Here is a 144,179-nt window from a genome sequence, read left to right as displayed (position 1 = left end):
ACATGGCACAATTTCTGGTAAGCTTAGCTAACATTACGCTTTTTTATTATTTCAATTAAATTATTGGGATTTGATTTAATATTGACTCATTTGGATAAATATTAGGTAGGCTACGCAAGATAGGCATTAATTTTTCTCAAAAAAAAAAAAAACTCGCCTAATGCTGAAAACATGATACAGAGAGCCCCATCAGCTGGCAGTATTATTCATATTTAGCAAAATACTCCCTATAGCTCTTTTTTCTAGCCAACTACTCAGTCATATTATGGTCATCAAATGGATTTCCTGAGGTAAATGCAAAGTGACATTCTCCAGCTGTTTGATTGACCCCTTTGTTTGATTGATTGGTCGATATGATGAAATATACATTTCGGTAAGTTGTACGGTATCTTTCAACATTGTTCATTCGTGTTTATTTACTGTCAGCTAGTAGAGAAGATCGGTTGGTTCACGTGCCGCTAGGGATCTGTCGCGTCCTTATCTACTGTCTATGGTCGCGTCACATTTACAAGCGCCAAAACGCTATTTGTTGTCTGAATTTCGTAATAAAAGTGACAGATCTGATAGTTGAGATTGTTGTTGTTGCAACCAACAACACAACAGTTTTTCGGCATGATTTGCAACCAAAGGAAAAGAGTTAGGTGCTCGTTTGTATTCCGCTTCGTGTGTTGCTTAATGGCGGGCGCTTGTTTGTTTTACCCTTCGCCGTGGTTGCTATGCGTGCGCAGTGCATTATGGGAGCACAAGTCCCGGATGTCCAACCTCGAGAATGAGTGGAATACCTACAATTAATTGAAACAACCCTGCAAACGCATCCTATCGATTGACAGCGATGATGAGGAAAGTCTTCAGCAAGTTCAACTCTGGCACGCAGGCAGGTAAACAAAAGCGTACAAACACTAAAACAATTTATTACCAAGTTTTTTGTACATTTAGTATGGTGATAGGCCAACCCATGGCATTCTTGTAAGTACGTTGGAGTAAATACTAGCTACATTAATATGTTAATGTTTCATGCTGATTTTATATATTTATTTATTTGTTTTTTAGTATTTAGTCTAGTATACTCTGTGGAATGAAGGTGTACAAGGCTCCCCAAGATAATACTTTCCTTGGAAATCAGACTTGGGCATTGCTACTGCTGCTGTTTAAGCTTTTTTACGGTAGTTTGTTGATTTGTGGCAGAAGTTGGTTAGTTTCATGCCCTCTTAAATTCTGGTTAGTGCACAGCCAAGCATGCTAAAGGGATGTCCACTACGTTTATCTTTACTCTGTTACAGTTTCCTCTCATCTCTTTTGACACAGACATCAGTACTTGCATCTCCAGACTTTTAGCCCTGATTAATAAGCCATTATGCTTTTTACTACTGTGAGTAGTAAATAAAGGAGCAGAGAATTGTATCATGCTTAATCAAATGAGATGCTTTAAGTGCTGCTTTTCCAACTATAGCAAGAAGATAATAAACAATTCAACACCATCGAGTAAGTCATGGGACCAAACACTCAAATTCATCTGAGCTGCAGTGATGGTTATGTTTTGTGAATGGTAGTACATTGTGTACAGCCTTGCTGTGTCTGTGAAAGCTTTTAGAGAGAATTAGACTATTACCATCAGTGTGTGAGTAACACCCCATGACGAAATAAGCTACAGTATTGATGCTGGCATCAAATTATTTTCAGGTTTTAACTTGGAACAACAGAGGAACAAGAGAGGTGTAATATTCTCCATGCCTGACCCAAAATAATTGATTTTCCCCTTTTTGTTTTATTCCAGTGTCTTGCCCTTGGCATTGCTTGCTTTTAAGAAAGCTCTGAGTATTTTTATTATTGACCATTATGTTGTGCATTAATTTCCTTCATGTACACATTCTGGGAGAAAGGAAAGTCTGAAGGAATGGAATTGCTCTGTTTGGCAGAGGAAAGCTTTTTTGTTCTCTGCGCTTTTTGCAACTTCAACTAGGGAATTGGCAACACTGCCAAGATTAAAAAAATGTCCAGAACCATTTTGAGCCAGTTTGTAATCTTCTCAAGCGAAGGCCTGACACACATTTTTTAATGCCACCTAGTGAAGTATGATGACAACTATGAGCCACTATAGGATCAGGTCTGTTGGGTGAAGGTCAGGAGAATTGCTGATGGGCTGTTCAGGGTCAGTACTCTTAGCCCTGCAGCCCAACAGCCTTCTGGAGATGTGATGACGGGAGGAGACAAGAAAAATAAACTTTGCTTCTCACTGACAGTTCAATTAACATAACTGTTTACTATTCTAGCCGTGGTTTGCTTTTGAACAAGTTAATATATAATATATTGAGGGTTGAACAAGACTAATATTGTCTTTTAAATGGAACAGCCATTTTACCCCCATGCAAATCAAAGTTTTATGTTAAGTTTTGTAATCTAAAATGTCAATTGACAATTAGCATTTAGCATGTATATGCGTTCATTTATTTTTTTCTTCCGGGAAAATGGACCAAATTTTTGAGATTACACATTACATATACCTAAACCTACCTATCTCCACCTCCTGATCCCTAAACCCACCCCTAAACCTACCCATCTCCACCCCCTGATCACTAAACCCACCCCTAAACCTACCAATCTCCACCCCTTAGATCTGGATCCAACTCTGCCCCCTGGATCTCGTGTACTGCAGTGAGGTGCTACTGAAATTTATTGAGGATCTATTTTGCACTATACAGCTTTTTTCATCTAGAAAAATTGGATCTGCTCCTTAGTTTTATGGTCTGAGCAAAAAAGTAAAGTCTCTGCTTTCTAATTAGAGAATTATGTATTTATACCCTCTGATATTCATTGATGTTTTTTTTTGTATGCTATAACAAGTAGTGAACACATTTAAAAACCATTTTAGTATTCAGATTTTAGATGTTACTAAGATCATTCTATTATCTATTGAAACCCACAATAATATTTAAAATATCAGTAAGCTTAATATATATAAAGTCATAATTTATTGGGTACTTTCAATTGGGAGGTGGCTGTCCCGTACCCTAATCCCTAAATTTCAATTTATGAAAATTATATTGAAATAATTTTTGCATTTTATTCCATTGTTATCTTTTTTTTTAAAGTGAAGTAAAAAAAAAAAAAAATATTTTATATTTTCTTTGTAAATCATGAATCTTTATGTAAAAAAAAAATTGTCCCAGATTTTCATGTCACTACCAAAGCAGTGTATGTTTTAGTCCATTGGCTGAGACTGATTTTAACCATACCGCTACACTTTTGATCAGGAAATATTCCTGCGTTCCTCTCTCTCATAGCTACATGGTGAGTCCCATCATTTTGAGGTAAATGTTCAAAAGTCTGTAAATCTGTGTGTAACTTCAAGGAACGTCGCTACCAAAACCCTTTTTCTACAAAAAAGCATCTGATTAGCATCTTTGAGCTAGGCTCAAAAGTATCTAAAATTGTCTCTACTGAAACAGTCGCAACCAAAACGTGGTGGTTTCGGTTGTGACATCATTGTTTTTTGGGTGTTATTCCATAGAAATGTGTTTTTATGTGATATATTATTTTTTATTAGTTTGAAGGTTTTTAATTGTAAAGTTTTAGTTTAGTAAGATAGATAGATAGATAGATAGATAGATAGATAGATAGATAGATAGATAGATAGATAGATAGATAGATAGATAGATAGATAGATATCAATAATAAATAGGGAATCACAGATAATGCAAGGATGATTCTGATTTAATTTCATTTAATGTTAAGTGGCGATTGATTGCCTATAGTTGATAATACACTGACGGTAACAAAGTTTCACTGTTTCAATTTGAAATGAAAGATGGAGCATAGGCTACATTTAATAAAATTAAAGAAAAAATGCCCTTTATAAAGGTAAAAAAAACGTATTCTGATAAGAGTGTTTTCCAACAGTGATGTAATGAAACATTGACAATTTAAGTTTGAAGGGAGCCTCTGTTTAGTCTATAGGAAATGTAATTTTGCCAAAAGAAGAACTTTTATTTTAAATAAATGTTATTTTTAAAGCAGCCTACTTCAGTGTGACATTTTACCATATTATCATGCTTAACACTGAGAATTTGAATAATTGTAATTGTGATGATAAATATCATAGGTTTGGGCGGATGGCGGGTGGATTTTTTATTTTTAACAGCAGATCCGGGTGACTCAAAGTGCACCAGATTAATGAATTTATCTTTAAAATGTAAACATTTTCTTCCGGGGGGGGCATGCCCCCGGACCCCCCTAGAGGTACCGAGCTCCACCCACAAAGACAGTAGGCTATATAATGGTCTATGAAAAATACAAATTTTATTATCTTTTTATTAAAATACATGATCAGGATTTTACCACCTCCGCCCAGTTTGGAGCCAGGAAAAACCCTGCATGTGCGATATAAAGTACTGAACATCTTTCTTTCTTTCGTTCTTTCTGTTTTATTGCTTTAAAAATAAATAGCATATTAAGCCAATTAAGCCAAAACCGGTCAACAAAAGTCTGAAAAAAAAAACTGGTATTACACTTGTCATTCTGTCCCCCTCACTTTTGAAATGATGGCTACGCCCCTGAGCATGTATATGCGTTCATTTATTTTTTTCTTCCGGGAAAATGGACCAAATTTTTGAGATTACACATTACATATACCTAAACCTACCCATCTCCACCTCCTGATCCCTAAACCCACCCCTAAACCTACCCATCTCCACCCCCTGATCACTAAACCCACCCCTAAACCTACCAATCTCCACCCCTTAGATCTGGATCCAACTCTGCCCCCTGGATCTCGTGTACTGCAGTGAGGTGCTACTGAAATTTATTGAGGATCTATTTTGCACTATACAGCTTTTTTAATCTAGAAAAATTGGATCTGCTCCTTAGTTTTATGGTCTGAGCGAAAAAGTAAAGTCTCTGCTTTCTAATTAGAGAATTATGTATTTATACCCTCTGATATTCATTGATGTTTTTTTTTGTATGCTATAAGTAGTGAACACATTTACAAACCATTTTAGTATTCAGATTTTAGATGTTACTAAGATCATTCTATTATCTATTGAAACCCACAATAATATTTAAAATATCAGTAAGCTTAATATATATCAAGTCATAATTTATTGGTTACTTTCAATTGGGAGGTGGCTGTCCCGTACCCTAATCCCTAAATTTCAATTTATGAAAATTATATTGAAATCATTTTTGCATTTTATTCCATTGTTATCTTTTTTAAAAGTGAAGTTAAAAATATTTATTTTATATTTTCTTTGTAAATCATGAATCTTTATGTAAAAAAAAATTGTCCCAGATTTTCATGTCACTACCAAAACAGTGTATGTTTTAGTCCATTGGCTGAGACTGATTTTAACCATACCGCTTTGATCAGGAAATATTCCTGCGTTCCTCTCTCTCATAGCTACATACATGGTGAGTCACATCATTTTGAGGTAAATGTTCAAAAGTCTGTAAATCTGTGTGTAACTTCAAGGAACGTCGCTACCAAAACCCTTTTTCTACAATTAAGCACACTTTTTTTGTGTTATTCCATAAAATTTAGTTATACGTGTACAACTGTTCAGAACTGTGGTAGATAACCATGTGCTGATTAGCATCTTTGAGCTAGGCTCAAAATTATCTAAAATTGTCTCTACTGAAACAGTCGCAACCAAAACGTGGTGAAGTTTCAGTTGTGACATCATTGTTTTTTGGGTGTTATTCCATAGAAATGTGTTTTTATGTGTGTACAACTGTTCAGAACTGTGCTAGCTAACTATGTGCTGATTAGCATCTTTTAGCTAGGCTAAAAAGTATCTAGTATCTAAAGTTTCGGTTGTGACATCATTGTTTTGGTAGTGACAAAAGAGAACACACAATCCTTTATTTGGGGGAAATAAACACAATGTTTTAGTACAGTTATGCAAATCATCAGTATTTTAGTATGATTTAGTAGTGTTTTAGTATGCGAGTTAAAATTCTGTAATGATGTGGTCTCTACCAAAATATTACTGTCACTGCCAAAAATGTGCAGTCATGACCGAAACATGGGATGTTTTGTCAAAAATGAAGTATATTGAATTATTAACTAAGATGTTATGATAGTGTTATATTCAATATTCAATATTACATTCAAACTAATGAATCCTTAACTTTGAAATCAGTATGATTGACTTTATGCCTTTTACAAAGAAAGATTGGATTAAAAATATAAAAAAAATCTTTAAATATTTTTTAAATTGTAATTGTTATTGATTTACTTTTTAATAAAATAGCAAAACATATATTTACAAGGTAGATGTAAACAAAATCTTAATAGATCAATATCTAACCCTTATCAAATTATATATTATTGTGTTTCGGTTGTGACAAATTTGGGGAGAGCAAAAATATTCCCAAACTTTCGGAAAATACAATATGAGAATTAACTGCACAATTACAAAAAATGTGTACATTGGATATTATACAATTTGCATACATACAAAATTTGTGGAAAAGGACACAAAAGAAACAAAAGAATTGTTTCCAATTCTGACTTTGAACCAATTCTGTAGAATGGCCCATATATGCATTTGCTTTCTCCCACATATTGCTTATTGCAGCTTTTGACTCAAAATGATAGAGTGTCACAAATATTCTCTAGAATCAGAAAATCTCATTTAATATCACCTATCCCTCCAGCATGTAGGTTTTTATATGGCGTTCTCAATCCTCCTATTTGTATTTATGAGTTGAGAATTCATAATTAGATGGCAATGTACCTTTTCTACAAAAAACTACAAAAATTCTACCACATGATGACTAAAGACAGGTGTGTTTTTGCTCTTGTATGGTTTTATTCAATTTATAAAGGTACTGAAACGGAATTGTTATACATGATTCTACCATTATTGTGCAATACTATCATATTTTGTACATGCAACTCATGAAAAGCATAGTAATTTCATGCATTTTAACAAATTGACTACCAATTACAGATGCTGAATCCATTGTGTTTGCCATGTTGAACGCACCAGTCTCATTCATTCTTCCAGTTTCCAAAGTTTATCCACCTTATTTTCTATCCAAACTATTTTCTTTGAATATGTGAGAGTTCCGATTCATTAGCTGATAGGTAAAGAACTAGAAGAATTTAAAAAACAAAACACTGCTGTAAATGGTAAAACTCCAAACCAGTGTGTTTATGATTATGATAATAATTTAAAATAATATGATAACAAATACCTTTATATGTTGCAATATAAAGCGACATCACTGACAGTTTTTGTTCAGGTAAAGTAACTGGAAGTGAATGACACCAAAAACCTTGTACATTCAAGTTACAAATGGTTGCGCCTGCTCTTGTGTTAAAAATAGCTTGGATACAGAACATAAAACTGCACTCTAGTGATGTTGGGTCTTTAACATGTTTCTTTGACATCCCATCACATCTCAATCCCACGTTTAGTTTGCCGTTTGTACTGATTCAGTCCTGAATGTAAGCACAATACCAGTCCCTGTGACCCCATCAGTGTTCACAGTTGCTGCATTCATCCTATAATTTCTCATTATACCAAATCAAGCTAGTAGGTGTGCTCAATTTACAATGGGATTGTAGACAGATCTTTCCATAGGGACAATTTTGCAATTTTTTTTTTAATTATAGCTTAAAAATTTAATGCTGAGTGTTCACTGAATTTGGAGCCATGGCAAGGATTATCATAACTAATGTATTTTAATAATGAGCAGGTTTAAGAGTCAGCCGAGGTTGATTGTGGTGGCTGCAAAAGCATGATGGTCAGCCTTAGGGCGAGGGGTCCTAATGGGGATATATTACATGCCAAAGAGAGTTCACATGCCTTCATTAAAATATCTCCTTCACTGTCCAAATGCCCTGTTTTAATTAAAGGAAATAAACACAGAGCTACTATTACGTTTACTGTTCCACTGGCCATTGAACGGTCGACATTTGTTCTAGTAGATAATAGGCGTAATTAAAGTCTGGTGATTTGCCGTATGAAACTTTATCCTTTAAGCTTATGCATGTTTGTATTCATAGGGCACATCTGTTTTGATGGATTTCCTTTACCACATTTATTAGCCTAATTAAGCAAATCTTCTAAAACCAGTGTAGTCTTGCAAAACTTTTGTTTAGCACTAGCTCAAACTCAAATTATAGTCTTTCAGATACAAAGTTACTGTGCTCCGCTGTCATTTATTGACACCTTTCAGTCACGTCCCTAGTGACTTTTATAAAGTCATACCCAAACCACAAAAAGATACCAGTAAAATCGTCTTTGACCCTCCCAGAGGCAGCAATGACCCATATTCTGTCATCCGATGACAGCTTTCTGAGGTTACATAGGGGACTCCATTCTAGTAACCATTTTGCAGGTATGAAACCAAACACCTTCCCTAATTTCAATGAACCATTGAATCCATCTAATGGGCTCTCTGAAGGGTTAAACATTCCCTGTGGGATTACTGTGGTAGTAAGGGGTGATGTGAGGTGGGTTAGACACAGTAAAACCTTCATACAGAGTCAAAAAAGAAACATTAGTCTCTCGCTTGTACAGCTGTGGGTCCAACAGTGACTATGTGATGTGGTTCACAATGAATCTAAATGATGGGTTAACACATTGAATATTTTAGCCACCAGACACAGCAAGAACATCCAGGAATTTGTCTTCACAGGGGAAATAGTGTTGTCGAGGAGAGCCCACTGTAGGGGGGAACTCATTAATCATTTCAAGCCACTGAACCGTGCAGTTCTTCTACCCCTCTCAAGCATCTCTGCTATAGAGAGGCACTCTCCTCGGCAAACGTTATTCCAATGCCCTTTCATTTATCACCCCAAATCAAATTGCATGTTTCTGCTTAATAATAGAAGCCTCCCAAAAAGCTCTCCTGATGTGTCTTGCAGGGTTCAGTGTGCATTGAGAAATGACTCGGTGTAAGTACAACCTCTATATTTAAGGCGATACTCAAAGCTAGAACTGCTGAGTGTCAGTTGTGCTGATATGCTTGAGCATGGGGCGATTTGTTTTGACCTTGGAAATGCCTATGGTTGACAGGGCTCGTCTAGGTAGTGGTTCTCAACTGGTTTGGCCATGGGACCCACATTTTCCCATGGTCATTAATGTGTGTATATATATATATATATATATATATATATATATATATATATATATATATATATATATATATATATATATATATTAGGGGTGTAACCGTACACAAACATGACGGTTCGGTAGGTACCTCGGTTTTGAAGTCACGGTTCGGTACGGGTTCGGTACAGCAGGGGGGAGAAAACTAAACACAAAATTGCTTCTTCTTTTTTCTTTTTTAAACAAATGTGTATGTGTTTAAATCAATTCTATTATAATTAATTTTCTTAAGGATAAAAAAAAATCTGTCTTAGCTAATGATGTAAACTATATGGAGCCCTTTATTACTATAACATTAATTCATCATCATCATCATCATCATCGGTCGGGTCCCCTGGTATGGAGCTCGACAATACGTTTCCACAATTCTTTATTCTTGGCGATGCTGATGATCACTTTTGTTTCCTCTTCCCTTTCGATATGGGTGAGTGACTGACTGCTCTTCGCTGCGGGGAGAGCTATTTGATTTCGGACTTTTTGGCTTTTGTTGTACTCGTCGATGTAGCTTCGGATTTTGTGTCTGAAGGTTAGGCGAGGTGCTCCTCGCTTGTTCTTATCACTGACTTCTGAGTGATAGATGGCGTAGATGTGAGCTGGTTCATTTTCTTCCATGCGAAGACAGTGGCCTACGAACTCTAGCTGTCGTTTGCGGATGGTCGCGCTGACTGGATGTTGTTTAGTCAGTCTGTAGAGTTCCTCGTTTGTCATATGGGCGTCTGCTTGACTAATTCCCAGCATGGTTCGGTAGCACTTTCTCGCAAACACATCCAGTTCTTCCTCTAGAGCCTTTGTTAGAACCCATGTCTCGCAGCCATAAAGCAACACAGATAGACAAGTTACATTAAAGAGTCGAATCCTGAATTCTATATTTGGCTTGGGTGGTGGAGCGGTGAGCAGCTTCTTTAACTTAGTAAAGACAACCCATGCAAGAGAGATACGATTTTTAACATCTTTCTCCGTCGATATGATGTAGGATCCAAGATACTTGAATTCGTCTACGATTTCAATGTCCTTTCCGTTAATTAGTAGATGTTGTTCATTGTCGCTGGAAGCATTCATTTGGACTTGGACCGTCTTCTCCTCGTTTAATTCTAGTCCGACTGCACCAGCTTTTTGTTGTAGCTGGGTGAGCTGTTGTTGTGCCCTGCTGAGATCATTTTCCAGGAGTGAAATATCGTCGGCAAATGCTAAATCGTTAAGCTTGCGTTCGGTTCTAGATTCTTTGGCTATTACTGTACCACGTTGCGGTCTCGTATTACTCCTGGGCGGAGGACCTTTATGTGTAAGGTATCCAAAGCTTCCAGCAGATTGCCTGGAGACGTGGTCTATTACTATGATGAATAGTAACGGAGCTAGAACATCGCCTTGTAATACTCCAGTTGTGACAGCGAAAGGCTCTGAGAGCTGGCCCTCCAAATACACCTGGCTCGTCGATTCGTCGTACAAGACTCGGATAGCATCAACGATCTTTTGTGGGATGCCGTAGTGTCGCAGGATTGCGAACATCATAGGCCTATCTATCGAGTCAAATGCCTTCTTGAAATCGATGAAAGTGATGTATAAGGGTAGTAATTGTGCTCTTGCTCCTTCGATGACTCTTCGCAGGATGTGGATCTGCTGTGTGCAGCTGCGCCCGCTCCTGAAGCCTGCCTGATTGTTTCTAAGCAGCTTGTCGATGGGATTCTGGATGCGGTTGAGGAGAATGCGATTATACGTTGTTGCTGCGATGGATGTCAAGCTGATTCCTCTGAAGTTTTTCATCAGCTGCAGGTTGCCCTTCTTTGGCAGTGGGATGATCAGGCTCGACGTCCATTGTTTTGGTGCATAGCAATGCTTAAAAACAAGCTTGCAGAGTTTGTGCAATTCATTTACTATGAATTTGCCGCCGTCTTTCAGGACTTCTGCCGTCATTGCATAATCGGGTCCTGGTGACTTGTTCCGCTTAAGCTGTTTGATCACTTTCACCACTTCTCGCGTTGGAATCGTTATTGAAATAGAGATGTCTGGGCTTGGTTCTGGAAAGTTGACTGTTTCCACCTTCGCACTCTTGTTGTTGAAGAGTTTGCAGAAGTACTTGCCCCAATCGCTGATGAGCTCGGTCTTCGAGTTTGGTTGAGAGCCATCGAGCATTTGGACTTTGCTTGCAGCAGCATTTTGCGGCTTATCTGAGATTTTATCGATTAGAGTCCACATTTTGCGATGCTCGTGTTTTTGGTTGGCCAGTTCGAGAGCTTCAAGTTGAGTGTTAAAATATGCCTCTTTGTCAGTTTCGAAAGCTGTCTTGACACTCGACTGCTTGTTTCTCCACTGATCTCTCTTTTCTCTCGTTTGATTTCGCTTGAAATCGTCCTTCGCCACTTCTTCTTCTGCGATGAGCTGCAACGTTGAACTGCTGACCCAGCTCGGCTGTTTTGACTTTGGTCTTTTGCCCAGGACCTTTTCACTCGTTTCTACCAGCGCAGTGTTGAGTGCGTCTGCTCTTTGCTGTATTAGGCACTGGGCGTTTTCGGTTTGACTCGACTCGTCAAAAAGAGCGGCGAATTGATTGCTGAGTTCCAGGTCAAAGTTTGCTTGGATATTCACATCTTTCAGCTTATCGTTCTGAAAGGTGCACCTGGCGATGGATGGGCTTCTTGTGGTTCTCAGCGCCAGTTTGAATTTGGCGCTCACCATCTTGTGGTCTGATCCAATGGCGCAGGTGTTGTAAGCGCGACAGTTTTTGACTGATTTCCACCACTTGGTATTGAAGACAATGTGGTCTAATTGAGCAAAGTCTCCTTTTGGGCTCTTATATGTGCGCAGTCTCGTCAGTCGATTTCGGAACCAAGAGTTCGCTGGGCGCAGGCTTAAAAACTCGCACATGCTGATTAGCCTTCGACCATTGTTGTTCGAGATTGCATGGTAGCTGAAGTTTCCTACCACTCTAGGATTGGTGTCGTGACTGTCCTTACCAATTCTTGCGTTCAAGTCACCGGCAAGAATGGTAACCGTGTGTGGCGGGATTGACTTTATCAGCTCATTGAGATCGTCGTAGAACGTGTCTTTTGCTGAAGAATCTGATGTCTCTGTCGGGGCGTATGCAGACACAAAGCATATTTTAGGATTGCCTTCTAAATGCATGGCAATTATACGCTCTGATTTAGTGATGACGGAGATGATAGACTGAGTGATTCTAGTGTTGTATAGCAGGGCTGATCCGTGGCTTTCCGATGAATCTGTATGTGCCATCGTCCAGCTGCTGTATTTCTTGTAGCCCACCGAGTCGGGTGTTCGGATTCGGTGCTCTTGAAGTGCTACAAGGTCAATGTGATGTTTCTCGCAGCCGGTTATGATTCGCTCAACTTTGTGCGTGATGAGCTCACCTGTTTCGCTGCAGATGGTGTCATTTAGGGTTCTAACGTTGTAAGTAGCAACGTTGAGCTGCTTGATGTTGCCACTCTTTGCTGATTTGATGTAACCAGTGGCGGGCAAAGTGGCCGACCTACCACCGCGGTCCTTTTTCAACTGGGCGACGACCGTGCCAGCATCTTTTGAATTGTGTTGTGGTTCCATATTGTATTCTTTGTTACTACACGAAGGGTCGCAGGTTCTCAAGCGTGGGGCACAGTAGATTTCGCCTTTCAAGGGTCTCCCTTTACACGCCTACGTCTCCTCCCCACCAGCCTTTCCAGAGCTGAACTCTGTACTTGCCACAGTGGAGTTAAAGTAGCACTGCTGCTGCCCAGGTATTTCAATAGTTACACTAGGTCGGTCCCCATAACCATATTGATCTATGATCTTCTATGATCTTCTGGTAGGTTACCCGAGCTAGACCCTATTGGATCAGTTTAACGTCATGACCAGGACAATGCCATAACATTAATTATGTGATATTAATATTAAAAAGCCCAAATTATTAAAGTCAGTTGCGATTTATTTGTAGATATAATAGTCAACACTCAACCCCCCCCCCCCCCTACAAAACATGTAGGCCAACTGTAAATTGCAAATAAGGTAGGATTTGGATTGACTTCTAAATCTAATTATAAAGTTAATTTTCTACTCGAAATTCATTTTTGAAATATAATCATTTACACAGTGGTTGCCATAACTTGTTTTCATGACAAATTTATTTGAACATATTAAATGTTTACGACATTACTAACAGGCTAAGTAAATATAATGAATAGGCTAATATGTAATACATAAACAATAATTGCCTGAGGTAAATGTAATGCTAGGTGAGATATTAATCTCAAGCTGTTTTATTGATATCTTTCCGAGATACTGATCATTGTTTCTTTTTTTGAGTTATTGAAATTTGTTGTTTTTTTGTTAGAAATAAATTATTGCTTTTGATTGCTCTCTCTCCTATTTAGTCTTTTCCTTATAGCATGGTCAGATTTGTCTGTAAGCATATTTTGACATCTTTGTATAGCCTCACCCAACACAAATGTTTTTATTTTTTATTTTTATTTATTCTACAATTTTAACTTGATGAAATCTAAAACTTAAGAGGTTAAGTTTGTTACAACATTGGTTTATAGATTTCAACCAATGCTACAGTACTACAGTAATACAGCCATATAGTGGCCAATGATATTTCATGTAATTGCTATTTCATGTAAATACTGATTTGACAAATATTTAAAAAAAATAAATCAAATAATTAGGGGCTGCTCTATAAAGGCAGGACAGGACAGGACAGGAAAGGACAGGAAAGTTTGTTTTTCTGAGGTGAGAGACTTTTATATTTCATAACAAGTTATGAAAATTATGACAATAATGACACTGACATATAGCCTATCAACATCTCATCTGACAGAGCAGATACTGAATCAGGACAATGCGTTTTTTTTCAGGCACTCTTTACTTAAGGTAAACTGAGTCTGACAAATTAATCAACAGCTTTTGCGCACATCTTTCAAAATAAAAGTCTCACATCAGAAAAAAACATTTAGAATTGTTGTTGTTGATGTTGTTTCTTTGACTGCACACTCAGCGACCCACCAGTGGAAAAACACTGGTCTAGGAAATATTTTGCTGTAGGGAGCACATGTATGGATAAGTTAGCCTACTTAACAATTCAGTGTGTATTCTTGTTGTCAGTTAGACCAGTGTTCTTCAACCCTGCTCCTGAAGGACCCCCAACACTGCACGTTTTCTTTGTCTCCCTAATCAAACACACCTGATTCAACTCATCAGCTCATTAACCCATGTGATAATGAGCTGATGAATTGAATCAGGTGTGTTTGATTAGGGAGACAAAGAAAACGTGCAGTGTTGGGGGTCCTTCAGGAGCAGGGTTGAAGAACACTGAGTTAGACGCACGGTCATACTGTGAGATGTTGTGGTGAGGTGTGTTTGCTGAAGATGTTACAGGTTCTACACATACTGATATGAACACCCTCTAAGTGGTTGAATAAATTGAGAGTTTAAATGACTTTGAAGGTATATATGATATCTGCCATCTCATGAAATATAATCACTACATATGCTTTTCTGGAAACCCCTTTACCTTTTTTTTTTTTTACTTATTTATTTATTATACCTTTTTATTTAGTTGTTTATAATGTATTTTTTTCATTTATGTATTTATCTATATTTCCACTGAGATGCATTTATGGTAAAACAGTGATAAATTAATTGTAATTTTAAAAATAAAGTCCATGTAAATGCCCTCTATGAGCATGACATGTATGAACAATGCTTAGACTTGTCAGTTTGCTGGTATCCAGTTAGTTGGCCCTTCAACAATCTGTGCTGAAATGTCCAGCACAAACTGTTAAGGTCAGGTTGTCGTGATGAAGGACCTTGTTAAAAAGAAACATCAGCCACTCGTTTCAATGTGAGCAAGAAACAACACAATGTTTGGCAGACTTTCACTGTATCTTATTGTCATTGGTTAAATAGAGACTGGACTAATTGCATCTTATTTTATTGTTTAAGAATAATGGCATCTATCCTACATCCTCCTCCTTTTTTTTTGCTTTAGTTTGACTATGGAAGTTAAGTTGCTAGACAGCAAATCATTGATATTGAAATATGGGTGGTCATATACATTTTTAAGATGTTACAAAGTCACGTAGAACAATCAGCTTAGTTTAAAAAATATATATTTTTGACTTGGACTTCTGAAAGTCAGAGTTTACACAGTACATTAAACTGTTTATTTTTTTTTTCAAAAGATCAAAGAAAATTCGATTTTTCAAGATATGACCCCTTTAATAAAGGGAGACTTCTGCTTTCCTCCAATAAATGATGGACTGCTTGAAAAATTACTTTGTTTTTATGAGTGGCATTTCGTTTTAATTGGTTCATTATTTCCAGCAATTGCATCTTCAAATTCCCTTGATTGCTGCAGCTGTGGTTCATGCTGTGTCAGGATAGTTGAGGTTGTGAACACACACACACACACACACACACACACACACACACACACACACGCACACGCACACGCACATACTTCTATTTGCCAGATGGACACATTAAATCAGTGCTTGCTGGACCTGGCAGGATGTTATCAGAAGCCATCGACAGCTTCCACTGTGGGTGGATATTGCTATAAAATCAGAAAAAAGTGCTGATGTTATCGAATGATTGATTTTGGTCATAAGGATGTGACGGTTTTCATTTCTTAATTGAGCATCCCTCGAATAGTGCTTTCCGACATGTGTTCTATATTTGCAGTCATAGATTATGCCACTTCTTTGCCAACAGTGTGCTGTTTCCATTGTATGGATGTAATGAATGTGTTATGCACTCATGATGCACATCCATCTTTTTAAAGATTTTAAAAACTATATTTGGATTTTTGGGACTTCACACTATAGCCATTCAGGTGACACAGAAAACAAACAAACTGAGGACTGGAACAGAAGAGTTTCATATCTTAAAATGTGTCTTTTATTGAGGGGCGGGCGGGAGTCATGGTTATTGTCACATTCTCAGCAGCAATATGGTGGTCGATTCAATGGAATGATAAATGGGTCCAAATATTTTCAGGATAAAAGTGTTTATATTTTTTTCTCTTATACCACAGCCTTGACACTGGAAATGTTGCCACCGCTGCCTCAGATATATTCTATCTAGGAAATTGAGGTTTGGAGAGGAGATAATCCCTCTTTATCCAGCATGGCTGGCCTTGTTTCACAGAAATCTTTCTGCTGTTGATACCTGTAAATTTTTCTTTCTGTAAGGATTTGTCTGTTCTCAATTTTGTGAACTTTTAACCTGACGAGTGCTGCTCTTATCTGACAAGCTGATCTGGAGATCACCAGACTCAAAGGACTGGTTAGTCTAATCTTTGAGCATTTAGTTGCTCTCTCAGCCCTCTAGGATATTAAAATGCTCCATCTGTTTATTGAAACTTGCTCAGCATGGTTTACATGCAAGACCTTGTCAGTCACATTTATGCTTGAGTGAATGGGCATGGCAGCATATGCTTGGCAGGAGAAAATATATTAAATTAATTTTCACATATCAAACCGAACATATTTACAGAAATATGGCAGTACTTTTTTTTTACTGTACCAGAATTGGCACAGATAAACAGAAATTATCAAAGCCAGAAATAATACATGGAATACGGTGAGTTAGTTTAATTTAACTTTATATATATATATATATATATATATATATATATATATATATATATATATATATATATATATATATATATATATATATATATATACTTTTTTTTTTTTTTAATTAACGAATGTAAGCTGCTAATGGAGGTTACAGTAGATGAAAAGTAGTTATTTTTATTAATTCTGGCATATTTACATGGTGTATTTTTATACATGAATATGCATGGTCCCTATCAAACAAACAAATAAATAAATAAAAGTTCTGAGCAGTCTGTGATCACTTTTTTCTTCACTTTTTTCTTTACTTGTTTAGCTCGTCCTTGATTAAACTCTGCTTATTTGTTTAATTTTTTTTTTTAGATGTGATGCCAACAGTACTTGAGCCACCAACTGTTATTTTACCCAGAAATTTGGCAAAAAGGTCTAAATCCATAATCAAGGTACACTAGACAGCGCAACGAGAAAATTAGCTCAATTTACGGTTTTCGATGAAGGTCAAAATAGAGAAGTGTTGTGAAAATATTATATACTGCAAACACATACATTCCCATCCAGGTGGGATTAGATTTCTCTGGGGACCCATGAGTTAGCGGAAAAACAAAATTGCTCTGTAATTTTTACTGAGGTAGTGTGAGGAAAAACAAATTTACCTAACCTCCTCAGGGAAAACTAGCTGCACCCAGATCAGGCTTTAGGCAATCACCCATTGACATCGTCACTATCCACGACAACTAAATGAACTTAAGGGCTGGAAAACTCTCACAGTAACCTAAAGAAAGCACTTTAAAAATAAAACTGTTGTGATGTTAAACTTTGATCTTAAGTCATTTCATTGTGTATTTTTATGTTATATAACACCCACAGAAAATGGATTATAGCTTTCACGTTACACATCAAAACAATATCAGGAAGCGTGCGGCACCTGCCCTCAAAAACTGGGAGATAGACAAAAGGAGCATACTTGGAAAGATCGAGGGTTTAACCCTTCTTTGAAATGCTCTCCTGCATATAAATAAATCTGAATCCACATTCTCCGCTTGCCAAGTTTATGTCACATTGCCCGATTCTTGGCACTCAGTTTAGCAGTCATCAATTTTCCTCAATAGCAAAGGTGACTTGACCGATATTTTATGATTTATTGTCTCTTTATAATGCAAAAATTATTCAATTCAATTCACCTTTATTTGTATAACACTTAAAAAAATAATAATTATTGCATTTTTCAAATGGAATTTTCCAAAACACCTTGACAATAAACTACATATGTTTTGTTGAATAATGAAAGTAAAGTAAAAGTGACTTGTAATTTTTTTTTTTTCGACAACTATTTAATTTTATGTAAGAAATTGGTCGTTATTCACCAAAACTCTGTGTTTTGCAGTTCAGATCTGATACATATGATCTGCTCAAGAACATGTGGCACACTCAGTAAGAAACTGCTGAGAAACTTCATCAGATCTAGCATGTATTGTCAACACATCTGGATTGAATATGTGAAAATGAGCAAGATTTCAGAGTTCTAGGACAGTCTCCCCTTTTTGCTGAAAAATATTGTGTCGTGTACATTCCCTAAAGAAAACTTGTCTTTTATTCTTTAAATCATTTCAGGGATTTCAGAAACAGTGCTTACTGATATAGAGAATAATTCCCTTTGGAGTAGATTTGTTTTGTTCTGTCATTCTTTGTAAATATTGCCGTAGCAATTAATATATAAATAATTTTGGTCCATATGTTTCATTTGAAGGATTTTTCTCAGAATTCAGGGATTTATTCTTCTCATTTCATGTTCTTCAAATAACTGTCTCTTCCGTTCTCTGTACGATTCCTCTCTCTCTGTAACCGCATGTTTGTCTGCCTCATTTCCTTCAGGCCAACGACCAAATATGTGACCATATCTAGACAATGTATGTTTACAGCAATAAACGAATTAAACATAACAGAGCTGCAAAAACAACAGGAGCATGAGTGAAATAAGCCTACTGGCATGAATGGAAATGGCAGATGGAAGTAAGGAGTGCCACCCAGGAGACACATATCACATAGATAACTGATGCCAGCCCAACTGCGTCTGACAGGAGGCTGCGATATTTAATCAGACCTAGCACTGAATCAACACCACCGCCAGCTGCAATTCAAATCCCTTTATATAACCCAAATGCCAATTAGCTGGAAATAGCACAGCACCACACCCTGTTGTCAAACTATTACATTATGATGTGTTGGCAGAGTCTTGACAGTGACTGTTGGCAGAGACTTGACAGTGACTGGGTAGGTATGTAACAGCGCAGTTCATAATCCATTGTGGAAATTTGCTTGTGATGTAACTTCTATATTCAGAGACACGAAGAACAGTTCACGGACATCTTTCTGCCATTGATAGCTGTACATTGTCTTTATATATGCGTTTGTCTGTTCTCTGTATTCAAATGGATTATTAATCTAAAATTCAGCCATTACTAAGAATTCATACTGAGTTTAATTAATTTAGAGTCAAATTTAGAACCAAATCAAACTACTGTTAGCTGGTGTGTGGTGGGCGTTCTGGCGCAATATGGCTGCCGTCGCATCATCCAGGTGGATGCTGCACATTGGTGGTGGTTGAGGAGATTCCCCCTTCCATGTAAAGCGCTTTGAGTACCCAGAAAAGCGCTATATAAATGTAACAAATTATTAATTATTATAAACTTGAGTGCATCTTTAGAGAGTAAAGATATATGTTGGCAGATGGTGATGAATGGCTGTATAGGAGTGATTGAGCAAGTTTGGACATATATTAAGTCAAGTCAAGTCAAGTTTATTTATATAGCGCTTTTCACAATACAGATTGTATCAAAGCAGCTTCACAGTATTAAATTAAAATAATACATCAATGTTTGTTTCTAGTGGAAAACGTCCACGTTTGGTAATGCTGATCAATAGTATTGTTGATTGATTAATTAAATTAAATATCCCCAAATATTATGCACTCCATTTAGTAAAAATACTTGGGCATGCACAATATAGGTTATTGGCCAGTATTTTATTTTTTATTTTTTTATTTTATTTTTCTATTATTTATCAGTATCTCTGAGTTGTTTTCTCATTTCCAAAATGTTTATATTTGATACCTTTGCTGTCATCTTCTAATGTTTAATCTTTTTTTAAAAACAAGTCATTTCATAACGCAAAATATATATTTTTTCATACTGTACATTCTAATGTTAGTCCACTTATCTATAGCATTTAAAATGGTTTAGACAAAATAGTGCATAATTTCAATATTGGTCATTTATCAGTTATCTTCCGTATTATGAAAATAGCTATTGGTTCTCTTACGAGAGGTCTCTCGTATTGCGTAAGGTTAGCTTACGCATCGGGAAAGTCTTCTTTCTTCGAGATCTGAAGCCAAAAAATTATCCTTAATTTTGTATACATTGTCAACGCAATACATCAATGTTTGTTTCTAGTGGAAAACGCCCACGTTTGGTAATGCTGATCAATAGTATTGTTGATTGATTAATTAAATTAAATATCCCCAAATATTATGCACTCCATTTAGTAAAAATACTTGGGCATGCACAATATAGGTTATTGGCCAGTATTTTATTTTTTATTTTTTTATTTTATTTTTCTCTTATTTATCAGTATCTCTGAGTTGTTTTCTCATTTCCAAAATGTTTATATTTGATACCTTTGCTGTCATCTTCTAATGTTTAATCTTTTTTTAAAAACAAGTCATTTCATAACGCAAAATATATATTTTTTCAAACTGTACATTCTAATGTTAGTCCACTTATCTATAGCATTTAAAATGGTTTAGACAAAATAGTGCATAATTTCAATATTGGTCATTTATCAGTTATCTTCCGTATTATGAAAATAGCTATTGGTTCTCTTACGAGAGGTCTCTCGTATTGCGTAAGGTTAGCTTACGCATCGGGAAAGTCTTCTTTCTTCGAGATCTGAAGCCAAAAAATTATCCTTAATTTTGTATACATTGTCAACGCAGTGCAGCAGCCGACAGACCTAGGCAGGCTGTATAAGCGTGCTCATTGGCTGCTCGGTGGCAACTGCTTAAGCCTATCGGTGAGCGCTCTGAACGCGGCAACCAATGAGGGCGCTTCGCGCCCTCCACACCCTTCTAACCGTCAGAATGGGTGTGGCCAGCGTGTATATATTCAGCGCTCATAGGCTAAAATTCTGATTTTTCTTGTCTTCAGCGATGCTCTTCGCATCGCTGGATCTTGAGAGCCGCCGCCGTTGAAACCAGCGACCAGCAAGCTTAGGACAGCGCCTGAGGAAGCCGGCCGTCTTCGCCGCCTTCAGCCATCCGTGCCTGCTACGCTATCCGGCGACATATCCTTTACATTATTACTGTTTCTGTGTGTACTCTAAAAGAGCACTCTTTTTGCGGCTCGTGCCGCTCCCCGCTCAGCAACGGAGACCGCCACCTCTCTGCGCTCTCCGCCTGGGCCGCGGGCACGCCGCCACCGCACTCTCCGAGTGCGAAGAGCTTTCAATGTCGACCCTGCAGGCTCGACTTGAAGCTTTCGACCAAGCTGTCGCTCCGCCTGTCCCTGCCGGGCCGCGCAATAAGAAGCGCCGCTCGCAGCGACCACCGGAGACTGTTGTGACTGAGGAGCTCGCCGGAACCTCTCCCTCGAGCTCTCTCTCGCCCTTTCCCTCCCGGCCGCTCAACCGCCGGCTCTGCCCGCGCCGCCGCCGCGTCAGGAGATGAGGCGAATGTGATAGATACCCGTACTCTCCCTCTTTTCGAGCCGTGCAATACGCCGCTCACAAGGGATGGCAGAAGCGGACGGTCTTGGAGCGAGTTTCCTCTCCCTCTGTTCGAGCCGCGCAAACTGAGCCACTCACGAGGGATGGCAGAAGCGGACGGTCTCGGAGCGAGTTTCCTCTCCCTCTGTTCGAGCCGTGCAATACGCCGCTCACGAGGGATGGCAGGAGCGGACGGTCACGGAGCGAGTTTCCTCTCCCTCTGTTCGAGCCGCGCAAACTGCACCGCTCACAAGGGATGGCAGGAGCGGACGGTCTGAGCTCTCTTTACGTTACAAGAAAGCTACTCCGTCCTCGCGCGTCACCGGTGAAAGGGGAACAGAGTGTTTTCGTCCCGCCGTGGCCTGGACTATAACCTCCATTCTCACACATTTCTCAGTCCCCTCTTAAGTTCAGGCGACTGGAATTGTTACTATTGCAGTATACGAGCCTGTTATAAATACACGCTCGCCTGCAAGCAAACGCTGTCACAAGACATGATACTAATGTATTCTCCCCTGTGGCTCAGTGGCGGAATCCTAGACTGTCAAGCTAGAGACCGGGGTTCGGTCCCCGCTCTCGCGGCAGTTAAAGTTTATGCTGTTCGCTTCTCCGAGCTCGCGGCCAGTTTTTCTTACATACAGAAAACAAGCCCGCTCTGTCCACTCACCAAGAGTGCGCGCCGCGCTCGCCCCTGAATGTAACTCCTGTGCCCGCCCTCGAGCGCTCACACATACTAACGAACATTTTCGCCCCGACGCCGCCATCGCGCGTCGCGCCTCACACTTTATGTTCCCCGTCTAAAGCCACCGAGACACTGTTTATAAAACGGCCAGCTATCGCTGCGTGCGATCCGCCGTATCTAAGCACCAAGAGCGTGCGCGCCCGCCCCTCCGTTTCGAGCTCTCGAGCCCGCGATGCGCGGCGATCGGAGCCCGGAGGCCATTCTGCCGTGGGCAAAAGCGTGGGAAACTATTCCAGGCGCATCAGAACGGGTGCTAAGCACAGTAAAACAGGGCTATACTCTGCTGTTCGCTCGCCGCCCTCCGCGCTTTCAAGCGTGTATCGAGACCAGAGTGAATGGGGAAGTAGCACATCTACTTCGAGCAGAAATAGCTACACTTCTGTGCAAAAGGGCTATAGAACCGGTTTCCCCTTCCATGAGCGAGTCGGGCTTTTACAGCCGTTATTTCCTCGTTCCCAAGAAGGACGGAGCTCTCAGACCAATTTTGGATCTGAGACGTTTGAATGAGGCTCTTATGAGAAGACCGTTCAAAATGCTCACAACCAGACAAATTCTCGCGCAAATTCGCCCGAGGGACTGGTTTATATCTCTCGATCTAAAAGACGCGTGCTTTTCAGATCCTGATAATACCCCGTCACAGGCCATTTTTGAGATTCGCCTTCGACGGTCCGGTATATCAGTACACGGCCCGCCTGTCGACACAGCGCGCGCGCTGCATTCGACGCCTGGCCGCGTCCCTTCGGCCGGGCAGCACCGTACCTCTCAAAACATTTCAGAGGTTACTAGGTTGTATGGCCTCAGCCGCAGCAGTGCTTTCAGCTCTGAAGCCCTGGTTAGCGGCCGACTGGTACCAGCGGGGAGTGACAATGGGAGCTATCTCACACCGCAAAGTTATCTCGACGGACGCTTCCCCCTCAGGCTGGGGCGTTCTGTTCGAGGGCAAACCGGCTTTTGGCCTGTGGTCAGACCGGGAAAAATGCCTCCACATAAACTGTTTGGAGATGATAGCGGTCGAGAACGCGCTCAGGCGCTTCCTCCCATTCATACGGGATCACCATGTGCTAGTCCGCTCGGACAACACGTCCGTGGTATCCTATGTGAACCGACAGGGTGGTGTCAGATCCAGGAATCTGTGCAGGCTGACAGAACGCCTTCTCGTGTGGGCTTACCGCTCGCTGCGCTCGCTGAGAGCCGCGCACGTGCCGGGCCACCTGAATGTCGGTCCAGACAGACTGTCCAGGGACAACATTCCCCCGGGAGAATGGTCTCTGCACCCCCAGACAGTCCAGTTTCTCTGGCGCCTATTCGGCAGAGCGGAAATCGACCTCTTTGCGTCGAAAGACAATGCTCAATGCCCGAAGTTTTATTCGAAGAGCGAGGACGCGCTGTCCCAGACATGGCCCAGCCTCCCGCTGTATGCTTTTACTCCGATCTCCCTGTTGCCACAGGTCATTTCGAGGATCAGAGAAACGCACCACTCAGTGCTGCTTATAGCCCTGCGATGGGAAAACCAAACTTGGTACCCAGAGCTAGTGAGGCTGTCGCACTCACCCCCATGGCCGATCCCGGTGAGAAAGGATCTCCTCTCCCAAGCCGGTGGATCGATCTGGCATCCCCATCCAGAGCGCTGGTCGCTGCATGCATGGGTGATCAACGGATACCCTTTGACCTGTCAGAAGGGGTCGTGAACACGATCACACAGTCGAGAGCCCCCTCCACGAGACGGCTCTACGCGTCTAAATGGTCGGTGTTTTCTAAATGGTGCGCTACTAAAAACTTGGATCCGCGCGCATGCGGGGTCCCGCGGGTGCTCTCCTTCTTACAAGAGCTGTTGGAAAAGGGCAGATCCCCTTCCACGCTCTAAGTATATGTGGCCGCTATTGCAGCGTTCGCTGAGACGACGCGCGGCCGGGCAATGGGAAGGAATGAGCTCATTATCCGCTTCCTCAGAGGAGCTAGACGGATGAATCCCCCGCGGCCCCCCTCGGTTCCCTCGTGGGATCTGTCCTTGGTCCTAGCGGCCCTAGAGGCTTTTCCCTTTGAACCGCTTGAATCCGCGGATCTAAAGTATCTGTCGCTTAAAACCGTTTTTCTGATAGCTCTGTCTTCAGTCAAACGAGTGGGTGATTTGCACGCGCTATCTGTTAGCCCTGCATGTCTTGAGTTCGGGCCGAATGACTCGAAAGTCATTCTCAGACCGAGACACGGTTACATCCCCAAAGCGATTGGAACCCCGTTTAGGGCACAAGTTATGTCCCTCTCGGCTCTGCCAGCATCCGACAGTGGGGACAGTGATAACCTCCTATGCCCTGTCCGGGCGCTGAGAGTTTACATCACGCGCTCCGCCGCTTTCAGGCGTTCAGAGCAGCTCTTGTTTCCTTCGGCGGACGCACCAAGGGTCTTGCCGCCTCGAAACAGAGCTTGTCCAGGTGGATAGTGGACGCGATAGCAGCAGCTTATGCCTCCAGACACCTGCAGTGCCCTCTGGGCTTCAGAGCCCACTCCACTAGAGGCATGGCCTCGTCGTGGGCCTGGTCCAGCGGAATTTCTAATCACGGTATTTGTATGGCGGCGGGCTGGGCCTCCCCATCAACATTCGTGAGGTTTTATAACCTGGAAGTTCCTGCCCTACAGGCAAAAATACTGTCAGCATAAGTGACATGTATGCTCTGCCCATTTCTCGTGTGCAGACTACGTTCATATGCTGGCGCTATTCTGATACTATACTCAGGGTGAAGTGTTTGACTTAGACCGGCTGATCCGCTCTGTTTCCTATTTCCCGTTACGCGCTGTTGTCGGTGCTGGCCCGCGCTGCTGGCCGCCCGTATTATTCTCTGTCGCGCGGGAATTTTTCCCTTCATGTGAGACCGACTATGTCGTTTTTCTCCTACCCTTATGAGTGCTTATGTACTGTATGGGCTCGCTCTGCCGGCCCTACTATTTGTACTGTTATATGTTTATAGACCGGCCGTGCCGCTCTATTTCATATGCTGCATGAAGTGCCTGTACTGCGCTGGCCCGTCTCTCCGACCGGCCACATTTCCCAGCAGAGTGTTTTCCACGGTTTCCCTGGGATTCATGGGCTGGATGCTCGGCGCACACGGCGTTGACAAAGGGTTCCCGATGCGTAAGCTAACCTTACGCAATACGAGAGACCTCTCGTAAGAGAACGTACTCGGTTACTAATGTAACCTCGGTTCTCTCTAGAAGAGGGAACGAGTATTGCGTAACCTGCCGTGTCGCGCCACGAGCTTTTGCGCTTCAGACTGCGAAAACCAGAATTTTAGCCTATGAGCGCTGAATATATACACGCTGGCCACACCCATTCTGACGGTTAGAAGGGTGTGGAGGGCGCGAAGCGCCCTCATTGGTTGCCGCATTCAGAGCGCTCACCGATAGGCTTAAGCAGTTGCCGCCGAGCAGCCAATGAGCACGCTTATACAGCCTGCCTAGGTCTGTCGGCTGCTGCACTGCGTTGACAATGTATACAAAATTAAGGATAATTTTTTGGCTTCAGATCTCGAAGAAAGAAGACTTTCCCGATGCGTAAGCTAACCTTACGCAATACTCGTTCCCTCTTCTAGAGAGAACCGAGGTTACATTAGTAACCGAGTACATTTACCGGTACAGATACTGTAGTACAACACTGTCACTTATACCTGTGCTATTAAAGTACCCGTGAACCGGAAGTTGCAAACGACTTTTCTCTAGTGTTGTGACGTATTTCCAAGTGAAACGGAATATTGAACAGAGGGCTGGGTTTTATATGAAATACGTCACCGGTTCAGTGCGGGTGTCAACGGTGCCCCATCCCTGAGAAGTCTCAGAGGAATGAGTCAGGAAGGCTGTCTGGGGAACGAGGTCCTAGTTGGGCCATTACGGGGCAAGTAAAAGAACCTGCTCCTTCTTACCTGACTGAACACAGTGATGTGCAAGAGGGCTCACTGGGGAATTAACGCGTTCTGCATAGGCCCCGGCATCAGCTGTAGGCCGGTGTCTCCGTGTTTAAGGGAGTAAACAACTGGCAAGGGGACAAGATCAGAGCGGCAACATATGTAACTGTGTGGCCCCGAAGATATCCTAGACAGCTGGAGCACCTGGGGATGGAGTCTCCACTCTCTTCGGCAACAGGCTGTCATGAGGCCACTTGGGTGGCACGATTGAGCAGGCTGGAATTTAAAGTGGAAGAAGCGACCTCAGAAGCTTCTGACTCCATAGGAGGATGAGGCGGGCGAGTTGTGACATGCGAGGGAAGCGTATGAGCAACAGTTGCTGTACTGGGCAGTGCATCTTGCTGAGCAGCGGCATTAAGCAAGGAAACTGCTAACAACTCGAGGCAATTGAATGCCAAAACAGTGTGAGGTATGCCCAAGCCCTCCTTACTGCATGCCCGTTATACGTGGCCCCTGAGCTAGTGTTTAGTAGACACTTGTTCTAGGAATGATTAGCCCGGAGAAACAAAAGGTCTGAACACTGCTGAGAGTTTGGCAGCATACCAGGTATTGTTAACACACGGAGCATGCTGCTCTGCCACAGCCACCTAGGGACTTGGTCATGAAGTCAGTGCTGAAGCGGTCATCATATGGAGGAAATCGGTTATATGCGTCTGCGTCTACCATATGCCCCAGGAGCCTCTGAAGGTTATTCAGTGGGACCCTTTCTCACTTTTAAGCACCAACCGGACATGTTCCAGTTGAGAAACGTGTAAACCAAGTCCACCTCCGAACTGGAAAAAAGTTCCTTAGTCCGTGGACGAGTTACTCTTCTCCAGTTGACCTGAAGACCCAACTGGCTTTGTAGCACTCGAAGGGAGGGACTTGTACTGAGACTTCGACCCCTCAATGCAAGACACGTGTTTGCGGAGGAGTGGATATCTGAAGTACGCGTCCTTCAGGTCCCACGGTGCAGACCATTCACGGGGATGAGCATTAGTAATGCGTATTGTGTTGTAACTTGAATGGAGGCTTGAAAAAGAGCACGAATCATGCACACATATCCCTGATGGTCTAACTCACTATAGTTTGAGTACAATGAAGAACAGGCCTCACAAGCCTATCTTTATATCGGCTGGAAGAACGACTCGATCACAAAGCGATGACGGCACACACGACAGACACAATTCAGAACACAGATGTGTAGCAAATAGTGCTGCACATGGGCGGGTGCCGGATGAACTGAATCATCTTAGCCGAGTATAATGATACAAGAACCGGCTGAGTCAGTCGGGAGCAACTTTCAGTGCTACAACGAACCAACACAGGGGCCCCAAAGTATCAGAGGCATACTCAGAGTGAGGCAGCAGGTTAGAGAACAGGGACCCAGCTCAGGCGGCCCGAAGCAGGGTCTGAGTGATTAACACCTGTCTCTAGTTTTTGTAGTGGCAGAGAGTGCATGAGAAGACGTGACCGGGTCCTCAAACACACTCAATGCCAGCTAATGAAGTCGAGTCTGTTGGTACAGAGGAACCGCTGGATCAGCCAGGAGCACCGTGTAGTGCTACAACTGAGCGATGCAGGGAAACCACGGATACCACAGACTTCTAGGCAAAAGTTCTAGGCAGACTTCTAGGGACCCAGCTCGGAAGGCCCTAAGGCGGCCCGAAGCAGGGTCTGAGTGTGTAGTGTGACTCTTACCTGTCTGTTCACAGTGGCAGATAGTGCGTGAGAAGGTGAGACCGGGTCCTCAAACCGCACCCAACTGCTGGCTGGCAATACAAGAGGTAGCTGAGGGGTGCAAGGCTTTACAGGGCCGCACACCGCCAGTCTGGCCCTCTTTGAACCCAGGAACAGAGGAAACTGCTCTTTTTTTTAAGTGTGGGAACTGCCGGCTCCGCTGTTTTTGGGCGTCAGCGATGGAACAGTCACACACATACAACAAAGCCTCCACCCAGCCCAGCTCGGATGAATCACCAGCTCGGAGCTCACCTATGAATCCGACGGCAAACAAACCAGCTGTCGGAATTCGTTCCCCCACTCCCATTATAAAGAGGTGTTGATGTAGTGGCTTAAAAAAAGGCTGATTCAATTTTTGTGTGGATGAAGCTTAACTGCCATCAGTTTAAAGAATACTTTTGGGAGTTTTTGCCTTTTATTATGATAGGACAGTATGTGATCAAGAAAAATCCACGAATCGGGACTTGAACTCGGGTCGGCCAAAGACCAAAAGTGCTAAATGTCAGTGCACTGATCACTTGGCTATCTGGGACAATTAAACAACAGCAGTTTGATGGATATTTGAACCTCACTGCTAAGAAAAATAGGGGGAACAGAATCCGACGGCAACCTAACCAGCTGTCGGAATCCATTCCCCCACTCCCATTATGAGAGGTGTTGATGTAGTGGCTTAAAAAAAGGCTGATTCAATTTTTTTGTGTGGATGGAGCTTAACTGCCATCAGTTTAAAGAATAATTTGGGGAGTTTTTGCCTTTAATTATGATAGGACAGTATGGGATCAAGAAAAATCCACGAGTTGGACTTGAACTCGGGTCGCCCAAAGCCAAAAAGTGCCAAATGTCAGTGGCACAGACCGCTTGGCTATCTGGGACCATCATTCAACAGCAGTTTGATGAATATTTGAACCTCACTGCTAAGAAAAATGGGGGAAACAGAATCCGACGGCAACCAAACCAGCTGTCGGAATCCGTTCCCCCACTGCTATTATGAGAAGTGTTGATGTAGTGGCTTAAAAAAAGGCTGATTAAATTTTTTGTGTGAATGGAGCTTAACTGCCATCAGTTTAAAGAATAATTTTGGGAGTTTTTGCCTTTTATTATGATAGGACAGTATGGGATCAAGAAAAATCCACGAATCGGGACTTGAACTCTGGTCGGCCAAAGCACAAAAGTGCTAAATGTCGGTGCACTGACCAATTGGGCTATCTGTCCCAGGGCTATCTGGGACAATTAATCAGCAGCAGTTTGATGAATATTTGAACCTCACTGCAAAGAAACATGGGGGAACAGAATCCGACGGCAAACAAACCAGCTGTCGGAATCCGTTCCCCCACTCCAATTATTAGGTGTTGATGTAGTGGCTTAAAAAAAGGCTTAACTGCCATCAGTTTAAAGAATAATTTTGGGAGTTTTTGCATTTTATTATGATAGGACAGTATGGGATCAAGAAAAATCCACGAGTTGGACTTGAACTTGGGTCGCCCAAAGTCCAAAAGAGGTGTTGATGTAGTGGCTTAAAAAAAGGCTGATTACATTTTTTGTATGGATGGAGCATAACTGGCATCAGTTTAAAGAATAATTTTTGAATTTTTTTGGCTTTTATTATGATAGGACAGTATGGGATCAAGAAAAATTCACGATTCAGGACTTTAAGTGCTCATGGAAGAGATGAGTTTTCAGTTGTCTTTTGAATGTTGTCAGGGCTTCTGCATTCTGGATGAGGGTGGGGCATTCCACCAGCATGGAACCGTGAATGAGAATGTTCTGGAAAGTGATTTTGTGGCTCTCTGTGATGGAACCACGAGGTGTCGCTCATTGACCGATTGTAGGCTTCTGGTAGGGATGTAGACTCATAGGAGTGAGTGAAAGTAGGAGGGAGCTGACACTGTGATAGATCTGTAAGGAAGCATCAATGTCTTGAACTTGATACGAGTAGCGAGTGGTAGACAGTGCAGAGAGATGAACAGAGGAGTGATGTGGGCCCTTTTTGGCTCGTTGAAGACAAGATGAGCTGCAGCATTCTGAATCATTTGTAGAGGTTTAGTTGCACATGATGGAAGTCCAGCCAGAAGAGCATTGCAGTAATCAAGCCTAGATATGACCAGGGCCTGGATGATAAGTTGTGTTGCATGCTCAGTTAGGAAAGGCCTGATATTCCTGATGTTGTGCAGTGCAAACCTGCATGATCGAGCTGTCTTAGAAATGTGGTCTGTGAAGGTCAGCTGGTCATCAAATATTACTCCAAGATTTCTGACCAACCTTGATGGGGTGATTGATGCTGAATCTAGCTGGATAGTGAAGTCGTGATGTAGATGGATTGGCAGGGAGGCAGAGAAGCTCAGTCTTTGCCAGGTTGAGCTGCAGGTGATGTTCCTTCATCCATGCCGAGATGTCCGCCAGACAGCTTGAAATCCGTGGAGCTTTGTTGGATCATGGTTGAAATGAGAGGAAGAGCTGTGTGTCATCAGCATAGCAATGGTAAGAGAAACCATGTGCCTGTATGATGTGTCCCAGTGATGTGGTGTAGATGGAGAAGAGGAGGGGTCCAAGAACTGAACCCTGAGGAGCCCCTGTGGTCAGTTGATGTGCTCTGGATACAGTACCAGTCAAAAGTTTGGAAACATTACTATTTTTAATGTTTTCTAAAGAAGTATCTTATGCTCATCAAGCCTGCAGTTAAAAAAAAAACAGTAATATTATGAAATATTATTACAATTTAAAATAATGGTTCTCTTTTTTAATATATTTTAAAATTTAATTTATTTTTGTGATGCAAAGCTGAATTTTCATCAGCAAGTACTCCAGTCTTTGGTGTCTTATGATCCTTCAGAAATCATTCTAATATGATGATTTGATACTCAGTTATTATCAATGATGGAAACAGTTGTGCTGTTTAATATATTTTTTTGGAATACTTTTTTCAGGATTCATTGATGAGTAAAACGTTAACAGCATTTATTCATAAAAACAGCATTTATTCAAAATAAAAAAAATTCTAACAATATAAATCGTTACCATCACCTTTTATCAATTTAACGCATCCTCGTTGAATTAAAGTACTATTTTCTTAAAAAAAAATAGTTATTGTTCCCAAACTTTTGAACGGTAGTGTATATTGTTACAAAAGATTTCTATTCTAAATAAATACAGTTCTTTTTAACTTTTTATTCATCAAATAATCCTGAAAAAAGTATCTCCGGTTATAAAAAAAATATTAAGCAGCACAACTGTTTCCAACATTGATCATAAATCAGCATATTAGAATGATTTCCGAAGGATCATAAGACACCAAAGACTGGAGTACTTGCTGATGAAAATTCAGCTTTGCATCACAAAAATAAATTACATTTTAAAATATATTAAAAAAGAGAACCATTATTTTAAATTGTAATAATATTTCATAATATTACTGTTTTTTTTTTTTTTTTTACTGCAGGCTTGATGAGCATAAGAGACTTCTTTCAAAAACATTAAAAATAGTAATGTTTCCAAACTTTTGACTAGTACTGTACCTTGCCTCTCCATGCGACCCTGAAGGACCTACCTGTGAGATATGATTCAAACCAGTGGAGGGAAGTCCCTGTGATGCCCAGTGATGAGAGGGAGGGTGGACATAAGGATCTGATGATTCACAGTGTCGAAGGCAGCAGACAAATCCAGGAGAATGAGAACTGAAGATTTGAAAGCAGCTTTTGCGATCCATAGGGCTTCTGTGACCGACAATGCAGTCTCAGTTGAATGCCCTTTCTTGAAGCCGGATTGGTTGACATCCAGCTGGTTGTTCAGAGACAAGAAGGATGTTACTTGGTTGAAAGCAACTCGTTCAGGTGTTTTCGCAATGAATGGTAGGGGAGAGACAGGTTAGTAATTCTCTACAAGTGATGTGTTTAATGTTTTTTTTTTTAAGAAGTGGAGTTACCCGAGCCTGCTTGAATGCAGTAGGTAAAATGCCAGTATGGATGGATGAGTTAATGATGTGTGTGAGTGCTGGAAGAAGTGAGGGAGAGATGGCTTGTAGAAGGTGTGAGGGGATGGGGTCTAGAGGGCAGGTGGTAGGATGACTGGAGAGGATAAGTTTAGATTCCTCGGTTAGTGGAGAGAAGGAGGAGAGAAGGTTATTGGCTGTGGGAGAGGTTGGTCTGGGTTCTTGTGTTTGTGGAGCTTAGAACTGATTGCTGATAGTTGTTGTTTTGTTGGTGAAGAAGTAAAGAGGAGGTGGGTGGTGGTGGAGGTGGACAGAGGAGAGAGTTGAATGTCTTGAAGAGTGATCGTGTGTTGGAGGAGCTGTAGATCTTGTTGTGTAAATATTAAGTTTTTGATTTATGAACATCAACAGAAAAGGAAGAGAGGAGAGATTGATAAATACTCAAGTCAGATGTGTCTTTTGATTTGCGCCATTTCCTCTCCGCTGCCCTGAGTTCGGTCCAGTGTTCACGAAGAACCTCAGATAACCAGGGGTTAGATGGAGTAGCGTGTGCAGGCCTGGATGAGAGAGGGCAGATATTGTTTAGAGAAGAAGTTGAAATGGAGCATAAGGTATCCGTTGCGGTATTCACATCCAGAGATGAGAATTGTGAGGGTGAGGGAAGAGAAGATGACACAGCAGAGGAAAGATGGGAGGGAGAAAGCGAGCTCAGGTAGTTGTATAGCTGAGCTCCAGAAAATCAATAATGAGGAGGATGTGACAGTTACATATTTGAAAAACAAAAAAGCAGGAATAAAGAACCCAAAACTCAAACGCAAAGAACCATTTCAGCATATAAAGGGTTCTTCATGATGATACGGTACTAAATAGAATTATTGTTATGTGTAAAGGACCTTTAAAGAACCATCTTTACTTTATTAATCCATCTTTTGTCTTACTTGTTTCCTTAATTAGGTTGAGATAACACTGTGTTGATTATACATTTGGACTGCTAGATTAGATGTTTCTCACTTCATTAGAAACTGTGAACATTGATTGAATGGTGCAACATCATAAAAAATATGTGCAACATCATTAAAAAAAAAGCCAGAGTATAGTTATACAGTTGCCTTTGTAATTCAAAAATAATAGTGAATATAATGGATGCTGTGGTGTCAAGAGTGAAAAGTAGAAAGTGTGGTGATGTTTTGTATTCTCCAAAGACCTTATGTTGTCCCTCAGCATGGAGTTTACATTTTCATTTTACATTTCAGCTTGTTTTATGTTGCCCAAGTTCTATTATCCTAGGGAATTATAACAAAGTAACTACACCTGTAAAGTAATCTCTCCTCAAACTACTGCAACATTTTGACCACTCTGATGGTGTTAACGGGATTATGTTTGAGAGGCTTCTGTAGAAAGCAAAAGGAGTTTAAAATGCAAATGAAAAGGAGAGAGAGAGAGGTGCAGCATTCATCTCACATCACTTGCCTCACTTTCTGCAAACCGTCTTCCAACACCTGCTACTAGCTGTAGATGACACATAAACTGTTCCATTTCATTGCACAACTGGAGTTCTGAAAGCCAAAGCAGCCTAAGTAATGACATCTCTTGCAAAGCCTCTGTACACATTATCCCAGTGGAAATTAGCTGATTTTATAAATGACTTGAATTCTATCAGGTTGAAGGAAACGCATGGCCCGTTAGGAAAACTGCATATCTGAAGAGATACTCTGTGAGTGCTTGTGATAGACTTTTAGAAGCGGTTTAGAGGCACCATATGCTGAGCAAGCCAGTTTCAAAGTTATTCAATCAGAGATTATTACAAATTTAGCGCACCATATTGAATCCTGGCCAGGTCGTGTAAGCCTTAGTAAATATTTCAGCTAGAAAAATTACTGCAAAATACTCATATGCCAGAGTGACCTATTGCTAATCATTTAAATGGCTGTTGCTGCTCGTTGAACTTTTTTTTTTCTTCTTTTTTTCTTTTTTTGCATTAAACATCAGAAAAACTGATAATGAGAAATGCACACTGTACCTTCAGGAATTAAATTCAGATTCAGAAGATCAAGCAAGCATAAGAAAGCATACAACAAATTTCAAATGTGTTTTTAAGTGCACAAAATAAAATGTATAAAATACTATTCTTAAAGAGTTTAAGACTATTTTACTATTATCACTATTTTACTGAATTCCTCTGAGAATTTATGGACTAAGATTTAATTGGACACTTTAATTTAATTGCTTAAATCCTCTAGATCTTAATGACAATTTAATCTATTTGCCAGCTCTTTTCTAGGTTAAATAAAGCTTGAGCTCACAAATTCCATATAAACTATATTGATTTTTTTTTTTTTTTTTTTTTTTTTTTTTTATTGATTAATGCACATTCAATGGATCTAAAATTGTTTGGAAAGTTTGCCCATGTTATCAGAAAACTGGTGTGGTAGAATTGCCAGCCTTGCCTGTGGAAATTAAAACCATTGTAACTCTGTCATGACCCGGTTTTCCTTGTAACTTGCATTAAGGAGAGATGTGATGCAATTACTCGAGAGAGAGAAACTTTTAAATGGAGCAAACTCTACACACAGGAATAATGTCTGAAACACATAATAAACTAGAAGTTCATCAACCAATAAAAAGTACACCTCAAATATTAAACATTGTTTGCTGAAGAAATCATATGCAACAACAAAATTATGAAATACTTATTACTGCTTTTAAACTCTCTGATCAGCTTGACCCGTAGACTTGCAATGTAAGAAGTATACTATAGCTGAAAAGTTTGGGGGTCTGTAAGATTCTTTAATGTTTTTGGAAGAAGTCTGTTATGCTCACCAAAGCTAATATTTTACTAAAAATATATGGAAAATGATTAATATTGTGTGAGATTATTACGAATGAAAATATCTATTTTCTTTAAAAAAAAATAATGTAATTTATTCCTGTGATGGCAAAGCAGATATGTCAACAGCCTTTACTGCAGACTTAAACGTCACATGGTCCTTCAGAAATCATTATTATTTGCTGATATGCCGATTTTTTTCTTATTATTATTGTAGTGAGTTTTTCTTTTCTTTTTGTGGAAACCATGATACTTTTGGGATATTCTTTTGGAATAACTCTCTGTAATTACATTCTTAAAGTTCTTTGCCTTTCATGCACCATGGATTCAAGTTGAATAAGAGGGAGCAAATGTACTGCATGTTTCATCTGGAAATCTGGGTGGCCATTAATTTGCTTTGGAGATTTTTGTATGAAAGATCAAATACAAACAAACTCACGCAAAAAAAGCTTTTAAGCTTTGGTTGAAGATAAAACATGATTCACAATGTGATGCGTGCTATTAGTCACAGTATGCTGTGAAACGCAGTTTCATAATAAGTGATAGCGTCTTCCATATTTCAGCACCAGCATGTTTGTTAGCGCCTGTTGAATGTATTAATTGAAATGGCTGATGATGATGAGATCTCTACACCTTGTAATAAATGGAACACACAATACTGACATGGAGGTGGCATTTAATAGCCAAATGGAAAGTCTAACCGAACCAAATGTATTTGGCCAACAGCAGTCCTATGGTCAGAAACATCTCAATGACAGATACAGTAGGCTACATGTAATTATACAGCTGCAAGGTAGACTAGAGCTACCTTGTGGCCCTTGTAGACTTGGGCTCTGCTTAAATATACACAGGTGTTTTGGAATGCTTTCACTGCTTAAAGTTTTCCAATATAATTTACTAATTATTTGTGCCCTGTATAGGTTCGAAATTGGTATGTTTAAATATGTTTAACGAGTTTGTTTGCCCATAAAATCTTTGAGATATTAGGTTTACCTTATTTGGCTTGCTGTCCACTGATGAGGGGCTCGATGAAGCAGCTTCAACTCAGGCTCTGATATCCCCCCCACAGTGGCTAAATGTAGGATATGATTACGAAGGGCAAGGTACCTAGATGAAGGTGGAGCTTGGGGAGGTGGAGGGATGCTGGAATAGCTGATGCTAGAGAGAGGTAAGCGACTGCTTATACTCTGGCTGTTGATTGAAAGATTAGATGGGCTCGCTCCTCCCTATCTTACGTTTAGGAACTTCATTTATATTTATGGGTGCAAAGATACATTTTACAATGTTACAAAAAGTTACATTTCAAATAAATGCTTTTAAACTTTTTTCCAGGATTCTTTTATGAATAGAAAATGTATTAAGGTTCCCACAAAAATAATAAGCAGCACAACTGTTTTCAAAATTAATAATAAGAAGAAACATTTCTTGAGTACCAAATCAGCATATTAGAATGATTTTTGAAAGATGATGTGACACTGAAGACTGGAGAAATGGCTGCTGAAAATTCACAGGAATAAATGTAATTGTAAAATATATTGAACTACAAATTTTTTTTTTAATCGTCAGATTTCACAGTATTACTGTTTTCACAATATTTTTGTTAAAATAAATGTAGCTATACTGCTGAACATAAGAGACTTTCAAAAACATTTAATTTGCTGCCAATCACCATTTTAGCAATTTGATAATGCTTTGCACCCCCCCCCCAAAAAAAGTTTAATATAATAGAAGACTCAGCATTGCATTGTAAGCTTAGCAACACATTAACATTATAGAAATTTAAGTCAGTCTTGTGTGTTTGCCGCCTATGCACAAGAGAGACAGCTGTATGTAGGCAGTAGCCAGCTCACTAGGTTTTGGAACATAGCCATTGTGTTTCAAACTCTGTGCAGACTCTGCACACTCCAAGAATGACAGCAGAAAAGCCTTGCATGCTGTTTGATGCATGGTGAGTTTGTCATTGAAATTCTACATCACATGTTCATGGTCTCAAAACAGGAAGACTCTCAACAAAAAAAGTTGGGGATCGTTGGGTGCTTCTACATCACTTCTTACTAGTACTTCTAACAGAAGGCCGGAGGGCACTCAACTCCACACTCTCTCTGCCCAGCTGTGGGAATGAGACTCCCCTCCCTTAAAAGCTCAGGTGGTTTGGCTACTTTATAATTCAGTTGTAGTGGGTTACCTTACTTTAAGACATCAATATTAACCAACTTGGCATAAACAATCCAGAGAGTAACATTTCCATAGGGCCTACCTATCATGTGGTTTATCTCACTGACTCTCACATAACTGACTCAATGGACTCTTTTCACCAGACTGTTTCATAGCTATTAACATCGTAAATCTAAAATTTAAAACAGAATATATTATATATATATTTCCCTCTTCTGATCAATGTGATCAATCATTGATTAATCAATTATTTTGTTACTGGGGCAAATGTGAAGACAAAAACTGTATTTGTTGTAGTTTCCATTCACCAATATAGAAGTTTTCCCAATAACCTCCGCTTCTAAGTACTCAAGAAATGCAAAAAGGTTCCATACAATATCCAAAGCACTGATCTTTTAGATGTTATGGTGACTAACTTGGGAATGCCTGCCTAAACCTTTCTACTTTAGTTGCTGTAAAGCTTTACATTGATGGCCCAAAGTGACAGATCCTATGGGGCCTTTTTATATTACTTTATTTATTAATTTGTCTTTGATGATACTATAAAAGCATATAAAGATCAGTTAAAGTCAAACTTGAATTGACTTATGGTCATAAACTTACATATGTTTTGAAGTGCTACTTATATAACAATGTTTTCGGGAAAATGGCTGAAGAGATTAAGTACTACTTAAATGAGACTTACTTTCTTCTTAATGCTTTGAAAAACCCGGCCAAGGTCAGGCTGAAGCAGTTATGCATTAATGGATTTATCTGTCTGATGTCAGAAAGATGTAGAAATACAAGCCATATTTTCAGCTAGGTTTCCTTTTTTTATTTTTAGATAACATCTAAAATAGCATCTGCTCTCTATAGTATAAGGTTACATAGTAGGCATTGTGCAACTGAAACCAATCTGTGTGGTATTTACTGGTTATATTGAAAATTCTATTCATGAAGAAGCACCTCAGCTGCTTTTTGTTGTTGTTCTTGAACAAAGTGAGGTTTGTGAAAAATGCAAAGTCTGAGAAAATTGTTTTTACTTGGAGTTCTATAGGTGGTTTGTTTCCCATTAGCCTCTAGCTTTTTATTTTTAAGAGGGGGAGTGTTATTGTAGGTGACACACAAGCTTGACGTCACATAATACTAGCAGGTGCTACAGGCAACCTGCCCATTCCGTGACTGGCCACAGAGGAGTTCCTGTCAGCCCTGCTTACCAGTCTTTGCCCTGCTTTTGGTTATTTGCAAGGCAGATGAAAGGTCTGTTGCAAAACACTGGCAGAGTACTACGGCTGGAAATTGTTCATTTGCCAGGACAACCATGAGCTGGTTACATCGTAGCTATATTGCAGATGTTTAAAGGAGTTGTTTAAAACTTGTGGCTTAAGTCCCTGGAGCTGCAGTTGATGGAGATTCAGCACTGACATGTATTTCTTTAATCACATCTCATTCAATACTGCAGCAACATTAAAACTGAGTAACTATTTTCCAATGTTATATTAAGAGCCATGAGTTTAATCATAGAAGCAGTCCGTATTGATATAAATGTTCTTTCATATTAGTAACGGCATGAATAATCTATAGGAGTGTAGCTAATGTAGCATTCTTTTCCTGCTTCAAGACAGTTTGTAAATGGAAATTCCTGGCTATGGGGGAGCTTAAATGAAGCTTTACAGTGACTTCTGAAATTGCCTCTTTTGTCTTCTTATTTTTTTCAGTTGTCACTCTTGTCACAGCTTTCAAAAAAAGAAAAGAAGAAAAAGGCCATGGGGCATACTGATACTGCAGACCATAATACTGGAGAATTATATCTGTTAGCATTTCCTTTCACAGTCTCACTAGCAGTTGGTGCAGGACCACCGGAAAGTACAGTACATACCGTATATGGCTAAAAGTGATGTCCAGCCTAGGAAAAATTTAATCTTCACCCTTTATTCAAATATAATTAAAAAATTGTTTAAGATTTTGTAAGCGGAGTTGTGATTTGAGTATTTTTTTTATTATTATTATTTGTAAATGAAACGGAAATGCAATGAAACATGCTAAACTGTGAGGACATATTTTTGGCCAGGCTGTCATACAAGGAGTTATGAACCCATGCAAAAATAAGAGAAAAAAAACAAAACAAAATATTAACAACTGCAGTTTTTCCTGTGAGCTGTAGTTTTCTCATATTTAATACTGTAAAAATATCCACTTGCAAAGGCTGTGATTTTATCAAATAAACATATGCACATAACGTGTTTCATAGTGAATAGCGTCACTGTGCTGTGTAAGTGAGCAGCTCATTATCTGCTGGTATTTGCAGCATATTAGAGCGGCTCGATTCACAATAAATGCTGCTTCACGATAGTAATATTTCTTATTTTGCATTTTTTATTCTGTCCGAATTTTGGCACCCCTAAAAACAAGTATTTATTTTAAATCACATTTTAAATAAAACATGTTCATTTTTATAGATTAGGTTTTTTTTCCCCAAAATATGTGCGGTCCTAATTACAATGGAACTGGTTCAGCTTCAGTTGAAATATAGCTGAAAAAGTGTGGACATTCTGCTACATTTCTTGTTCTGAGAAATGTAACTTTTGTGTTCCATTTGAAAGAAAAAGTTGTAAAGGTTTGAAACAACAACATTAACAACAGCTTACAACATATTTCTCACTTTTGGATGAACTACAACTTTTCTTGATGTTGAGTGTAAAATATTGCATGGCATTGTCTCTGTGCAAAACAGAGCTTTCTTTTTGTTCAGTCGTTAATCTAGTGTATGTACATTTCTGTCAGAGTTTAATTTTGTGATGGACCAGTGAGAGCTTTGAAGGATACAATATGAGGTGAACTGAAGGGAGACAAAAAATAAAAATGTGCCTTCAAAACTGGTACGTGTACGTTGCGTTCATTTGTTTTTTTATTTAATATTGAAAGTAGAAAAACGAGAAAACAGTTTCAAATGATGAAATGTAGTAGTTGCAATAAACGCGTTAAGAATCGGAGGACTTTTATTCTGCTGTGCGGAACTGAGGAAGAACTGGGCTGCGTTCAGCCCCGACAAAACGTTGCACAACAATTTTTAAACAGAAACGGTGATGCGTTGAACACACTGGCCCTGTCCCAAATGGCGCACTTCATGCGGACTTTCGGACTCGTGGACTTGAATTGCGCGTGCTCGCTGAGTCTACGAGTCTGTAGGCCGTCCCATTCAGTATTTTACCGCTCTGAAGTGTGCTCAGCATCGCCCCCTTTGTACCCTTGAAGCGGTCTTCCGCGAAGCCCGCATAGAAGCAGGCTCCACGCACTTTAACTACCCAGGAATCCTTGCGTAAGGCCAATCAGACAACGGATGGGAGGAGATTTCACTCACGGATAATTGTTGACATGGCTGAGAAGAAAATATTACGGTTTTTATGACCTAAATGTACATTTTACCAGTTGCTACAGTTTATACAAACATTATGGTCATCGACCAGTGGTTGATGTCTCAAACATAATAATAGCGCGTTTAATAATACGATCGCATTATGATTCATTAAATAAATAGAACCGAATGGCAGGGCTTTACTGAGTCATATGTAAACATAGTATGAATATTGAAAAAAATATGTTTAAATTATGTTTTAAAATTGTAATCTTAGTTCAAATGGAACATTATGTATTATTATGTACAACTGTATACATCATTTAAATAAGCATGATATATCTATTGTCTAATGCCCAGGTGATATGCACAATATCAAAATATAGAACTGTAAAATTAGGCTGTGTAGTTGACATGCAGATAAGACGTCGGAGCGCAAAAATGTGATTTCTCCTGTCCAACAACAACCAGACCGTTATTTCCGGCGTGCCGATCAAGTCTAATCGATCAAGCCAAAAATACCTCTCAATGCGCCCTCGTGGACTCGCGCCAAGGGCCCTATAGGTCTGCACTACATGACGTCACCAAAGTGTGGACTCTGAGGAAGTCCACAAGTCCGGAGTGTGCCATTTGGGACAGGGCCATTGTTCTGATGACGCAAGAGTTGCAACTATGGCAGCTGAGAAGGCCATTCTTTGTGTTCTTTGTGAAGAATTTTCAGAGCCTGATGAAGTCGGTATAAATATGTGTTTAATACTACAAAATATGCCCAATGTTATAGTTACTGCACTTGCCGCCCAGAACAAAAGAGAACATCCCAATCGAGTGAAGGGATTGCTGAAACTGAAATGGAAGCACACATCTTACCTAATTCAGACTAAAACACATCTATTTAGCCTCACATACTGACTTTATTTGTAGTTCATACTGTTTTAATACCCTGTATTTTCTTTCTCATTTTTTGGAAAAGCACTTAATTACCATTGTTTATTTCTATACCAAATGTCATACACTTGCAATGAAACTAAAAATATAAACAACTACATCATTATGTTGATATCCTATATTTTTACAATAAAACTTACACAAACATGTCTTCTAATATCCTCAGTTGTTGCATATACCGAGCTGCATCGAACACATTGTGCGAGTTCACTTTAATACCGCGTGCTTTATATACATGTTGCTGTTGATTGGACTGCAGTTCTGACACACCCACCAAACAAGAGAAAACGTATCTCAAACCCCGTTGCACACCGGTGCACGCCATTTCCAGGAAACATGACGTTCAACCCGGATACCGTAGCAAAACGTTGCGCACCGTTTTGAACTTGAACGTGCCCCTGATGACCATAGACAGTATAAGAAGTGGACAGAGCCATCTCATTGGATCTCAATTGAGACAAGTGAAGCCCATTTTTAGCGATTTAGCACTTCCTTTCCTGACGCGCAGACTCAAACCGAGCTTGACGACGTAGATGTGACGTGAGCAACCCGTCTGTCTTCTAGTAGCTGTGCCAAGAGAAATCTGAATCATTCCATTCCGAATCTTGCAGAGACGGAGAGTGTGAGTAGGAGGTGTCCATGAGCTAGGAGCAGGAGCAACTTTTGCTAGGTATTCTGATTAATTATTTTGTCATTTTGCCTCCACGTCCCCCCAATTGCCCGCGAGCTTCTCCTCCCGTCCATACGGTAATCTCTCTACTGTGCGACAGAGAGTCGCGTGGTTATGACGCAATCGTTAGCCTACTTTTACAAAAACTGCTTCTACGGGGCCATAACATAAGCTACAAAGTAATGGAGCATTTTATACATTGTGTTGTTTCTTTAGAAATAAATAATGGACAAATGGAGTCTTTAAACGCCTCAGATGTAAAGTTATTCGCTGTCAAAGTGACGCCAAAATGAATGGGAGTCAATGGGATGCTAACAGCAGGTGAAGTTCTGCTACAAGATGGTGGCACGCGGCCGGCTTCAACTTCCGGTCGACTTCCTTCCCGCTTGCTGATGACAGAACAGTTTGATCTTCAGCTGACAAATCAGAGGAAAGGGGTGTTTCATTCCCGCCTACGTGTAGAAATCGAATATTCAAGCTGTTTATGATTTTTTTTTCTACCTGAGAACGAAAAACGAAAAATCAAGCATAATTATTTGTTTTTCATAATATATATATATATATATATATATATATATATATATATATTTTTTTTTTTTTTACAAAAAAAACAAAAAAGGAACTGTTTTCTCATTTTTCTACTTTCAATATTAAATCAAAAAATGACTGAACAATCATGGAATGATCAATGAAGGTACATGGACCTAAAGCATTTTTCACACTCCAATCACATGGAAGCTTTGTTCACAGACAACAGCACAGCCAAAAGAACCATTTAACAAATGCGTTTCCCATTTAAAACCTTGTAAAATGAGTTTCCTTTTTAGTTTTAATTTGACCTTTCAGGTTGTCTCAGAATGAAAGATGAAATTTTTAGAGGATCCCATATTAAATAAACACATATCAAATGCAGGGGCCCACATTTAATGGAATGAGAGAATGTGCTGGATGAAAGAAAATGACAAATCATTACCAACAATGTTTGAGGAAATAAAGGTGTTTTTACCATCCCTTTTGAAAAAGATTTAATGCGGCTTACATTAAAAGCTGGCTATTGATGTGCCCTGATTACACCTCAAAGTTTAGGCCCACCGTTCAATCCATAAAACGTTAATTTACATTACTCTTCTCAGAGGAGCAGGCCTCCACACAGAGGGGGAACTTACAATATGTTTTCCAATATGGTGTGATGAGTGAAGTGTCATCTGTAAATTGTTCTACATCAAATCTGCCTTATTGATTTCTGTCTGTTGGTCTGAAAATCTTGTACTGTTTGGCTGCTCGTGCTCTGGAGGAGAATTATTACTTTTTCATCAGCTCATGGATATTTCATCTTTATTCCTCCTCCAAATGCATTGCCAGCTGCTCAGTGAGATGGGTAATATGCCCTGGTCACGTCGATCATACGAGGCAAATAAAGTCTTGGTGCCAGTGTTAGACATTGAACAGACAAGCTGTGCATGTTGCAGCCTTCCTTGGAGCAAGCCGCTCTTTGCAACTTGACACCTGTCAAAGAAGTGCTTACATCTGTTTCGCTTCTGAGCACGGAAAATAATTAACACTGTTTCCAAAGTTGTTAATAATGAAAAATGATCACTGTAATTAATGATATCTGCCACTCTTTATCCTCTCTCTCCTTCCTTTTTTTTCCTCTGGCACACTGACAGAACATTAACCGGAAATTATCTGCGCTGTTCATACTGTATGTTATTGTTGGACAACTATTTCAATTTCTTACCTTTTTTTAAATTAATTAGGCTTTAGTAGAGGCATATAGGACATAAATTGTGATGTTTTAGTGCAGGAAAAGGCTTTTCAATACTGTTTATCATATGCATCGCCTGGGGAGTGAGAGAACCACCTGGTGTGCCAGCAGCTTGACTGAAAAATGTTTCTCAGAGAGGAAACTTCTCTCAAGGAAGGACCAGATGAGCACCAGATTTTCTGCGCACACAAAGAAATTAGGCATTACATCTAGAAACATCCTCTTGCCGTTCACAGTTACTGTCTGACTATTTTTTTCTAATGGAAGAATGGGATTTAATGATTTACTTCAAAAAAGTAACTTATTAATACACATAATGCCCTTCAGCCATGACTGTATTCACAATTGTTTAATGCTTATATAGGCCTGGTTTCACAGACAGGGCTTAGATTAAATCAGGAATAGTTCAATTAGCACATTTACAGTAAGTAGCTTTTGAATGTGTCCTAGAAAAAAGTTGCTTTCAGTTAAAACAGATCAAACATGCATTTTAGTCTGGGACTAGGCTGAAAAGCCTTGTCTGTGAAACCAGGGGATAAAACAGTTTGGTGGGTGAAAACTTGCCCCACAGTACTTGAATGAACAACCATGTCATGTTATGTTATGTTATGGATACGATGCAGATTGTAAATCTAAATCTTAAAAATTAAATTAAAATATCTAAATCACATGTCAGTAAATTCAGCAGGAACAAGGATGGAAGTCAGCAATGACAACTGGTTAATGTCTCATGCCTCAGCTTCCAAATTTAGTGAATAGAACAGTGAGACTCACCATCTAACTATAGCAAGTGTGTGGATTGTGGGCATCTAAAGTACACTTAATATAGAGTACTGGAAGAAAATATGATTGAATCACATTACATTTTATTCAGCTTTTTTTCTGAATTATTTGCATGGATGACTTGATCTTAAGTAAGTTTAAATACTTAAGATCATAGAGAATAATTGTTTATAAAATGGTCCATGTTTTAGTAAAATTTGACTTGTACCCACTGCCCACATAACTCAAATTCTCAAATATAGTGAGTATTATTTGCCATTTAACAGACGCTTTAAATTCAGGCACTTTAAATTCAAGAATTTTTGCTTCATTGCAGGAATCCCCTCTAGCCATTTGGGGTTGGATGCCTTGATCAAGGGAACAGTAAAAAAAAAAAAAAAAAAAAAAAAAAAAAAAAAACACATCATAACAGTCTCATTACCTTTTTAGTCCCTGGGTCACCCCTACTCTGTTTTGAACTTGTAGCCTTTGCATTAAGCCAGATCTTTAACTACTGGAGTACCACTGCCATAAAACATTGTCCAAAACATTGTCTGTTATCATCTCTTATTATCACATACAGTAACTGTCACTGACTGCTGTTTCATTTTATGGGACATATACAATCCATCTGTCATCTCTAATAGAAAAAAAATGAAAGAAAAAACAAAAACAAAAAACAAGTGAAATGAGTGATGATGAGGAGGAGAGAATCAGCTACCCTGAACATGTTCCAAAATAGTTATATGGGGGAGAAAAAAGAAAATGATGCATCTCCTGGCTGAGCCAGAACCACAGATGGAGATGCTGACAAGTATGAAATAAAGTTTAGTGTGAAAATAAATCATTACAAGAAGCACTGGCAAAAAAACTAAATTAAAATGCTATTGAAAATGTCAAGCTTTTCTAATGTGTAATATACCATTCAAAAGTTTGGACACACCCGTGTCAGTGGTTTTTCTTTATTTTTATTTTTATTTGGAACATTGTACATAAAAACTGAAGATAACACAAAAGTGTTAAACAACCCAGAATATGTTTTATATTTCAGGGGCTGTTTACGCAACACCGTTTTCAACTAAAACCGTAAAACTTTTTATGCATTTTTGTCACAGTTCTGCAAGAGACAGGACCTAGATGCAAATGAGCAGACAATGGGTTTTTATTTACAATACAGAAGACTTGAGACAGCAGGGAGAGTGAAGTGTGAACCACATTTCAAACAGTATGGCAGGGCAGACGACACGACAACAGGCAGGATGCGTGGCCACTGAGACCGTCAGTAAGATGGCGATGACGTGAGTGCAATAGAGGCAGCTCCGAAGGAAAAACCAGGCAGGAACACAAGAAACTCGTAGCTTGATGTAGTTCTCAGATGTAGCACCAGTCTTGCCACCAGGTAGAGGCTCACAGAACCAGAGGCTTGACACAGGGGTTAGATAGCTACACCAGTCAGGCAGTTAAGAGTCAGTGGCCAGGAACCTCGGGATACAGGGCAGGAACACACAGAAGAACATACTGTACAAGACGAGACTCAAACAAGACAGACAAGATATAGCAACAATGTCAAGAGAACGTCTCGGTTACGTATGTAACCCTCGTTCCCTAAAGGAGAGAAAGGAGACGTAGTCGGACGTACCGTACTGATTGGAATCGCTTTGAGAGACCAATCTACTTCGAGTGTAATAAAACAAGCCACAGCACTTTGGCATGCGATAATTGCATAATGAGCAGCAGGTGCGTCGCATCTTTTTTTTTCCGCTGAGGAGCCGAGCGGAGCCCAGAGTCAGCGGTGGTTGAGCAATAGTGGCGACGGGACTACATAACCGAGACGTTCCCCTTCAGTTCGGTCACGTTCAACGTAGTCGGACGTACCGTACTGATTGGGATCCCAATTAACACGCCACCTAGTGCTGCCACCTTCCAGTGCCTAGCGAAAGCCTCCAGATCCCCCCGCATTTATTGAGGCGGAGATGGGACAGGGCTTAGGCCAGGGAAGTCCACTGCTGTTCCGCATGACCCACTCAGACAGACTTGGATAACACTGGGATAGCGTGCCCTTTAGTGTAAAGGGAGACGCTGCGAAAGCCACATCCTGCCCGTAGGGAGGTATCATGTGGAGGTTACACATATGGACTGGGCTTTTCCGGGCAGTACAACATATGGAATGTCACTGAGTTGGCTCTGGCCTATAGCTGGGGGGAGACAACACCGGTCAGAGACGGCAGAGTGGGCACTGCCAAGGGAAAGACATGGGCTCGCCGCAGGGAGCCGTACCGTGGAAGAATACACATATGGGATCGCCGTAGGGATCACAACAGATGGGACCCAGCCTAGCACAGGTTCCACCAATGCATACAAGTGTTAGGCCTGGCATAAGATACTCCGGCATGTCCGTTGCCGAGGGGGTGAACTCAACAGGGTTAGGCTAATGAGGAACTCTACTGGAGCAAGAATGACGCATGTATCCAGTCCATAGGAGGGGAATGGTGCAGCAAGCCGACACTTCGAGCGGGGCTTACGGTGTTGACTGGCTTCGGTGTGAAGAGAGCACCCGGGAAGCTACCGGCTCGACACGTAGGCTTATTGAATCTAGCGAACATATTGGTGTCACCCAGCACGCAGCTTTACAAAGACGAAGAGCTGGTCTGAGGTCCTGAGGCTTTGCGTTCTATCCATGTACAGGCGCAGAGCGCGGACGGGACAGAGAAAAGCCAGGGCTGGGTCTGCCTCCTCCAGGGGCAGCGCTTGCAGGTTCACCACCTGGTCCCGAAAGCGAGTGATAGGAACCTTGGGCACATATCCAGGCCGGGGTCTCAGGATGACGTGAGAGTTGGCCGGCCCAAATTCCAGGCATGATTCGTCGACCGAAAATGCGTGCAGGTCCCCAACCCTCTTGATAGAGGCCAAAGCAAGTAGGGAAACTGTTTTTATAGACAGGACTTTTAACTCTGCTGCCTGCAATGGCTCAAAGGGAAGTCTCTGCAGTGCTGTCAGCACGAGAGATAAGTCCCAAGAGAGTATAGGGGGGCGAGGCGGATTCAGTCTCCTCGCGCCCCTCAGGAACCTGACGATCAGGTTGTGCTTCCTCATGGATCTCCAGTCAACTGCATCGTGATGTGCAGCAATAGAGGCAACATACACTTTGAGGGTGGAGGGAGAAAGCCCTTGCAGGAAAGAAAGCACAGTGCCGATCACACATTTTTGGGGTTCTTCTCGGTGAGAAGCATACCACTCAACGAACAGGTTCCACTTCAGGGCATAAGCATGCCTCGTAGAGGGTGCTCTCGCAGAAGTAATGGTGTCTACGACAGCTTCTGGTAGATCACCCGGGTGCCCTACAGTGCTCCTTCTCTGAGAGAGGAGGTCCCCCCTGAGAGGAATGGGCCAGGGAGGGGCTGTCGAGAGGAGCATCAGTTTGGGGAACCAGGTCCGGTTGGGCCAATAAGGGACAACTAGCAAGACCTGCTCCTCTTCCTCCCTGACTTTGCACAGTGTCTGTGCGAGAAGGCTCACTGGGGGAAATGCATACTTGCGGTGGCCCGGGGCCAGATGTATGCCAGTGTATCCATGCCGAGGGTCCCCTCGGTCAGGGAGTAAAGCAACTGGAAATGGGACGAATCCGGAGAGGTAAACAGATCTATCTGTGCGGCCCCAAAGTGGTCCCAAATCAGCTGGACCACTCTCCCTGGGACACAAGCTGTCGTGAGAGCTCGGCGGCGGCACGATTGAGCAGGCCGGGGATATAAGTGGCACGAAGCAACCTCAGATGCTTCTGACTCCATAGAGGAGATGGCGGGCGAGCTGCGACATGCGAGGGGAGCGTAGACCACCTTGATTGTTGATGTACGCAAAGGTCGCAGTGTTGTCCGTATGGAGGCATTTTGAGGCATCTTAGAGCAAGGTGTACTGCTAGCAACTTGAGGCAGTTGATGTGCCAATGCAGTTGGGGGCCCGTCCAGATCCCCGCTACTGCATGCCCATTGTACGTGGCCTCCCAGCCGGTGTTGGAGGCATCTGTGGAGACCACAGCATACCTGGACACTTGTTCTAGGGGCACTCCGGCCCGGAGAAACAAAGGGTCTGACCACGGGCTGAGGGTTTGGCGGCAGGACGGGGTGATTGTCACACAGAGCGTGCCGCAAACCCAGCGGCGTTACTGCGGCTATGGATGCCATATGCCCCGGGAGCCTCTGAAAAAGTTTCAGTGGGACCACTGTTCTGCTCTTGACGGTATTGCCGTCTGGTGAACCGAGTCCAGATAGACGAGATAGTTGAGGACACGATCACCACGCTCTCTCATGGGAGCAATGGCCGCCTCCGCGACCTTCGTAAAGACGCGGTGATGAGGTGGATGACAGGGACCCGACTCGGAAGGCCTGGCGGCGGCCTGAAGAGGGCTCTAAGTGTGCGGTGTAACACTTACTGGTCTCCACAGGTCGGCAGGGGGTGCATGAGAAGGCGTAATCGGGTCCTTGAAGCGCACCTGGCTGCCGGCTGGCGATACAAGAGGGGGCTGAGGGTGGCAAGGCTTTGCAGCTTCGCACACTGCCAGTCAGGCCCTCTTGGGACCCAGAGATAGAGAAGCTGCTCTTACTGAAAATTTGGGTACCACTGGTTGAGACGCCAGTGATGGAACAGACAACAACAGATTCTGGCTCTGGGTTGCCCGTGGCGCCGTCTTCCTGCGAAGGCTCAACGTCACAGTAGAGCTGGCTGGGGCAGAGTTTTTTTTCTTTTTTTTTTTTCACAGGGGACTGACACCCTTGGCGACAAACAGACCAAGGGTCAGCCCCTGAGTGACTCAGGTAATACATCGGGGAAAGCGCTTGGTTAACTCAGCCTGCTTCTGAACTGTGGCACGGCAGTGTTAATTTTGACAGCAAATTTTGATTTAGTTTTAGTCATAGTCTTTTGACTAAAATGCCATTTAGTTTTAGTCATATTTTAGTCATCTGAATTGTTTTAGTTTTAGTCTAGTTTTAGTCGACGAAATACAATAAGATTTTAGTCGACTAAATCTACAGTAGATTTAGTCGACTAAAATATAATGGGTTTAAATTGAAATGCATTAATTTAGAATTTCTCTAAAATTCCCATACCCATATACTCCCGGAGAAAACATATAAAGTGAGGAAAATAAGTATTTGAACACCCTGCTATTCTCCCACTTGGAAATCATGGAGGGGTCTGAAATTGTCATCGTAGGTGCATGTCCACTGTGAGAGACATAATCTAAAAAAAAAAAATCCAGAAATCACAATATATGATTTTTTAACTATTTATTTGTATGATACAGCTGCAAATACGTATTTGAACACCTGTCTATCAGCTAGAATTCTGACCCTCAAAGACCTGTTAGTCTGCCTTTAAAATGTCCACCTCCACTCCATTTATTATCCTAAATTAGATGCACCTATTTGAGGTCGTTAGCTGCATAAAGACACCTGTCCACCCCATACAATCATTAAGAATCCAACTACTAACATGGCCAAGACCAAAGAGCTGTCCAAAGACACTAGAGACAAAATTGTACACCTCCACAAGGCTGGAAAGGGCTACGGGGAAATTGCCAAGCAGCTTGGTGAAAAAAGGTCCACTGTTGGAGCAATCATTAGAAAATGGAAGAAGCTAAACATGACTGTCAATCTCCCTCGGACTGGGGCTCCATGCAAGATCTCACCTCGTGGGGTCTCAATGATCCTAAGAAAGGTGTGAAATCAGCCCAGAACTACACGGGAGGAGCTGGTCAATGACCTGAAAAGAGCTGGGACCACCGTTTCCAAGGTTACTGTTGGTAATACACTAAGACGTCATGGTTTAAAATCATGCATGGCACGGAAGGTTCCCCTACTTAAACCAGCACATGTCAAGGCCCATCTTAAGTTTGCCAATGACCATTTGGATGATCCAGAGGAGTCATGGAAGAAAGTCATGTGGTCAGATGAGACCAAAATAGAACTTTTTGGTCATAATTCCACTAAACGTGTTTGGAGGAAGAAGAATGATGAGTACCATCCCAAGAACACCATCCCTACTGTGAAGCATGGGGGTGGTAGCATCATGCTTTGGGGGTGTTTTTCAGCACATGGGACAGGGCGACTGCACTGTATTAAGGAGAGGATGACCGGGGCCATGTATTGCGAGATTTTGGGGAACAACCTCCTTCCCTCAGTTAGAGCATTGAAGATGGGTCGAGGCTGGGTCTTCCAACATGACAATGACCCGAAGCACACAGCCAGGATAACCAAGGAGTGGCTCTGTAAGAAGCATATCAAGGTTCTGGCGTGGCCTAGCCAGTCTCCAGACTTAAACCCAATAGAGAATCTTTGGAGGGAGCTCAAACTCCGTGTTTCTCAGCGACAGCCCAGAAACCTGACTGATCTAGAGAAGATCTGTGTGGAGGAGTGGGCCAAAATCCCTCCTGCAGTGTGTGCAAACCTGGTGAAAAACTACAGGAAACGTTTGACCTCTGTAATTGCAAACAAAGGCTACTGTACCAAATATTAACATTGATTTTCTCAGGTGTTCAAATACTTATTTGCAGCTGTATCATACAAATAAATAGTTACAAAATCATACATTGTGATTTCTGGATTTTTTTTTTTTTAGATTATGTCTCTCACAGTGGACATGCACCTACGATGACAATTTCAGACCCCTCCATGATTTCTAAGTGGGAGAACTTGCAAAATAGCAGGGTGTTCAAATACTTATTTTCCTCACTGTATTAACCTGCTAATATGAATGATTTTAAAGTTTGAACATGCAATACAGATACAGATTTAACTACTGTAACTTCTTAAAATTAAATAAAACCACTTTTCCTAAAGTAGAACACAGTCTTCTTTTCAATGAATGATATATGCATTCTTTATAACTACTTGCATACATCATTCTCTATTTTTTCAAGCAGACATATTTATTTGTATGAATTAAATATAATTAATCCTTATTAAAGCTATTAATGAGCAATGAATGCTTTTCTCTTTTTCTTTTGTTGCTTGATCAATATTAAGGACACAGGACACATTAGGTTTATTAACTACTCACTGTCACTTTAAAGGGATAGTTCACCCAAAAATGAAAATTCTGTCAGTAATTACTCACCCTCATGTTGTCCCAACCCCATAAGACCTTCGTTCATCTTCGGAAAACAAATTAAGATATTTTTGATTAAATCTGAGAGCTGGATCACTCCTCCATAGGCTTCTAAGGGACTGAAACTTGCTGGCCCAGAAAAGTTATTAAAGAGATCGTTAATATAGTCCAAGTGACTACAGTGGCTTAATCTTAAGTTTATCAAGCGACGAGAATACTTTTTGCGCGTTAAAACCCCCCAAAATAACGACTTTATTCCACTATTCATTTCCTTCTCTCTGGGCCTCGAGTGAGTTAACGTAGTGTTTTTTTTGCGCAGCGCGTCACACACATGATCGGCATCGGCCAATAGTGAGCCTACATGGTGACCTGCAACACTGACGCGCTGTGCAAAAACACTACATTAACTCACTTGAGGCCCAGAGAGAAGGAAATGAATAGTGGAATAAAGTCGTTATTATTTTTTTTTTTTAGCGCACAAAAAGTATTCTCGTCGCTTGATAAACTTAAGATTAAGCCACTGTGGTCACTTGGACTATATTAACGATCTCTTTAATCACTTTTCTGGGCCAGCAAGTTTCAGTCCCTTAGAAGTCTATGGAGGAGTGAGACAGCTCTCAGATTTAATAAAAAAATCTATGTGAATGGCTGCACGCTTCGGGTCGGGTGTGTGCGCACAGAAACCCGTACCGAATAGCGCTCTTTTTTTTGCGTCGTAACACTTATTCAGATCTACATGTCTGCTCTACTCATTCTCCCAGACGTTTACATGTTTTAACGTTTTATGAGACATGCAGCGCATGCCAACTTGTGCGCAGCTGGGTAGATCAGCACGTCACAGTACAAATGTGCGCATCTACCACAAATGCTGGACATCAGACTGGATCGCTTTCCAAATCGTCACTATCTAACATTTTCGTCTAGTTTTTATTCGTTGACGAAAATGTCAATAGATTTTCGTCATAGTTTTTGTCATTCAAAACTAGTTTTTATTTAGTTATTGTCTCGTTTTCATCTGTGAAAAAATGTCGTTGACGAAAATAATGACGAAAATTATTCGTCAACAAAATTAACACTGTGGCACGGTCTCCAACAGTGTCGCCGAAAAAGGCCACCTTGTGAGATGGGAGCATTGAGAAAGCGAACTTTGGCGATGTCTCGCACCTCTGCAAGGTTTAGCCAGGGGGCGCTCCTGGACCACCAGGGTGGACATCGTCTGGATGAAGGCCAGCACTGTGACTTTAATCATGGTTAGTCACCATGCGCACCTCAACCCCGACTCAGAACTACCCTTGTGCATTATGAGTGTTTTGGCCTTCCACTGTACTTGCAGGGTGGGCCGTCACATGTAGGGAAGAATAGCAGTAGCACAGCCGCCCCATCCTAGAGGGTAGTGAGAGAGGAAAAACCTTTTCTGCAGATTTAGGCATGTTTGTCTTGCCATAGTGGAGCCAATATGCTTCCAAACTGCCAAAGTTTTTCACACACATCCGGGCAGGCACGGGGGCAGGGAAAGACGATTACGCACTGCACCCCTAGAGTAGCACGGGAAAGCATGTCTAGGCAACGTTTTTTCAATCTTTTATTGTCCAATTTTGGTGCTCGTGCGAATTGTAGCATCAGTTTCCTGTTCTTAAATGACAGGAGTGGCACCGGCTGTGGTCTTCTGCTGCTGTAGCCCATCTGTTTCAAGGTTTTGAGGTGATGTGTGTTCAGAGATGCTCTTCTGCGAACCTTGGTTGTAATAAGTGGTTATTTGAGTTACTGTTGCCTTTCTATTAGCTCAAACTTGTCTGGCCATTTTCTCTGAACTCTGGCATCAGCAAGGCATTTCCACTCTGAACTGCCGCTCATTGTATATTTTAGATCAGCAGGTTATGAAATACTCAGACCAGCCATCTGGCACCAAGAACCATAACATGCTTTTCTTCCCCAATCTGATGCTCAGTTTTAACTTCAGCTGATCGTATTGGCCATGTTTACATGCCTAAATGCAATGAGTTGGAGTCATGTTATTGCCTGATTAGATACTGTATTTGTGTTAACGAGCAGTTCAACAGGTGTACCTAATAAAATGGCCAGTGATTTATAAAAACATGGTTTGAAAAAAAATGGTTTGCTCATTTTAGGTTGTCATGGACAGGTACAGTGTAGCTCACAGTAATTTCTATATGTTTTGGAAGTCCGTTTGGATTTTATTGACCCTCTATGAAATGGTTATTTAATTGGAGTCAAAATGATCAGTGTCTCAGTCGTATAAAAGCACTGTTCATCTTTCTCTCCTCTTTGTTACATTTGTTACATACAACTGTTACATTGAAAACTGTTAGCCTGATGTGTTGTGACCCCAAGATTGTAACTGGGGATTGTTATTACCTCTGTTTGTTTAATCCATTTGTGTTGAGGGTCTTTCTGTATTATTGTCCTTTGATCAGATCACTTTTCAATTGTTAGATGGCAACATAGACCTCTAAAGCATTTAATACATATATACAGATAAATGACTGTTCTAGTCTCTTGAAAGACCTTAATCCTCTAAAACAATTATAAAGACAAAGACTGTTTGTGCACTGGGAAAAGGTAGCATTGAACAAGCGAGTAAACGTAAAAAAACAGAAACAGCAAAAAAAAAAAAAAAAAAAAAAAACAGCTAGGGAAAAGTGGTTTAATTGTTTGTTCCTCTAATTCTGTTCATATGGTTATTGGAAAAGAAAAGCCCAGGGAGTCTTATCTAACCAAAGGTGATGCGTGCTGTTTTATCTTTGTTTGTTTTTTTCCCTTGCAAATGTTGGCAAAATGCAGTACTACTGTTGTACATCCTGACACAGGACTCTGCTTGGGGCAACCTTCACATATATAAATGTTTGCAAGCATATGAGTCTTGGCAGGGAGTTACTATAGCAACCCTCTGGCCAGATGTTCCAAAGATAACTGTAAAAGCACCTGGCTGTGTGGACGTATAAGACCACTAATTTCAGACAAGCAAGTGTGTGAAGGCATAGGCAGACATTTAATTGCAACTGATGATTTTTATAGGTAAGAATGTGTTTTTTTTTTTTTACGACTAATTTCTATGAATCTATAGTTAGAGTCAGGCATAGATTTAGTATTGTTTCCCTTTTATTGATCAGTTTATTTGTATATATATATATATATATATATATATATATATATATATATATATATATATATATATATATATACATACATACATACATACATACATACATACATACATACATTTTAAAAGAACTGTTTTCTAAGTTTGTATTTTAGAATATATTACTATACGTACAGTACATACCATAAAATTGTATCCTTCTTTTTGCTGAATAATTGTTTATAAAATCCTTCAGAAATCCTAATATGGTTCTCAAGTAGTATTTAAAAACATGCTGACTATATTTTTGCAGAAACTGTGATGCAGTCTTTTGATGAATAGAAATGTTGCTGTATTATATCGTAGAAATGAACATTGTTATATGTTAGATGTGTTTTTATATTACTTGCACTTTGCTGTTGTTGTTTTTAAGTATCATATAATTTATATTAGAAAATATATTTAATTAATTGTTTTATTATCTTATGTTGTATCTGGTTATTTTGTACTACTTGGCCAATAGCATCATGCAATATGAGCATATTATTATTATTATTATTATTATTATTATTATTATTAGTAGTAGTAGTATTTTTTTTACTTTATTTTACTGTATTTATTAATTTTACTTATCTCTAGACATATTTTAATGCATCATATTTGACATTATGTAAATAAAGTAATTAAATTATTAGGTTAAGATTTTTATTTCTGTTTCTTATTTTCTTTTCTTTTAGGCATATATTCATATTGGAGATTAAAAAGTTTGGGATTCATTACACAAGTTACGCTATTTAAGTGTCCATCAACTTGCTTTAAACAACGACCACAGATGGCTCTAAATTATGAGCTGAAATTGGCAATAACATAAAAGCATTCCTCTTCGCTGTTGCCAAAATAATGAATAGAACGTCCTTTTTTACTACTTTCAAAGATGCCCATATCTGTGAACTCATGGATTTATATGCCAAACTAAGCAGATCTAAACTCATCCACCACTAAGGCTACTAAGCTGATCCACTAGGCAGATCTGAAATAAAGATACACAAAGGGCCGAAGGCTTTATCGTCCTGTACAACACCTTAATTCCGGCCGACTCCATGTCGTCTATTCAGCTTCTAAGCAAGGTGTACCTGCTCTATTGCATCAAATAACTTTTTTGAGGCTGACCTTTTTACAATACAGTTCACCTACCTCTAATACCACAAGAAGATTTCTTAAAATGCTTTAAAGAAGACACTTTTGCAGCATCAGAGGTACAGAGTTGGCCCAGGACAGCATGTGATCTAGACTCAGTGTTCTGAACGAGAAAAGAAATATCAAGGGATAGTTTCTCTGCTGTCTGAGTGCAGTAGCATTTCTGAGTGCCTATCAGAATGACCTCAAAGAAAATAAATAAATTAAACCGCTCCTAGTGGAGCATTTTACTTTTCACAGCAGAGGCTTGAGCTCAAACTATTGATTGTGCTGCAGTTAGTGCCTGTTAATGTCATTCTGACAACAATATTAGGTGGTTGTATGAGCCAGTGTGAGGTCTGTTTTATTTTCTTCAAATGTATATCTACCCATTTGCCAAGATTTCATTCATGTAGTATATATTGGTTTAAATGTATGATTACACTGTCATCACGAATAACCATAAAGTGTATTTCTCAATGCTCTCAGTATATGAAATAAGAGAGATATTGTATTTTTTTTTTTACATTTCCCAACAAAAACCCATTTGAAAACATATATTTTACATATTATCAAAACAATACATTTATCATAATTAGATTCTAATACCTAATTGCCATGAACCAACAGCTGTTTATCAACAGTCTATGGATATCAAAAACTTGACAGGGCTTGAAAGAGCACCTGTTTTGTTGCAGTGTTTTGTTGCAGCGTCTGCTATAAAAAAAAAAAAAAAAAAAACCCCAATAAGAACAAGCAATGAATCTATTACTTATGAGCAGTTATACATTATATATATATATATATATATATATATATATATATATATATATATATATATATATATATATATATATATATATATATATATATATATTTATTTCTCTTTTTTTCTTTCTTTTTTTAATTTTATTTAACTTAATTATAAAACATCTCAAAGCAGAACATCTGGCTAACAATTAAGCCATGCATCTTGCTGTTCATTAGTCTATGATATAAAGGTTCGTTACATGACCTGGCATGCTGTAGTGGTTTTCCATGTCAGATTTGTGCTTGTAATGAAAGTATAAATTATTGTTGTTACGATTATTTAATTATAATGAAATTAAATGAAAACTTCTTGTTTCTGATTAATTGCAATATGTCAAGTCATCTTTATATATATAGCTTTTTTTTTAATTAGTAGATTGTTTTAAAGCAGCTTTATACAGGAAAATAACAGAATCAATTATGCAAATTTCATCAAATATGAGACTCATTCAAATTATGCTGTAAAGCAATAGTGTAATTACAATAGTTTCATTATTCAGCTGAAATCAGTTCACTGTTGGTTCGGTTCATTTCAATAAAAAGTTCATAAATCATAACACGAGATCAGTTCAATTCAGCTAAATGTCTCATCTGTTTGATATTTGAGGAGAAATAAAAATAGTTGTTTTGGGTTCTGGTCAGTCGGTTTGCGTCACAGGATCTCGTTTTATTCTCCACATTTGGTCTGTATTCCCATATAGACCTCTATTATAACATGGCTATCATGAAAATGGAATCACAGGAACACTGCAAAAAATGTCTAACCTCCCCAACTCAAAATTTTGTAGTAACTGGTCACATCAAAATTTTTCAGTTGGCCCAATTGAAATTCTGTAAATTATGAAATTAAATTTACAGAATTTCACTTGGGCCAGTTGAAATATTTAGATGTGACCAGTCACTAGAAACTTTTGAGTTGGGGAGGTTAGACATTTTTTACAGTGAACAAACTTTACAGTTTTAAAATTTACAGGAATAAAAATAATCACTGTGATGGCCAGCCATCAGCACTCCCTTGGCTTTTCATGGATAATCCCATGAAGGAGTAAAGGCCATTGCACACTGAGTCCGAAATTCGCATCCGAAATTTTCGCACGTTAAAAAAAAAAATTCGACCTCACGTTATGTCAATCACGCTTGCACACTGTCTACGAAACTTTCGTCCGTAATAAAAAAATTAGGATCGGGTTCGATTTTTTGCGTTTTTCGCATCTACAGCCAGTATTTTGAGAGTTTTTTTTGACAATTCAGAGCCACCGTACAAGCGAACGACAAAATCCAGCTGTTCGGTTCTGTCTGCCCAGCGCTTCCGCGGGCCGCGTGTGTGTGTGTGTGTGTGTCCATACCATTTTTTACAGTCTATACAGTCTATACCTTGGCTTAGACATACTGCCAGTCTCTGTTCAGGATGGATTGGTTCACGGAAATTGGTGGTCTTCTTTTTAATATGTGGCTCCAGTATCACTAGCAAAGTATCAAACTGTTCCACTGACATTCTGAGGTAAATTTTGAATCGCTCGGGATAATTTCGTAACTCCTTGATAAGGAGGTGAAACTCTCCTTCCTCTCGGCGCAATCTCAGGTTTGGATGGACCCAATATTCCCTCTTTCTTTTTTCTCTTTTTAAGAAGAAAGAGGACAACAAAATCATCCTCACTGCTTGACGAATCCATTTAGTATTTTTTGCGTTTTTTTTCCGCAAAGGTTTAAAAAATACGCATCGGACTCAGTGTGCAAGGTTTCTTGATACTGATATGCCGTAATCAATGTAGAGCACAAAAGAACCATCAAATGCCAATCAGAGATTTATGCTTCTCTCTCTTTTTCTGCTGGAATTATGGACTGCCAGGCTCCTCTGCCAACAACGACAGCATAATTTAAAGATGCTGCTTTTGTTCCTGGTTAATGTGGCACAGCAATATACAGCGGGGGAAATAAGTATTGAACACGTCATCATTTTTCTCAGTAAATATATTTCCAAAGGTGCTATTGACATGAAATTTTCACCAGATGTTGGTAACAACCCAAGTAAGCCATACATACAAAGAAACAAACAAAAATAAGTCCAGAAATTAAGTTATGTGTAATAATGTGAAATGACACAGGGAAAAAGTATTGAACACATGAAGAAAGGGAGGCGCAAAAAGGCATGGAAAGCCAAGACAACTGCTGAAAACTTACAGTAGCCTAATTAAAAAGCAATCCAGCCCCCTGTCAGTGGAAATTAATAACAGCTGGTTCAGTCCCAAATGATGGCCTACATAAAAGTCTTATTGCCAAGGTGTCACACAAGACACATCTCATGATGGGTAAAAGCAAAGAGCTGTCTCAAGACCTTCACAACCTAATTGTTGCAAAACATAATGATGACATTGGTTATAGGCGCCATTCTAAGCTTCTGAATGGTCCAGTGAGCACTTTTGGGGCCATAATACAGAAGTGGAAAGACAATAATTTCACCATAAATTTGCCTCGACCAGTGCTCCTCGCAAGATTTCTGATAGAGGAGTGAAAAGAATAATCAGAAGAGTTGTCCAAGAGCCAAGGATCACTTGTGGAGAGCTTCGAAAAGACCTGCAGATAGCAGGTACTGTTGTCTCAAAGAAAACAGTAAGTAATGCACTCCACCACCATGGCCTGTATGCACGCTCACCACGCAAGACTCCGTTACTGAAAAAAAAGCATGTTGAAGCTCAATTAAAGTTTGCTGCACAACATTTGGAAAAGCCAGTGAAATACTGGGAGAATATAGTGTGGTCACATGAGACCAAAATTGAACTGTTTGGATGCCATAATACACACCATATTTGGAGGAGAAATGGCAGTCCACATTACCCTAAAAACACCATACAACTTGGTGTTGGCTCTTGGACAACTCTTCTGATTATTATTTTCACTCCTCTATCAGAAATCTTGCGAGGAGCACTGGTCGAGGCAAATTTATGGTGAAATTATTGTCTTTCCACTTCCGTATTATGGCCCCAAAAGTGCTCACTGGACCATTCAGAAGCTTAGAATGGCGCCTATAACCAATGCCATCATTATGTTTTGCAACAATTAGGTTGTGAAGGTCAGCTCTTTGCTTTTACCCATCATGAGATGTGTCTTGTATGACACCTTGGCAATGAGACCTTTTTGTAGGCCATCATTTGGGACTGAACCAGCTGTTATTAATTTCCACTAACAGGGGGGGCTGGATTGCTTTTTAATTACTGTAAGTTTTCAGCAGTTGTCTTGACTTTCCATGCCTTTTTGCGCCTCCCTTTCTTCATGTGTTCAATACTTTTTCCCTGTGTCATTTCACATTATTACACATAACTTAATTTCTGGACTTATTTTTGTTTGTTTATTTGTATGTATGGCTTACATGGGTTGTTACAAACATCTGGTGAAAATTTCATGTCAATAGCACCTTTGGAAATATATTTACTGAGAAAAATGATGACGTGTTCAATACTTATTTCCCCCGCTGTAAATACACAGTGAGATCACAATGAGTTTTGTGGCGTTTAATCCATGTGTGTTAGTTTTGTAGACATCATACAGTATGCTACAGTAGCTATAGTGTACTCCTAAATATCTTCCATGACACACTCCCAACAGCTTGAAATTATCTACCTGGGACCAATCATAAACTGACAATAATGTAAAACCATCAGCGATGTGATTGAAGCCATAGAGCTTGCTGAATTACCCAGATGAGAGAGTCTGGAGGGATATCCTAGAGTACGTCAGCCAGAGGACACTCTTGCATGGGAATTATATTGCTTGTCCTTGTCTTGTCCACACCCACTGGAGTTATTGTCAAGCAGTGGCCCTGTAGAGTGCCAGAGGCTCACCATCAGGCTATCATGGGCTAAGTGTAATGGGCTGTCATTGAAGTCCCAAAGTCAATAGGACAGTCCCAATGTTGCATTGGCTTTCAGTGGCTAAATGACATCCTCACCTTTGATGGCACCCAATGCATTTGGTTGTTGAGCTAATAGAGCACCCATACGTGCAGCAATGATCCTTAACCAACCCAATAAACACCCTCTGGGATCAGATTTCACCTGCTGTATGCTTTATCTGTCCACCAGAGTGTAAAAGGGAAATTGGGTTTTGTGCAGCTGGAAATGAAGCAATGAAGGAAAGTCGAGATGAAAAGTATGTTGAGGTAGCACTTGTATCGCTTAATGTAAAACCGATTGAATGCAATAAAAGCGTGCTATTGTGTGAGTAACAGACCAAAATTGTCTGACCAAAGTTCACAGTTAATATTGCCCTATGCTGTAGCTTTGGATCTTGTCGTATTTTTATTTTCTTTCATACAGGTTTGATTGCTTGGTCCAAACCTGAGTTCGATTGTTCCTCACTCCCCTTGCCCCCACTGGATTGTGTTCACATTATATTATTTAAGTCCGAAACAATATGCGTTTGCATTATCAAAGCAGCAGCCTTTTCCTCCTGTTGCTTGGTAACGACGACCCAAGAGAAGGTGGCAGAATACAGAACGTTGCTCACCTCACTTTTAGGGCTGCACGATTTGGGGAAAATGTCATATTGCGATTATTGAGGTAAATATTGTGATTGTAATATGTGATTGCGATATAATAAACAAATAGTTTCATGAGTCAACTTGCTTGGTTCTCAAGGAAAATGCACACACAGATTAGTAATTATGCTGAAATGTGTATTTCTCAACTCAAACTAGCAACAACAACTAAATGATCATTTTTGGTGTAAGCATATTGTGATTGTCAAAAATGTTGGTAGCTAAACAGAATTTTGGTAAGTTTAGTGACAACATGTTACAATGTTTACATGGTACAATGACTGGTAGGCTACTGTTTTTGTTATTGCTTGTCACAAATTTCACGAATTGAAATTTAAATTCAAATCTTGTGATTTGATTCCGATCTTGATTCAATATAGATTTATTTGGATAAATATTAAGTACAGTATGTACATGTTAATTTTTCTCAAGAAAAGAAGAAAAAAAGAAAAGAAAAAAAACTCACCTAATGCTGTAAAGTGTAAACATACAGAGAGCCCTGTCAGCTGGTATTATTATTAAAGGTTAAAAATGACAACTCAAATTAAATATGTGGTTTTTACTATGCTACAATAACAACGTTACAATATTTTAATGATATAAGTAAAAATATGATTACACATATTTAGCAAAATACTCCTCTCTCTATATATAATTTTTCTAGCCAACTAACATACTATCAAATGACTTTCCTGAGGTAAATGTAACGTTACGTGATATTGTTCTCTAGCTGTTTTATTGACCTCTTTCTGCGATCGAAAAACACTGATTAATGTATGAGGCATAAAGCATACATGTATGAGGCAACAACATAAAGCTGTACTGTATCTTTCAACACACCTATTGCTCATTCATGTTTATTTACTATTAACTAGTAAAGAGTAGGCTAAGAGATGTTTGGTTCACGACCACGATCTGTCACGTCACATTGCCAAAATGCTATTGTTTGAATTTCGTAATAAAATTGACAGAATCTGAGAGCTGAGAATTTGTTCCTATCAAAAGTAACCTGCTCTGTCTAGTCTGTCGGTGTCTGTGTCGTCTTTGCTCCGCAATTATTCTCTTCGTGAGAAAATGGATGTGTGGCGAGAGCGTGTGAAGAGTGTCAACTGCGTGAGTCTCACGCTGAATGAGTGAGAGTTGTAGCCCTGCTCTCTTTGCTCAGTGTCGGTTGTATTATAGCCAAAATATCGCCATATAACAGAGGTAGACATTTTTCTGGCCACCAGTTCAGTGTCCGTCTGCTCGGCATCATCTTCACCTGTTCTCCGCGCTGCACACCAGAAAATGTCAGACATGACCACACACCACTGCCTGAACTGAAACTGACTGGCCTTCTTTTTATTAGTGGTGTAGAAAATGGGCAAACAGCTCTCAGAGAGGTTTCACATGTCCACTCATGTATTTATTTATTTCATAAAACCGCAGCATTTTGCGTCATATAATCGCATACAGTAGGCTTGACATCGCGATTGCGATATGATTAATTGTGCAGCAGGCCTACTCACTTTTATATTTTGGTTTTTGAAACTTAGGTTTTGTTTTCAAAGCATCAGCACATAATGGTAGCCTACTACTTAAGTATATCTACAGCGAATAGGCCTACTGGAAATGTTCTAAAGAATGCGAGCAGGCGAGCACAAATAGCCTAAGATATACATTCTACTTTCTGTGCGTCAGTCACGCTTGTCAGGAAAGTGTGAACACACAAACAGTTTTATCAAATCATGCGTCATAGTGGTTCGCTTCTCTGATTTAGATTGCGTTTATATCAGCAGTGATGACAAACCTAGCATGACATATATAAAAGTGGCAGTTTTTTTTAGTTTTTTATTGAACACAAATGAGAAGATTTAAGGAATCTCAAGATTATCAGTGATTACAGAATTAAACTTGGGTCTGTTCCTCACACAAAGCTATCATATGGCTTCAGAGGACTTAGTGCACAGGTTGGAGCATCATCACCCTCTTATTAAGTATGGAAAAGAGCATCTAAACAGCCTAATATTTTGTGTTTAACATAGAAGAAAGAATAGGAAAATAATAGAAAAAAATGTAGTTTCCATTAAAGTACAGTCAAAAAGAAAAAGAAAAAAAAAAGAAAAAGAACAAAGAATCATGTTTCCAAGAAACCTGTTTCCAATAATAGGCCTACTCATGCAATGGAAATCTATTGGGTAAAAGTAAAGCACTGCAAATATGTTTAAAATGTCACTGCTACACAGTTACATTAACATTTATTATTTAGCATATAGATGTCCTAAAGTAAATGTCAAAAAGATATTAACCCTCTGGGGACCAAGGTGTTTTTGGGGCCCTTGAGATGTTCTGACATGCCTTGACATTTGTGCTTTTTTCAGTTATTTATAAACATGTTAATGACAAAGGTGTAAATTCACTATATATAGCACAAACAGGGCTACCATAATATGTGAGCAACTTGTATGTAGATGTTTGTATTTTTAAGAGAATAATGTTTATGCGTGGTTATTGGAAAAAATAAAAATGAAAGTTGCTGAATTAAGACCACTTAACACATATTAAATATGTGTCCACAAGACTTTTGACTAATGGATGTGGTCCCTTTGAGTTCTAGCTTCAAAATTATATGAAAATAGTCTTGCTTTATCGTTCACAAAAAAAAATACATTGATTTAAATGGTGTAAAACAGGTTTTGCTTGGAAAGCCAATATGCGAGGGGGAGGAGTAGTTTACACCCACTCTGCATAATGACTCTGCCTAATGAGCCATCCTTTCAGGTGTGACACTGACTGAGCTAGACTTATATTGACCATTTAAGATTTTGCTTACATCTCTCTTGTAAATATGTTTTGCTATTTTATTAAAAATGTTACAATTACAACAATAATTACAATTTCAACAATATTTCAAGTGTACTCTTTCTTTGTAAAAAAGAAAAAGAAAAAAGATTATAGGCCTACATTTTATCATATGTATTCATTAGTTTGAATATAGCCAACATTGGAACATCTAACATCTTAGTCTATGACTTTATTTTTGACAAATATATATATATATATATATATATATATATATATATATATATATATATATATATATATATATATATATATATATATATAAAACGTTAGATATGAGCAGAAATTGCTAAACAAAAGCTTATTTTATGTGGCAGTATATTTTACAGTAGCCTAAAAACTGTACCCAAATCTAGTCAACAAGTGACTGACTGTAACGTTGTTTTTATGAAATATTAGGGCATATAAATGCTAATTTGCAGTTTAATACGTTGCTTATACAAATACATTTTATTTCAACATATTCCAGTCGATTTTTACTCATCTCAGTAGGCTATAGCAAAGCAGTTTATTCTTTCACACACAGACGCGCGATTTATATTTAGGCTAAACAGTCTTTACAAATATGTACCCTTCATTCATCTCACAGAAAGGCGAGTCATATTATAGAAATGCGATTCATCTTTTTGCGGTTTGCATAGGCCTACACTAACGTTATTCCATAACGTTATTCCACACTTGAGAAAAGAAAACAGCCTACCTCACTCCTCAGCGGGATCTGCTCCTCATATCAGGATATATTGTTCCTCATATCAGCACTGTTCTGAGGAATCTTTTCTCCATAAGGTAGGCTATATTATGCCTCACTCGATCGCGACGCGCTTTGTTTACAGCTGATGTGGGCGTTTCACAGATCTTCAATAGTTCTCAGAATTTGCGTTTGAATAGCACGCGCTCTCCGTGGGCGTGTCACATTACTGTGAATTAGCTCGTAATGAGCTCGACTGGAGTCGCTCTCTTTTTATACAGATTACAGAAGATGAGAATATTTGTTTTTTATATAAGTTACTTCATTTAACAGATGCGATCTCAAGCTTTATGCCCGTGGGTCTGTTTGCCTGTTTGACTGAATTTTCGCGGAGTTATAGATCATTTTCGAACGCGTTTCAAATGGGAGTTTACTGACAGTGAGAAGGCAGAAATCGCATCATGTTAATTTTTCTTTATTTGTCAAAAAGCAAAACACTTTATTTTTATTGTGAGTATACAGAAAAAAAATAGAAACTGAACAGGATCGTTTGATGTATTACACGAAAATGAAAGATCAAAATTAACAGAGCATTTAGTGTTTATTTTCATTGCTAAAAAAAAAAAACGAGCAAAACGCGCGGGCGCGTTTTTGGTCCCCAGAGGGTTAACATAATACATTCTGTTCTGACCAAAGTATGACCAAAACCCAAAACCCTTTTAGTCTTCACCTAATTGGCTACAACCTCTTTTAAGGTGCTGTAGTTGTTGACCAAGGAGGCTGGAGTCCATTATTCCTACAGAAGCTGTTTACAGTTTTTGATTTGTTTTAGCCAACATTTCATGTGCTTAAAAATATGAGCTTCACATTTCACACTTTGAACCCTTCAGTGCATTCACTTCATAGAATGTAAGAGCATCACTGTGCCATTAGCCTAGAAATCTAGACGCACCCTAGCGGCAGCAAAATGTATTTTGCAGCCAGGGTAGTCTAGCAACTCTCCGTTGACTTTCGGAGCTGTAAAAACAGAAATAGGGTCAGGCCAATCACATTGTGTATAGAGTAGGCGGGGCGGGCTTAACATAATGACGACAGAGTTGCGACAGTTCCCTAGAACTTGAAAACAAAGAAGAGTTGCTGCTTCTGGCGAACAGTCTTTCAAATCGGCTTTGGCCGCGACTCTGGAGGACTTGGAGTTAAGTTTTTCTTTGAGAAAAGAGCAAAGAACGGCACTTAAGTCATTCTTAAAACTTGGGAAATTCTTGGGAAAATGCTCTGGTTGGTTGAAGCGCTGTCCTATTGCGTGCAGAGGGAATTTGAAATACAGCCGTTTATCCCGCCCCTCGGATTGAGCCGTGTCTATGGTGAGTTGCCAGACCTAACATCTTGATGTAGGTCTGGCTTGCCAGGCTACTGTGCCTTACTATTATTTGTTTTGTATTTACAGAGTGAATAATTTAAATGTTTTGGATGAATAAACAGAATACCACACATTTTGTCAATATAACTTAAGTTCTGTTCTTAAAATATCTATTCAATTATGGTCTGGTTAAAGGGATTGATTTTTTTTTTTTTAAACCAGCACGTAATTGCAGGGCAATTGCAGAGGTTAAACAACACAGAAAACTCAGGCAAAAGCTTGAAAATGCACTGCAGCACAGTTCAACTTACTTTTATACTTCACCTAATTGACCTAACTACCATCCAGTAGCCACAGAAACATCTGCCCTTCTGCACCTTGCAGATAGTAGGAAAGAATAAGAGCCACCATTTGTCTCAATCATTATTGATAAAAAATAAAATAAAAAAATTCTTTGTTTAAACATGTTATCACTTTTAAATACATTCTGGGTAGACCCAGAGACATCACACATTAGTTTCCTTGAAGGGTTAATATCATGAGCCAGACTATATCATTTTTTAGGGTCGCACAATTTGAGGAAAAAATCTAATTGCGATTTTTCTGATTAAAATTGTGGTTTGCGATTTAAATTTTTTTTTTTTTTTTTTTAAACAAATTAACAAAAAATGTATGTTTAAGTCATACTGGAAGTCGGAGGATGCCCTCGCACAGAAAGTCCAAATATGCCTCACTGAAGAAATAAAACTTATGACGTTCCAGGAAATCCCTAATATGAGCTGCGTCCCAATTCTCCAACTTATACCATCCCTAAAAGTGTACTGTTTTTTGTGATGGAAAAAGTACATACTTTTGAGTGTGTAGCAGAAGAGTAGGAAAGCTTTGGGACATACTTCATCACAATTGCGTCTTTAATGGACAGCTCTGTCGCTTAGTTCCATGCATCCTGTCATCATTTAAACGGCCCTGTCAATCATCTTGTCACAGTTAAAATCCTCCACATTCAATTTAATTTCATTTCCTACCATTTAGGAGAGAAAGGTAGTAGCACGTTGATCTGCCAGTTGTGGGTCTTTCATTTGGTGAACTCTCCTCATGTGTTTGAATTTGCATAATGATGCATTTAAAAGTTAAAGGGCACCTATTATGCAAAATTCACTTTTACATGGTGTTTGAACATAAATGTGTGTTGGCAGTGTGTGAGCAAAACCACCCTAGAATGATAAAAATCCACCCAGTGGTTTTTTTATAATCCCTATAAATCATAAGCACTGTCTCAGAATGAGCTGTTCTCAGAGTCTATGCAATGTGACGTAGAATTGCACAAGCCCCGCCCACGACGGTTGATTGACACTGGAGTTTGAGCATAGACCCGCCCTGAGTCAGCTGGACACAGAGTCCGCCATTGTTCGACGCTTGAGCAGCTGTAGACAAGAATGTCTCCAAAGCGATTGAGGTGTGTTGTTGTTGGATGTAAGAATGAACATATCAGTCTTCATTTACTCTCGTTGTTACTCGAGGATGGATCAGTAGTGTTTGTGATCCAGCTTACGGTCTTCAGAGCGACAGGCCTAACGCTACTGACCACGGAAGAAATAAAAGTGAGAGCGAGCACTTTATGACAGCTCATCGAGTCATTTTACGGATATAAAGTTTACCAGTTTATTAAAGGCACAATATGTATTTTTTTTGCTTTAAAAATATACAAAATCACTATATCTATGTTATATATTTTTAAAGTTGTGTATTTACATTATCCCGACAGTTCCAATTAACTTCTAAATCCAGAGAAATTAATATTTTAATTCGAAGACACGGACCGTGTCTTTATTTCCGTTATGTCGCAGTCAATGGCGTCATATCCGCGTTGTCCCTGGTTTCCGCCTATGGTGCCATGGTAACCAGAGCTATGAGCAGAGCCCTCTGATTAACCAAAGCGACAGACGCAGACATCTGTGGAGATCGCAATGTCTATTTGCACGCTGTTGTTGTTTTGTTCAAACATTATGGACCATGGCAAGCAGACTTTGGATAAAAAAGGAGAACTAAAACGAGAATCAATATCAGCGCGGTGTTTTCGAGATGCCTAGAGCTCCCATAGACAGTATATAAACGAGAGCTCCACGTCCGAGACTTCGACCGCTTCTACATGTACTTTATTAAACAGGTGAGCACATTTACATAAAACTAATCAATGTTATATAACGTTAGTTCAACAATGATAAAATGTTAGAATATGATCTGTATGTTATTCTAATGTTGATCTAGCTTACTTCTAAGTTAGTCTCATACAGACAAACTAACACATACTTTTCAACACATTCAAATGCAGTTTAGTGTGCTAGTGTAACGTTAGACCAGGTGAAACAACGCTGCGTTACCTCACAAGTTTAATTTGTCTAATAAACTGACCTGTGAGTAGTAATTCTGCGTGTAGTTCGGTAGAATGAAATGTCCATATTCCTTTTATATCCGCGGGAGCTCTCGTCGCGTGTGGAGCTGATTGCTGTCTCTTAGCAATCCCGAACTGCTTCATATCACAGTCATGATAAAAGCATCGATGTATTCAGTCAACCATAAACATTATTAGATCGGCCGGCTTGACGTTGACGACAACATCCATAATTCTTAGCATGTGTTGCGTCATCAAACTACGCCTTTGTTATTGTAAAGAGGTTAGCGACCCCTAGTGGAGAAAAAATCCCATACTGTACGTTTAAGCACCCACTGAAAAGGTGTGTATATATTTGTTTACTGTTAGTTGTAACGAGTGTTTTGTGTACTTCGCTGTGTATGTTGTTGTTAATGAAAGGGAGAGAGAGAGAGAGAGAGAGAGAGAGAGAGAGAGAGAGAGAGAGAGAGAGAGAGCGTTTATGGATAAGACTTTAATGCTCACTTCTTATACTGTGTTTATTCAGCACTTAAAGTGATTTTATGGAGTAAAACTAACGCTTCATCTTTTGTGTGATGTACAATAAACATCACTGAACTCATCAGTATATTTTTGGTCATCATTCGGACGGGGTCTGCTACAGCAGGCTTGTATTAATAGTGGATAAAAGCAGATGACAAGTAAATTATAACCATAATTAAACTAAACTATACCTGTTCTATCTCCATACAGCATATATTCTCTGGTTCTGTGGGCATTATTGTCCGACTCCGGGTCGAAATGAACACTGCAACTGAGTGTTTCTGTTCTGATATTATCAGATGAGATTCTCCTGCTGGCTCTGAGCGCGAGCTCGTGAGGCTCCGCCCCCTGGGCCGTGCAGCAGCAGTTAATTTGCATTTAAAGGGATACACACTAAAACTGCGCGTTTTTCTGAGCCCCAAAAAATGACAATTTAAACATGCTGTAAAAAATAATCTGTTGGGTATTTTGAGCTAAAACTTCACATACATACTCTGGGGACATCAGAGACTTATTTTACATCTTGTGAAAAGAGTCATAATAGGTGCCCTTTAATGACCAAACGTATCATTACAAAAGTTCACAATCCTGTTGCAGATTAAATATAATGTGGATAACATTGAATAAATATCTTTTCGTCAGGTTACTGATAATGTTATCTAATCCTCTCTACTTAACCGTCGGACTTGCACATCCGCCATTTTTGTTTTTAACACTTATTATTCATTTTTGTTGTAATAATCGAATCCTCGTCCAACGCGGAATGGGTTGTGGGCAATATTAGCCATGTGCACAGATCTGCACTTTGGATTTTAAACGGAAAAAGTAGACCATCCGGGTATCTTAGGAACACTCATTCCACTATACGATTTGGGACACACCATTTCTAATTTCGAATACTGTTTTGGAAGGATATAGTATGTGACTTGGGACGCAGCAATGGACAAAGGTATCCATATCGCTGTAGCTAAATAAACAGAAGATAGAACACTTTGATTGTATTAAACATGAAGACAATAAACACATGACTGCGACAATATTTATCTGGTTATTATATGGTTATTCAAACCATCTCGGGTATTTTCATAAGAACACAGTATATTTATAATGCAATGCTAATCGACATAGCTGATAAGAAGCCACTTCAGATCCCAAATGGAAGTTGTTTCAATCACTTGACTGATGTTAGGAAGTGTGTTTGGAGTAAAAACATGTAATGTTTTGCTTTTCAAATGCACATTGTAAGTGACTCAAACTCACAGCACTTGCAGAGATCGAACCGCTTTGATCACACTGCCGCTCCTCATTATGAAACACGCTTTGCATATATGTATTTAATTAAAAATAGCAGTGTTTGTGATTTCATAATCGCACTAATCCAAATTATTATTTTTTTATTTGGATTAATCGTGCAGCCCTATCGTTTTTGACATCTACTCTCATAATGGTGACAGGGTTGCCTTGAAATTTGAGCTGTTTTAAGTTGTTGTGAAGGTCAGGAGAGGGAAATCATTTATTTTACAATGAGAATATGATTACCTAAAGGGCAACCACTGAGAATGCACTTATGACATTTTTTTTTTTTCCACGGGTTTAATCTTGAGAAAAAAAATGGGCCTCTGCATTACACTATTCCCAAAATACTTGTGTTGATAAGATGGATTGACAATTGCTTGTACTAGCAAATGCAAAATAATATTTAAAAAGTACAGTTTTTACATGAAAGACAAAGAAAAAGTCAAAAGCATAAAGACATTGCTCTTTTGACCCACACTTTCTTTTCTTTGTATGGATGCCAAACTAAGTTTTTAACATAATAAATCATTTTACATTCAGAATCGCAATAATGTGTGGAAGCTTTTTGCTGTGGTTCTACATAACAAAAAAAAAACAAAAAAAAAAACAACAACAACAGATATACTTTGTTTAGATACTTAAACTTAGAGACTTAGTGGATAGTATTTTATTGTATTTGTATCATATGATTTTTTTTATTGTTATTCACCAGTTTTTTTTCCAGGAACAAATGATTGCTAAAATGTGACCCTGGACCACAAAACCAGTCTTATGTGTAATTTTTTTAAAATTGAGATTTAGACATCATCTGAAAGCTGAATACATACTCTTTCCATTGATGTATGGTTTGTTAGGATAGGGCAATATTTGGCCGAGATACAACTATTTGAAAATCTGGAATCTGAGGGTACAGAAAAATCGAAATATTGAGAAAATCGCCTTTAAAGTTGTCCATTTCTATTGGCGATTGTGCTGCATCCATTCACAAAAATAAATGTTTTATATATTTAAGGTGGGAAATTTACAAAATATCTTCATGGAACATGATCTTTACTTAATATCCTAATGATTTTTGGCATAAAAGTAAAATCTATAATTCTGACCCATACAATGTTTTGTTGGCTATTGCCACAAATATACCCGTGCAACATAAGACTGGTTTTGTGATCCAGGGTCACAAATGTAAAATTTCTACATGTAGATGGTCTCATCATTTGGAGATACATTTTAGAAATCATTTGTTCTTTGTAAAAAATAAAATAAAAACATAAGCTTGTGGTGAATGATGAACCAAAAGTACCTCCATTTTGTGCTAATTTAATTGTGAATATGTGCCACTTTCCTGAGCATTTATGACTATATTTACTAATTTTACTCAGCCTAATGTATAGCTGCACAATTAGTTGTAGCATAATGATAATTACACAATTAAGTTGTAAATTTACCTTAATGGGTAATAGTGATGTCTATGGTGCTGGAGGCAAGAGAACGGTTCCCAACATTAACGCAGTATATGAATTAATCATGCAAACTACAGCTTTACTATTTGCTTTAGTGCAGTTGTGTTTGTTTCCCCTTTAAATTATGTTTCATTTGATGTTAACTGCATTGCCGTACAATAATGGATGTGTGTGGAGGTGCCAAATCACCTACCATGGTCATGTTAAAATGATATTTGAGCAAAGAAGAGATGCTCAAATTTATGAAAATTAGTTTAGAACATAAAAAACACACAGTGTGTGAGGGAGTGATAACAATTACTCTAATTCCACTCATCATCGGTATAGGTGTTCAATCTTCTTTTCACATATGTCCAAAATTTCTCCTATGCAGTGAAGGTGCAACTTTTTTTTTTTTTTTTTTTTTTTTTTTTTAAATTAGTGTAATTAACATTTTAAGTGCCTATGCCTAATTAATTCATTAAATATATGGGAAAAAATATGAAGTCAGTCACAGTCAATAGAGCAGTTCTGTCAACCGTTCATGTTTTCCTGAAGCCACAGCCATTACTCTTCGGTTAAATTATTTTGGTGGAAAGGCTATTATGAACCCGCAAATAAGCTAGAGAAATCAAAATACTTTGTTCTGATAAGTCTATCTATCTATCTATCTATCTATCTATCTATCTATCTATCTATCTATCTATCTATCTATCTATCTATCTATCTATCTATCTATCTATCTATCTATCTATCTATCTATCTATCTATCTATCTATCTATCTATCTATCTATCTATCTATCACATCATGGCACCAGCTAAACAGTAATGTATCTGAAAATTTCCATAAATTACTTGCTACATTCGTCATGTGCTCTTCTTCACCGCAAATAGAATGAAATTATTGTCTCTTCCTGAAAATGCTGTTACATGCATTTTTGTGTATGGTTGCCTGAAACAATGGATGGCTCATCTTACCCTGTACCTCATTTTATCTCCGTCTCCCCTTATCATTAATATAGCTTCAGTGTATCTCTGTGTTAAAATGTTATAATTAGTGTTGCACTGCTTTTGCAAGTCTTGTACATTAGTGCTTTGCTTAGCTCAAATTTCCAATTAAGGCAAGCTTTATTTTTAACCTGTAGATATAAAGAGCCCAGAGTGTTGTGCTTGCATTTTATCACCTTTTTCCATGCATTTATGAAGCGAATGCGAATTGGACCAGTGACGTTGAAGCATTCAAACAAAAGTTTAGAAAGAAGGAAAGTGGAAAATAATCAGGAATCGCATGGTTACATAGATGTTTACAACTAACGAAGTGTATCTTTCACAATCTGTCAGCTGTCTCATGACCACTACCTGGTGACAAAATCAATAGTGATGTGGTCAAACACTCTGTGGTGCTTGAATAGCTGCTCTCACCTCAATCACTCTGTCATTATCTGTCTTTTGAGGGCATTTCTTTGTGATTGCCTTCTTAAACTACTAACATATTGTCATTGTCCATCTAAAGCTATAATGGGATCCTTTTGGTTCTCAAGGCGGTTTGCTGCGATAGTAATTCAAGGAGACCTCATAATTGAATGTCAATTTCAAGCGGTGCTCTTATGAAGCTGAACATTTCCTCATGTGTGCCACTCGAAAGAACTTTAGAGAGGGATATGGAGTTTTAGGCCATGAGACGGGACCCCAAATTTGGGCTACCGGTCCCATTTTGAGGGATTCAATTTCTTTTTGATTTTCATGAAGGTACACATCTCTAGTGTTGGAAAATGTGTGATAGCATCCAATCCATGGTAGCTTTCATGAGAAATCAACACTTATATCATCCTATCTCAAGGTAAGGTGTTCAGTGATGCTTCTATAATCCAAACGGTTGTTTTTTTGCATTGGAAGAGGCAGTGTCGGGGCTTTAAAATGATGTGTCAACCACCTTTCTAGGCCTCTGGGGTGCTGAGAAACTTTGAGTTGAAAATCGTTTAAAAAAATCGTTCTATTGAACAACAGTTTATGGTGATATGGTTGTTTTGTTTTGTGTTTTGATCCCATGCTTTTTCTGATTTGGACTTTTTCACGGAATTCTACTTGAGAATTTTGTGCAAGTACTTTTCTGGAGGTGTGATAATCAAATGTTTTATGCTGTTTCAGGCTTAGTGGTGGTGCTATCCACTTCAACATGGGAATGAGAAGGGAATGCCAGAAGACAAGTGTATCATACACCATGCTTCCTCAGGCTCTGATACTATACAAATACAAATTATACAAATTTGTACAAACTCAAAACTCTTATACAAACTCCTATACAAATTTCATTTATCCTTTTTCTTGACATATGTTTGAAAATCGTCCTCCGTAACCAAAAACTACCTTGAATCTAATGCTATCACACATTTTTCAAATACAGGGTCATATACCTACACAAAAATCACCATGCGGTTTAATCCCTCAAAATGGTACCGATCAACCCTCTGTCTCACGCCCTATTTGGATAAAAATGTAAAAAAAAAAAAATCATTCTGCATGTTGCTATGAATGGCCTCCTAAAAATAACCATAGAAACACTTTCTGTTCATTGCTTATTCCCCTCTGTGTTATTTAGTTGTGTATAAGAGGCTGCAGTGTAAAGCTCAGATAAGCCATAGATGTTGTAAGGATAGCCATCAAACCTATTTGATATGTCTCGATTGATTTATGGTTCATGATAAGTATCTCTTTTCAGGATAAAAGGCTGAGGTGACAGGCCTGAATACTAACTCTTGGGAGCAAAATAATGAAAACAAAATGGCTGTCTGCTCTTCGAAAAGCTCATTTTAAAACACCCTTAAAATTAAATGCACGTGTAGGGTTTGACAGTATATGCCAGGTGAGATTAGAAATGTTTATTTGGCATGAACTGCCTTAGATTTGCATGGCTACAACAATGTATATAAATAAATATGTGTGTTTATACATATTTTTTATATACAAAGTGATATAAAGTTACTGTGATATAAAATTCATGGCACTCACCCCAATGCACATCACACAATTGGAGACCTAAATTGCTTGTAACATTTTAGTATGGCATAATTCCATGTGGTTATTTTACTATGCAATAAAAAATACAAATTGCAAAAAAAGAAGAAGAAAAAAGTAAATGGTGATTAATATTTGTTCACACCTTCATGAATCCTCTATCATGTGCAATGAACTGGTGATTTTTTTTATGATAGCAGAATCAAACAAGACCAAATGCAGAAGACTCAGCATGAAAAATAAATAAATAATGGGATAAATTTAATATGCAGAAAATAAATCAATATCCATTTCCTTTTGCGTCTGACACATATAATTATTACTTTCTTGTCTCTTTCTTTTCAGAGTGTTCTATCACGTCCTTGAGGGAAGGCCTGTTTGAAATTGGCCTGTAATCATTTCAATCATATCAGTAAATTAATAAAATACAAGCAGCAATCTAGCTTCCTTTTAGCAAATATATTGAAATAACCCACCAGTGATAGAAAATGAAATAACATGTGTTGGATGATGTGAGAGACAGTTTTCATTTTGCACCAACTTGAAAGGGCGGTGGTGGGGAATTAATTCATGACTTCTGTGTCTTCAGGCTCTCTTATCAAATCCAGTCGGAATAAGGCCATTTCACACATATGCATGGAGAATTGAGAATTGTATGTAATTATTGCTTCGCACTGGAATATTTTACAGTGCTAAAGATAAATTAAATGATAAGCATTTTGCACATAGCCACGGCAATTTCCTTGTCTGCTGAACAAGTTAAAAACTGAAAGTGTGTTTTGGATGCATTAGCACGTAGACTACAAATGTTGACAGGAAATTGCGTATTACTTTATTCTCAACTTTAAAGAGCATCACACTCTGTAGATTTGTCTGCTGCTTTGATGTGGCATGACAATATGTACTGTATTTATTTAAAAAAGGTATTCTAATTATCTGTTGTTCTGACAAAGTTTGTAACCGTAGAAAGTTTGTATGTCTGTCTACTCAAACCATATAGAGGTAACATGATGTTGCTTTTGATAGGTTAAAGACATTTTTTAAAACAAAAAGGTACATCAAAGAATGATGTACTAACATCAGCTTTTGAAATGTCAGTCAACAATTATTTGCCCCTAAGCACAATTTGCTCCATATTAAGCAATCTTTATCTTTGTAGCTGTTCTACCTTCCTGTCTGACTCATATACAGTGCTTTGTTCCACATGGTGAAAAATTCAGGCCAATCCATGTTTGATTGGGAGGTGTAAGCAAACTCTCTGAACTCACAGCTCTGTACGAAATGTCATTCGGCTCTAAACCCTTTGATGAAGCCATCACTTTTATTTTTACCTCAGTACTGTATCTTTTCTGGCACACGCTGTATTCATGAAACGTGAAGCTTCCTGCATCGTCTGCCATCATAAAGCTTGATTAAAGAGCAGCTTTCGAGAGATATGATTTTTGGAGCTGCCAAACAGGTGTAGTCAGATGGTAACGGCACAGCAGCATGGCTGAAATGGGCTAGATGGAGTAAAATGAATCTTTTTTTTTCTGTCTATAGCTGTTCATGTCTGTTTGGCTAATGGTGTGTCTCTTTTGATTTCTGGCCTGTTAGCCATTGAACATTACGTGCAAAGACCTTGAATAGTGGGACAGCCACGTGTCAAGGACGAATGAATAGTGCAAAAAATAGAGTGGTGAAAGTTGGGCCATGCCATGGATCTATTGGGAACTGTGCAAATATTAACGTTTTAATGTTACCATATATTTAGAAAGGGCTTATTATTTATTTTATTGTCAGTCAGTTCAACCGAATATTTAAATACTGTCATTTACTGACCCTTGTGTCATTCCAAGTTGTATGTATTTCGTGCTTCTGTGGATTACAAAAATAAAATGATGAATAAAATAAATACACATATATGACATATATATTGCCACATTGCCTTTCATACTATGAATGTTTTAAAACATTCCTCAAAATATCATTTATTTTTGTGTGTTCCTTGGATGGAAAAAGGGTTTTGAAATGGCATGGGTGTATCTGAATTTTAATTTCTGGGTGAAATGCTCCTTTAAAGGGACTTTTTTAAATGTAATCAAGCATACTTAAAGGGATAGTTCACCCCCCAAAAGATCACAATTTTGTCATAATTTACTCATCCTGAATGCAATTTTTTTTCCTCCTGTCGTACATGAAAGACAATATTTTTTTTGTCTATTCAATGGAAGTCAATGGGAACCAAAACTGTTTGATTACCAGTTTTCTTCAAAATATCTTCTTTTATGTTCTGCATCAGGAAAAAAATGCATTCAGGTTTGGTATGAGGATAAGTAAATGATGACAGAATTGTAATTTTTCGGTTGAAGTAAAATCAGTTTGGTTGGAGTAAAATCAACCTAGGGTCCTTTGCACCATGACATCGAGCCAAACACCCCCCCAGAAGCCTTTTTTCCCTTGGTTGAACATTTTTAAAGTCAGAGCTTATTTCGAGATATCAGCCGGATGGCTTAGTGCAGACACGATTGGCTCCAAATTTGTATCTCGTAAATTACCCGACTAATAATGCCCTGGGCTGCGTTTCCCGATAACGTTGTCTCTTAGTGCGCTACGAAGACTCTTAAGGTATAACTTAACTAAAGGTTAAGCCATTACTAGCCATGTTCCCCCGAACCATACCTTAGGAAGCTGCTTAAGATATACCTTCTTACGTGCGACGTTACCTGGTGCTGTCCATGGCGATGTTGCTGAATCTGCTGATATTGTTGGCTCGAGAATAAATTATTCTCTTGTGCAGGGGCTGTTTCCCTGCATTATGTGAGAAAGCGGTGTTTTTTATAAAAGAAGCACTTTAGAAATAGTTGAAATTGCATTTATTAGGCTCAATGGATATTATAAAAAAATATCCAAACTATAATAGCCTATAATAGCCTATAGCCTACATATTTTTAAATTGTATAGCCATATTGCTGCCATAATACCATTTAAAATTTTTACGTCCATTCTTCTCTCAGCTGCGATTTGTTCTTGTAAATATTTTCCAGCATTTCAGTGATAAAAGTGTTCGGCAGTGATCAAAAAGGATTTAAACAGTGGATTTTAAATCTCTTGTAAACTCAGAGATGTGGATTCAGACTGCAATTAAATTACCACATGACCTGTTTGTCAAAAAACAGTAGGTACTAATTTGGCCAGGGATTTTTACGCGGATTGGGTGAGAAAAAAACACTGATATTATGGATTCGGACGGCACTAAAATCACAGATTTACCCCTGTGAATGTTTAAAATACCGTACGAGCCCATGACATGAGAAACAATAGCATCTGAATATGACTTAACTGACATAAGGATGTAGTGTAATGACGAATTATAATTTTTTTCCGAAGTGTTGACAACTTAGTGTTAACTAATAATTGTTATAAACTGGTATTACCAACAAAATATTAGTGCATTCCTGGAACTGGGCGCCGGTGCTTTTCTCAACTCAGTGAAGTGACGTCGGTGTCCGGGTTAGCAGTAGCATGAGCCGTCAGGCAAGTGTAATTTAAATAAACTCCTGATGTACTTACAAACTTTCCAATGCCTCATTTTATGAGTACAAAACATATTTGTACTTCTGTAGAAGTTTGGTACCATTCTGGACATTATTAGTCGGGTAATTTACGAGATACAAATTTGGAGCCAATAACGCCTGCACTAAGCCATTCGGCTGATATCTCGAAATAAGCTCTAACTTTAAAAATGTTCAACCAAGGGAAAAATGGCTTCTGGGGGTGTGTTTGGCTCGATGTCCTGGTGCAAAGGACCCTAGGTTGAATTTACTCCGAACCATCCCTTTAAGTATCAAGCTTGATTACATCTATTATTATTAGTTAAAACATGCATGTGTATTTATGAATACAAAGTATTTAGTAATGCTGTCCATGTGGCTCATAGGTCATGTTCCTCTAGGATTCACTTTGCTGGTTTTCCTTTAGCTATGCATGCTAACTTGTCCGTGTGTTAAAATGGGTAGTTGCAAAATAGAGAGAACTCTCTCTACTCTATCTGTCTCCCTCATACATAAAGCCTCAATTTCCAGCTGTAATTTTTTTCATTACCCTGGAATTGAAAGGAAGAGGGGGACTTTTCACTCCTCTCCCTGTTGAGTTCATACATTTGAAGTGAGGCTTTGTCAGTTGAGAATTAGCACACTGCACATGCACTCTCTTAAGGTTCCAGGAGGCAGGCATCACATCAGAGTCTTTCAGAGTGAAATAGAAACTTTAACACCCAGTGCTGTGTGTGTGAGAAGGAGAAAAAGAGATGATGTCGGTATAAACATATTAGCCACTCTGCCACTGTAGCTCAGTTTGGGCAGAAAATTGGATTAGAAAACACAGGTCTGAGGTCGAGAAGTGGTGTAAGAGTTATGGATTTTATTTTAAATTGAAGAGACTTCTTTTGGTGGGGTCTTTACTTCAAACATAACCCTCCAAGTTACCCATTATGAGGTCTTTTATAATCAGCTAAACATGCAAGCATTGCAATATATCTCATTTTAAGGCAACTACTGTATAAAAACCTTTCCTTAAAGTCTTGTCCTCGCCATTTATCTGCTTTTGAGCAAGAGAACACATGAAACCTTTAAGTGCACTTGGCTCTGGAGACCTATGTATTCCTGCTGTTAATGCTGATTAATAGTGACAGGGACCGGGTGAAAGCTTTGTGAATCTGTTTGTTTAGTACAAGTTCACAGTCTGACTTTTTTCTTTCATTCAATTAACATGGGATCTGTGCTCTGGTAAACTGCCTCAGGGGTTTGATGAATGCGAGTATCCACTTGGTTTGAAGATACCGACCATAAGAGGGGTTGACAAAAAGCATGTTGTTGCCACTCTCATAAATGCACAATTCAAAAGCGGACTGATAAAAGCAATAGAAAGCATGCACTTACAGCATATTAAATGTAGCTGCTGATGTAGCTCTTGAAAATGACACTGTTTAGATTTAAAAATTTAATTAACTTTTAATGAGTACTCTTTGGTCCCTAATTAGATGTCTGGCAAAACTGCTTTGAAAACAAATAGGCATTCGGTCTGCAACAGGTAGAAACAGTCCAAACATTTTAATAAATTGTGATTTGACATAAACGTAAGACATTTATGCTTATTGTAGATAATATAAAAGTCAACATTAAGCAGTGTTGAAAAAAGATATTCTAAATCACAGTCTGATTGTTTTAAAGGTGAAGTATTTAGTTTCTGCGACACTAGTGGCACCTAACGGAATTACAAAAATAAAGCATGTTTTCAAACGACCTTGCAAATGTCCCTTCTCCAAATGTATCCGACATCCTGCAGTACAACAAACCACGCCCCTACAAATTACGCCCCCTACAATGAAACAGCTAATTAGCACCTCCATCTAGAATTGTTGATGTTGGCACTAGTACCGCTCTTCTTCTACTATCGCCACCTAATGATAAGGCATACAGATTGTATCACATTGATCAGCAGATATAATTACCATAGGTCTGTATTTGATTGTATAATTTAATGTTTTACTAATAGATGTATTTCATACTTCAGAAGATTCAAAAACAATGTAAGGTAGCCGTACAAACATAAATAACATAAAATAAACCTACTTGACACGACAGTCAATGACATCCATGCTTGTTTGTTTGCGGGAGGCGTAACTTGCAGTAGTAGGCGTAACGTGTAGGGGCGTTGTTTGTAGTACTGCTGGATGCAGACAGACCCTTCTCCCCTTTCGTGCCTTCCCAACTCAGACATCATAAACACAGCTCTTACGGGTGCTTGTGACTGGATGTTTCAACAGGTAATAATAGTATGCTACTTTCAATAAAAGTACCAACATATTAGGAATACTTTTGCCGTGTTGTGTCATAAACAATTGAATAGGCAAACACTCTTTCTAGGGCAAATGCAAACGTGAGCGTCTCATTTATGATAAACCCATCCAATGTATCTGCACCGGGCACATTTTTTGACATTTCTAGCAATGTTTCTGCAACTGTGCATAGTTTCATGGAAAATACTGATGACGTGTGATGTCTGATAGAGCAGGGTATGCGTGAGGGTATGCAAATACATTGGTTGACAGACTGAATCCCTAGCATAATTAAAGCAAATATTATATTAGCTTAGCATACTGCTAATGGATTGTCTGTGTATGAAAAAGGATGACTTTAAAGGCCATTTTTATTGTCTAAAAGAAGAAAATGCAATAACATGATTTTTGAATGTAACATTTTTGTCATTATAAACGGCTAACATAAAATCACCAGCACAACCAGGACACCATAAACTTTTTTCAATTTTTATTTTCTATTTAAATATTTGTACAAATATGCATCGAAAAATGCATTTAAGATGCAGGGAGGCAACATAAAGTTTAATATTTATTAAACAAAACAAATATATAAATAAATAAAAAACATTGCAGTGTTGTTCTGAAATGAGGATGCAAAGTCCTCAGTGTTTTTTTTTAATTGAATGTAAATTCATGTTCCAGTTACATTTACAGGGTTGCCAACTTTGGGACTTTGGTTGGAGTGAAGAGAAATTTTTTGGCAACCCTAATTTAAAAAATGTCAGTCCTTGTTTACTTAGTATAAACCCTGATTTATGGGAAAAAAACGAGAGAAAAAAACCCGAATAGAATGGAAACGTTTTTTCAAAATGTACAATTAATTTATTGATTGCACTATGAAAAAAATAAGATAGAGGTGATTAAATAACAAACATGTAAAACAACAACATCAAAACAATAAGAAATCTCAAAACAAAAGGGACACATAATAGTCCCCAGAAAACCACAACACACAAGTTTCACACATTAGGCCTGTTGTGCCACAGTGGCAGTTTGGCCTGCTCTCACCACCTCTGCAGGAGGCTCGTATCTGAAGCAGGGTTCGATCCGTTCATGAACCGTAATGCGTCTGTCACGTGACAAATGAACGAAAGACTCGGAAGGTAAAGTAATTATTTATGTTCCCTGTAAATTATTTTTGACTGCATTATAATGATTTCTTAATTCAGAATATGATAAAGACTGCATAGATGGATGTGTTTGTGGAATTTGGCTGTTAAAAGTATAACATTTAAAGCCCCTTAAATGAACGAAATGACTCGAAAAAAGATTTGTTCATTTTAATGAACGAGGTAGAACAAGCGAGTCAGTAAAATGATCCGAACTTCCCATCACTCACAGGGTGCCATCAAGTGACAGTCTGTTCCTGGTGTCAGTCTTGTTTAGGCCAATAACTGAAAAGGTTCGCTCAGCATCCGCATTTGACTGTGGCAGGCTCAACACAATCTGGGCAACCTTTGATAATTTAGGGAATTTTAAAATGCCACTTGTCCGATCTGCCAAAACGTAATTTGTACCATGAGCCTATTTTTATTGAGCAATTAGCTAGCCCACATAACGCACGTCAGACAACGTTCGCAACTATAGTTGAAGTCTGTACTCTCGGCACACAGACTGATTAGGCAAGGCTACGTCTATAGTGACAAGGCACACCATTTTATTATCTGCTTACCTTGATTGTCATCCAAACTTTCAAACGCGCATCAGTGGCTCGGACTCCGAACCTATGCTCTGAACTCTCTCTGAACTTTTCACACGCAACTGACGTATCAGGTGCAAGGTTTTCAGCGAATCACCGATCAGAGAATACTGCAGTGAGAACGTTGTAGGCAGATGTTACAGCTGTGGGCCTTAAACTCCTCTCCGGTCTAGTATAGTCATCAACAGAAAATTAATGGATTGAGAGGGGAGAAACATGGATTTTGGCGTGACATTTCTTGCGTGTGCGTGAGAGCGTGAGATTGATGCTGAAAGCGTGAGTGTCACGCCAGATGCGTGAGAGTTGACAACCCTGCATTTTGGCTACGTTTACACGGAAATTATCTGAAGAGAAAACGCAAAAGTGATCACTTTTTATTCTGCGTTTAGACGAGCGTTATGGGGGGGAAATCTGCGTGAATACGGTGACGCAAAAGTGTGTGAAATTCAATGTAGTATGCACTCCAGGCGGCTAGGTGGCAATGTGAAGCACTGATCGGTGCCTTCACTGTCTAGCAGACTTTTGCGTTTTTACCGTTTAGACGGAAACGCGACGGTGGAGCGTTTTTAAGATTTCCACTCTGGAGGGTGGTTTCACTTTTTTGCGTTTTTAAGCCCCAAAAACGCCGTCGCCGTCTAAACGAAAGGCACATCTGATAAAATATTTTTACGTTTTCACCCGGGAGCGTTCTCGTGTAAACAGGGCCTTAAAGTTGACACAATTTTACCATTTGAATAAATAAACATTACTTACACTATCAACCCTCCCACCTCAAAAAAATACAATTTCATTTTGTTAAACGTAATGCAATTAATGCTCTAGGTATAAATCGCATCAAGTTAGTGTTAAAGCATTTTTTACATTTATTTAAAACTATTACTATAAAGAGGACGCAGTAACAAATTTCAGATTGTACTGTATGCATATTTTGATGTTGAGCAGTTATTTTTAATAGTTAATTTATTTTGGGATTATCATTCACCAAAGCTCAATAAACACTGGTCACAGACACAGAGATGTACATTTCATTTCACCAAGCTGTTTTCAAGCATTTTCAAGTTTTATTTTGACATGACATAAAGCGGTGATAAGTGGGTGAGTTGTATACACTTTTTAATTAGTCTTCCCATTAACCTCATTATTTAGCTATTCATTCAGATTAATTTGCAGGTGCAGAATGCACACAACAACGAGAGGTGGGATTTAACATGTGAACAATATAATGGCCTAATCAGCACTATGGAGGCACTGCCTCCTCACACAGCAAGAAAGGCGCTGCCTGCCGCGTAAACTTTACCTGATGGCGTTGCTGTTTTTAATGTCATATTTGGTAAAGAGGCACTACCTCCCTTGCCTCTGAAACTCATTCTGAGTATAGCACTGAGGGTTAGGGTGATTGAAGTGTAGCCCCAAAAGCCATGGGGGCTCAATAAGGGCTTACTTCCTCTCAGACGTGGAAGCACCGCAATGCATGCTGATAGCAATAATGTGACAAATGAAATGAGTGAATGCATAAATAAGGGGGTAAGAGACAGATCCTTAGATGTGCGCAGTTAGACAGGTGTCACACTGAGCCATGTGTCTTTGTGAGCTGTCCTCATTAGCAGGCTTCTTGGTCTACTTTAAATGCAAGTGCTTTCAGAACGAAATGGCTCCCATAGAAGGACCATGAGTGGATCTTGCTGAATTTTCAAAAAGTTTCTTACCCTCAGGAAACTTGGCTGAGATAACAATTCCGCAAGGGGATGCCAGGAGCACTCAGATAAGCTCTGGATGAGTCCATGATGTATATATGAACACAGGGTTGGCAAATGTTTTGGTGACTGTTTTCCTCTGAGCCACTAAACAGTCAGTGCACAAGACATTGTAAATGTGCACATACTGTATATTTGACAGTCCTTTTTATCAAATTTCCCAGTAAAGAAATAGCAATTGCATTATAATACAAAATATGAACAGTCTGACAATGTTTTGGACAGGTTCACATCACTTCTTTTGAGGAAAATGGTTAAATCCTCAACCACACTCTGCTGCTGTTTATAAGTAAATCATCAAATTTATCTGCTCCTGATTTAATTTCTTAAGACCTGTCACTGTACATGCATTTCCTGGTATTCAAAAATCATTCCTACAGTAAGAACTGCTGTTTTCGATATAGCCCTTGCTTACCTAGTAGATGATCAATAAGGGCCCAGAATTTCTTCCCTTTGTTTTATTTTAATATTTCAGTCTGCTGCAGAGGAAATTTCATCTTATGAGGTGAATATTTGATTGTGCAGAAGTCTAATAATGTTTAAGTTCTATAGTATTCTTTGAACATGCTGAGCTGTCTTTCTTGTCATGTAGTTTGAATAAACTAATCATGTAATGTTCCAAATCAAGGATGTAGGTTTGGTTTTAACATTATTATAGATATTTTAAAATCAATCAAGCTATATTCATGGACCATGTTTTCATCTGCTCAGTGAAATAGCTGATGTAGCTGAGCTTACACTTGTTCTAGTTTGGAAAGAGTTTATGTATGCAATTACCTTCTATTTTGTGTACACTGATTATATAAAGTTTAACGTAAAACAAACTGCATGTAAGTAAGTAAGTAAGTAAGTAAGTAAATAAATAAATAAATAAATAAATAAATACATAAATACATACATACATACATACATACATACATATATATATATATATATATATATATATATATATATATATATATATATATATATATATATATATATATATATATATATATTAACATTTTACATATATATACACAGTGGTTGGACAATGAAACTGAAACACTTTATTTAGATCTGGTTACTGTGCATGGGAGATGGGAGAATGGCCTCGCATTCAGCTTCACTTTCATGTTCATTCTCATTCAACCATTCTGTCATACAGTAAGTCTTGCTGTGTGTATCATGCTGATACATGGTACCACCTTCAGGGTACAATGTTTGAACCATTAGTTGGACATGGTCCTCCAGGAATGGTTCGGTAGTCCTTGGCAGTGACGCACCCATCAAGCACAGTAGGGAATGCGATGATACTGCAGCCCAAACCATCACTGATCCACCCCGTGCTTCACTCTGGGCACGCAACAGTCTGGGTGTTAAGCCTATTTGGGGCTTCTCCACACCATAACTCCCACAGATGTGGGAAAGACAGTGAAGGTGGACTCATCAGATGTCTACAGCCCCAAATTTGCAATGTTGGCACCATGAAACTGACATTTGGAATTGGCAAGTGACCAAAGGATTGGCTATATGCAGCCCGACCATGAATATTGACTGTTGAGCTCCTGACGAACAGTTTTGGGGGAAACCGGAGAGAAGAGCTGCACATTTAATTCTGCCGGGAGTTGGGCAGCTGTGGTTTTATGTTAGTACATTGACCCTCTTTTGTGTCTCTGATATGTCTCCCATTATGTTGTGTGGATTGTCAGATCTTACTGATGGAATGTAAAATTAGTGAAGAATTGCCAACAGGCCGCACATATATAGGCGTGAAACCGCTCCCACTATTTTGGCCATTGTTTCAGTTTCATTATCCAACCCCTGTGTGGTGATTATTATTATTATTTGATTTAGTTAATCTTGATTCTTTTGAACACTTTCATTATGATTTATATACACCCTGAATTCACAACTCGAAAATTAATTTCTTCTACAGCAATTATAAAAGTAAATGGCACACATGTCACCATTTACAGTGCACACCATTGATGCTGCGAGTATTTCTATTCATCTGCACTTGATATTGTGCTTGTTGAGGCTCTCCAGTGCTTTATCTTTGACTCCCACACAGGCCTCCATTTCTAATTTTCTGATAACAACAAGAGCAGGAACTCCTCCCTTGAATGACATGACTTGAAAAGCCAAATGTGCAATAACACTTCTTGTTACTGATGAAGAAAAAAAAAAAGCTATACTGTATTAGAGAGAACTGAAATTAAACAATAAAAGGGTTTGTCGAACACAATTGAGTTTGATCAGCACAGTGCTGTTTACAGATATAGCATCTGCTTTAGGCCCTGTCGTTCTTAGCCATAATCTTCACTGTACCTTTAGATTCAAGCTCTTGCTGGAGATCAGCAGCCAGTCCTGCCTCTTTTCCTCTTATCTACATATGCAGGCTATCCTGACAACCCACCCCATCCACCCAGATTATCCCGACTATTGGTTAAAAAAGGGCAACCCTGAAAAGATTTCAATCTGTGTTTTTGCCCACTGCATAAAAATGTACAGTAGTATACAACATGCTATGTGTGAATAGAAAATGATTAAGTGATCGTAATTTAGATTACACAGATTTTAGTATTGCAACTATGAATGTGAAGATTTATGAGGAAAAAATATAAAATGTGGTCCTGTGGTGCTAAATAACGGGAAAACTGTTGACGATGAGTCTAGTCCTTATTTCAGATGCATGAGGCTCGGAGGGGATTTGACTAATTTAGCATTCAGATTGCAAATTACACATTGTTCACTTCAATTAGAGCTTTAAATCCTCACAGTAACACACTTGCTGTATAAATTATAGCCTAATATATCATTAGGTCTTTATTACTCTCTCAGGACCCTTCCTGTTGGATTCACACAATTGGTGTGTGGACAGGGGTTTTGCGTGTAGTACTCATAAATGTAATAAGACCCTATCACTGAGGTTATAAATACCTTCTACTGCAGCGTAAGGGTCTTCATACAGTATGTGCCCAGAAGGATTTTTTAGAATGAATTTTGCGGTGAGTAACATTTTACCTAGGGTTTTGCCAGTTATTTTGTCTATTTTTGCTCTGCCAACCTAAATAGGTCCCAACAAAGCCACAACATAGTTAACAGCTGCATGGCTCAGAGCAACATATAATAGTGGTGTTCTTGAATGAATCAGTGCTTTTGAACAAATCAATTGAGCGACTGATTCAATGAAGACAGTCCCTCTTTTCACTCGTGAATGAAAACAAATGTTTTAATAAATGATACTGTATGTGAATGTGAATGTGTGTGTGTATATATATATATGTGTGTGTGTGTGTGTGTGTGTGTGTGTGTGTGTGTGTGTGTGCGTGTGCGTGTGCGTGTGCGTGTGCGAGTGCGAGTGCGAGTGCGAGTGCGAGTGCGAGTGCGAGTGCGAGTGCGAGTGCGAGTGCGAGTGCGAGTGCGAGTGCGAGAGAGAGAGAGAGAGAGAGAGAGAGAGAGAGAGAGATTAGTATGTACTTTTACTTTTATTATAATTTTTTTTTTTTTTTGTCTACAGTATGTGTATATAAAGTGGTTTATATTGTATTTTTTGCAGTGGAGTCAAACAAATAATCCTTTCTTCTGAGGTTTTGGAGTGTGTGGATGTTTTCCAACAAATCTGCACAATGTTTGAAATAAGACTTCTGAACGGTTTTGCCTACTCTCTTTGAAAGATAATAAATAAGAGAGACTGGCCATGCTGTAATCACCAACTGTCTTTACTATGATGAAGGGCTGGCAACATCTTATTTAACCATTTTTTTAAAAGACGAACAGCTATATTAATTAGAATTATGACTATTCTAATGAGGATTCATGAATAATATGTAGAATACAAAATGAGGCCATAAGTTCTCAATTAGCATAACTTCTCTCTCGTTTTTCCTTTTGAGTCTGTGAATTAAAACCTTTAAATTAGAGCCTGTGTTGGTATAATAGATACGCCTACTTATAAATATTTTTAATCACTGGTAAACGTGTTGTGAACAATGAGAAAATAATGAAGATGAAGTTGAACAGAATTTAAATTAGGCCGCAGAGGACTGCAAAGGGAACATGACCACAATAATTATGACCACATGAAATGTACTTCACCCATTAAAATCAATTTATCTCAAAGTAATACAATTCCTTCCTAACATGCACCAGGAAATTGTCCTGCTACTCATATCCTGTTGGCCAGTGGTTAAATTTGAAAATGTAATGTAAAATAGGGCACTGATTAGTTCCAAATATTGACTTTTGAGAAGCCATTGTGGCAAAAGTTGGATCAAGCTTCCAAATCTGTATTTCCTTTAAAGGCAATATTGGACTCATAGGTTGAACTGTCTATAAATAAAACCTCTATGGTGGAAATGCCATCTGCTGTCAAGAATGTATAAGAATTCCTCCAGCCCATATGGCTCTGATGATAACGACTGATGTGATTTATGTGAAGAAACAGGAGGGAGGTTGTAATTCATGCTTTGTGTACCACAGTTAAAGATCATTGATTGAGTCTATGGAGGTCTGAATAATGTATTCAAGTCCTCTTTTGATCTGTGATGAGGTCCTGGTGGTGGTGGAATGGACAATTAAACAACAATACATATTGGATTTGTTTAAAATACTTGACTGTCCAGGGAGCAGTAGAGAATTCTGAATAGACGTTTCCATAGAAATTCAGGGCTATTTTAAACCGCTTTCCCTGAATGACTGAAGTTCAATAACAGTAAAATCACCAGAGGAAATATTGCACAGTTTGAGTCTTTCTTTACCCCATGTTTTATCAATATTCTGCAACTGAAAGCACATCAAAAGCTTTTCAGCAATGTGAATGTATGTGCATGGATTCCCCGTTCCATAGATCGGACCTGGTAACCTTCTTTGATATGTGTGCATTGCTTCAGAACCGCCAGAAGCTATTTCCGAAGATTTGGTCCCTGGGCCACTCAATGGTAAGGCGGCAAAGTTCCTGCCCTACACATTACGCTAAAAGCAAAGCCATGTTTTTGAAGTCGTATAGCTAACCTCTCTACATAAATTGAATATTTTGCCCTCCTTGCTGTCCTACCACCAGACAGTTGATTATGACACGTGACCCCAAAGTAATAACTTCAAGAGGTAGAGGTGACCTCGGAGAATTGCATGCACATGAACTTGTTTTGTCAGAGCGATCTGTTAATTATATGCACACTTGCATTTTTAATTTGCCTGCGAGAAAGAACATGACAAATGAGACATGCGCTGGGATGCTCCAGGACAGCGTTTCCTGGATGCGAAAGACATCTCATTGCATTGAATTAATTTCATTTTCACATGTTCATAATAACTTGTGGCTATGCCATGTCAGCTATTTTTCTTGATTTAACTTTGAGCTTTGTTCAGAGCAGAGGTACGATTGACGTTGAGTGACCTAGTGAAGACAGTACTTGGAAAGAAGTCCTTTTAAATTCCCTATTAGTCAGCACCACAAGTCACATTTACGCTGAAGAGATACACTCTAAGTGACATTCAGACGGACATGATGTTTCTGTTGATAGCATCCGAGCTTTTGCTTGCCACCTTTCATCTTGCAGTACAGATAAGTTATTAGAAGTTCTTTGTGTGTGTTTTTTCCCTCCGGATTGAGGTATAATAAAACAGTTAAATTGATATACAACCAAAATGGTGTCTTTTTAGTCCGTAATGGTATAGTCTGGGGTTCAATACAAGTTAAGATCAGCCAAGAGCATTTGTGAAAATTTTAAACTTATGGTGAGGAACTTATAATAGAGGTAAATGTGGCCATTTTTTTAAAAAAGCAGAAATATGAAGCTTTTAATTGGATACATGCACTTATTTATTCTGTTAACATTGTGTATTATTTGACCTTTATTACAGTAATTGTATACATGTTGTTGTGTGGTCATGGTGGCAAAGTTGTAAAATTGAATATAACTTTACACATAAAAAGTTAGCAAGCAGTTTTTTTTTTTATTCTAAAACATGTTTACCATCATTTTGTTTATGATTTCAGAGTATTTTAACTTTTATTTTTAAATTGGCCCCAATTGGCCTCACTGTAACCCTGACTGTTATTGTACACACAATGAACAATCTGACCAATGTAAAGCACTGCTTTATTTTCTTTGAAAGTATCCCAGTCACATAGCAAAAGGTGAGAGCTGGCTTTTGAGAGAATGTGTCTAGCGACTAAGCTGTCATATCGGCTAATGGGAATCACTTAGAGCTCTAGCATCTGATATTGTAAAGGTGGGTTGCGAGTAAAACCATCCTGACAAATCTAAAGTAGGATCAAGAATGGCAGTTTGACTCCAGATTAGGTTGCAACTCCCACGCCATATAAGGGAACTCTATTCGTACTGTTTATTTCAGGAGTGAGTAAACTATAGACATTAACACCAGCTGAGACTGAGAGCACCTGGGCCAACTGCAATTTTCCCAACTGATAGAAAGCCCCTTGGCCATCTCCCTGAGCTAACTGCTGTAAGAAAAGTCTAATTAATGACATGCACAAATAAGATGCATGACTCATGAATATTTAGTAGATCTAAATATATCAAGCATACTGTCTATGCAAGTTAATATCAAATAAAGTGAAGTCGTGCACTGTCTGGGGTAAATCCAACAGGGTAATGGAATGGTGTTACAGTTTAAAAGCGGAATTTGAATATGGCATAAAAGAAAATCTTTTAATCCTGGATAAAGGTTTAATTTGCATGATTGTATTATATAAATCGTAAATGGGGAAACTCTTGTTTAAATATGCTTTTTATGCATGGTATGTATGTGTGGCCTTTGACAGTATGTAGGATTTATTTGCCTTTCTCTAATTTAAGAGAAGTTACATTTGGAAATAATCGTGTCAATACATAGTTACGTATTGGCTGAATAAAAACATTTTTCTTGTAAAAACTGCCCAGGTGTTGGGAACAGAATTATTTTTAGAAGTTTTTTATTTAATGTATTTTATGCCTGTCAGTAGTGAACTATGTGTAAAAATGAGCCATCATCTTCAATATAAGAAGGTGCCCTTTCTCCGTCTCTGTTGCTACTGAGGACGGCAATAAAGTACAGTCACGCTGTTATCTGTTTTTAGCACTTGTCAGCAATGCTGCTGACACAAAACCACTTTTATCTTCAACAAAAAAGTCTCTGGAATTCAGACATTGTCACTTCATATACACATGAATGTCTTTTGATGATATCATTTCATGTAAGAAGACAAACATTCATTCAGTTTAATACTTTTGCTTTCATAGACGCAGTCAGTACTGAATGCATCCACATGATTCAATTTATGATTCAATTCTCCATATTGCTAAAAACTGAAATATTAAGCTTAACCTTACCATGGTCATACCATTTTTGTTTTTTACAGGCATTCTCTCCACATCTGCAAATTAATATAGACCACATACCATGATGCATCATGCCGTTTCCATGCAGTATTTCTCTCTCTCTCTCTCTCTCTCTCTCTCTCTCTCTCTCTCTCTCTCTCTCTCTCTCTCTCTCTCTCTCTCTCTCTCTCTCTCTCTCTCTCTCTCTCTCTCTCTCTCTCTCTCTCTCTCTCTCTTTCACAGTAGGAAGACAGATAGATAAAGAACATCAGAACATCATGATAACAGCAAGGTTTGCAAGAGCTTTTTCACCTGACTGTCAGTATAATGCAGCACACAGTCTCTCTGTAGACTCATGGGAGTATGGGCTCTGTGAGATTATGCTCTTTTAGAAGAGTACTGTGTAGTGGAGCTGAACAGGCTCTCTCACTCTAGTACATCCCTCTGTCTTAGGTCTGTTTCATCTTCCCATCCCCCGTACCCCATCACTAGCCTTTTCTCTTGACTTTAATCATCTAATTTTCCAAGGTATAAAAGTTGGTTGTAGGCTAATTTAAATCCCAAGTAAGACGAACACTGTCTTATATTTAGGTCATCATAAATGGATTTCTTTTTTCTTTTTTTCTTTTCAGGTTTAACATTTGTCCTAAATGTTTTCCTTTACAGCTAGATGTGGAACAATGATCTTATGGAAGTGGTTAAGCACAATGTTCAAAGCAAGTGCTCTTTGAATTTAAAGCAATTTGTCACTTGTCCTGAGTGCGTTGGCGTTTTCACAGATTCGCGGTTTTGAGGTTTACGCGGAGATGATAACATTTTTCTACATTTTTCAACCCTTGCACCTTGGAACCTGTTTCAGGGACTTGACTTGACTTGACTGAACCAGAAATTTATTTGGTAAAAACATTATTGATTGATTCATTGGTTGATTGATTTTTAAAATGTTTTCACACTAAGAAAAAAAAAAAAATATATATATATATATATATGCACTTAAGAACTGTTCACTATAGGACTTTGGAGGTTTATAGGTTCTTTGGAGAACCAAAAATGGTTCTTATACAGTATTGAAGCAAAAACCCCTTTCTGGAACCTTCATTTTTGAGGGTGTACATGCAACATGTATTTGGTAAGTCCTTTTGTTTTCTGCAGGACAAATTCATACGAGTTTCAACAAGCGACATGAGGTGGTTTTAGCCTTGCAGTGGATAAGAATAAGACTTATCAATTAGATTAAGACTAGGTCAGTTTTTGTAGCTTTGTGGCATATTCACACTCCAAAAGCACCGTGGGACTGTTGAGGCCTAATTTAATGGGTCTATTTCCCTTTGATATGATACTTAACTGTGAAATATAGAGGAAGCCAGTTGTTGTCTCAAGTTTCTAGTCATGTTAAAATTTTTTCATATGCCAAGTCCAAATTTTAGTCACTGTCCTTATTAAAAATCTTATTGTAGAACAATACAAACCAATTGACATGAAATTTGAAAATGCCCTTTGTTACTGTTAGACTTGTATGTACACTGCATTTGCATTAATTTACATTCATTTGCGAATATTTTAAAGAATGCCATCAGAATAATCCCACAATGGAATAAATCACATCTTTATTGTATGAATAGGAAAACACATTACAAATTAAATTATAAAGTATTTGCACACGTAGATCAAAACTTTGGGTTGTCCCTGTTTTATAAGGGACATATATATATATATATATATATATATATATATATATATATATATATATATATATATATATATATATATATATATATATATATATTTTTTTTTTTTTTTACATACATCTATTTTTTTACATAACCCTCATCGTTTGGAGTCTGCAGTACACTTATGGAAAGGTTTTAACACTATGTTGTGGTCAGTTCCATCTAAGATTTATTTACTCACTTGGCAGACGCTTTTATTGAAAGAGACTTACTGTGCATTCAAGGTAAACATTTTCTGTTGATGTGTTCTCTGGGATTTTAACTCATGACCTCGATTTTGACAGCACCGTGGTCTGTCAGCTAATTAGGGAAAGTAGGATGTGTACCAAAATGCTTTGTATCATCCTCATATGCATAATATATAAATAATTTCTCATTCAACAAACTCGTCTGGATTGCTTGCGCTTTTATCATTTGAGATACTGAAAAATATTACAAAAAGGAGAATGTCTAGCAAAAATGTATTTCATCAATCTCATAAATTGAGAATGCATCATGTGCACTACATGACACATTACTCAGACAAAAGGGTGCTTTCAGCAACAATCTGTTTGCTGCACAGTGCTATAAAGAGAGACACAGGAAGTATTTTGTTCTGTCAGCGTTCAGGTTGTACAATACATCCCTCAGCTAAATAGATTAACAATCTAATGTATGTTAATATGTTGCTTTTTTTAGTTGCTTTTTGTTGCTGTTTGTTTGTTTTGATACAATGTACTGTTATTATGATGATAATGATGATGATGGTTATTATTCTTATTAATACATGTAATATATTAACACAATATAATATATTAATGCATTACTAACAAAGCTGATGTTTTATATTTCATTGTGTATCATTCATTTATAAATGGTGCCTATTGATTGAAGAAATATTGCTAAACTTTATTCTCACCCAAAATGGCATTAACATGTACTTGTGTCATTTATTTTTTCCAAATTATAATAATAACACTAATAATAATAATAATAATGTGTTGGCAGTATAGGCTATCAATGAGAATCTCACCCATGTCTTAGCCAAGTCAATTAAAATGCCTGAGATTCGACTTTCTAATAACTGGCTAGTCTTGTCAGGATTCTACCATGCAATTACGGGGAGAAACGCTTCTTGGCATCGCAATTATAAGTTTAATTACACTAGATAGCTATCAAGAAAGTGGCGGCATCAGGGATAATCTTCCATCATCTGACGTGGCCCCAGTAATGGAGGGGTGACTTAATGAATTCAGTGTTTGTGGTGTTGGCCAATTTTGGGTTGTGACACCAAAATGCCTCATAAGCATTTCCGACCTGTCCTCCAATAGCAATAAAAGGGAGCGGAAAGTGGTGAGAAACAGGAAGGGAATTCAGTTAACACTGTCCAATTAACTTGGCACTTTGCCCTGAACAAACTGCAGCGAGATAAAGGATGAATGTATTCCATTGTTATTTAATTTCTAAAGTGCTCTTTTAGTCTGATCATTCATTGTGAAACACTGAGAACAACTATGCTTTTATTATAAACAATCTTAGCTCAAATTATTGATTATACATTTTTCTTGATCTACGGCATCAACAGAATGTATCCAAATCGATTAAAGGAACAAAGTATAACAATGTGTAAGAGACTGTTTATATATTATTTATAGCAAAAATACATTCATACTAGTTAACAATAATCATACATAGGCACATTTACGTTGAATTGACTTGTGTTGTATTGAAACTCGATTCACTAAAGTAATTATGCAAATAAGATGTAACAAATCTGTAAAGAAATGTGAACTGTGTTTATTTACTGCACAAAGTACTCATGATATTTTAATATTTCTGAAAGAAGTTTCTTATGGCTGCATTTATTTGATTAAAAATATTATGACTATTTAAAATAACTATTTTTCATTATTATTTAAATATTTTTTAAAAAAGCGTAATTTTTACTGTGATAGCAATGCAGCATTTACAGCAGCCATTTCTCCATGTCATGATTCTGCCTTGTCTTTGATTTTCTCTTGTCTTGCGACAGAATCATGACAGGCCCATGTTTCATGTGCAGCACATGGCCATTTGTTTGGCCATGTGCTTGCGTTGTCTCGTCCCCTAGCCCCGCCCCCTTGTTATCCTCGTTTTGTCATTATTGCTTTACCCATTATCACCTGTGTTCCTGATTATTTGTTCCCTATTTAATCCCCTCATGTCTGCTGTCTTGGGTCGGTTCATTGTCGATCAATTTCATACTTTGTGTGATCACTTTGTGAGTATTCCTGTCTAGTGAAGTTTTGACCCTGTATTTGCTGTTAATTTGTAGTCTAGTTACGTCAAGTCTATGTCATAGTCTAGTTAGTATTCAGAGTCCTGTCTTGTCCTGTTTTGCCCCCTCGTGGGCTTTGTTTTCCCTGTTATTTGTACAATAAACTGTGTTGCTGTGACCACTGTCTGCAATTGGGTTCATCTCCACACATCCCACATAACAGAATGAACCGACCAAAGCAGAACCCAGCAGACAGTTTGTCTTCTCCTGGCGATCAGCAATTGGATCTTCTTAAAGAGTGGTGGCTCAAGACCATTTCTGACTCGAGGGGAGGCAAGCTCCCAATTCCCCCTCAGGGAGAGCGGCTGCTGAAGGAGTATGCTCAAGTCGCAGAAGAAAGGAGGTTTTTCTTACCTGACATCCTCCTTAATCGCTACTTCCTTGCTGGTCTCAAGGTTCCCCCACCTCTGGCTGAACGGGAGAAGCTGGTCCACCGCCCGTTCCGGGACATGGTGAACTGTCTTTGTCAAAACGAGCCACAGAGTCCTACCGTGTTGTCGCCACCAGCCAAGTTGCCCGTGATCCTGGAGGGTCGGGTCCTGGCTGTCGTTTCGCAAGGTGAGCAGGCCCTCTCCACTTGCTCCTGTTGCGGTTCCAGCTGAACATCTCCAACTGGTCGCTAGTCCAGCTACAGATTCGGTTTCGCGTTCAAAGAGAAAGAAGAGGAGATAGGGAGCCTCTCGCTCTTCATCTCTAGCTGTCCCAGGCGCTGTTCCAGAGCCCGCTACTGCAAGCGCTGTCCCAAGCGCTGTTCCAGAGCCCGCTCCTGCAAGCGCTGTTCCAGAGCCCGCTCCTGCAAGCGCTGTTCCAGAGCCCGCTCCTGCAAGCGCTGTTCCAGAGCCCGCTCCTGCAAGCGCTGTTCCAGAGCCCGCTCCTGCAAGCGCTGTTCCAGAGCCCGCTCCTGCAAGCGCTGTTCCAGAGCCCGCTCCTGCAAGCGCTGTTCCAGAGCCCGCTCCTGCAAGCGCTGTTCCAGAGCCCGCTCCTGCAAGCGCTGTTCCAGAGCCCGCTCCTGCAAGCGCTGTTCCAGAGCCCGCTCCTGCAAGCGCTGTTCCAGAGCCCGCTCCTGCAAGCGCTGTTCCAGAGCCCGCTCCTGCAAGCGCTGTTCCAGAGCCCGCTCCTGCAAGCGCTGTTCCAGAGCCCGCTCCTGCAAGCGCTGTTCCAGAGCCCGCTCCTGCAAGCGCTGTTCCAGAGCCCGCTCCTGCAAGCGCTGTTCCAGAGCCCGCTCCTGCAAGCGCTGTTCCAGAGCCCGCTCCTGCAAGCGCTGTTCCAGAGCCCGCTCCTGCAAGCGCTGTTCCAGAGCCCGCTCCTGCAAGCGCTGTTCCAGAGCCCGCTCCTGCAAGCGCTGCAGAGAGAGCAGCGGCCGATTCAGCTGCTGAAGCTGTCTTGCGGTCGGTTTCTGCTCATCAGAAGATGCCTGTCCTCGTCGCTGCCGAGACAATGTCTGAATACCTTAAACGTCTTGTCCAGATTCTTGAAGTCCCCGTCAAGTCAGTCAAGTCTTGTCCTGAGTCCACTGATTCTAAGTGCACCGTGAGCGCCGTACCCCAGTCAGCTGCCGTGAGCGCCGTACCCCAGTCAGCTGCAGCCAGTGTTGATCTGAGGCCAGCCACTCAGAGCGCTGTTCCTAAGTCAGCCACCGCTTGCACTGTTCCTGCTAATGTGTCCAGTCCTGTCCCAGCAGATGTGTCCAGTCCTGTCCCAGCAGATGTGTCCAGTCCTGTCCCAGCAGATGTGTCCAGTCCTGTCCCAGCAGATGTGTCCAGTCCTGTCCCAGCAGATGTGTCCAGTCCTGTCCCAGCAGATGTGTCCAGTCCAGTCCTGTCCCAGCAGATGTGTCCAGTCCTGTCCCAGCAGACAGGAGGATGTCTGTGTCCAGTCCTGTCCCAGCTATTGTGTCCAGCCCCGTACCAGCTGTCACCCGACCTCTGTTTGTTTCCCCGGACACCCCTGTCATCACTTCACCCCGGTCTGTTTCCCCTAAGACTGTTCCTCGTGTTTCCCCATCCAAGTCTGCCCGGACCCCTCGTCCTCAGTCATCGTCCTGTCCACACAAGACCACAGTCCCGCCCATCCACCCTGGACTGCCCCCTAAGGACTTTGTGTTTCCCCCCAGTCCTCCCATCCACCCTGGACTGCCCCCTATGAACTCTGTGTTGTCTCCACCTCCTCTGCCTTGTTTGTTGTTTTTGATTTTTCACCCCAATCCTGTCATTGTTTATTCATGTTTGCCGTTGTTGTTGTTTGTCATGTTTTGTTGGTTTGTGTCCTTGTCTCAGTCTGTCATGTCACGTGTTTAGTGTTCCCTTAGGGAGCGTCTGGAAGCCGCTCCTTAGGGGAGGGGTTCTGTCATGATTCTGCCTTGTCTTTGATTTTCTCTTGTCTTGCGGCAGAATCATGACAGGCCCATGTTTCATGTGCAGCACATGGCCATTTGTTTGGCCATGTGCTTGCGTTGTCTCGTCCCCTAGCCCCGCCCCCTTGTTATCCTCGTTTTGTCATTATTGCTTTACCCATTATCACCTGTGTTCCTGATTATTTGTTCCCTATTTAATCCCCTCATGTCTGCTGTCTTGGGTCGGTTCATTGTAGGATTGAGTGCGAAACAAACACAAATGAATCTTCCAGGTGAATTGTTCAAACATAATTTCTCACAGAACTGAACATTCCAGACACCAAATCACCAACCCCAGAGCCATAAAAGAAGGCTCCAGCCAGCCAGTCTCCGTTGACCAACGAAAACCCCCAGCTAAGAACTTTATGGCCATGCAAGCTTCAAAGAAGATGAGCCTAACTAAAGAAAGAACTGGTCAATGTAAGATAGCTTGGAAAAGAATGATTGGCTCAGAGATAGCACAATTCAGCCCGATCAAGATAACAGCAGAAGCTGCTCGAGCCCACAACATTCCAGACTACCCCCTCCGTAAGGACCTCTGATAGACCTCAGGGTGTAAAATCGTTTCAAACCACAGAGCTGAGATTTTACCTATAACATAAATAAAATCATTCAAGAACAATTTTCAATGGACTTATAGATCAAGTATCATGCAACGACATGATTCTATATTGTTCCTACAATAGATGGGTGTATCTGATATGCTTAGATGCCATACAATTCATGTAATTGTTATAATTGTTAGATTTTTGAATGAAAATGTGTTGTGTTTCATATCGATATCATATGTTCTTAATTCAAAGGATGGCTTGATTGAAATCTGTGGAAAATGTTTCGGATTCTTATAATAGTAATAATGTCTTAGCTGTGGCCTCTGTACTCTTTGCTAGAGCTTAGAGAGTAAGGAGAGCACAGATAAGCTTGATTTATGATAAGAAGTGAAGAGAACGCCACCTCCTAAACAAAGACAGTGTCTAATTGGTTAGAACTGATCCAGGAGGCTGGGCGGACATTTGAGTTTAAAATCTTAACACCAGAACAAAGTTTAGAGAGTTTCAGTGCAGAACCAAAAATGCAGCGGGAGATGAAGATCTAAGACAGACAAGTAACCATGTAAAACGCGCAGACGAAATAACCCAAATCAAGATCTGAAGAACATGGGTTAAACAGCTTCATTCAAGCCATCATCTACTCTTCTCAATTTCCTTTCTTTTCTTAGTTTCCTTTCTTTTCCGTTGTGAGTCTCGGTTCTAAGTTAAGTTTTGCGACAAGATTTCGAGCCACGTTTCTTCTGCAAAGCCAGCTTCAAACAAAGACTTTCATTCCGCCAGCACGCCACGTGACTGACCACGTGACCCAGACATCAGGCACGCGGAGACCAGCCAACGAACGGACCGGGAAAACCCTTTACACCCAACAAAAGGGAATCCCCAAAAGCAAAGACAAGCAAGTACTGCCTCCAGACTCTTAAACTGAACTGGTGTATTTGATACTGATTTAATAACCTAGGAAACGATAAAAGGGTTAAACTAATGATTGATGGTTCATTCAGGTTGTGTTTTATAAGTGCATAGAAACTTGGGATTACATCATCTCACTCTTAAACTCACTCTTAAAACTTAATCTTTCCTTACTCTCTTTCTTTCTGCAACGCGTATGAATGTGTGTGTCTGTGTTAGATATTAGTTGTATGTGTTAGAATAATCAATAAAGTCTTGTTTGTATTTTAAAGAGAAATATTACTTGTGTTATTGTGCTTACAAATTTAATGTCTTAAACTTCTGATCTAAGTTACCTTGCTAACTATATAGTGTTTCACTATAGTTCGGATATTTATATCCGTTGCAGAGTTGATAATTGCAGCCAGTTCAAATGAACCGCGAACGAGTCATTTGCTCGGTTGTAATAAGTGACTCTTTTGAATTCCCTATAAATTAATTAATAATTCCTTTGAGCTAAATTGTAATCACTACAAATTACAAATATCTTACATCATTGTCGATCAATTTCATACTTTGTGTGATCACTTTGTGAGTATTCCTGTCTAGTGAAGTTTTGACCCTGTATTTGCTGTTAATTTGTAGTCTAGTTACGTCAAGTCTATGTCATAGTCTAGTTAGTATTCAGAGTCCTGTCTTGTCCTGTTTTGCCCCCTCGTGGGCTTTGTTTTCCCTGTTATTTGTACAATAAACTGTGTTGCTGTGACCACTGTCTGCAATTGGGTTCATCTCCACACATCCCACATAACAGAATGAACCGACCAAAGCAGAACCCAGCAGACAGTTTGTCTTCTCCTGGCGATCAGCAATTGGATCTTCTTAAAGAGTGGTGGCTCAAGACCATTTCTGACTCGAGGGGAGGCAAGCTCCCAATTCCCCCTCAGGGAGAGCGGCTGCTGAAGGAGTATGCTCAAGTCGCAGAAGAAAGGAGGTTTTTCTTACCTGACATCCTCCTTAATCGCTACTTCCTTGCTGGTCTCAAGGTTCCCCCACCTCTGGCTGAACGGGAGAAGCTGGTCCACCGCCCGTTCCGGGACATGGTGAACTGTCTTTGTCAAAACGAGCCACAGAGTCCTACCGTGTTGTCGCCACCAGCCAAGTTGCCCGTGATCCTGGAGGGTCGGGTCCTGGCTGTCGTTTCGCAAGGTGAGCAGGCCCTCTCCACTTCTCCCGAGGTCTCATCCGCTCCCATTGTCCTCCATGGTAAACGAGGGAGACGAGTTTCCTGGGATTCCCCGTCTGAGTCTTCCTCGACCGAGTCAGCGCTGCCCGAGAACGCCATTCCTGCTCCTGTTGCGGTTCCAGCTGAACATCTCCAACTGGTCGCTAGTCCAGCTACAGATTCGGTTTCGCGTTCAAAGAGAAAGAAGAGGAGATAGGGAGCCTCTCGCTCTTCATCTCTAGCTGTCCCAGGCGCTGTTCCAGAGCCCGCTACTGCAAGCGCTGCCCCAAGCGCTGTTCCAGAGCCCGCTCCTGCAAGCGCTGTTCCAGAGCCCGCTCCTGCAAGCGCTGTTCCAGAGCCCGCTCCTGCAAGCGCTGTTCCAGAGCCCGCTCCTGCAAGCGCTGTTCCAGAGCCCGCTCCTGCAAGCGCTGTTCCAGAGCCCGCTCCTGCAAGCGCTGTTCCAGAGCCCGCTCCTGCAAGCGCTGTTCCAGAGCCCGCTCCTGCAAGCGCTGTTCCAGAGCCCGCTCCTGCAAGCGCTGTTCCAGAGCCCGCTCCTGCAAGCGCTGTTCCAGAGCCCGCTCCTGCAAGCGCTGTTCCAGAGCCCGCTCCTGCAAGCGCTGTTCCAGAGCCCGCTCCTGCAAGCGCTGTTCCAGAGCCCGCTCCTGCAAGCGCTGTTCCAGAGCCCGCTCCTGCAAGCGCTGTTCCAGAGCCCGCTCCTGCAAGCGCTGTTCCAGAGCCCGCTCCTGCAAGCGCTGTTCCAGAGCCCGCTCCTGCAAGCGCTGTTCCAGAGCCCGCTCCTGCAAGCGCTGTTCCAGAGCCCGCTCCTGCAAGCGCTGCAGAGAGAGCAGCGGCCGATTCAGCTGCTGAAGCTGTCTTGCGGTCGGTTTCTGCTCATCAGAAGATGCCTGTCCTCGTCGCTGCCGAGACAATGTCTGAATACCTTAAACGTCTTGTCCAGATTCTTGAAGTCCCCGTCAAGTCAGTCAAGTCTTGTCCTGAGTCCACTGATTCTAAGTGCACCGTGAGCGCCGTACCCCAGTCAGCTGCCGTGAGCGCCGTACCCCAGTCAGCTGCAGCCAGTGTTGATCTGAGGCCAGCCACTCAGAGCGCTGTTCCTAAGTCAGCCACCGCTTGCACTGTTCCTGCTAATGTGTCCAGTCCTGTCCCAGCAGATGTGTCCAGTCCTGTCCCAGCAGATGTGTCCAGTCCTGTCCCAGCAGATGTGTCCAGTCCTGTCCCAGCAGATGTGTCCAGTCCTGTCCCAGCAGATGTGTCCAGTCCTGTCCCAGCAGATGTGTCCAGTCCAGTCCTGTCCCAGCAGATGTGTCCAGTCCTGTCCCAGCAGACAGGAGGATGTCTGTGTCCAGTCCTGTCCCAGCTATTGTGTCCAGCCCCGTACCAGCTGTCACCCGACCTCTGTTTGTTTCCCCGGACACCCCTGTCATCACTTCACCCCGGTCTGTTTCCCCTAAGACTGTTCCTCGTGTTTCCCCATCCAAGTCTGCCCGGACCCCTCGTCCTCAGTCATCGTCCTGTCCACACAAGACCACAGTCCCGCCCATCCACCCTGGACTGCCCCCTAAGGACTTTGTGTTTCCCCCCAGTCCTCCCATCCACCCTGGACTGCCCCCTATGAACTCTGTGTTGTCTCCACCTCCTCTGCCTTGTTTGTTGTTTTTGATTTTTCACCCCAATCCTGTCATTGTTTATTCATGTTTGCCGTTGTTGTTGTTTGTCATGTTTTGTTGGTTTGTGTCCTTGTCTCAGTCTGTCATGTCACGTGTTTAGTGTTCCCTTAGGGAGCGTCTGGAAGCCGCTCCTTAGGGGAGGGGTTCTGTCATGATTCTGCCTTGTCTTTGATTTTCTCTTGTCTTGCGGCAGAATCATGACAGGCCCATGTTTCATGTGCAGCACATGGCCATTTGTTTGGCCATGTGCTTGCGTTGTCTCGTCCCCTAGCCCCGCCCCCTTGTTATCCTCGTTTTGTCATTATTGCTTTACCCATTATCACCTGTGTTCCTGATTATTTGTTCCCTATTTAATCCCCTCATGTCTGCTGTCTTGGGTCGGTTCATTGTAGGATTGAGTGCGAAACAAACACAAATGAATCTTCCAGGTGAATTGTTCAAACATAATTTCTCACAGAACTGAACATTCCAGACACCAAATCACCAACCCCAGAGCCATAAAAGAAGGCTCCAGCCAGCCAGTCTCCGTTGACCAACGAAAACCCCCAGCTAAGAACTTTATGGCCATGCAAGCTTCAAAGAAGATGAGCCTAACTAAAGAAAGAACTGGTCAATGTAAGATAGCTTGGAAAAGAATGATTGGCTCAGAGATAGCACAATTCAGCCCGATCAAGATAACAGCAGAAGCTGCTCGAGCCCACAACATTCCAGACTACCCCCTCCGTAAGGACCTCTGATAGACCTCAGGGTGTAAAATCGTTTCAAACCACAGAGCTGAGATTTTACCTATAACATAAATAAAATCATTCAAGAACAATTTTCAATGGACTTATAGATCAAGTATCATGCAACGACATGATTCTATATTGTTCCTACAATAGATGGGTGTATCTGATATGCTTAGATGCCATACAATTCATGTAATTGTTATAATTGTTAGATTTTTGAATGAAAATGTGTTGTGTTTCATATCGATATCATATGTTCTTAATTCAAAGGATGGCTTGATTGAAATCTGTGGAAAATGTTTCGGATTCTTATAATAGTAATAATGTCTTAGCTGTGGCCTCTGTACTCTTTGCTAGAGCTTAGAGAGTAAGGAGAGCACAGATAAGCTTGATTTATGATAAGAAGTGAAGAGAACGCCACCTCCTAAACAAAGACAGTGTCTAATTGGTTAGAACTGATCCAGGAGGCTGGGCGGACATTTGAGTTTAAAATCTTAACACCAGAACAAAGTTTAGAGAGTTTCAGTGCAGAACCAAAAATGCAGCGGGAGATGAAGATCTAAGACAGACAAGTAACCATGTAAAACGCGCAGACGAAATAACCCAAATCAAGATCTGAAGAACATGGGTTAAACAGCTTCATTCAAGCCATCATCTACTCTTCTCAATTTCCTTTCTTTTCTTAGTTTCCTTTCTTTTCCGTTGTGAGTCTCGGTTCTAAGTTAAGTTTTGCGACAAGATTTCGAGCCACGTTTCTTCTGCAAAGCCAGCTTCAAACAAAGACTTTCATTCCGCCAGCACGCCACGTGACTGACCACGTGACCCAGACATCAGGCACGCGGAGACCAGCCAACGAACGGACCGGGAAAACCCTTTACACCCAACAAAAGGGAATCCCCAAAAGCAAAGACAAGCAAGTACTGCCTCCAGACTCTTAAACTGAACTGGTGTATTTGATACTGATTTAATAACCTAGGAAACGATAAAAGGGTTAAACTAATGATTGATGGTTCATTCAGGTTGTGTTTTATAAGTGCATAGAAACTTGGGATTACATCATCTCACTCTTAAACTCACTCTTAAAACTTAATCTTTCCTTACTCTCTTTCTTTCTGCAACGCGTATGAATGTGTGTGTCTGTGTTAGATATTAGTTGTATGTGTTAGAATAATCAATAAAGTCTTGTTTGTATTTTAAAGAGAAATATTACTTGTGTTATTGTGCTTACAAATTTAATGTCTTAAACTTCTGATCTAAGTTACCTTGCTAACTATATAGTGTTTCACTATAGTTCGGATATTTATATCCGTTGCAGAGTTGATAATTGCAGCCAGTTCAAATGAACCGCGAACGAGTCATTTGCTCGGTTGTAATAAGTGACTCTTTTGAATTCCCTATAAATTAATTAATAATTCCTTTGAGCTAAATTGTAATCACTACAAATTACAAATATCTTACATCATTGTCGATCAATTTCATACTTTGTGTGATCACTTTGTGAGTATTCCTGTCTAGTGAAGTTTTGACCCTGTATTTGCTGTTAATTTGTAGTCTAGTTACGTCAAGTCTATGTCATAGTCTAGTTAGTATTCAGAGTCCTGTCTTGTCCTGTTTTGCCCCCTCGTGGGCTTTGTTTTCCCTGTTATTTGTACAATAAACTGTGTTGCTGTGACCACTGTCTGCAATTGGGTTCATCTCCACACATCCCACATAACACTCCAGTCTTCAGTATCACATGATACTTCAGAAATCATTCTAATGTGCTGATTTAGAGCTAAAAAAAGTCTTTTCATATTATTAATGTTGAAAACAGTTGGGCTGCTTAATATTTCTGTAGAACCCATGATACATTTTTGTTCAGGATTCTTTTATAAATAGAAAGTTCGAAAAAACAGCACAGATTTTTGTTTGTAACAATGTAAAAGTCCTTGCTGTCACTTGATGAAAAACAGGACCCACTTTAGACATTCTACTGACTATAACTAAACTAGTAACTGCACAAGTACTAAAAAGTAACTGCAAGTACATGTCAACTTATTCTACTTTCCCGACCCTAACACCTAACAGTCTACTACAGTCTATTAACACTACAATGAGAGTTAGCTGACATGTAGTTGCAAAGTTATATATTCCTCAGAGATTTTGGTCCACATTGACATGATAGCATCACACAGTTGATAGACTGTAGATTTGTCAGCTGCACATGCATGATGCAAATCTCCCGTTCCACCACCCAAAGGTTGGATTAAGATCTGACTGTTGAAGCTATTTGAATATGGTGAACTCATTGTCATGTTCAAGAAATCAGTTTAAGATGATTTGAGCTTTGTGACATGGCACTTTATCATGCTGGACGTAGCCATCAGAAGAGGGGTACACTGTGGTCATGAAGTGATGGACATGGTCAGCAACAATACTCAGATAGGCTGTGACATTTAAACAATGCTCAATTGGTACTAATATGCCCAAAGTGTACCAAGAAAATATCCACCACACCATTACACCACCATTAGCTTGAACCGATGATACAAGGCAGGATGGATCCATGGCTTTCATGTTGTTTGCGCCAAATTATGACCTCTGAAATTAGCAGCTTAAATTGAGACTCATCGGACCAGGCAATGTTTTTCCAATCTTCTATTGTCATTTTGGTGAGCCCATGTGAATTGTATCCTGTTCTTAACTGACAGGAGTTGCAACGGCTGTGGTCTTCTGCTGCTGCATCTGCTTTAAGGTTTGACATGTTGTGCATTCAGAGATGCTCTTCTGCAAAAATCGGTTGTAATGAGTGGTTATTTGAGTTACTTTTGTTTCTTTCAGCTCGAGCCAGTCTGGCCATTCTCCTCTGACCTCTGGCATCAACAAGTCATTTTCTCCCACAGAACTGCCTGTCACTAGTTTTTTTATTCTTTATTTTGTACCATTCTCTGAGATGGTTATACATGAAAATCCCATTAGGTCAGCATTTTCTGAAATACTCAGCCCAGCCGTCTGGCACTGACAACCATACCACGTTCAAGGTCACTTAAATTACCTTTCTTGCCCAATCTGATGCTCACTTTGAGCTTTAGCTGATCATCCAACCCAATCTCATGGCAATTCGTATGTATTTTACAAGGTGGCTAATGCGTACAAATTCATACGACCTCACTCGTACTAATTTGTACGATTTTTGCAAAGTACATATTTTACGAGTTGCCCAATTCGTATGAATTCGTACGAATGACCTACCCCTGACTCCGCCCCTAAACCTAACCGTCACTGGGGTTTAGACAAATCGTACAAATTCATATGAGTGAGGTTGTACGAATTCGTATGAATCAGCCATATTTTACTAATTCGTACGAATTCGTATGAATTGGTCGTGAGATAGCATTGGATCATCTCGACCATGTTTACATGCCTAAATGCAAGTTGCTACCATATTATTACTGGCTAATTAGATATTTGCATAAATAAGCAGTTGAACAGGTCTGCCTAATAAAGTGGAAGTAAAGAAAGCAAGAAAAGAATGTCAGTAACTTAATTTAAATATATGCATGCAGTTATGCATTAAATTGGATTGCAGGAGCTTTGAAGTAAGTGTTTTTTTTATTATTATTTTTTTTTTTGCACATTAATGGCATGCACAAAAAATACAACTGTTTAGTTCAAGTTGAACAGGTTTTTCTTTTCTTTTTTTTTCATATTCATATATTTCCATTGACTAGAACAGGCCTTCCATGAACCATCTTGTGTTTGGCCCTAATTTGCATACCACTGTTGGTCAGTGCCTTGCAGAAGCCTAGAAAGTTGGATTACAGTAGATATGACAGGAGCATGAGAGCATGATTGGCTTCTGCTTTAGGCCAGGAAGCAGGATGGACCAAATTGCCAGCTGAAGGCTTACATTTCAGCTCAATTGAAAGAGTGTGAAGACTATATTCTGCAAACATGATCTTTTTTCACCACCTAACAACACTTCAACACATTGTTTGGTCCATTGCTTCTCCGCCATGGACAGACAATTGCACACACACCCAGTCCACAGTTCCCGGTACCTTCTGTGTGTGTTCCTCTAATGAGCCTTAGCACCTCACCATCACCATGGTTACCAGCATGTATTCCACCCTCCCTGAACACAGACACACACATGCATGCGCACACACACACACCCTTAAGCTCTAAGTAAAAGCCTGTATCCCCAGAAGGCCAAAACTACAGCAGCCTGCCTCAAGAGTCTCTCACAGTCTGACAGTCTACTAACACTTACAGCAGATAACAAAGGTTGCTGTTATACAGCTAATACGTGCACCTAAGCTATCTAATGAAAGAAAAAAAAATCCTACATTTAGAACTTCAAACCACATGTCTTGAACTGTAGCAACTATATTGATTCCTAGATCCCAAGAATCTAACTTTAGGTCTGTTTTCAGTTGATGCATGAACCAAACTTCACTAAACATGATTAGTAGTTTTGCTTTCACATTGTCAATTTTATTATGAAAAATGCAAACAATAAATACCATTTTGGCGCTCGTTAATGTGGCGTGACAGAACGCATAGGCGCCTCAAGCTGCAGCTGGGATCACATGATCATCTCTTCCTCTTTACTAATAGTTATAGCACCAAATGAACATGAATGAACATCAGAAGTTGTGTTGAATGATACAGTAAAACTGTAATCTGTAAATCAGTGTTTTAACAGTGGAAAGACATCAACTTAACAGCTTGTAAACAAAATTTCATGTAACTACATTTACCTCAAAAAAGCCATTCAATGTCAATAGCTCGATAGTAGGCTTTATGCCAAACATTGCGTGAACTAACAGGAAAACAGGTCTCATTGCATCTGCTTGTCAGAGAAAGTGTAAACGGCAATACGAACTGATGGCAACAGCTATGTACTTTTTAAGGTAATCACCTAACCTAGCTAATTATTTTTATTGTTGGTATTTTATTCAATTTAAATATCTAAATGTATCATCTTTGCTCGCTCCTTTAAAGGTATCTTGAGTAAAACGGCTTAATAGCACATACAAAAGACCTGAACCGAAAGTGATGCAACCTTTTTTATATAATACGGAAGTTTGTTGTGCAAAACCCCCGTAGGCTAGAAAAATGTAATGTTGAATGTATGCTTGAATAAATCCATCATAAAAACAAGTGTTTATGACAGCCACCATTTAAATGTTTATATATCAATTTATTTTTTATATTTTTATGTGCTGTACCTGATATACAGTGGGGAGAACAAGTATTTGATACACTGCCGATTTTGCAGGTTTTCCCACTTACAAAGCATGTAGAAGTCTGTCATTTTTATCATAGGTACTCTTCAGCTGTGAGTGACGGAATCTAAAACAAAAATCCAGAAAATCACATTGTATGATTTGTAAGTAATTAATTTGCATTTTATTGCATGACATAAGTATTTGTTACATCAGAAAAGCAGAACTTAATATTTGGTACAGAAACCTTTGTTTGCAATTACAGAGATCATACATTTCCTGTAGTTCTTGATCCTCCTGGCAGAGTCCTGCACGGGTCTGATTTTGTAAATCCGCACCCGCCCGTGCCCGCAGTGTTTCAAACCGCATCCGACCCGTTATCCGTCAACATCACTAATTAAAATCCGCACCCGACCCGACCCGCTTAAAATAAAACCGACATCCGACCCGAACCCGAAATAAAATCAGTTTAGCCAATCACATTATATACACAATTACAAAAATGTTTATTGCCAGGTCATACAGAAGTTATAACGACAAGAATTAACACAAGGACAACTTCAGCCGAAGCTGTCAAAAGGCCGGTAACTTACAAGAAGAAAACTGAGCAGCCTACAACAGACGCGGCTACAAACACTATCTGGCACGCAATATCGTTTAGCCTACATCTGACAATTTTGCGTTCAAACACGCCCTGCACACCACACATACTTAACAGTGTTAAATATGAAAAATACTGTTCGATAGAACTGCTTGCTTTGTTAACTTACCACAGTTATCTGCGTGCTTCCTCGGCGATGAAGTTCCACGGCTATCCAACACGAAACTGCATGCAGCAAAGCCTTTCACAATATTGTTTTCTTCAGATAACTCCTAATTTCTCCCACACACTGGACTTGACTTTTGATGACGTATTGTCGACAACTTTACAATCTCCACTAGCTATTCTTTTCTTCAACTCCTCAGCATCCATCTCGACGACTGCAAGCAGATCGCGCGCGCGGTTATGAGGATTTTTTTTTTAAAACTGAAAGTAGCCTAGGTAACGTTATAGATCCTGGGAGGGCGTGGCGCGTGGGCACAAATAAACTGATGTGTATTTCAAATTATTTTATCAACTTGAAATACAGGAATATTTCTGTAGATGTGTTCCTAAAAATATGCATATATTTTTTATACGTTTTACGTTTGCATGTGAGTGTTTTAAACCCTGTTTAGACCCGTGTTTCCCCCATGTCCGACCCGACCCGCACCCGTATCCGACACAGTTGGATATTTTTCACCCGTTTGAGCAAAATACAAAAATTTGAGCGGGTACCCGAACCCCTGCAGGACTCTACCTCCTGGTTTCGGGGCTGTCACTGGGCAATACGGACTTTCAGCTCCCTCCAAAGATTTTCTATTGGGTTCAGGTCTGGAGACTGGCTAGGCCACTCCAGGACCTTGAGATGCTTCTTACAGAGCCACTCCTTAGTTGCCCTGGCTGTGTGTTTCGGGTCGTTGTCATGCTGGAAGACCCAGCCACGACCCATCTTCAATGCTCTTACTGAGGGAAGGAGGTTGTTGGCCAAGATCTTGCGATCCATCCTCCCCTCAATACGGTGCAGTCGTCCTGTCCCCTTTGCAGAAAAGCATTCCCAAAGAATGATGTTTCCACCTCCATGCTTCACGGTTGGGATGGTGTTCTTGGGGTTGTACTCATCCTTCTTCCTCCAAACACGGCGAGTGGAGTTTAGAAAAATAGCTCTATTTTTGTCTCATCAGACCACATGACCTTCTCCCATTCCTCCTCTGGATCATCCAGATGGTCATTGACAAACTTCAGGCGGGCCTGGACATGCACTGGCTTGAGCAGGGGGACATTGCGTGTGCTGCAGAATTTTAATCCATGACGATGTAGTGTGTTACTAATGGTTTTCTTTGAGACTGTGGTCCCAGCTCTCTTCAGGTCATTGACCAGGTCCTGCCGTGTAGTTCTGGGCTGATCCCTCACCTTCCTCATGATCATTGATGCCCCACGAGGTGATATCTTGCATGGTGCCCCAGACCGAGGGAACTTCTTCCATTTTCTAATAATTGCGCCAACAGTTATTGCCTTCTCACCAAGCTGCTTGCCTATTGTCCTGTAGCCCATCCCAGCCTTGTGCAGGTCTACAATTTTATCCCTGATGTCCTTACACAGCTCTCTGGTCTTGGCCATTGTGTAGATGTTGGAGACCTCTCCATTACAGACCTCTACATGCTTTGTAAGTAGGAAAACCTGCAAAATCGGCAGTGCATCAAATACTTGTTCTCCCCACTGTATATCCAAACCAATCAATATATATCAAATCAAAATTAATGAATCGCAAGCTTATGAATCGAATTGAATTGTGACATTTGTGTCAATGCCCATCCCTATACGGAATTTTTTGGAAAACAATGTTTCTATGTAATATAATACATTTCAGCCCCTTGAGCTCACTGTGTGAACTTGAAATTGTACTTGGCAAATGCATGAACATAAATGGAAATCAATTACACTGAGTACAAGGGGTTGATAACAGTGAAGCATGGGGAGATCTCTGCGTTCCTACTACAATTTCCTTTTTTTCCTCTCACCCTCCAATTTATTCTTTCATGAAGCATATTGATGTAACTGAAGGTCTTATTAAATCAGACAAGTTCATTTGTTTAAGTCGTTTAAGCCCCACAGGTCCCTAATGGCTAATGATTTATAGCAGGAAAGAATTCGGCATTCGGGCACTTTCAGACCTGTTCGCCCTGTCGTTCTGTGGAGGTGTCACATTACTTAATGCAGGAGGAAGTCACTGTTTTTGGCTGGAGAATTAATCACTAACGAGACAGATGAGATAGAAGAGAATGCTCCAGTTTTTACTCCGCCATGCAGACGATCCGCACCCCTTTGGAATGGTGGCCCGGGTGGTATGCTAGTTCACAAAGGCTACGACAAAGAAACGAAGCGTTTGTTATAAACAAAGCAGGCTGTTAATGGGCAAGGCTCTCCTCATACTAATACATCATACCTCCCATATCCTGGGGCCACAACACATTCTTTGTAGTACGCAGTGTTCCTGAGAGAACTGCTGTGATGGCTTATTGTTCTGGCTTCGTTCAGGAGGTGAAGGTGATGTCAGATATTAGCCTTGATCACACCTCTTCTTACTTCCATTATGCTAAGCAACTTAAATCCATTCTCTGACTCACATCTGCAATAAGAACCTCATCGGAGACTGCTAGCTGCTAACATATCAAACATCTCCTCAGAGATTGAGAGGAGCGCTTGTAATTTAAATTGTCACAGCGTGTTGGTTTATCGCCGACACCTCTTTGTGTATTCCCAGTTGTAATGTAAAATGATATGCAGGGAGAAAAAATTAAGAAGAAAACTTAAAACTTGGCTTGGCTTTTCGGAGGTGGCGAGAACTACAGGATTTGAAATGTTGTAAAAGCGACGCGGAAATGGCGATTTTATTACTCAACAGGTGAGTACTGTATTTTATTGAACAGATAAATTTCCATATGGAGCTCTCTAACAGATTTAATTGTAACGCATTATCCATTGTGAAGGGTCATTTCAGGATGGGTTGTTGTAGCACTGTGCTGGAATTTATTTTCAAGAAATTGTCTTAATGGGTAAAGTTTATAGAACTAGTAAATCCTTTCGAGTAGGTGAGTCTTGAAATGATGTTGACCACTGGTTGATGACAATGACAATCTATAAATTAGTTACTACCATAGTCAATTTGACCAGAATATCAGTTATAACAACGTTTGACCATATTAGACTGGCAATTGTAATAACTTTTGTAACATCCTTAATAATCGTTATTTATGTTAGTCTGAACAACAGCATAAAACATTGCACTTAAATGCTCAGATGACATTCAATTTGGATTTCCATGTGTTCACAGGCGCTGAGAACCATATTCATCCACACAGCCGAAGCACAGCGAAACAGAGGGACAAAAGTTACCTTTAACTGAAATTAAACATTTCATTTCAGCAAGTTGTCAAGGCAACATTTCTCATTATTGTTTAGTTTAACTTAAAGTACTAAACTAATTAAACTAAGAGTAATAAATACAATTAATATAAACTACAGCACACATGTAAAAAATGATGAAAACAAGCAAAATTACTAAAAGTTTAAAGAGCAAGTTTAGTAGGTTAGTAAAGCCATAGAAATGGAGCTGTTTTTGTGAAGCAATCACATGCACATAAAGATGTTTGAGGTCATAACATTGTATTGTGCAAGGAACCATGCAAAATAAGTCTTTATTAGCCTAATTGATATCCTGCCCCTGTAATTGTAATTTGTGTGGAAAGTAATTTGTAAGTTGTTGGTGTTTACTGTCAGTGGTATTCATTTCAACTGGAAACTGCAGTGATTTGTAAGTAGAGGCACGTTTTTACAGTGAGCCAGGTTGAGGTCTGTTTGCCCTGAGCCGTTTCTTTGAAGGCAAATCCTTCACGTTCCTGTCACAAATCTCTGGTGTTTTAATATGAAAGGTGACATATTAGATATGAGTGATTCTTGTAATCTGCGTACGTGGTGAACGATGAAGCTCAATCACTCATTGTGAAGTGACGAAGTATGTAGCCGTGCTAATAGTGCAGCAGATGACAAAGCAAGCATTTTTGATGGCTTGCGGTGAGGAGTTTATTCTGGAGTAAATATCGTGGGATTTAGAAACGGCCTCATTATGTTGTATTATCTGATACATCACTATTGCTGCCATAGTTTTTGTTCATTTTCTCTCAGGGTGCGTTTCAGATGACAGCTATTTCTGCTCAAATGACAGTCATGTTTTCAGCTTGTTCACACTGATGAGAGGTAAATTAACAGTGCTACAGTGTGCTTCGTGGGGGGATTTGAAGATTAAAGGGGAAGTGATATTTCAAGGCAGCGTATTTCAGGTGAAATTTCATTATTTTTCATAGTGCAGCACAGTGAAATTCAATTTATCGACACCCTTTCTCCAAACTCAAGCTTATATGCGGGATCACAGATCTATAACTTCCCTTAGTGCTCCATCATCAGAAACTTGATTGGCATCATTTAAATGAGAATTTGTGCAAAAGTCTTTTCTTGGCATGTCGGCGTCAGTTGCTTTCTGGAATTTGACCACCGATCTGTGAGATGGAAAGATATGAAAAACTTTTTTTGAAAATCAGATTGACTGGGTATGAAAAGATTGAAAACTGCATGATTCGATATCAGCATGGACTCTTTCTTTTTTCCTTCTTTTTTTATGGCTCTTTCTTTCTCATTTCAAAAGGATATGTGATTTTGAATGTTCTGTTCATACACTCTGACATTGACGCTTTTATGTAAATCACACTTGCTCAGACATCTAAAAGTTACATTCAAGCGGGTGACTCATTCAAGGGGATTTGTTTGCCACCTACCGTGTATTGACCCGTGTAACTGTCGGAGCATGTACAGCTGGCTGAGCTTTACACATTTTAATACACATAAACTCCATATAGGCACACTAACATACACATAATAAATATAAACCAGTTATTACTAAAGCAACTGCAATGAGTATTTTTTAAAAGCTAATGCTTTGTCCCATAGCTGAACAAGGTCTGTTATTTAATTACAACCAGATAATAAGTTAAAGGTTTGATGATGCATAAATATAAAATATTTCTAAACAATAGATCATAAACATTTGTATCATAAAATGCACATAATCTATTTACATACACTTAGTATAATATGCTCTTACGTTTTATATTTGCAATAAAAAAAATCCTGTTTGCTTGCTACATCTACTAATTTTCCTTTAAAATCGCAGTTGTCCACTTTGCATTGGTGAACTGAGAGGCATCTTCCACATGCTAACATCACAAGTCTCTCTCACACCCCGTCAACTTACACTGTGACTGAACAATCTGAACTACAATTTGGTGTTTAGTAATGCCATCTGTCCTACTTTGTGGAAACATGGAAACAGGAGAGGGTGAAACTACAGTACGAAAGCCGAAGCAACAGTGCCACCCTTGGGTTTAAAAAGGAATTTAGTTAGTATATGAAATTTCTGTACATTTATTGTACACAGTCTGTTTATAATAAAACTACTGTGCTGATCTATATTGATTGACGTATTCATTTATTTATTTTATGACGCTGTTGTCCTTGACAATTTCTAAAACATTTTCATAATCCCCTTAGAAACATTTAATTATCAGCGGATTTTTACATAATTGTGCCTAATTTGTGTAAATCCTCACATGAAAACAGAATAGTAATATATGTGATATATTAAATGATTTTACTGCCTTTAAAAATACCCCTTTAAATGCTTAAAGTTTTAAATTATAAACTGTAAAATAAATCTATCCAACTACTAAATGTTTAGTGACCATATTACATTGTTATTTGCCAGAGTAAATATTATTTACATTAGTGAATTTTGAGTTATATGCATTGTATTTCCACATCTTTTGAAAGATTTTGCAAGTTGTTTGTTATATGCATTTGGCCGACATTTTTGTCCAAAACAACCTGTACTCAGTATGTACATGTTATCAGTTTGTATGGTTTTGTTTTTTTAGGAATTTTACCCATGACTTAAATGTTGCTAGTCAGCTTTGCTGAGAAGACTTTTAATTATTTGCCAAAGAGTGAATCTCATTTACAGTCTTCTTTTTATCTTGTGCTTATTAGATTCAACATGTCCACTCACACAATAAAGATTTGAATTGAAGAGATCAGCTCAGCATTTATAACAAATAAGTTACACTGTAAAAAAAATCCCGTCGTTTTTACGGAAAAAAACTGGCAGCTGGGGTTACCAGAACAATTCCGTAAAATATACAACAAAACAGTAATTGCTTTTACCGAATAACATGTACATTTTACAGTTTAAACCAGCATATAACACACTGGAGTTCTGTTATATTTACTGGTTTAAACTGTAAAATGTACGTGCTATTCTGAACAACATGTCAATTTTACAGTATAATCCAGTAAATATAACAGTAAATTTCAGTAATATGATATAATGTTAATTTACCATCCTATTGAAGTATTAATATCTGTTTTGTACACTGATAACCACCAATCACAGCGGTGATGAGAGTCACATGATCAATCAAAGCTCAACACAAGCAGTTCTTCCACAAGAAAGTTAATACTAATATATATAGAAGCTGCACAGTGTCATTCACACAAACATTACACACCATCATGGTAACACATGAAATTTTAAAAATGCAATAAACATTAATTTAACAACATTAAATGTAACATAAACCCCTAATGTACATAACTGATTAGAAAAAACGAAGAAAACTATGAAGAAACAAACATAGTCATTTCAACAAAAATACATCAAATGTGAAGTGTCACAGGGAATTGTGGGAATGTCAATTTACGGGTTTTTCACTGTAAATTATACGAGTTGTTTTTTCACTTTCAAAAACTGTAAATTTAACGGTATGTTACAGTAAAATTACATTAAATGTACCGTTAGATCTATCACAGTTATTTACCGTATATAGTACGGAAACTTTCTGTTAACCAATTAACAGTTTTTCACTGTAGCATTTTTACAGTCTTTTACCGTTAAAATTACGATCATTTTTTACAGTGTACATAATCAGATATATTACATAATCATTGATGTAAAAAAAAAATGTTTTGGAATGTTATATGTTATATTGAATCATTATGTTGTATTGGGTCAACACTTTCTTTCTTCTTTTTTTTCAGATTATTATTATTATTATTTTATTTATTTACTTGGCAAATTGAGTAATTATTAATCAATTTGTAATTTCACCTGTTGCTCAAGGAAAAGAAGATTCTCTCTGTGGGCAGTGTTTTAAGACTCTCTTTGGGACACTGAAGGCCCAGTGCACACAAGAAAGGCAGAGATATTAACAGATTGTTGTGGCTGACCTGAGAGCATGAGATGCTTACAGTGATGATGACAACTGATGACACATTAAGAGATCAGCCTAGGCCCTCTGACTGGAACCACCATGCCACTTCTGCAGATTGGATATCAGGTGAGCTGAGGGGAGGGTCCAATCTTCCCTGACCTTGGCAGTGGCTTCACTTTTCTGCCAAAGAAATGGAAATCTGATTTACCTGCAGTAATTGATGAACTCCCTTCAATAACACAATGCACACAGATACAATCACTCTTAGAGTTAGGCGTACTAGAGCACACGCATTGAATTCTATGTGTTCCTGGGTGCGATTAACATTCTGCAAAACTTGGCAGATTTTTCATAACCAAAGGACAGGGCCAATCCATGAGTTTTGAGGGGCCCTAGGCAAGATTATGAAAATGAAAACTTACCTAATATATCATTTAAATGAATCCATTGAACCACTGAAACATAAGTGGATTCTTCCACTTATTCTCCCCACCTCCCCCTATTAAGAAACAGAAATAGTCTAAAAAGAGATTAATAATAAGTCACACTTTGCATAACCATGTGTAGCAACTGGACATTTACAACAAGTAAATTCAATTATAAATTAAAACACATTTTGTGAAAACAAAATTGTCAGTGAAAATCTAATATAAAAATATAATAATTTTAAATAATATTAATGTATAAAAATTGCATAGGCCTGTTCATAGAAACAAATACATAAATAAACAGACATCAAAATTGTATATTCAGGCTAAAATAATCAATAAAGATTCAAATAAATAAATAATTGAAAAATATGAATATTAATGTATAATTAAAACTACATACATTGTGCCTATGTTCATAGAAACAAATACTAATAAACAAACAAATAAATAAATATACAGAGATCAAAATTATATTTAAATAAATATAACTAAATATATTCTAAATATTAAAATAAAAATATCAAATAAAGAAATGGTATACAGTAAACGGAACAGCTCTCCTAAACAACATATGAGACGAGTTAGTGCATATTAATTGCTATATGTTCCTACTGTTTGATGCTTCTACATGGGCAGTGTCTGAAATCCTTCCTCACATTCTTAACGAAGTCGATGCTTTGACTGTGCAAATTTGCTCCAACATTAACTGGGTGCTAAACGTCCTCGCTTTCATATTTTAATTTATTTAGATGATTTGAGTGAGTCACCGGCATGTCTGGGCCCTATTGCTGATAACCTATATCGCCGATAGTATGTTGCGGCCCAGCGGATGAAGATCCTGCTGATAATGACTGGGAAGACCGTGATCAACGTTTCCTTTATGGAAGATAAAAAAGGTACACTTTTCAAAAAATGCTTCACTCTTCTGTTATAAGGGGCAAAAGGTTTGACATCATTATTAAATGTTCACTTGAAAGATTTGCAGAGCCCTTTCTGCCGTCTTTAATCTTCACAAGGCTTTATACTACAACAGTCTGTTCTTCATCAGTCTGTAGACGCATCTGTTTGTTATCTGTTTTCTTAGTTGCCCACCATGCACCAAAGCTCATTGCGCTTATGGAATAAATCGATACAGTCATCCTCTGCCTGATACAGTAAAACACACTAACACATTTCTCACACATTCAGCAATGCTTCTGCTGAAGTTGGGCTCACACACACAGCTCACAAACTTCCTTATCTCACACATCCTGAATCTCGCAGCTCTCTTGGCGTCAAGTGGCACCAGCTGACATTGTTGAGCATAATCGCATTTCTCTCTCCAAATGTGACACCCAGGCATCTCCAGACGGGGCATCAACGTCACAGCTAGTCAGCAGGTTTGTGAAATATTTACTGCGGATGATGGTTCATGAAGAATACATGAGGGCAGTGGAGCAGTGCTTTACGGCCTCGCTGCTGTGCAAAACCCTGCAAGGAAAGACTGCTGCTCGCTTGGCTGACAAAGTTTTCACTGGGCTGCCTGGTGTGAAGAGGTATGAGACAATTTGTACCATAATATCAGGGATTTTTATTCAGTTATTCTAATGAAAGGGAACGTTACTCATATGTGGGGGGAAAAAAAGCTTTTTATTTGCTGTGTGTGTACTGAGATATCACCTTTTCCAGATTTCAGATGCATGATACATTTAAGTTACATTTAAACCACCATAGTCATCTCTGAACCTTACCCAAAATTCTCAATAAATTATGTGATTATTTTTTAACATTATCTTCTATTGCAGCAAAATATTATGTTGAGAGACAGATTTTTTTAGAAAGAAGATCTAAAAATATTCTCATCAATATGACCAGTAAAAACATTCATTTGTGAAAAACTTCTGTTTTCTATTTTAATACATTTTAAAATGTAGTTTATTCCTGTGATGGCAAAGCTGGATTTTCAGCAGCCTTTACTCCAGTCTTTAGAATCACATGATCCTTTATTAATCATTCTAATATGCTGATTTAGTGCTGAAGAAAAATGTCTTATTATGAATGTTGAAAACTGTTCTGCTTAATATTTTTTGAAAAAGCTGTGATACATTTATCTGAACATTTATTTGAAATAGAAATCTCCTATAACATTATACTTGCCTGTGTCACATTTTATCAATTTAAGGTGTCCTTGCTGAAAAAAAGTATTAATTTATTAAACGGGTCATGAATTGGGAAATAAAATTTTCCTTGAGCTTTTTACATATAAGAGGTCATCATCCTGTAAGTTTCAGAACTGAAAACTCCATTGTTAGTCCAAAAATAGCTTTTATTGAAACCAAGGTCTGAAAATGACCTGAGGAATGTGCCGATGTATGACGTCATAGATATTTGATAGAAAGATCAATGCCTACTTCTACATCGTTACCACTGTAGCCCCGCCCGCCCACTGATTCACGCGTGACAAGTAGTAGGTAAAAAAAAAATATGTGACGCTAACACTGGATCAAGCAGCCAAGCGAATAACATGCCTTTGAAGAGTGCAAAATGTTGTGCAGTGCCAGGTTGTCAAGTCAAGTCACCTTTATTTATATAGCGCTTTTTACAATACAGATTGTATCAAAGCACCTTCAGAGTGATAACATGAAAGTAATACAACAAAGTTTGTTTCTATAAGAAATTTGCGTCATCATCCACCTTAACCCTTCTGCACTTACGATCACACCATTGTGATCAGTCTAGGCTGGTCCCTGGAGCGTACGATCACACCGGTGTGATTAGAATGGTCAGTTCATCACGTGATGAACTGCTAAATTCAAATGTCCTTTCGCTCGTTGGCTGGCGCTGAGCTAGAGACGGACACACTCAGCGCTGTCATATATCACAACTTTTCAGTGTTTTCAACCACATAATGTTTATTTTAGGTTTCAGACATATATATTCACATAAGTACTAAAAAACTATTTATTTAGAGTTTGTAAAATACACACTGATGTCTATGGAAGCGGCAATAATAATCCTTTCCATTATAATAAGACATGTTTTATTCATATCAGATACACATTGTGTAAGTAACTTTAAAGTTTACTCTATTCTTCTCCCAGTTCAACGGCCACTTACTCTCATGTATTTCGGGAGAAGTGGATGAATTCACGTGTTGTAAATCCAACAGATCCGATTCTCTGAACTGTGGCAAAAACTAACATGGCGGCGCATACAGCTCAACTAACGCGATCGTTATAAAGGTGTTTAAACAACAAGACACATCCAATTGCATATATTTGATCAGAATATCAGATATTTCATGCTAAAGCTAACAAATTTGTGAATATTTTGAATAAAAAAGGAAAAATGACATAAAAGCAGATCATCATTCATTCAGCGCTGTTGTGGCTGGAGTGTGTTACGTGACAAGCAATGGCGCATCACCATGGAAACCATAAGTGACACGTTCTAAATAATGGTTGCCTTGAAAAACTCACGCTGGGGGGTCAGCCAGAATATTTTAAACTTACGTGTGAAAGGGTTAATACGCTCTATGCACGAACACTGCTGACGTATTTCTGGTAGAATCTCAGCCAGCGTCTTTACTTCCGCATAGCGCGTTCTATAGCGAAGTGTAGTAGCGGCAAAACTTTCATAAAAAAAAAATTCTCAGAAACGGAGACAACGATTATAGAAACCAATTTTTTTGTCGGATTTCGCATGATATGAGAGAATACTCACCCTCAAAGTTGTAGATGTAGCTCAAAATATATAATTTAAAGCCCTTTTCTTTCTTACTCTTAGGTGTGACAGTTAACTGCCTCACAATATTGTTAACATCATTCACGTTAACCACTGGAAGTTCTTGTAAACAGCGAGTGTAATTTGCCATTATCTCCACCGAATGCAAAAACGGCTTCCGACGCAGCACGGATGTAGGCTAACTGGCCGGGCTGAGACAAAACGCGGAAGCGATCGTGCATAGAGCCTATTGTAACAGACAGAGGGGTTAGTTGTAACACTTGTGTCACAGTATCACACATAATTCAGTACTATTTTATCTGTTTGATATTGTTTGTACATCTGTATAGACATATCCATACATCCATCCCTCATCCAATCATCTTTCTATTATGGATCAATATCATTGTAGGGAAGTGGGTTTTGACGGCCTCTTCCTGGACATGGTATGGTCCAAGATGGAAAAAATAAAAATGATGGCCCAACTCGCAAATGCACTATGGTGCAATATGATGTTTTATTTATATAGAGGTGCACCTTATTTACGAGTCCCAAACTGTGCAAAACTCTTCCACCGGCAAAAATATATGAAATAAACAAAAAATGTAAACACGTATCCACAATACACGGTTTCACAGAGGAAAAATATTACATTGATTTGTTTGCAGCACCACAAGTGACACGCAGCGACAAAGCGTCATGATCCCATTCATTTCAATGGAGCGCTGGCGACTTCCAGCGACACGAGCGACAGTGACCATTGGCGACAGAATGTGGGCGTGTCAAATGACGCGAGACACGCGACTAAAGTTCAGAAATTTCAACTTTATGCAAATGAGAAGCGAATTTTCGCGAGCGACAACCAATAGGAAAGAAGACTTTCAGTGGAGCTCAGCTAGTGCAGGCAAGACAGAAGAGTTCGAGGGTGATTTCACTGTTTTATATGATTTGACTGTAACCACATACATGGATATAATAAAATGATGCATGGAAAAGAAACTGTCGACAGTCTCAGTGAGTTTAATTTACACATTTAGTTCGAGTGTTGTAATTTTATGATGCAAGTTTAGCACTGCTGCAGTTCATTTTACAGTTTCCCCTGCATTATGTTGACTATTAGGGACAAGAAAATTGGTTATTTGTCAAATTAGAATGACGTTTTAGTCATTTATGACAGTATTAATCTGTTGATTGATCGATCGTTAATCCAGTAGGCTAAATGATTTAATCCACTGAACACTGCTGTGGTAATATAAAAACACTCTCCCAACAGCATACTGTTTCTTTTGAGCCTAACTCCTAGTAAAATTAAAATGATATAGTTGTATATATCACTTGTGATGGTATTTTGTATAGATATGGCCAGACGTGCAGTCTACCAGTCACATTAGAGCGACAACACTACGAACACCCACAAGCGACTTCACAGTACAGAGACTAGCGACATACAGCGACAGTCGCTGGCAGTGTGAACGGGGCTTTAGCCCATAGACAGTATATAAACTGGTCACAGCGACCCCATTGGATTCAACAGAAACAAGTGAAGTCAATTAGAAGCACTCACTTCCTGATGGTCGAACGCAGACTCAAACTGCCCTTGACGACATAGATGTGACATGAGCAACCCGTCTGTCTTCTAGAAGCTGTGCCAAGAGAAATCTGAATCATTCCCTTCCGAAACTTGCAGAGACGGAGATCGTGAGTAGGAAGTGTTCATGAGCTAGGAGCAGGAGAAACTTTTGCTAAGTATTCTGATTAATTATTTTGTCATTTTGCCTCCACGTCCCCCCGATTGCCCGTGAGCTTCTCCTCCTGTCCATACGGTAATCTCTCTACTGTGCGACTGAGAGTCGCCTGGTTATGACGCAATCGTTAGCCTATTTTTACAAAAATTGCTTCTACGGGGCCATAACGTAAGAATCAAGGTAATGGAGCCTTTTATACATTTTCGTGTTTCTTTAGAAATAAATAATGGACAAATGGAGTCTTTAAACACCTCAGATGTAAAGTTATTCGCTGTCAAAGTGACGCCAAAATTAATGGGAGTCAATGGAATGCTAACAGCAGGTGGGGGTCCGCTAATCAATGGTGGCGCCCGGGGAAGCTTTAATATTTTATGAAACAGTGCTCCCCTGCTTTAGCCTACCGAGAGACCTTATTCAGCCACTCTGAATACTATACTGTTGGCTCCTCCCCTATTGGAGCCAACCATTTACAAAAAACAGGCGGGATATAAAATTTCACGGTGCACAAGTACTATATAAACTCGCACCAATAATCAACATTGAACATAAATAAACCCATAGAATGCATACCAACATCACGTAATATTCTTTTAAGACATAAATTAACTATAAACACAACAACATTTCCCACATCACACAACACATAGTATCCTCCGTTCCGTTTGGCGCCATTATTGTGGAGACTGACAGAGCGCTATAAATAGCCCTCGATACCAACAATCACGTTTAATCTCTGTCTCTTTTGCACTCTGAATCAAAACATGAACGAACTGGTAAACCTATTTGAATGTATGTATTTGTATTGCAGATGGGTACGTTGAGTTTGAATGAAGAAGTGCTATGGGTCTCGTCTCGTGTGCACCCGGACCATTGCGGTAACAGAGGAGCGGCGGCAAAGTGTGTGTGTGTGTGTGCGCGTGCGCCAGAGCCAGTGCCAAACTGCCGCCAGATTAGGTCTCCCCTCTTTACACTCATGAATAGAGATATAAGAAACGGCTGCACAGTTTTGCAGGGTAATTAAATATTGTAATTGCAATTGAATTGTATTTGTGTGTGGCAGCTGCATGCAAAATTATTATTATTATTAATAATAATAGTAATAATAATAAAAACGAGCTCAAAATCACATTTTAAAGGGTTTATTGCATGAAAAACACACACATATATATATATATATATATATATATATATATATATATAAATAAGTGATCAATGCATAAACAAATGTGAAAAAAATCATACTTTGACATTTAAATTCCAACATTGTGAAAGTCCAACAAAGTTAAATGTGGCAAAATAAATATATAAATACTCAAACCTGAAAAGTTGTGTGGCTCCCTGTTTTCATTTTATTATCGTTGTACACTTGGTGGCTTAGTTGTAATACTGTGCTACAACTAAACCCGCTCTGTAAAAAATATTTTAAGCCTAGCTAACAGTTGCTAGGAGTTGCTGATATGTTTCAAAATTGTGCTATGTTTTAGCCAACAAGACAGTAAGGTAATATAAAGTTAGATTTGGTGACGTACACACCCAACTCAGAAACTGAAAAAAAAATTACTTGCATGGTGTCAAAACATTCTTTGTCCAGTATCTTCACAAAATCTTATCAAAACTTTCCACAAATCAGAGGGAGACAGGGATAGTAGGGAAGTATGCGATTTTGGATGCAGCCTATGTGTCCTGTAGAGGCATTGAAACGTATTGTAATATGAAACACTGTTACCTAACTATAGCAGTGGGCGTTTACTTACCAGTCTTTAATGTGACATGCCCATAAAAATGAGTGTTTCATGACCAAGGCTCAAAAACGGGGTAGAAAATAGCCTATTACTTATTAATCATGATGTTTTTTTTTTTTATGTAAAAAAGTGAATGTAATAAGTTGACCTCAGACAACAGCAGAAAATCATAAAAAAAATGGAAGTTCATGACCCCTTTAAAAAATACAGACTTTACGTTTTAATGATTGTGTGTACATTTAGATATACCCATTTAGTTTAAATAATCTAAATTACAAGATTACAAGAAGCTAATATTGCTTGAAAGATTTGAATCGTGGGTGACTTTGAATAAAGTGTGTTAAAATAGCAATATTTGCTGCCGTGGAGAGACACAATAATCAGTAAGGGAAACTGAAAACATCTGCTCAGTAAGATGTCAAGTTGACTGCAAAGAGATTTTCATTGGTCACACTGTTGGTGGAACAAAGTGCACAACATCTTAATCTACACTGTGCTATCACTTTCAGAGTTTATTTCTCTCTGTCTCAAGGTCTCCAGGGTTGACCTTGTCTTCCATCATACAGAACATCACAATTTGTTTAATCTTCTACTAACTTTTCACATCAGAGGCCCCTACAGACAGCCTTTTTATTACACATCTGAAGACCTAGAAGGTCAGTGTGCATAAGCAATTAATTACATATGCTATCAATGCTAATAATAAACCTCAAAACAGCACTGCAGGACTCAGCTGACCTCACCTTATGGTTTGTTCAAGGGCACAGAGAGAGTCAACTGGCATTCCAAGAGATGAATGGGTTGACAAAATGCCTCTGCTAGGCCAAACACACGCTATGCATCCTTCAACACATACAGGAAGCAAAATAAAATAAATATATAACTTACCAACTGTTGCTTGACTCCAGCTTGTCTGGATAAAGATGTCAGGATAATTTAGGCTGAGAAGAGGATCTAAAAGAAGGAAAGGTAATGGTAGACTTCCCACCTGTAATTAATGCAACTGTCTGTAATTTGTGAGTATCAGCCACATTTCCTTTATGTATATGTATATATGAGAGAGAGAGAGATGAATTTTTATAACGTTTATGATACATTTTATATTCATATGATACTGACCCCATTTTTTATGATATTTCTTTGGGATTCATTTGATTTACTGTGTTATTTGTGATTTAAACAGTTGCAGCCTATACTAATGAATCTGCATCTTAATTGTTCTGTTCCTTTTATTTATTTATTTAGGTTTCTAACCATTGGAAACTCATTAACTTGTCTAATGAGTAATTGAAAGATAGCTAACAAGCTTTACATTTCCTGCTGTGTTTCAATCAGATGGATCTGTAAAATCAAATGGGGAACTTGATTGTCATTGGGCTTTGATGCTTAGAAGCAAAACAAAAGATTAAAAGAGAAACTTTGTGACATGTTAGGTCCCCAATTGTTACAGATGTAAAAGTCTTTTCCCATTTTTTCATTTGTTCAAATTTCAGGGAGTGTTATGCTTCAATTATGACACTTGGAGAGAGAAGAAAAGCATCATAAGATGGAATGTAAAATGGAGGAAGATTAATCAATTAATCGGTACAAAAAGATTTTGTCAAGTGAAAGTTTAAAAGCTGACAAACATTTTTCTTTTGTCAGTCTATTATCTCTAACTTTCTATTATACATCTATCATAGAGATTAAATGTCAGTTTTTTTAAACCTTAATTACATATTTTATTGTTCCTATTGTTCCTTATATTTCCATTATTCAGCCAGAATTCAAACTGTGAGAAAAATGTTGTTGTTATTACTCAACAGATGGTGTTTGTCAAACCCCCATGGCTGACTCAAGGGTAGTAGTAGGGAGTTCATTCTTTTTGGTATTAAGTGTGAATTTTGGTGTTGTCGGTCCACAAATGATTCCATGGCAAGCCGACAGATCCCACTGCACTTGTCTGTTTTCCTTGGAACAGAATATGGCTATAGCTATATGATTAGACTTTAATGTGTGCAGTGTTTTCAGTTGCTGTTAAAAAGGGTCTAGCAGACAGAAAGTCAATTGGTTAACAATTTAACAAGGGGAATATTTGCATGAGTGATTTGTAGATGTGGAATTCACATCTCTAGGCCAAGCACAGTGCAAACCTTTATTCAAGTAGCCTAGAGATAAATCTGACTCACAATAAAAGAGGTAAATAATATATAATAATAAAGGAGTGGAAATGGGATTCTTTACTGAAAGGGTAAATACATTCATCAGTGCTGTGCAGAGTTGCTCTCCCATTTCGTAAAGGGCCCTCTTGCATGACAAATGAAGGGTTAGCGTATAATAGAGCAAGCGTACTACAGCAAAGTTCAACCTCTATTACGAGCATCAGTTTTATCTACATCCCTTATACTCAAGCATTTTACATGTTGATGAGCCAATCTGTGAAAACATAATTTATCAGGGGCAATATATGAAGACTTCAGAAGCAAAAGCCTCTATGTCCGTCTAAAGTTTTTGTTTAATATTACAATTTTTATCAGGCTCCTATGTATAGGTTTCTACCCAAGCACCGGCATTTCTAAATGGGCTGAGGATGGGATTTAGTGAGTTTGAAGTGAAAGTATTTGATGAACGTATACTATGTGTGGAGAGCATTCACTCAATTTTATTATCTCATTTTTGACATAGAGGGCTTTTAGAGGCTTTTGCATCGGAGGTCTTCATATGTTAATAATCCGTTTGAAAGGTAATTTTGCTTCTTTAAAAAGCTTATCTGTTCACACTTATGTCAACTATTTCAGCATTCTCTCAAAGTGTTAATATAGGCAGATAATTAAATGTCAAATCTCTGTATAAATCCAAATCAGCTATTTGAATATGAATCTGTTTTTGTATATGCCACCAGTGCCACCAAATGGAATGAAAAAATAATGTAAAGTTACTGAACATGTTTCTTGAACACACTCCCTGTCTTACATTGCTCAGACAAATGTCCTACCCCAACCTCACACCATTAGTTGAGTCTAGTGTGACCACGGCTTTATTTGTCACAGTCACGTTTGTTTGGAATCTTTGGGCAAATTCCAAACAGAAGTGAGCATCCCTATGCCCTACTCCCTTCGAAGGGCAGAACCCTTGAAGTGGGGAGTTTGGAGGGAGCAGGACACTTGCGTGCCATCATGTAGCCATTTGGAATGCACTTGACGAAGGGAGCAACAAAGACAACGTAATTTCTTCATTATTTTCACCTGGGATATTCCCATGACAATGCAGCATGGTGTGGTTTTTAAAATAAGCATTATGTATGTGTGTGAGTGTGTTTCACTGTTCTCAACTTTAAAACTTGCCATCTCATCTTTGGACCCTGTATTACCTAACACATTTATGAAACTTATTTAAACATAACATGTCAAAAATGTGTGAAATATATCACGAACAAAACAACTTGAAGTGCTCTGTTTGTAAATGAACTCAACTCTCCCGCCATCTTGCTTTAAAATGAATCACACGCATTTGGGTCACATGACCATAAATTATAAAATTACTTCCTTGAAGTCAGTGGTGTCATGCCCATTCAAAGTGAGGGGGCACGTGCCCCCTCAGATTTTTCCTCCCTGATAATTTTTTTGTCACAACTTTATTCCTATTATGCTCCATAATATACCAGAGCCTATAACGACTCAAATGTATTCTTCTTGATGTGTAATAAATCGGTCAGCATCAGCCCGCCCCTTTTTCCTAATATGGTGTCTGTGTATCACACACGTAGCGCTCTAGAATCTTTGCTGTATAGGTTCAAGCAACTCACTCGTCTCGCATGTTGAGCTGGCAATGTTTTACAGATGGTCTTGAAGTGGTAAGTGGGCAAAGCAACAAATCGGCATTGAATTAGTTATCGGATGATATTAAAAGGTAGTGGGATTATTTGTGGTTGACCTGGAAATTTTAACTTTATCAAAAAGTTATGGATTTGATATTAGCTGCGAATTCAAAGCATTAACTTAAGTTGTGTCAGTGTAACGTTATCGATAGCTAGCCTAGTCTAACCGTAAACTAGTTGGCTAATGTTACTGCCATACAAAGCCATAGTAACGTTATCTGATCGGTTTTGAAACATCTGTTCTGTTTGTCTTGTGTCAAAGTCACAAGTTGAAATCTGTCAAACTTCTTTCAAAGTCCTTCATCACATATTAATATTAAAATAACTTAATTTCAGAGCACCACAAATTCAGACCTCAGCACCTTTATGTACCTTTAATGTAAGATCGTTCTTAGGTCACTTACCAATTTAAAATCATAACATAAAAACTGCAATGGTACTGTTTTTAAAATCATGTGTAGGCCTAAGTGTACAGTAAGTGTGTGTGTAAACATGCTTTAATGAAGTAGACTTCAAAAGCTTTTGAATTTGAGCTTACAGTTCTTTCATCAACCTGTCTTTTACATAAACTTACAAAATAGATACTTTAACTTAGTCCTCAGATAGAGGAGGGTTGCTGCTAGCTCCGTTAAGGTATTTCTGTCCCTCCCAAACTGCATTGAAATGGTATGTTTAGCAGCCAGAATTTAAAAATTTTCAGGGGGAGAAACCTCCTGACCCCTCCTAACATGATCCATATCACCCGTCAGAAAACAATTGCAACGTCTCAGATTGTGCCCCCCCAGAATTTTGGCTTGCATGACGCCCCTGCTTGAAGTGACCATTGCGTGTTCCCTTCGCTAACGGCCTTGTGGAAGGGCTCTTCGTGAAGGGCTCCAGTTAGTCACTTTCGTTTGGAACACCTCTACAAATGGCGTCCCTTTCCCAAAGTGCCCTTTAAAGGCGCAAAAATGCTGTTTGGAATGTGCCCTTTGTGTTTCGTCATCGTTTGCCTTAGTCATTCATTTGTTGTCACGGACACTAATTATGTTCATCTGTGCACTCATCAATCACCATCATTATCACCTGTATGTTCAGTTCTGTTTCAGTCTTGCTGTCCGGTGATGTCTATTGTATGGTTGTGTTAGTTTGCTGTTCTCCTTGTATGGATTCACCTGTGGCTTTATTAAAAGGCTGCCTACTATCTTCATCTTCATGTTTGTTTGCGTTTACATAGCTCAACCCATGGCATTAGTAAATCACTGAATCATTCCATCACTTGTCTCACAAAATCTACAGAAAAGGCTACTAAATATCCCCAGCACTAATGCACAGACTGACCTGCTTGGAACACGTACTGAAAACATACATACAATGTATAATGAGCCTGTTAATAATATTTAAATGTAAATCAATGTATATGTAAGCATTTTATATTTTAGCTTTACAGTAGTAGACATGCACAGCAGAATATTAACAGGTTTTTATCAAAGGACAGTGGGCAATGACCTTTGAAACGTGCCATCATGTCATTTAAAACACCATCACAACAAATTATTTTATTTATTTCCTTTTCCTCAGACATCTTGTTCTATTAACGTCCATAATTGTTTTATCATTACTGCATCTTGTTGTTTAATGACCTGATTTAAATGTTAATGACATCCCTCAATAAATTTTTAATCTGTCCACAGCATGCTCTTTCACCTTGCCAAGGCTCAAGGCAGGAGTCTTTTAACTTGCCCTGTTTATATCTGCCGTGTTTTCTGGTTGTAATTGATTCTGCTGTATATTAATTAGTCCCTTTAGTACAGCGCAAGCATGTTTTGTTGATTACTGTGAGATTGAATATGAAGGGAAGCAATGCATTATCAACCTTAATGAACCGACTTGAAAATTCATAAGTGTTGTTTATGTGAGTATGATACTTGGGCTTTATTATTGCCCTGTTATTGCAAGGTTACGAGATTGCAAAAAAATGATGACTGTGAAGCTTTTGGCTTGTCCTTACCTTTTTCATTTCTGTGCCAAACAGTGGTTGAGATATTTTCAGTGTTACTGGGCTAGACGTTTACGATGTGTCTGTGTGGTCACCCTCGTCTTAATATAGTAACCTCTGATGCAGCTGCCCTATTTTACTTGGGTTTACTTGGAGCTTCTCTCTCATTAGTCTCCATGTCGTGACACCATTTTTTTTTTTTTTTTTTTTGTGAAATCATTACAGCAACATTGTGAAAATGGTCAAAAAAATGTTGTTCCGTATTATTGCTTCAAAATCAATATAGCTACAGTTTTTAGGTGACAAAGTGATAGAACCTCACACATGGATGGATAACTATATGATGCCTTGGAGACAAGCTATTAGCATTTTTAAGGATAATTGCGCCCTAAAGGACCATATTTCTCTTGTTTTTTTTATATCTTTCTCAATTTCTATGTCACTCCTCTTTTGCTTTCCATTAATCTGACTGTAATGAAGCAATGTGGTGACATTTATAGAATCTTGAAATGTTATACATGTAAGACAAATGGGTCACTGCACTGCATTATACCAACGACTCTTGAGTTAAGGTTAAAATAAAACAACGTTTAATTAACCTATTGTCATGGTTGAGTGCTTTTCTCTGTTATTAGCATTAGAGAATTGGAATCAACTGGCTTGTGTAGACATTTCAGACCCAGACAAGAACCCAGACAAGTGTGTGTTTGGTTGCTGTCTGAAGGAAAAAAAATCAAAGGTGATATATATATATATATATACAGTATATAGTTTGGAAACATTGCTATTTTTAATGTTTTTGAAAGAAATCTAATGCTCATCAAGCCTGCATTTATTTGATCGAACATACAGAAAAACAGTAATATTGTGATAATGGGTTGAAATAATGGGTTTCTATTTTAATATACTTTGAAATATAATTTATTTCTGTGATGCAAAGCTGAATTTTCATCAGCCATTACTCCAGTCTTCAGTGTCACATGTTCTGCCATGGCCATCCCAATCTCCTGACCTGAACTCTATAGTGAACTCAATAGGCGAGTGCACCAACATGGACCTCGGAATTTGAAGAATCTGGAGAGATTCTGTGTGGAGGAATGGTCTCTGATCTCTTGCCAGGTGTTCTTCAACATCATCAGGCAATATTCAAGAAGACTCAGATCTGTTAAATTGGTGAATGAAGGTTGCAGAATGTATTGAATATAAGGGGGCCAATAATTGTGGCCAATGTGTATTGGAGAAAAACATTTATTTCATAATGAGATTTGCCCCTTATTTGATATCAAAGGGGCCAACAATCCTGACCTCAACTGTGTGTATATAAACCAATCTTTTAAAAAGTGATCAGCTAGAGGAAGATGCAATCAAACAGCTTGTGCGGTCATCCATGATGTTTCTAGTCCTTGAAATGGTCTTTTGGTCCCAAAATCAGTCATGTACTGAAACTGGGCTGAGATTTTGATACAAGGCTCTAAAATTGCTATCAGGTAATAGTGTTGTCACGGGTGGTTGCAGGAAGGCAGACGGAGACAAAGATATTTCTAAGAACGAAGGTTTAATGTAATTAAATATACAGGACAGCAGAGCAGGTAGCAACACACACTAAATATAATGGAGATCGGACCAAGACAGACAGAACAGACAGAACTTAAATACAAACACAGATTACACTGATTAACAGAACAGAGGCGATACAGATGACGATGATAGACTAAACAGGTGATACAACTGAACTGACAATGACAGTAACCATGGAATGAAGGACATACACTGACACGTGACAAGTGTCCAGTCTGAGATTAGTTTTTGTCACTGCTCAGTGCCACATATATTGAAATTATTTTTCCTAAATGACTTCACGACTTAATAAATAAAGTCCTAAAAATTGGTTATTAGCATTAAAGCGAATACATATATCATATAAAATATTGTTAACTTATGTTTAAGATAATTAAGATAATTTAAGTTAATTTTTAGCAATGTTTTTAACCCCTGTATGACACTTAATTGGAAGATGAAACACATGGTCATTTCAGATAATCATTTCTGCACTTGGTTACATAATGCTCATTTATTTTAATGTTTTTTTTTTGTTTGTTTTTGTTTTTTTTATGTGTTGTCTCATTCAAATATGAATAATGCGCTTTTAGCAGCTAGTTAATATAGTAAAATGGAATTAAAAAAAAGCTATTTTTTTCTTTCAACTTGATTCAAGGACTAAAAATGACAATCACTGTGAAATTGTTTCTTTTCTAAAGCCATGAAATGTGTGATTATAAAACATGCAAGGAAGATTGTTACTGCGGCTAGTTCTACCTACCGGGGAAGAAAAATGGCATATCAGTTGTTTAAGAAAAGAAAAAAAGTATGTTTTATTTATATATTAGGCTGCTCCTGAAATATGAGATTGATAAATAAATGCAGGATATACTTAGAAAACTGTACTATTCTATTGCTTTTAAATGTCACGTCTAAACATGATTACTGCGTCAGTAAACATATTTATCTTGTCAAAAATGATATTATTGATTACCTCACCAGTGACTTCACTGCTGGCACTCATCAATTCAAGGTGAGTTCATCAATGAGCTACATGATGCACCTTTCAGTGAGATCGCTGGTGAGTTTTTCAACCAGTTCAGCAAATTTATTTGTAGTTACATGGCTACTACTTCTGAAACCATATAACTTGCCATTAACCTTGAAATTGTTAAGCATCTCATGAATCACCCCATGCTGTAATTAAATGTAAAATGATGATTACCTTAATTGTGTTCGTTTAAACATCCCCTATATCATTATTTACTTTATTGAAGACTTGCAGTGCCATTAATAATCTTTGATTATCAGGAAGTGCATTAATTGCAATGTGTATGAGCTTACTCTGTAATCTATTGTTGGGTTGAAAATAATACAAGATATTTGAAAATGAAAAAAGACATTTGTTTTTATTGTTCTCCACCCCCTCTTTCTACCACAAGGACCATTTGGAATTCCTAAAGGCACAGAGGTGCTGATAGGGCTCAATGCCTGTAGGCCAAACTGGGTGGACAACGGGGGTCTATGAATTGTCACACCTTTAGTACGTTGGGGGAAGTTGTAATTATCTGATTGGTTTGAATGTCTCACATTTGGGTTTTAGTTACATGCAGGGAAAGGATAAAAGAAGATTGTAACTGTTGCTCTGTCCTTTTATGCTCTGGCTCTCTTCTTATTCTCTGGGTCCCTTTCTTGGGGCTCTCTCTCTTTACCTCCTCTTTTCTCTTACTCTCTACACACTCTGCTATGCTTATTTTCATCGTTGGTATAAGTAGCAGTGGGTGGTATTAGACAAGAAATGGCTATCTAAATTTTCTACCATCTTGCTAATAACGTTTCTTTAGTCATTCGGTAGTCTTGCTGACTGAACCCCTGCAGGGGTACATTATGGTACATTATTAGCAAAAAAGCACAAAACATGTTGAGCAAGTAGTATTTTTACTTTTGATTCATTTTACAGAACATTATGCATCGCAAATGCTCAAGGGAATAGTGACTTTTGTGCTGTGTTTGATTAGTAATCTTAACTGTCATGACATAAAGCACAAAGAAGATATTGTCAAGCTTCTTAGTGTACTCCACACTTGTGTTTTGTGCCGTCTGCACCACAAAGGGTACAATTATTTTCATGCTTTCATTGGTGAATGTAGAGAGAGATTCCAGTGAGCTGTAATCAAGTGAAACTTGAATGCTGTCCAATATTCCAATGCAAAAGCAGAAGCCCACACATTTTCCAATTGTTCTTATATCTAACAGTGAGCTATTAGAGGTCGTAACAAGTTCTTCATAACAAGAGCCAGACGACATAACTATATCACTTTTTAAAGTTTTCTTCCACCACATTACAGAGACAAATTAAGCTGTTGTCAAGTCCCTTCTCTGTGCTACTTCTTTATAGCCATACAATGCCAAATACAATTAAAAACAGTACAATAAGACATAAAACTTCAGTTTTGAGTATCTGAGTTCACTGAGGCTGTCCGAAATAGCCCCCTATACCCTTAAAGTCCCCCTGTAGTCAATAATTGTATCCATTAAAACTTGACATATTTAAGTTTTTTCCTTGAAAAAAAAATATTCATGCCTCAAAATAGATTGAATGTAACTCTACACCCTTGCCTCATTTAGAATATGTGGTTTTATGAATATGCAAATTAGCCCCATAATATCATCCAGGTATAAATTCCTTTTTAATTTATTAAGGTTTATACATGCTAGTTTCCATGACAGAGTTCAAGGTAAATCTTTTCACTAGAGCTGCCAGTTTGCTGAGTTTCAAATGGTTATTAGCACAATCTATGCAATAGCGGCAGCCCTTCCGGAGCACTCAGTGTTATGGACTATGCAGTAATGTAGGGAATAGTGAATGAGGGTATATGGTGTGATTTCAAACACATCCTGAGAATCACTTGAATAGATACGCCTAAATTATTAGAACTGGTGAACACCAGCTGATGAAGCAATTAGACAATGGCTTCATTAGCACAGTTAGAATTCTTGTGTTTAAACAAGCATGAGGTACAATGAGCTGCTCTGTTTCTGTAATTAGCTATTTTAAAGCAAGAAACTGGCCTAAAAGACTATCTAGGCTAATTGCAGCTAGAAACAGTATAGCTAAAGCAACTCATCTTTTCTCTTCATGTGAGTGACGATAAAGCCATACGAAGGGATGTCTTTGATGCCAAGGCCAAGGCTAGACATCCTCAGAGGTCCTTCAGAGTCTGGAGTGATAACGGTTCAGTAATTTTCATAGTCAATTTTAACATTTAAAACATGGCTCAAAAAATATAAATGTGGATTGTTACATTCATAGTTTCCCCCTTGACTATGAGGTGATTCCTTAAAGCTCTCTGAGGACCCTGAGAATGAAGAATGAAGTTATAGCTGATAAAGTTTTCAGCAGTATATATAATGACCAATATATTAATCATGTTGCTGAGTGCTTTATTGACAGAGTTGAAATAATTTGCAAGCTAGTCCATATGGCATGACAAAATAAGAATACTGCCCCAATAATAGTAATAAAAATGTGTTTTCCTTCTTACATGTGAATTAGATTGGAATCACATAGTCTTTTTTGTGTTTTCAAGGTTAAATGTTGGCAAATTACTTTTTGTTTAAATATATTTTAAACAAAGGTGTTCCGGGCGCGTCCCACTGGGAGGAGACCCCGGGGAAGACCTAGGACACGCTGGAGAGACTATGTCTCCCGGCTGGCCTGGGAACGCCTCGGTATTCCCCCGGAAGAGCTGGAGGAAGTGTCTAGGGAGAGGGGAGTCTGGGCATCTCTGCTTAGACTGCTGCCCCCGCGACCCGGCCCCAGATAAGCGGACGAAGATGATAATATTTTAAATCTTAAAATTAGGATTTTTTTTTATTTATTATTATATCAGGACAGTTGAATCACCCTGACACATTTGTCTTTATGAGCACAACGTCCTCTACAAATATTAAAATGCGTTTGAATTTTTTTATTAAAAACAAGGTCATCATAGAATAGGTTTATTCAAGTCATTGAATGTACTGTATGTATTTGCAGTTTTCATTTTTCGGTTTCACTTTATTTTAATGGTCCCTTTAACACATTCTGTTAACAATAAGTAACATTGCACATGTCTACTAGCTCTCTTTAAAGTGTTAGTAGAGTATTAGTAGACTGGTAGGTTTGGGTTAGAATAAATTGACATGTAGTTGCAAAGTTACTTATAGTCAGTAGAATGTCTGTTGGAGGACCATCACAATAAAGCAAAACAGGCTCATTGGAAAAATGTTCCTGTGGCAACATTTTTGCAAAACGCAAAATACGTACCAATACGTACAGTACATATCACTGCAGTTTCAAAAATAAATGAAAACTAGAGGCAGTAAAGCAGCAAGAACTTTTAATCATTTTCACACACAATTTTTATTACAGGGGCAGATTATGGATTAATAAAGACTTGTTTTCACACGGCTCCTTGCACAATTAAAAGTGCTCAAAACACTTTTTACCATAGTGCATTATTTGTAAACGAATATATTTTGTAGTTTGCATTACTTAACCAGCTCAATATGTTCAGTTTTACTGAATAATTAGTCTGTATTACTTAGTTATACTTTATTACTTAATTACTCAGTAGCTCAGATGGTACAGAATAGTACTTGTGATGCAGAGCATAGACATAATAACATTTACATTTAGTCATTTAGCAGACGCTTTTGTCCAAAGCGACTTACAAATTAGGATTAAATTAAGCGAGTCATAAATAGATGCCCTAAACGGCACCGCCATATTGCGGAGGGCAACTTTCCCATAAACTCTCATAACGGGAATTGAGAAAAATGCCTGCTTCGTGTGCTGCTTGGGTCTGTATAAATCGCTGCACAATTGAAAACAGGTCTCGGGGAATTAATTATTGAAAAACTGTTGCTTAATTACTTCGAAAATCATTACTATCACTTTTTCTCAAAATATATTCAATAATTTTAGTCGATTCTCATTTACTACTTAAATCTACAACATTAAAAACAACATCAGATATTCGATCAAATTAGCACAGAATAAACTTTGAATAAACTGCTAAATGAATAAATGTAAATGTGCCTTTTACCCCGGGGTGTCTTTAGCCCCGCTGTACCCTATCGTTTTCAGAAACTTGCTCTTTGAAACCTGTTCAGAAATCATGGGAAATAATAATGACCAGGAACACAGGCAAAATGGGAACAGGGTAAACGAAACCAAAACACAATTAAACTAGACATAGTTAAATATAACCCTGACACTAGGCTAATAAGAAGGAGAAGAAAGTGGTGAGAAGATGAGTGACAAGTGGTGTTATTCGAGGTGAAGTAAACTGTCACTGCTCTGAATGTTGTCACTCATCTGGACTGCTGCAGATTGTCTGTTACTTTGAATAAAGATGACAAGCTTGAATATTCTGATAATAAGACTTTATTTAATCTCCTACGACATACAGTATGTTTTCAAGGGCTCATCACCCTTCAGCATGGCATTCTTAACATGTTGAGGAGCTTCACAACCACCCCCTTGCCTTCACTTGGCTGTTAAAAAGATTCTTTAAACTGCTGTTTAAACAAAAGGAGGGAATGGCAGATTTATGAACCAGCTGCAGCTTGGTTGATAGCATTAATTAACAAAAGGTGTATAATGATGAATGCTATGTTTTTACACAAAACCATAATTTATTTTTAGGTAATGCAACCAGTGAGTGGCTTGGTCCAGGTAATATAAGAGTTCTGAGTCCCAGCCTGCAAGGGTGAGACTGTAACAGTTCTGAGCCTGCGGCCGTTACAGGGAAGGCAGCGACAGATACAAGTTCTGAGTCTCCCATCGGGTGAGACATAACATACACCGTTCTGAGCCTCTGTTTCGTCCAGAGAGACAACAACAGATTCCATGATCTGTGTCTACAGCTTGTGAGGCAGCAACATATACAACCACGTTCTGAGCCTGCAGTCTGTGAGGAAAGAGTTCACAGTTCACAGCACATCCCGAGTCTCCATGTTAGCGAGACAAAAGTGAATTGACCAAATTCTGAGTGCCTGGCCCAGAGAGGCAGAAGACACACAAATACATTTGCTCAGAAGAGCAAACCTTCTCTTCAAGGTTCCTTTGTCTGCATGTTCCAGATTTTTGCCATCGGTCTTCTCGCTCAACTACATGTACATGTAACGTCTCGGTTACGTATGTAACCCTCGTTCCCTGAGTAGGGAACGGAGACGTTACGTCGGATGACGACGAATGGGGTTTCGCTTAGAAAGCCTATCATCTTCGAGTATATAAAACGAGCCAATGGCAATGAAATGCCATGGGTCTGCGGAATTTGCATAGCGTATCTCCGCCCCACGCAGGGGGTATATAAGGAAGTGCGCGAGCAACATGCAGATATGTCTTCGCTGAGGAGCCGAGACTGAACTCAGGCGTTCCAGCGGTACAGCGGAAGTGGCAGGGAGACGTAACGTCTCCGTTCCCTACTCAGGGAACGAGGGTTACATACGTAACCGAGACGTTCCCTTTCGTTGTCACTCCGAGTTACGTCGGATGACGACGAATGGGGTTCCCAGTGTAATCACGCCACCTCTCGACTGTCTTCCAGTGCCCTGCGTAAGTCTGAGCTCCCTGTCGTGAGACTGGCACGGACGAAGGACTCCTACTTAACACAGGAATACCAAGGTACACTGGGAAGCATATCTCAGTGGAAATATGCAATCATGCCCAACCCGAAGGGGGGGACTTGGAATACACATATGACCCCGAAGGGCTGCATACGGAGTAACACTGGGGTGTCCAGCCGCAGGTGGAATATTTCAACCCCAGGGGTGGCAAGGTGGCTTGCCAAGGGAAAGACACATGCTCAAGGAGGCTTACAGTGAAAATACACATGTGGGGGTCACCCAGAAGGGGAACCATGCACATGGAGGCACCTAGCCAAGCGCGAAAGCTGCCGGTGGCATAACTCTGGCGTTGGCGTCGTCAGTGCTGGAGGAGACTCAGGGCTTATTAGGCTCACCTGAGGAGAATATCGCACGTATCCCGTCCGTGGAGAGGAATGGCGAGCAAGCGAAGACACCTGAGCAGAATCTTGTACCGGCTAGTTGAGGCGAGTACATGAGAAGAAACTGGCTCCACTCGGAGATTGTAGAATCTCGCGAATGTGTTAGGTGTCGCCCAGCCTGCAGCTCTGCAGATGTCTGTTAGCGAGGCGCCATGCTCTAGAGCCCAAGAGAATGCCACACTCCGGGTGGAGTGGGCCGTCACACCAAGGGGGCATGGTCGACCTTGCTGCTGGTAAGCCAAAACAATGGCGTCCACTATCCAGTGAGACAACCTTTGCTTGGAGAGAGCCTTTCCCTTCAGCTTCCCACCATAACAGACAAAGAGCTGGTCTGAGGTCCTGAAACACTGCGTTCTGTCTACATAAGCACGGAGGGCGCGTACTGGACAGAGCAGTGCCAAGGCTGGGTCTGCCTCCTCCAAAGGCAGCGCTTGCAGGTTCACCACCTGATCTCGAAAAAGGTGTGGTGGGAACCTTGGGCACATATCCAGGCCGGGGTCTCAGGATCACGTGAGAGTTAGCCGGCCCGAATTCCAGGCACGCTTCGTCAACCGAAAATGCCTGCAGGTCCCCTACCCTCTTGATGGAGGCCAATGCAACCAGGAGCGCTGTCTTCATTGACAGGAACTTAACCCTCTGAGGTCGACAAACGCGCGGGCGCGTTTTGCTGGATTTTCTCCACATTGTAGCACTATAAACTTAAATTACTCAGTCATTTATAGTCATACAGAAAAAAGAAATATAAAAAAAGAATCTGTGATATTTCTCCTTTTGTATGTGTCCACTTACAATCAAACCAAAACATTGTGCTTTTGTAAAATAAAGAAAATAAACAGGGTGTGCGTTCTGCCTCTCCGTCGCGGTGAACTTTTTTTTCTTGAGCACGTCTATAAACTGAAACAAAACTCAGCGAATACTTGTCACACATTTATGAGCCATATACCTTTATAAACATTTAAGTGTGTACTTTTAAATGATCGGATTCAAAATGAAAACAAATATTCTCTGTTTAAGTAATTTGTATAAAACCAACAAGATGTCCAGCTTCTCAAACGCTTCCTCATTACAGTTAATTTGGCCACGCCCACTCGCGCAAAAGATATTCACATGCAAATCTCCACATGGAACGCGAACGCGCTCGTTACCTCAACAACAAAACACTTCACTTCACTTTTCGTCGAGTTTGAAAGACGTGCCTGAGCTTACATTGGATTTAGGCTACCTCAGAAGAAAAAGAACGCGATTTGAAGACAAGAAAGGTGTAAGGTAAGAAATTCTTACATATTAGTTTGTTATTGTTGCATAAATGTCACGTTGCAGTTGAACTGTTGCTAGATATATGGGGAATATTATAATATTTAGACCCGTGTTTACTGTTACTGTGTTTGTGGATATCTGCTCAAACGTAGATATGTATATGGTAACCATAATGTTTTATATTTGAGCGCGATCGCGTTTGAATGTATCATATTTTTGATAGCGATCGCGTTTGAATGTATCATATTTTCCTGTGCGATCGCGTTTGAATGTACACATCATATTTTGGATGAAAGCAAAACGCACCAAACGGCTTCATGTTTTTATTATTATCTCATTTCATATCATCATAACGGATGGAAACATTTGAAGTAACATGATAATCAATATATTTTTCTCTAGCTTAGTTGTTACTGAAATCTTTTTGAAAATATATATAGGCTGCTATATTGTTATTTTATGCAGCACTGCGCATAGCCTATACCTACAAGGCACAACAAACCTGGTGTTCATTATATAATATATTGTTGGAAACATTTGTGTGAGTGTGTGTGTGTATTCTGTGAATTTTAAAAAGCAATTTTAACAAGAAAAATCTAAAATGTATTCCCAAAATCGTGCAGGCCTTTCTCTTGATATCAGTATGTTCACTTTTTTTTTTTTTTTTTTTTTTCAGGGCCTAGATGCCACTGAGTCCTGCTGACTTCAACGTTCACAGTACATGTCTCTGTACATGAACATGGTACTTTTTTGTTGTGTATCTTTGGATTATGTTGTGTTGTAAATAAATCCAAACAATTTTAAAAGCCATTCTTTTTTAAATCTCCTCATTCTTTGTGCAAGGGTGGTCAGAATGATGGGCCCTGATAAGCTCCTAATAGGGCTGTTAGGGAGGTTCTTTGTCTTTCTCAGGTGTGGAAAGCTTTCATATTAATGAGATGATCCGCCCCTTCGCATATTGCTTTATCACACAAAACACGTCGTAAAATTTTTAAATCAATATATTGTCTTCTCTGAATGAGCAGTCAGGGTGATTCTCACATAGTTTTAGAGCAAATATTCTAGGCTACGTCATACAATTTTCAAAAGTCTTGTGAAGAAATAATCAGTATGGGTTTCATGACCTTATTTCAGTGAGAATTTATTTTTGTATTTTCACAAACCACGCATAAATGTCATTATCTCAAAACTACAAACTTTTACATACATGCTGCTGATATATTATTGTAGCAGAGTTTGTGCTGAATACAGTGTAATTAGACTTTAGCCATGAAAATGTCACAAGTAACAGAAATAACCACAAATGTCAGAGCATGTCAGAACACCTCCAGGGCCCAGAAAACAGCTCAGACCCCAGAGGGTTAAGCTCCACTGATTGCAGAGGCTCAAAGGGAGCACTCTGCAGGGCAGTTAAAACCACTGAGAGGTCCCAAGAGGGTACGAGGGGAGGACGAGGAGGATGTAGTCTCCTCGCTCCCCTCAGGAACCTGACGATCAGGTCGTGCTTTCCCAAGGACTTACCATCAACTGCGTCGTGATGTGCGGCAATGGCGGCAACATACACTTTCAGGGTGGAGGGAGACAGCCTACGCTCCAACCCTTCTTGCAGGAAGGAAAGCACGACACTGATGGGGCATTTCGTGGGTTCTAGATTAGAAGAACCCAGTTGACGAAGAGGTTCCACTTCAACGCATAGGCATGTCTCGTGGACAATGCTCTAGCGGAAGTGATGGTAGCCACCACCGCTGGTGGTAGGGTACTCAACCTACCTCGTCCCGTCCAGAAGCCACACGTGGAGGTTCCACAGATCGGGACGAGGGTGCCATAAGGTGCCCCGTCCCTGAGAAAGCAGGTCCTTCCTCAGGGGAATAGGCCAGGGAGGTGCTGTCGTGAGGAGAACTAGTTCTGGGAACCAGGTGCGGTTGTGCCAATACGGGGCAACCAAAATTACCTGCTCCTCGTCCTCCCTGATCTTGCGCAAGGTCTGCGCAAGAAGGCTCACTGGGGGAAACGCATACTTGCGGAGGCCCCGCGGCCAGCTTTGCGCCAGTGCATCCGTGCCGAGCGTGCCCTCGGTCAGGGAATAATACAGGTCGCAGTGGGACGAGTCGTGGGAGGCAAACAGATCTACCTGTGCGTCCCCGAACTGATCCCAAATCAGCTGGACCGTCTGGGGATGGAGTCGCCATTCTCCAGCAAGAGGCCGAAGCCGAGACAGCTCGTCGGCCGCCTGGTTCAGGTCTCCCGGGATATAAATTGCTCGAAGCGACCGCAGATGCTTCTGACTCCATATGAGGAGGTGGCGGGCGAGTTGCGACATACGGCGGGAGCGTAGACCACCTTGACGGTTGATGTACGCTACTGTGGCGGTATTGTCTGATCGGACTAGTACGTGTTGACCCCTGAGCAACGCCCGAAAGCGGTGCAGGGCAAGGCGTACAGCCAGCAACTCGAGGCAATTGACATGCCAAAGGCGCTGGGGTCCTGTCCAGGAGCCCGCGGCAGCATGTCCATTGTACATGGCACCCCAACCCGTGGCGGAGGCATCTGTTGATACAACAACATGCCTGGAAGCTCGTTCTAAGGGAACTCCGGCCCGTAGAAAATTGAGGTTCAACCACGGGGAGAAGGTCTGATGGCAGGTCGGAGTCACTGGAACCCGGAGCCTGCCGTGTTGCCATGCCCACCTCGGGACTCGATCGCGAACCCAAAGCTGAAGCGGTCTCATATGAAGCAAACCGAGCGGCGTTACTGCGGCTGCGGATGCCATATGCCCCAGGAGCCTCTGAAAGAGTTTCAGTGGGACCGCACTCTTGCCCTCAAACTGACGAAGACAAGTCAGCAGTGACTGCGCTCGCTCGCTCGTAAGTTGCGCGCACATGGCGACCGAGTCAATTTCCATACCGAGAAAAGAGATCCTCTGCACTGGGTAGAGTTTGCTCTTCTCCCAGTTGACCCGAAGGCCCAGACGAGCTAGGTGCCGGAGCACAAGGTCCCTGTGTTCGCAAACCTGGTCTCGAGAGTGAGCTAGGATCAGCCAGTCGTCAAGATAGTTCAGGATGCGAACCCCGTGTTCGCGTAGGGGAACAAGGGCTGCCTCGACGACCTTCGTGAAGACGCGAGGAGACAGGGCTAGCCCGAAAGGGAGAACCGCGTACTGTATGCCTGTCCCTCGAAAGCAAACCGTAGAAACGGTCTGTGTCGAGGAAAAATGGAGACATGGGAGTAGGCGTCCTTCAGGTCGATCGCTGCAAACCAATCCTGCGGCCGCACGCATTCGAAAATGCGTTTGGCCGTGAGCATCTTGAACGGCATCCTCTTTTTTGAAGGGAGCGGTTCAAGATCGCAGGTCCAGGATTGGTCGTAACCCACCGGATTCTTCGGTACAATAAAGTAGGGGCTGTAAAACCCAGACTTCATTTCGGCTGGAGAGACAGTCTCAATCGCACCCTTCGCCAGTAGGGTAGCGACCTCCGCTCTCATGACAGGGGCATTGCCACCGGCCATAGTGAGCGGATTCCCCTGAGGCGGGGAGGAGACCACGCGAACTGAATCACGTAGCCGAGCCTGATGGTTCTCCGACCCGGCGGGACAGTCCGGAAAGCTCTAGCTAGGCCTCCAGAAACTGCGCCAGTGGGGTTATTCGAACCACAGACGTACCGTCGGGGGTGCAGCGAGGTGGAATGACCGGCCCAGGCGTGGGTGGCATAGCGGCCCGGTGCGGGGGCACGGCCATTAACCGCATCCTGCCAGAGAAGGCCAGGGGAGGACCAGCGTCCCACGGGGGCGTGCTCTGGCAGGGGTCTGGCGACAGAGGGGGATGAGAGGAGCGTGGCCCGTGGGCGGCGCGTGCTGTCATCCACAACCTCTTGGGGCTCAGAGAAAGAGCATTAGTTCTTTTGTAGAGATCTTCCCCCAGCCCTCCAGCGGGGGAAGGAGTGGTCCTGCTACCAGCTCCTGAAGAACTGAGCCCTAACTCCAAGCTGCCTGTCTCAGGTTTGTGCTGCTCAGCCAGGTGTTAGCCGGCTAAGGGGCAGAGACAGGCGGTGCCAGCCTCCAGCGACCCCCTTGTGCTCAGGCCAGTGAAGGCTCGAGGGGAGGAGCCGCAAGGAGGCGGCGTCGGCGGGAAGCAGACTAAGCAGACCACACCGACGGATGACCGTCAGTGCAGAAGTCTCAGTCTGCTTGTGGATTGATCAAAGACTGTTGGGCGCAGTCCTCAACTACCCTGCCGACCAGGCTGCCCGCCTCAAGGTGCTGCTTAGGCTGGCGTGGCAGTCTAAGGGGCGGAGATGGGCAGCGCCGCCCTCCTGCGGCTTCCTCCTGCTCAGGTCCGGTGCAGGCCTGAGGGGAGCAGCCGCATGGAGGGGGGCTTGGCGGGAAGCAGACAGAGAAGGCCGCACGGATGGATGACCATCGGTGCCGGACCCGAGTCTGCTTCAGGTGGTCGAAGCCACACCGCCAAAGAGCCCAGCCCGGGACATGGGGAAGTTGAGAAAATTAATTCTCAGACTGCCCTACATCAACCTGGCTAAGCCCATGTCTGGACCACATTAGTGGGCATCACCTGACCCAGGATCACGCAGGTACCGATGTCGCCTGAGCGAGGTCAGTAGTGTGCGTGGCGGAACAACCAGGCCCGGCATGGGAGGCATAGCGTCCCAGGGTGGGGGCGTGGTTAGAGTTTCCGCATTCTGTCAGGGTTGGCCAGGGAAGGACTAGCGTTCCACTGCGGCCGGTTCAGACAGAACTCCCGGGACAGCACTGCATCGAAGGCGCAGGCGACACACAGCACTGCACGACTGTGTCACGATAGTGACAGAGAACATACAGACCATGATCGCTGTGCGATCAAAGCAGCGAAGGCGGAGAACGCCCGCGGGCCGCGAAAAGTCACGTGGACTCTCGCGGAGCGGAGGCGTCCTAATGCACATCCGGACGAAGCCTACAGCACTCGGGGGGAGGGCAGCGCCACTCCAACCGATGCTTTCAGCTGTCTGGGAAAGCATGGCTGACAGCTCTGAATCAGTCCCGGCAACGATGGCACTCCCGTGGGAGGCAACGCAGCCGAACTTCATTTCCAGAGAAATCAAGCCCGCCTTGTGATGCTGTG

The sequence above is a fragment of the Scardinius erythrophthalmus genome (genome assembly GCF_964197995.2).
Source record: "Scardinius erythrophthalmus genome assembly, chromosome: 12".
Classification (NCBI taxonomy): Eukaryota; Metazoa; Chordata; class Actinopteri; order Cypriniformes; family Leuciscidae; genus Scardinius; species Scardinius erythrophthalmus.
This window is presented reverse-complemented; position numbering follows the sequence as displayed.